The sequence below is a fragment of the Anomalospiza imberbis genome, chromosome 21, assembly GCF_031753505.1.
Source record: "Anomalospiza imberbis isolate Cuckoo-Finch-1a 21T00152 chromosome 21, ASM3175350v1, whole genome shotgun sequence".
Lineage (NCBI taxonomy): Eukaryota > Metazoa > Chordata > Aves > Passeriformes > Viduidae > Anomalospiza > Anomalospiza imberbis.
Window position 1 is genome coordinate 3638810 of NC_089701.1, and position 109707 is coordinate 3748516.

Genomic DNA, 109707 nt, shown 5'->3' on the forward strand with positions numbered 1-109707 from the left:
GGCCTGTCAAACAGAAACACCCCACTGCAAACAGGAGTTTAGACTTGTTTGCAGCTCTGTGGTTGTTCTGAGCAATTTAGTCCGTGGAGAAGCCTGCAGGAGCTGGAGCTCTCTGTGCAACTGAGAAACCAGTTTTGTCTTTGGGAGAAGGAGAGGAAATGCTGCTGGAGACGGGATAAAGCTGGAATAAGGGAACCCCTCGGCTCAAACCCTTCCCAAAATGGGGCAGTTTGGATGCTGGGTACCACAGGGTGTCCAGCAGGCAAGAGCAGAGGGATTGTGTACTGAGGAGCAGAAAAGGGGCACTTCACTTAAGCTGGATGCTTAAACCCCCCCCAAAAACCATCCCATGGCTGCTCAGAGCTCTTCAGGGGTGGGGGATGCTGCCTGGGGGACCATGATGCTGCTGGGACCCCAATCCCTCCCAGCCACCAGCCAAACCCTGACTCCACCCTGACTTCTGCTTCTCTGAGATACCAGCATGAGGCCCTTCAGCAGAACTTCTGTGTCGTGCCCAAACAGGCCCTAATTCCAGGGCTGAGCCCTGAGCTGAAGCAGCAACAAACCTTCATGTTTAGAGATTGAAATCAAGCCCTTATTTTTCTACCCAACTCCAATTTAATTTTTTTTTTTTTTTTGGTGTTGCCACCTTCACTTTGAGCTCTTGGCTCTGGCTTAGGAGAGGTGTAAATTAATTTTATCTCTGTTCTTTGACTGGAGCCACTGGGAACTGCAGCAGGGGGGTCAGATGGTGCCTTTCCTCGCCGTGTTTGCTCTCTGGCATCCAGCTGACAGCTCCAGCCAGCCCGGGAGGCTGCGAGTCCCTCTGGCCCCAGCTGGGCTGTTTGTTCTCTGCTGGGCACCGAGCCGGGGAAGAAAGCAGCGTTTTCCTCCCTATTTTGAATTTCTCCGCTCTGCCAGACTTTTTGTCTTGCCTGGGAAGCAGCAGAGCCACGAGAAGGGGGACAAGGAGGTAAGTCTCTCTTTTCTGTTCGCTCAGGCTGGCTCCGCTCGCCTCCAAGTGCTGGTTAATATTTTTTGCAGCAGGGGCCAAGGGGACGGAAGAGGAGGAGGAGGAGGAGAGCATCAGAGGAAGGCAGGGGCCCCACCATATCCCGGCAGGCAGAGGCAGCCCGGAGAGAGCCTTGCTGGTGAGTGGTGCCTGGTGGGAATGTGCCGTGGGCTGTCACAGGGATTCCAAGGGGAGTCTGAAGCTTGGGGGGACACTGGGGGGACAATGGGGGGACGGTGGGTGCGCTGGTGGCCGCGTGGCAGCAAGCAGGGGGTCTCAGGGGGCTGGTCCCCAGGGCACACCCTGGTCATGGCCTGTGCCTTGTATAGGGGGGTCTGTGTTGGCCCCACTACAGCCCTCGTGTGCACCCTAAATCTTGTTCCAGGAGCGAATCCCGAGCCGTGTCCTCAGCCAGGACCTGCACAGGGCTTCAGTGTCCACAGGCAGGACCTGTCCCCGTTTCTCCCCCAGCTGCCATTGCCCCACCCTCTGATCCAGAGCAAACCTGGCACCTTCTCTGTGGCCAAACAGCTCCTGAATTCCAGTGGGGAAAAAAAAAAAAAAAAAAAAAAAAAAAAAAAAAAAAAAAAAAAAAAAAGTGTTTTTTGGGGCATGATCGTGCCCTGGGAATTCCCCAGCCCCTTTTTTTAAGGGAGGGTGTTTGGGAGCTGCACACACGCACAACTGGGATCCCTTCTCCCTGCTGGAAAGGCAACCCCAGCTGCTGGAAAAGGATCCCAGGATGTGCCCCAGGGCTCGCTCAACCTCTGTACAGCACCCAGAGACCCTAATTCCTGGTTAAAAACACGTGTTTTGGGCAGTCGGGGGGGTGTGTACGAGACAAGACTGAAAGCACTGTCGGGTCAGAATGAGTGTTTTCATCCCATGTGTTTCTATGCCTGCGACTCTTCCACACAGAAAAGCTGAATGACAGAACACCAACACCTGGGTACAGCTCACTGAGACGTTCGACTCTGCTAATTGTCACTCAGGGACCACAGTTAGTGTGTGGTGTTTCATAATATCCCTTCAGATGCACATTTTAAAAAGACAGAGCCACAGTTTCAAGCTTTCACCTTGTCATTTTGGCAATAGCTGATTTTAGTATCTGTCTCGGTGAGGTGAGCCGAGGGGCAGCCAGGGACCCAGCGAGGTGTTTTGGGATGTGCAGGTGGCGATGTCCTGCATGAGCCGTGCCTGGCGGGTCCCCCGCCGCCTGCCAGCCCCCTGGAGAAGCCCCCGGCCCTTCAGCAGCACCTCGGGCCCCACGGCCAAGAAGAGCGTCCCGTACCAGAAGACGCTGCAGGAGGAGGGTCCCGGGAGCGGCGAGCCCAGCCGGCCCCCGCCGGCCTCGGCACAGGTGGTGGTGGTGGGCGGGGGCAGCCTGGGCTGCCAGACCACCTATCACCTGGCCAAAATGGGGCTCAGCGGCGTGCTGCTGCTCGAGAGGGACCGCCTGACCTCGGGCACCACCTGGCACACGGCGGGTGAGTGCCGGGCACGGCTTGGCTGCTGCCCGAGGTGGGCGCAGGGATGCTCGCGGTTTGGGATGTGCTGTGTCCGCATGTGCTGGCGAGTTTTGGCTGTAAATGCTGAGAGTTTCTGCTTTTCCTTCTGCCAGGATATTTTTTAAACGTCCCCTAAATTTCCTTTTTCCCCCTCCCCTCCAAGATTTATGTGGCGGCAGGAAAAGAAAACACTTTATTTGCACAGTTTCCACCTCCTTTTTGAAGCCACTTTTCTATGGCAGGGCGGCAGAGCTATATAATTTTGGGGTTTTTTTCACACTTTTGTGGCTCATCCACTCCATAACCCCTTTCCCCCATTCATTTAACGCCCAAAGAGAACAAAACCCGATGGTTCTGTAGCATTCCCACAAATCCACGAGATGGAGCACGAGCCCCGCAGGGTGACACACGGGGACACGCGGGGACCCCCCCCCTGCATCCCGCTCGGGGTGATGGGGAGGTGACAGCGCATCTGTCGCACCCTGTGCGTGTCTCCCGCAGGTCTCCTGTGGCAGCTGCGTCCCAGCGATGTGGAAGTGGAGCTGCTGGCGCACACGAGGGATGTGGTCAGCCGGGATCTGCCGGCCGAGACGGGGCTGCACACGGGCTGGGTGGAGAACGGGGGGCTCTTCATCGCCTCCAACAAGCAGCGCCTGGATGAGTACAAAAGGCTCATGTCGGTAGGGATGCACCCCCGGCAGGGTGGGCTGCAGGAGTGGGGGGGTTTTGTTGTGGAGCCCCCAAGTCTCTGAATGTCCCATCCCTCACTGCCTTCCCACCTGGACAGCAGGTCCCTTCCAGGGCAGCCTCCTGACTTGCATGAGGCAGCCAAAATCCGTCAAACTCCTCCAAAGTTGACAAAATTAAATCCAGCTTCGGATTTTTGACCGTTTAAATAGTGGTAGCATCGTTTCCCCCATTCTGCAGCATCATTTTCCCAGCTGCACAGGCAGCTTGAATTCAAAACCAGGCTCATAGTCCCTGAAATCTGAGCATCGCCCCGTGCTGGATTTAGGGTTTGGGAGATAAACATGTCCTGGGATTCTCCTCCTCCTCCTCCTTCAGCAGCAAGTGGTGAACAAAGCTTTTGTTCCTTACCTGAGCTCCCGGGTTTCCTGTCCCTTGGCAGCTGGGGAAGGTGTACGGTGTGGAGTCCCACGTGCTGAGCCCATCCCAGACCAAGGACCTGTACCCTCTGATGAACACTGATGACCTGTATGGCACCCTGTACGTCCCCAAGGATGGCACCATGGACCCTGCTGGCACCTGCTCAACTCTGGCCAGAGCAGCAACTGCCAGAGGCGCTACGGTAGTTCTTAATTAGGAATTTACTCATTAATGCCTCTTGGTTTCATCCTCTGCCTTCCTCACCTTCTGCTTTCCCACCAGGGCAGAGCTGCTCCTGCAGCTGGTTGTTCCCAGGAAGGGTGTTGTGCTCTTGGTTGGGTGACAGTGACAAATCTGGCAGGAGCCGTGAGATCCAGGGAAAATAGAGGGTGGAAAAAAGACCTTTAGGAGCAACACAAGGCACTCAGAACGCTGCTTAGGTTCACTTTTCCCAGATTTGGGGGCTGCATGTCAGGTGAGGCAGGTTGTCCCCCTGCCCTGGTGACCGTGCTGTGACTGGCCCCCTTCCTGTGCCACCAGATCATCGAGAACTGCCCGGTCACGGGCATCCAGGTGAGAACTGATGATTTTGGGGTGAAGAGGGTGCATGCAGTGGAGACAGCCCACGGGACCATCCAGACTCCCTGCGTGGTGAACTGTGCAGGTACGGGGGGCAGGGCACGGGGAAAGGGCTGGGACAGGGGCAGCGGCCACAACTCACGGGTGGCTTTTGCTCCTATGAGGACAAAAGTCTGCATCAGCCCTTGTGCCCTGCAGCTGTCTGGGGGTGTGGGGGATGGAGAGGAGCTCAGCACGGGGTTGTTGTCTCTGCAGGAGTGTGGGCACGGGCCCTGGGCCGGCTGGCAGGCGTGCACGTGCCGCTGGTGGCGATGCACCACGCCTACGTGGTGACCGAGCGCATCGAGGGCATCCAGGTCAGTCCTGCGCAGCTGCAGCTCGGCTCCTCTGCTCTGGGGGACAGGGCTGGAGAGGCAGAAAGACCCCTGCCCCTTCCAGGGACCCCCAGACCTGTGTGGCCTCCTCATTCCTGCCATGTCAGGCTCTGCTCTCAGGGGAGTGCACACCCTCAGCAGGGCTGTCAGACCACCTTGAACAGAGTCAAATTTAATATTTAACAAGGTTACAACTGGCAGGATATTGTTTTTTTTTCCTTAAGATCTCTGTGTTTGATGTGTGATAGCAGCGTTCATAAAGATCCCAGACCTTTCTGAGCAAGCCCCAGTCCTGGCAGGCAGAGGTGTAGCTCTCCAAGCATTGCTAGACTGCCCCTATAAATCTGTTCCTGCCATCTGCCTGCGGAGAATTGCTTGGGAGTTGAAAGAGCCTTCATCCTCTCAGGCCCTGGTGCACTGAGGGTGACACATTAATTAGTTCCCATCCTGCCGACCCAGTCTGTGCCTGACCTTTCAGCACGAGGTGCCTCGTTGTACAAAGTGCCGTGGTCCATGATTACATTTCTGTCCCAGCGACTCCACCGTGCCGTACGCAGCAAGAAAGACTGCAGAGGAGAGGCTGCAGCTCGCAGACCTCGGTGCCTCCTGTTCAATCCACTTCATTCCACTTGTCAACACTGGTTGCAGCAGGCCCTACACCGATTCTTCAGTGTTATCTAAATGTTTCCCCATCCATTATTCACAAGAACAAATCCCTCATTCTTCGTGCACCGCTGCCTGCGCGTCGAGCTGCTGCATCCTCCTGCAGAGGCGGGTGGCAGAGGAGTGATGATTCCTGAGCTAGGATCAACCACAGGGGCTGCTCCCCGTCCCCAGGGCACCCCTGGGTGCTGCTCAGGTGTCTGTGTAAGCTGCTCTGCTCATGGTTTGGCCAGGTTAGACGGAGCTGAGCTGGGCGCTTTCCTCTTGGGGTGCCCAGATTTCGGTGCTGAGGGAGCACCCACGGAGCTACTTTGTGTCCCATCCTTGACAGGTCACTGCTGCAGGTGCCCACCTTGTGCCCCAGACCTTGCTGGGTGCCACTGGGGTGTCCCCATGGCCTCCTCTGACCCCTGCACTCCCCCCCTCCATGTTTCAGAATATGCCAAACGTTCGTGATCACGACGCCTCGGTCTATCTCCGTCTCCAAGGCGATGCCCTTTCCGTGGGTGGATATGAGTCAAACCCCATCTTCTGGGAGGAGGTGAGTGGAACTGGGAGGTTTTCCGGGGGAACGAGGCAGGTTTCCAGGGAAGCCACCTCGGAGGAGTGCACAGCCCCCGCATTCTGCAAGGCACCAACCTCTGGTGGCTGGTGGGGAAAGCAGGGGGAGCATCTTCCCTTTGGGGCTGTCTGTGGCACAGATATGCAGTGCAGAGGCAACAGGAGAGCCAGAAGCTGCTGTGCCCATCCCTCTATCCTTAATTCAGACTTCAGGTTTGTCTGGGTTGTTCAAGAAAACCCCAAAATCCCAGAGATTCAATGCAGCCTCGAATTTTCTTCTCCAAGGCCGCCAGAGATGAGGTGGTCTCACACAATCAGCCATCCTCTGTTCTGTGTCCTGATTCTTGTTTCTCGTCTTTAGGTATCTCAAAAATTTGCTTTTGGCCTCTTTGACCTGGACTGGGATGTTTTCATGCAACATATTGAAGGTGCTGTCAACAGAGTGCCAGTTCTGGAGAAAACGGGAATTAAATCCACTGTTTGTGGGCCAGGTAACGTGGCTGTGGTGACCACTGTGGTGACACTGTGGTGGCTGGGTTTTTCTGAAGATCTTGCTGGAGGAAAAGGGAAACTTTATAACCTGGGGAGAAGAAAAACTCTCTGAATGCAGAGAAAGTGCTGCTGGTCTGGCTGCAGTGGTGGCATCTTCCAAGGGGTGGCATTCCAGACCTAGCCTGGGTGGAGGAATAGAATCATACATTCAGAGACTCACAGAATGGTTTGGCTTGGAAGGGATCTTCAAAGATTATCTAATTCCAGCTCCACTGCCGTGGGCAGGGACACCTTTCACCATCCCAGGCTACTCCAAGCCCTGTCCAACCTTGCCTTGAACACCTCCAGGGATGGGGCAGCCACAGCTTCTCTGGGCAGCCTGTGCCAGGGCCTCCCCACCCTTGTAAATAACTTCTATCTTAGAATTTCTTATAATCTTATGGATTTCTTATCATCTCACTTGTCCCTCTTTCAGTTTAAAGCCATTTCCCTGGGGAGCTGACTTCCTTGGTTTAGTCTGGTAGTGAATGGATCTCCAGCTGATGTTGTGGCCACTGGACTGGAAAATTCAGGGGCAGATGTTTTTAAGCAGTGGCTGTTATTTTACCAAGTGTTATCTTCTATAATTAATTTTACGACTTGCTCCTGGTCTAATGACGTTAGATTTACCCACATTTACATCCCTGGTGTGGCGTTAAAGCCATCCCTGCAGTGGCAGCTGGAGGAGGTGCCAGACATTGAGCCCAAGCCTTGCACACTTGGTTTGGCCTTAAAATCCACTATACACTAAGAAATCAACTATAATAAAAGCCCTTTTTGCTGAGGCACTTAAAGGGAAACTCTTTGGGTTGTATGAGGGGAAAGCAGGGCAGGTCTCGTGCCCTGCAGCAGATCAAACATGACTTGTACGAGGTGAGACCTTGGCCCTGGGTCCAGCAGTTTGATTGCACTGCAATGTGAGCAGAGCAGAACTGGCTGCTGGTAGATAAATGTCTCCTCTCTCTCGTACAATAATGTCATTTCCCAAGGCTCAGCTCCTCTCCTTTTCTCCTTCTTGATTGAAACCAGCAGCCTGTGGCAGCTGAGTCGTGCTGGGCTGAAGCAAATGGCGAAGGCTTTGTCCCCTCTGCTGTGGTCGCTGTGCCAAGGTCCCTGGAGCCCTCACCACCCATCCCAGGGCAAAGTGCTGGCAGGGGAGGTGCTTTGGCTGTTGCTCCATTAACTCCCTGAGGTTGTAGCCTGGAATATCTGTATAGGGATATTGGCATGTGAGGAGCTGCTCTGGTGACAGTGGAAATATTCTGACTCTGCTCCTGCCTTCTCTGGAGCAGTGGGATCTGGGGAAACAAACTGGGCATTGCTAAGTGGGGAAAGACCCCACTGAACTCGGTTTTCCCTCTCTCCTTTTACATGGATGGATGGATGGAGCACCATCAAACAGGGAGGAGGATTGCACATCTCTGTCAGGGGCTTTGCTGTCCTCCCTGGTGAGGATTTGTAGAGGGATTTCCGTGGCTGATGGCCCAGTGGAATAGCACTGGCTGCAGGAGACATCATGGGCACAGGAGAGACATCCCTAGCCCTCCCTCAGCTGAACCAAGTGGCTCAAAGTCATGGAATTTCCCAGCAGGAATTGACAAAGGTGGAATACACCGTAAGGAAATAGGGCCCAGATGTTAAAATGGCAACAAACAGAACAGTGCAGCCTCCTTGACTGGGGGATTGGGAAGGAAAAAAGAGCCCTGACAGTGCCTCGTGCACTTTCTCTTGGGGAATTCATTTTTAGTCTAACTCCAAAAACCTGTGCTGGGCAGTGCTTGGTGGTGGTCCAGGTCTGGCCCCACTGACCTCTCTGGGAGCAGGACAAGGTCAGCACGGGAGGCTGCAGGGAACCCGTTTGTAAAGTGTGTGACGTGTCCCCAGAGTGTGTGATGCCCCCTGTCCTGGCCTCGCTGGCACATCCCTTCTCTGTTTTCCAGAGTCATTCACAGCTGACCACAAACCACTCATGGGAGAAGCTCCCGAAGTCCGAGGGTTCTTCCTTGGCTGTGGCTTCAACAGCGCCGGTAAGAGAGACCTGAGAGGGTCACACCCTGCTGGCATGGGATCCCAGGGGGATCCTGGCATTCCACAGCCCTGCTTGGCCTCCTGGCCCCGTCTGCATCCTGCCCTGTTCCCCAGGGATGATGCTGGGAGGTGGCTGCGGCAGGGAATTGGCTCACTGGATCATCCACGGCCGGCCGGAGAAGGACATGTACGGCTACGACATCAGGCAAGTCAGCCCGACTGCCCCAGCTGCCTCCATGGGCATCCCTCATCCCTGCTGGTCCTTGGGGAGGCTTCCAAGGCAGGGCTGGCATCAGGAGTGGGTGTCCAGGCAGCGTGTGTGTCCCTCCAAGGAGCTGGAATCAATTACAAGCATTAAAATGAATGCACACGTGGGGTTTCTCTCATTTGCCTCATTCCACTCCCACACAAACAGCTTCCATCAGGCACAAGGAGATCGTGGTGGTGGGGAAGGACGGGGTAATTATGTTTGGGTTTTGTTGTTCAATTAGTACCGTGCCTAATCCTCTAAGTTAATAATCAGGGGATGATTTCAACAGCACAAAGATTAGCTTGGACCCCTCCTGCAGCACTGCCCGGGCTGGGAGTTGTGACCGTGCAGATGTTGGCTCAGTAATTGCTTTTGACTTGCTTGATTGTCTTTGATCGGGTTTGGGCTTTCTTACAGGGCTGCAGTGACAGCAACCACCTTGTCAGGGACAAAGCTTTGAAAATCTCACGTTGCTTTAGTGGCCAAGCTGGTAAATGCCACGTTGGCTTGGGCTGTGGGAGTGAGGGGCCTGCAGAGATGAGGGAGATGCCTCCAGCTGCCCCCTTCCACCAGCTGGGCTCGGGATGGGGATGGAGAAATTCCAGGCTGGGCACTGGGTTGGCACCAGCACAGCCCCCCGACCCCCAGGGAACCCAGCCCTGCTCAGAGCAGCCAGGGGCCTTCCACCCAAACATCTCCCATGTCCCATGTGCCCTGTCATCAAGCTGTCAGTCCCATTCCTTCCTTTTGGTGACAATTACCAAGCTCCTCTTTAAATAACTCCCTTTTCCACACATTTCAATATTTATCCTCTCAGAACATTTGCTTGTAAATATTTCATCTGGCAGCTGTTGCCCGCTTGCTGCTGTCAAAAATTCAGCTCGTTGGTGAAGGGGCTGAGGCTGATGGGGCAACCAGGGGTGCTGGTGACATGCCATGTGTCACCTTCTGCCAGCAGAAGAGGCAGCTGCTCTCACAGCTCTTGGGGAGCATCACTTGTATTCCTTGCAGGGCTCAGCCCCATGCCCTGCCTCTCCTCTGCACCTAGTCAGCCGGGAGGGAAGCTGAAAGTATCATTTTAAAAGTCCCTAGAAATGGCATTTTGTCTTTCATCCCCTGCCTGGCTCCCTTTCTGCAGCCCTGGGAAAGGTGCCACTTGTGCCCAAGGCTGCTCCCCGTGAGTTACAGGTCTCTGGGATTAATAACCTGACCGTGGGCTGAGCTGGCACATTCCTTCAAGGAGATTTTCTGTTTGGAAGATGAAAATAATTCAAATGAATTGAAGATATTTTGGGTTTTATTTATATTTCAGCCTGGGGAGAATTGGGTGAGAAATATAAGGAATGTCCAGGGCTCATTCCCTCATCAGGGCTGTGTTTAAACCTGGGTGTGCCCTGAGGCTGGTCCCATGTTGAAGTGGGGCAGGATTAACCTCAAGTTTCATTTTTTTTCCTATTTCCCCTCCTCAGCAGGGCTGTCTTCTGCTCTGGGGTGGGGCTGGGAGCTCAGTGGGGGCTGCAGCTCCGATGCTCAGCACCGTGGCATGGCCAGCACCGAGCCCTGCTTGGTTCCTCTGCTCCTACCCACGAAACTGGAGCAGGAATTGCAATTTTACACCAGCAGCTGCATCCACACCTGTGGGTCTGGTCAAGAAGGCCATGAGCTGGTGGGCTCATCCAGCTGTTGCCATCTCCTTGCCTTCCAGGAGGTTTCACCACTCCCTGACCGACAACAACCGCTGGATCCGGGAGCGCAGCCACGAGTCCTACGCCAAGAACTATTCCGTCGTCTTCCCTCACGACGAGCCCCTGGCAGGGCGCAACGTGAGGAAGGACCCCCTGCACGAGGTGGGGACACGGCCTGGGCTGGCTCTCACAGCAGCAAAAAAGAGCTCACAAGGAGTGGCTGCAGCTGTATCCTTCCCCAAAAAGCCTCTGTGCTGCCATCCGTCCATCCTGGGGAGATCCCTGCCCGATCCCAGAGCTCACTGAGTGGATTTCTGGGGCCATGGGGGGTTTAAGGGTAGAGAGCCTGAGCATTCCCATGATATTTAACTCAGCAGATGTGGATTGAGGACCTGGTGATGATCACTGAGCAGGGGAAAAGGGGAGAGGAGAACTCCGAGGCTGAGTCCATCCCAGGGGCAGCTGAGAGGGCTGAGGGTGCTGAATGCTCACAGGAATCTCCTTCCCCCGCTCACAATTTAGCAGCAGTTTGTCTCCAAAAACAAGATCTCTCAATGTGGAGTGGGGCACAAGGAGGGGTGTGGGAAGAGGGATGTGCCTCTGTGGAGGTGGTTTTGCCAGCACTCCCTAAGTGGTTTTGCTCCCTGCAGCCACCAGCCAGGACTCCCTCCTGTTCCAGCCCCTTCTTCACACAAATATCCATAGGTGAACACTCTCAAGATGCAGCACTTGAGAGAAAAACCCAACTCCCAGCATTTTTCTGTGCCAGCAGCTCAGAACCCCCCAGGATCCCTCAAGACACTCAGCTTGACTCAGCACCAGAGCCTCATCCCACTGCCAGCCCCAGCCCCAGCCCTGGCAAAGCCACATTTCCCAAGCCCATTCCTGCTTCTCTCTGATTGACATCACACCATTCCTCTTCCAACTGGAGGGCAGAGGCTCAAGCAGTAAAACAGACACCCTTGCCCACCGGCCCCCGGTATTTGGTTGACAGCTCAGTTGTTTTCTGTCACTGAGGATGCAATTTATTTTTTAATAGCACGTCTAATAAGCGATGCCCACTTGACTGACAGGCTGCTATTTATCCATGTAGCTCCAGAACATGTGCTGTGTTTTATAAATAGGCACTGAATGATTTCTGAGATGTTCAACAAAATCTATTCTTTTCCGAACTGAGGCTCCAAACAAAAATGTCTTAATGGATCCCTAATTAATTGCGTGCAGAGAGGTTTTCCTGAGAGTACAGAGGAGGAATGAGAAGGTTGCTGTATAAATATTAGATGTTGTTACATAATTACTCTGTAAACATGGTGGGGAATCTTGCTCTCTGCATGTAGCATCTTTTGGTCAGTAATTTGGGCACCCTAGGGCAGGTTTTGGTGGGGTGCACGGCTGGGCTGTGGCTCTCTGCCCCTTGACCACCCTTGAGGAAAATATCCTGCCTGAGGGGGACAAAAATCAGGCAATTCTTAGGTTTGACACTGTTTTACAAGACAAACTGCAGGGCTGATTTTGGCTTTAGATAGCCAAACCAAGGAGTCACAAGTCCGATCTTGAGCCCACATGTGCACCCGAGGAGGGCAGCCTGAGTGCTGCTCAAAAAGCTGTGAAAGGGCTTTTTTTAAAAAAAGCTGTTCCCATTTCTTCTGTGTAGGAGCTGCTGCGACAGGGCTGTGTTTTCCAGGAGAGGCACGGCTGGGAGAGACCTGGCTGGTTCAGCCCTGGGGGAGCAGCCCCGGTAAGAACACCTGGGGTTTTGGGGGGTCTTCGGCCTGGAGAGACCAGCTGTGGTAGGACCCATCACCATGAGCAGGGATGGGTGGGGATCCATCACTGAGGGCAAGGATGTTGGGGTGGGGACCCCTCACCATGACAGGGATGTTGGGATGGGGATCCATCACTGAGGGCAGGGATGTTGGGATGGGGATCCATCACTGAGGGCAGGGATGTTGGGGTGGGGATCCATCACTGAGGGCAGGGATGTTGGGATGGGGATCCATCATTGTGGGCAGGGATGTTGGGATGGGGATCCATCACTGAGGACAGGGATGTTGGGATGGGGATCCATCACTGAGGGTAGGGATGTTGGGATGGGGATCCATCAGCATGGGCAGGGATGTTGGGATGGGGATCCATCACTGTGACAAGGGATACTCTGGTAGGACCCATCCCATGGGCTGGGATGTTGGAGGGAGGCTCCATCCCCATGGACAGGGATTTTGGGGTGAGAACCCATCCCTGTGGTGATCAGGGATGCCAGGGTGGGGACCCACCACCAAAGCCATTTCTCCAGGAGCGGGGTGAATATGACAAGGAGTCTTTTGGTTTCAGCCTCACATCCTCTTCCTCCCTGTCCCACCTCTCCCCCAGGTCCTGGATTACGATTACTACGGTGCCTACGGCCGCGAGCGCCACAGGGACTACACCTACAACCGCCTGCTGGGCGACGAGTACACCTTCGACTTCCCCCCTCACCACGACATCGTGAGTGGGGCTGACAGCCCCTCCTGCCCTGCCAAAACTCCCGGGGACCTGGGGGACTTGGAGGCAGCAGAACCTGTGCCCCAAAGCTGCTTTGGGGCGAGTTGGTGATGCTGGGATGGAGGGGAAGCTCTGAAACAGAGAAAAATGTCCCAAAAATATGAGGAGAAATGTGTAGCCCGTGTTCCGAAACCTCAGGGGAGAATTATACTGCTGCTTTCCTAAAGTGTTGAGAGCAGCTTGGGGGAAAAAATCCATTTTGATAAAATTTGGGTGTTATTAATGATAACTGTCACTGAGTTAGCGAGGTGAGGAATGGGATCAAGCACTGGGGATGGCCTGTCAGGCTGGCTCCAGCAAATACCTGATTCTTTCAGGAGCATTTTGAAGCCCTTAAAGGCACCAGGCGAGTGTCCTGGTATAATTTCCTGTTGCATAAATGGTTTAATTTGTGTTTCCCTTTGTGGGCTGAGAGCATGGCTCAACCTCAGCACCGTGTTTGCTTTAATTGCAGATCAAGAAGGAATGTTTAACGTGCAGGAATGCCCTGGCTCTCTTTGACATGTCTTATTTTGGGAAATTCTACCTGGTTGGACCTGAAGCTACGAAAGCAGCTGACTGGCTGTTCAGTGCTGATGTTAGCAAAGCTCCAGGTACAGCCTCAGCTCCTCGTTTTGCTGGGGAAATCTAGCCCCAAAACAACCCATAGGAGCCCAGATTGGCTTTTCCTCTCGGTGTTGCCCTTGCAGAGGGTTTGGGAAGAGGCTGCTCTCCCTGTCCTCACCACAGTCTGGGTTCTGCCTCGTTCACACAGGGGCTCAGTGCTCTGAGCTCAGGATAAAGGAGGGAGGTTTCCCTCTGGCTCCAGCTGTGGCTCACATCTGGAGGTGCGATGGGTGCTGGAGTAAATCAAGCACAACCCTCGCCAGCTGTGGTTTGTTGTCCCCTTTTCCGAGGCTGGGAAGCAGCTTTGGGCATTTCCAAGGATGCAACCTCAGCTCCTCACAGAGGAAAAGGAAAAAAGCATCATTCCTTTCCCCCTGCTGGTGCTGGGACACCCAGGGTCGCTCAGGGCAAAGCCAGGATCGGTGATTTAATGATGAGGACACCTTTTCCTGCTGCCCAGCTCCCCGTGCCCCGCGGCTCCGTGCCAGGCTGGCTGATGGGCAGCGGTGCCCGTGTCCCCGCAGGCTCCACCGTGTACACCTGCATGCTGAACCAGCAGGGCGGCGTGGAGAGCGACCTGACGGTCAGCAGGATCAGCCCCGGGGCCCCGGGCTCCCCCCTGGCCCCCGCTTTTGAAGGTAAAACCCGGGGATGCTGGAGGGGGGAGCTCTGGCTGTGTTCACCCCCCCATAGTTGGATTCCCAGGTTTTCCCACTGCCTTTTCAGCCGTGTCAATGCACACAGAGACTTTTCCAGTCCTGGGCAGGTTTGTTCCAGCACCTCCTCCCTCCCTGCCACGCTGGAGGGGCTGCAGGCACAGGGCTGATTGCATTTTCCTAATGGCAGCCACCTGGCTTTTTCCACCTCTATCCTTCGGTGCCTGTAACCCGATTATGGCCCCTGTCCCCGGGCTCATCGCCGTTATTGGGTTTGTTCAGCCCCGGCTGGCGGCTCTGACCTCTGTCCGAGCCCTTATCAGCTGCAATTAAGGGGGACTGAAAGGCGGCAGAGCAGCCCTGGGGGCAGAAATGGCATTAGGAGCTGCGGAGGAGGATGCTGGGCTCGGCTCTGGCCAGGCACAGGGTGTGCACTGGGTGGCCACAGAGCCCTGTCCCCACGCTGTGTCACCTTCAGGTGTGCCGTGGGGCAATCTCACCAGGCTGTGTCACCGTCAGGTGTGCCATGGGACAATCCCACCACACTGTCACTGTCAGGTGTGCCACGGGGCAATCTCACCACACTGTCACTGTCAGGTGTGCCACGGGGCAATCTCACCAGGCTGTGTCACTGTCAGGTGTGCCACGGGGCAATCTCACCAGGCTGTGTCACTGTCAGGTGTGCCACGGGGCAATCTCACCAGGCTGTGTCACCTTCAGGTGTGCCACGGGGCAATCTCACCAGGCTGTGTCACTCTCAGGTGTGCCACGGGGCAATCTCACCAGGCTGTCACTGTCAGGTGTGCCACGGGGCAATCTCACCACCCTGTGTCACCTTCAGGTGTGCCACGGGGCGATCTCACCACCCTGTGTCACCGTGAGGTGTGCCACGGGGCAGTCTCACCAGTGTCACCTTCAGGTGTGCCACGGGGCAATCTCACCAGGCTGTGTCACCTTCAGGTGTGCCACGGGGCAATCTCACCACACTGTCACCGTCAGATGTGCCATGGGGCAATCTCACCAAACTGTCACCTTCAGGTGTGCCACGGAGCAACCTCACCAGGCTGTGTCACTGTCAGGTGTGCCACGGGGCAATCTCACCAGGCTGTGTCACCGTCAGGTGTGCCACGGGGCAATCTCACCACACTGTGTCACCGTCAGGTGTGCCACGGGGCAATCTCACCAGTGTCACCTTCAGGTGTGCCACGGGGCAATCTCACCAGGCTGTGTCACCTTCAGGTGTGCCACGGGGCAATCTCACCAGGCTGTGTCACCTTCAGGTGTGCCATGAGGCAATCTCACCACACTGTCACTGTCAGGTGTGCCACGGGGCAATCTCACCAGGCTGTGTCACTGTCAGGTGTGCCACGGGGCAATCTCACCAGGCTGTGTCACCTTCAGGTGTGCCACAGGGCAATCTCACCAGGCTGTGTCACTGTCAGGTGTGCCACGGAGCAGTCTCAGCAGCATGAGGTGCCGGTGATTTTTCCCTCCCTTGTGGGAGAATCCTTTTTCCCTCCTGTCTGGGACACTGGCACGGGAAGCACGGTGGGAAGTGGCTGGCAGAGCTGCAGGCTTTGTCGGGCACTGGAGGTGTTTAATCACAGCAAAGTCTATTTTTCCAATTACAGTGGGTGGCTGCACTTATTATCATTATGACAGAATACCAGAGAGCAATTTCGTAGTGGCAGGAAAGACAGAGGGAAGATTGATTACATATTAATCAGCTCTCAAACACCATCCCTGGGGATTTTTCCACCCAGGATCACTGAGGAGGTGATATTCTTCCTTGCATACGGTACAATTCCGTGTAGGAATGATGCTGTAGTGGTTATGGGCTGGTCACTGTAGCATTCCCTGCTCCCACCTGTAGCTCACAGCTCCCTCCACACCTGAGGGTCTGTTCTGTACTGGGACAAAAGTGCAGATGCTTTTGCTGTTGTTCTCAAGGAGTTTTTTTCCTGTGATGCTCACACACACTTCCACTGTTAATGGTTATTTGGTTTTCACTTTGCTGAGCCCCACAAAAAGCAGAGCCCCAAAGCCTTCCCTAACCCCACAGCTCTTTAACCCCACTTTTATTGGCAGTCCCCAGCCAGGGCTGTGCAAGCTGCAGAGGCTCAGGGCTGCACTTCAGGCTCTGCAGAGCAGAACCAGCCCAGCCCTCTGAGCCCTGAAAGGCTGCCCGGGGCTGTGTTCCAGGGGATGGCTACTACCTGGCTATCGGCGGGGCTGTGGCTCAGCACAACTGGTCCCACATCACCACCGTGCTGCAGGACATGAAATTCCAGTGCAAACTCCTCGACTGCTCGGAGGAGCTGGGCATGATGAGCATCCAGGGCCCTCTGAGGTGAGCAGTGTGGGGCCCTCCCTGCAACCTGACCGTGGAGGGGTGGAGGGAGGGATGCAGGGGTGGAAAGAGGGATGGAGCGGTGGAAGAAGGGATGCAGGGGTGGAGGGATGGAGGGAAGGCTGCAGGGATGGAGGGAGGGGTGGAGGGGTGGAAGAAGGGATGGAGGGGTGGAGGGAGGGGAATGTAGGGAGGGAGGGAGGGATGCAGGGGTGGAAGGAGGGATGCAGGGATGGAGGGAGGGATAGAGGGATGCAGGAATGGAAGGAGAGATGGAGGGATGCAGGGGTGGAGGGAGGGATGCAGGGATGGAAGGAGGGATGGAGGGATGCAGGGGTGGAGGGAGGGATGCAGGGATGGAAGGAGGGATGGAGGGTTGGAAGGAGGGATGGAGGGATGCAGGGATGGAGGGAGGGATGCAGGGGTGGAGGGAGGGGAATGTAGGGAGGGAGGGAGGGATGCAGGGATGGAAGGAGGGATGCAGGGATAGCAGGAGGGATGGAGGGATGCAGGGATGGAGGGAGGGAGGGATGCAGGGATGGAAGGAGGGATGGAGGGATGCAGGGATGGAGGGAGGGATGCAGGGGTGGAGGGAGGGATGCAGGGATGGAATGAGGGATGCAGGGTTGGAGGGAGAGATGGAGGGAGGGATGCAGGGGTGGAGAGAGGGATGCAGGGATGGAGGGAGGGATACAGGGATGGAGGGAGGGATGCAGGGATGGAAGGAGGGATGCAGGGCTGGAAGGAAGGATGGAGGGAGGGATGCAGGGATAGAAGGAGGGGATGGAGGGAGGGAAGCAGGGATGGAAGGAGGGATGGAGGGAGGTTTGTCTCAGGTGCAGGTCCCCATGCTGGGCAGGGGTGGGTGTGAGCCCCACGACACCGAGTGCTGATGTGGCTGGGGTATGACTCCACTTCCCATGGAACTGAAATTTCTTTTGAGGCTCTCACAGCATTGCACATCAGCCACTTCAGCTGCTCTTTGGAGTGAGAAGTCTGTCTTGCCAGCAAGATGAGGGAGCAAGTTTTGGGGATAACCCTCAGGGCAGGCTGGCAGCTGAGTGCCCTCACTGTGCCCACTTTGCTGTCTGCCCACAGCCGTGCTGTCCTCCAGGAAGTGCTCGACACCGACCTCAGCAACGAGGCGTTCCCCTTCTCCACACACAAAATCACCACGGCTGCAGGATGCCAGGTAGGAAGGGGCCACTCTTCGAGCTGCCCAGGGAGCTCTGGGCTCTGTGCACCCACCAGCCAAGCACAGAATCCCAGACTGGTTTGGGTTGGAAGGGACCTGAAAGATCATCTTGTTCCACCCCCCTGCCATGGGCAGGGACACCTTCCACTGTCCCAGGTTGCTCCAAGCCTCATCCAGCCTGGCCTGGAACACTTCCAGGGATCCACGGGCAGCCACAGCTGCTCTGGGCACCCTGTTCCCTCTCTCTCTGTTAGGAATGTGTCTGCCGCTTTGTTGCAGAGAGGTTTTGTTGTGGTTTTTGTAGGAAAGGCCAAAACCCAGAGTGAGAAAAGGGTGTTTTCCTCCCTGACTGCCTGGCAGGTGCCATCCTGCTCTCCCAGCCCTCCCAGTGGTGTCACACCACTGAGCCTGGGGAAGGGACAGGCTGACTCATGGCTTTGCAGTGATGCCAGAGGAACAAGAGACATCTCCATGGATTAGGGCGAGCACCAGTGATGAGATCTACCTGACACTCCAGACACTTTCCATTTCCCCCTCCTCATAAAAAAAACAGGGACAATTTAATGCAAAGCTTGTCAGACACTGGCAGTAGGGACTGGGCAGCCTGGGAGCTGCAGTTTGATCACAGCAGAAGCCTGACAGCCCTAAGCTGCCTGTACAGGCACAGATCATCCTGCTTCTGCCCAGGCTTCAGGGCTCATGACCTGAAGCTGTTGATTGAGCTTTAACAGCCCGAATTGAAGAGATGGTGACCATGGAGTGTCATTTTGCTCAAAGGAGAAAACCTGCTGCTGCCAGCTTTGGGTATCAGGGAAAAGCTTTAGCAAGGTTTCTTGGAGAAACTCTGGTTTCTCAGTGATGTTTATCCCGCGTGAAATATTCCTGTGGTTGCAAAAACACTTTGAAGAGAGGGTGGAATTTGTACCTGCTCCTTTCTGTGGGAAGGCCATGATCCCAGAGCACCCCTCTTCTGCTGGATGAGCTGGCTGGGAGGAGAGACCGTGCCCAGGACTCGCTCTGGCTCTCGGGCTGGAGCCTGGTGGGGGATGAAGGAGGTGAAGGTGAAGCAGTAAATCTCATAAAAGGCAGCAGGAGAGCCAGGAGCTGCAGCAGGCTGGATGTTAAGGAAATTGGGTTAAGCCACGTGCGGCCACTTTTCATTCAGAATTAAAATGGCTTTAATTCGACTGCAGCTGCCTGCTGAAGAGATTGCTGCTAAATCAAATTAGAGCCTCTTGATTTGTGAGCAACAGCCTGGCCAGGCCTTAAGGTGGTTTAACCAAGGTACAGATCTTGCCCAAGTCAGATTAATCTCCAAGCCACTGCCACCAATGCACCTTGGGCTTTGGGTGCCCAACAGCTCAACCCACAGCGAGCTCAGTGTCCCTTGGAAGGTCTGGGGGATTTCAAAGCCAATCCACGGGTGCAGGTTGTCCAAAGTGCTGGATTTTAGTCTCCATTAATCCTCCCCACACCCTCCCCTGTCAGCCTGTAGCAGACTGATATCATCTTGTAATAATCTGCTTATGCCCTAAGAAAGGTGTAGAAATGTTCCTGTCTCCACGGGTGTGATGAGTTTATTTGCATTTCACTTCAAGTTTGTTATAAATAATCTGGTCCTTCAAGGAAGATTGAGCTGGCAGGAGTTTTGTGGATTCTTTGGAGTGTAAATTCCCTGATGGACAGAGAAAAACTCTCCTGCCTGAGGGGTGTGGGCCCTGCTGCCAGGGCCACCCTTCAGGAGGTCTCCTTTGTCCCACTGGACAATGAGCACCAGGGACCCCATCCCACGCTGGAATTAGAGTGGGAGGATTTCTCAGGGCAGCAGGCTGAAGCCTTTGCTGATATTAGCACCTTCCAGGGGGATTAAACTGAACCCAGCATCTTGAAAAAGTTATCACCGAGATTTTCCTGCATTAACTCAGTAGTTGAACAAAATTAGCTGGAGTCAAAGGAGAGTTCCAGCAGAGTTAATGACTCTGGAAATTATGGATTGGTTTGTGAGTTTATGTATAGAGTCCCTCATTGTATGGAACAGCAGAGAAAGGTCCCCCTTTGAATCTCACTGCTGGAGACAGGGGAAAATTCAGGTTTTCATTTTCTATGCTACCTAGAACGCTTTTGAATTGCTGCACAAAAACCCAGGAATGGATGTTATTTCACAGCTCCAGCTGGAAGAGCTGTTCCTATGGGAATCCAGCAGAGCTGCTGAGTCCAGCCCTTAGCATTCCCCTCCGTGGTGGGATGTGAATCCTGCCTGGGGTTCACACACATGGGGGCAACCCCCGTCCCTCCCTGTGCTGAGCTGATCCCTGGCACCCCCGTTTTCCAGGGTTACCTGTTTTCTGTGGGGCACTGCTCTTGCTGGGATGCTCGTTCCCCTGGAGCACTGGTGCTTTGAGAGGAAGTTTCTCCCAGGAGTAACTTGCTCTTGATTGTAAAGAGCACTTTAGCTGCAGTCACAGACGGGGTTAATGAGCCGGGAAGTTGCCTGTCAATCCCCTGAGCATCTCCTGCCGCAATGAAGATGGAAGCTGGCTTGCAGCAGCCTCTTCTCAGGCTGTTCCCTAATTAGATGACACCTTTGTGTAGAGGAAAAGGCTTCTCTGAGCCTCTGGTGCCCGTGCTCCTGGGGAAGGGAGTGCCAACCTTTGTGCCTGGCCAGGGACCAGGGCAGGGCTGGCTCCTGGCATGGCTCCTCAGGAGGAGCCTCAAAATAAATTCCCCATCCTAAGTGTTCCTTCCTTCTCCCCACTCCTATTGCAGAGGTTAAGGCTTCTTACAAGCTGCTTTAAACTCTGCTCGAGGATGTGATTTTGGTGCTAGGGGAAGCAGGAGTGGATCTGGGCTCTCAGCTGTGCCCCCTGGCCATGCTGGCAGCACAGAGCCCAGGCAGCCCTTGGGCACTTCTGCCTGCTCTGGGCAGCAGCTGCTGGTGTCTGCATTTGTCCCCGAGATTAGAGAGCACAGCTGGCACCGGCTCTGCTTGGAGCAAGAGCTCAGCAAATGGCAAAATGCAGCTTCTGCCTCAAGCACAGCCAGAGCCAGCATGGCCAGGCCAGCCCGAGGCCACCAGAACCAGCCTGGAAGCGTGTTCTGAGTGGGAACAGCTTTGTTAACAGGACAGATCACAACCCAGAGCGGAACTCTGGAGTTAATCTCTCTCCCAAAGCCAGCTCTGTGTCTGCAGTGGATGTGTACCCAAAGGGATGAACCAGAGGGGTTTTGTGGGGGAGGAAGTGGAGAAACGCAATGGGATGAATCAGAGGGAAAGGCAGCTCAGACTCAAGGGCTGTCTCCAGGGAAGGTGCCTGAGTTGGGCCGCTCCCAGCTGGCCTGGGAAGCTTTGGGAATGGAGACTGTTTCAGAGGGACAGCAGGAGGGTGCCTGGGTGAGAAGCTGGTGGAACACAGGCAGGGCAGGCTGTTCCTTGGGACTGCAGCCAGGCTCCATCCCTGGGAATGAGGCTTCTCTGGAGAAGCACCGAGTCCCCTGTGCTGATCTGCTCATTCCTCCTTGGAGCTTCTTGCATTTGGTGTCGAGCTAATGTGACAGCACAGCTTTGGGACACAACCTCCATGGGGAACCCTGAGCATTTCCTGGTGAGAGAGGGACATGGGTCAGGACACTGGGCTCAGCCCCTGCCCAGGAGCTTTGGGGTCCAAGAAGGGAACATCCCTGGGGAAGGGACAACAGTGATGAAGTGCCCCAAAAGCAGGACAGTCCTGCTGGGGACCAGCTTCCCTGTCTCAGTGGATCAGCAGAGGGAGACAAAAGCTCGGCTGGAGCATCACATCTCACCCCCAGCCCTGGAGTCCATAGCCAGAGGATGCTGCAGCAGCCACCTCTGCCCATGGGCACTGATGGTAGCCAGGTTTGAGGTGCCAGGCTTAGAAATTCACTCTGAGCCTGTCTTTGTGCAAGAAAGGAGAGCACAGAACTGCCTTCCACCACAAGGCTCCCAGGCAAAGCTGGCTTTTCCCCTGACATGGGAGCCTGCACGGCCCAGCTCCACACCATGGGGATGTTTGCCCTCTTGCCTTTGCAGGTGCGGGCCATGAGGTTGTCGTTCGTGGGCGAGATGGGCTGGGAGCTGCACGTGCCCAGGGCTGACTGTGTGAAGGTTTATCGGGCGGTGATGCAGGCAGGAGCCCGGCACGGCATCGCCAACGCCGGCTACAGAGCCATCGACAGCCTCAGCATCGAGAAAGGTCCTCGTTCTCCTCTCAGCTGCACTCTCTGCTTTTCCTCCGGGGGGAAACCAGGGCAAAGAGCTTTTCCTCAGCTTCAGCGTGGGTCAGTGTGACCGGAGGTGTCTCAGAACGCTGAGAACTCCCCTGTGTGGGCTCCTCTCCAGGGTGTTTTATCCAAGTGAACAGCCAGCGGGTGTCCAGGGGGCAGGGGGGGTGTTCTGTCCTGCTGCTGCGACAGGGTCAGTGGGTGACCCGTGCTTGCTCCCTGCAGGGTACAGGCACTGGCACGCAGACCTGCGCCCCGATGACACCCCGCTAGAAGCAGGGTTGGCCTTCACCTGCAAGCTCAAGTCCAGCATCCCCTTCCTGGGCCGGGAGGCTGTGGAGGCTCAGAAAGCCAAGGGCATCTTCCGCCGCCTCGTGTGCTTTACCACACAGGAGTGAGTACCACAGAGGAGTGAGTACCACAGAGGAGGGAGTGAGTACCACACAGGAGTGAGTACCACTGCTGGCTCTGCTCCCTGCTGCAGCTCCCAGCCCAGGAGCACCCCTGGGGCAGCACCTCCACCAAGCCCACCTGTGGGTTTTCCTGACTTTTACAGAGATGGGGTGACTGAGAGGTGTTGTAAAGGATTTTATTCTATTATCAGTGTTGATGAAGGGTGAGATACAGAGATGTAAAGCTCAGTGCCATTTCATCAGAAGCTAACCTGTTTCTTGGTTACAATACTTTATAAATGTTTTTCAGCCTATTAGCTTTTGCTACACAATGCTGTTATTACTCCTAACACCAATCACCTATATTTGTACCCCACATGGTCCTGCTACCATGCATCTTTCACAGTTCTAATTCTCTAAAATATCTGGTCTTTTTGCAAGGCCATATTTTGAAACTTGTTGAACCTTGTTTCTAGTTCAGTGTCTCTCTCAGCAATGTTATCCTTACAATTCTTTACAAATCCATTTCTCGCACCCACCCAGCCCTTTGCACACACACACACACACACAGGTGCCACACCTGGATGTATGTGAGGCTCAGCTGTTTCCCATGCTCTAATTCCATCTCTAATTGAAATCCCACCTCAAATTCCCAGTTGGATGTTCAGTGGGAGCTGCAGGCGGTGTGAGGGTTGATCTTGGTTTTGCAAACTGGGCTGGAGGGACTTTGGGTTCAGCACGGAGAGGTGAATGAGCCCGTGGGCAGTGGGAGCCCTGGCACGTGGGCTGGCCTGGGGCAGAGCCAGAGCCCTCTGCCCCGTGGAGGGGCTGTGCCGTGGCAGCTCTGCCCTTGCCTTGCAGGAAGGTGCCCATGTTCGGCCTGGAGGCGGTCTGGAGGGACGGGAAGGTGGTCGGCCACATCCGCCGGGCAGATTTTGGATTTGCCATCGACAAAACCATCGCCTACGGCTACATCCGAGACCCTGCAGGGGGCCCGGTGAGTGCAGAGCCCCCGGGTGGCTGTGCCTCCTTCCCTGCGGTGGCACAAACCCACTGCTGTCACCTGGGCTGGGAGATGGGACAGCAGTTCCCTTCTGCTTCCCTGTGCAGGCTGGAGGGTGAGGGATGGGTGCCAAAGGTGGTGTCACTGTCACTGGGTGAGGAGCATGCACAGCTCAAGCGCTGCCTCGGGTGGTAATTGCAACCAAATATTTAATTGCAGTACCAAATTCACGTGTGTTGTAGGGAGCGGTGGCCAGTAGGAGCAGGGCAAGATTTTAATTAACCCTGGGAGACTCCTGGATAATCAGTCAGATGCCCTCATTAAGCAGCGGGCTGTGGGGACAGAGGTTGGGGTGACATCCCCAGGGACCTTTTCTGTGCCAACCAAGAGCTCTGTGTGTGTGCTGTGATTCCTGCTCTTGCTTGCCTTGGCTTTTCATCCTGCATCCCTGCAAGAGTCCCAGGGCAGGTGGCTCTGTGGGCTAGTTGCCCCTGGGAACACCCTTTTCTCCCAGTGATGAATATTTCTCCTTTTCCTTTTCCTTTTCCATTTCCTTTTCCTTTTCCTTTCCCTCTTCGTCTTCGTTTCCCTCTCCCTTCTCCTTTTTCCTCTCCCTTTTCCTTTTCCTCTCCCCTTTCCCTTTTTCCTCTCCATTCTTTTCCCCTTTCCTTTTCCCTTTTTTCCTCTCATCACATACCTCCAACAGGGAAAAAAAAGAAACCTAAAATTTTCGAACACTGCATTTTTTTTTTAAACAGGGTGCTTTTAACAATTCTCTTCCTCCTTTCCCCACATCCTCTCGGGGTGGCAGAGCCGGGTTTTCTGCAGAGAGCAGATGTGTGGGGTGGCTGGGAGGTTGCCCAGGGATGGAGCTGGGATGCTGGCACCCTACAGGGGTTTTCCCATGGCTCTGCCTCGCAGGTTTCCCTGGATTTTGTGAAGAGTGGCAGCTACGAGCTGGAGCGGATGGGAGTGACCTTCCCGGCCCGAGCTCACACCAAATCCCCGTTTGACCCCGACAACAAACGTGTGAAGGGCTTTTACTGAGGGCTGCCGAGAGGGCAGAGGAGCTGCCGGCTGAACTCCCGGCCCCACGAGCCCCTGCTGGCTCCGGGCTCAGCTGCAGGAGCCGGGCAAACTCCTGGAACTCACCAAGTCGGTGTGGGTCGAATTAGAGGGGAGAGGAGGAAGAGATTCCAAGAAGTGCAAAGACTCTGCTGCTCTGTTTCCCAAGTGAAGCGGTGCCACTGCAGCAATAATTCTTTTCCATGGGTTAATTGGCCTGCAAACGGTGATTGGTCTCACTGCGTATGAAGTGATTTCAATTTTTGACTTTGCTGGAAACTCTTTCCCCCCAAATGTAGTTTCACGCTGCCTGGAAATGTATTTTTTTTAAACTAGCTCTGCTGTTAATACAGCTGGAACCTCCAAACCTGCCATCCCTCTGGTTCCTTGCTGTGTCTGTCCCCACTCCCATGGGTGTCACCTCATCCTGGCTGTGTCCTGGGGACTCTGCTGGGGTGGGGGCCGTGGAGGGAAGGGGCAAGAGTGCGGGAACATTGCCCAGGCTCATGCCGTGGGTTCCCCTCTGCCAGGGCTGTTTGTGTGTCATAATCATGGAATCATGGAGCAGCTTGGCTTGGAAGGGACCTCAAAGCCCATCTCATTCCATGGGTTCCATGGGCAGGGACACCTTCCCCTGACCCAGTTGCTCCAATCCCCACCCAGTCTGGCCTTGGACACTTCCAGGGATGGGGCAGCCACCATTTTTCCGGGCTGCTCCTGGCACAGGCTGTGGTGTAAGGTGGCCAGCGGGAACACTGGCCCCACAGCTGCCCTCGGCCCCATCTGCTGGCAACTCCCTGGTCCCTTGTGGCATCTCCCAAAGGTCACCTTGGAGGTGGCTCCTTTTAGCTCCCAACAGAGAGAGGGGGTGCTGGCAGAGGCTGAGCCGTGAGCTCCAACCCCTGCAGCCTCTGGCAGCTCAGAGCCAGCCCTGGGGGCAGCAGGGAGGGCAGCAGGGAGGGTTTGCCCTCACACGCACGCAGTCTGTACTGAAGGGAAGGATCAGCAACTCCCCATCACCATCCCTTGCTCTGGTCCCCTCCCGGGCTCTCTGCTGAAGCTTTCACCCGCCTGAAGAAATAATCTCACTCCCTGCTCTTCCCTTTTTCTCCCTTGACTAGGTTTGCTTGGGTCCTACCCTCTTTAGAGCTGATTTCAATTCCTTCCCCTCGTGCCACAAGCGCCACGGGCAAGAGCGTGAACTCTGAAATGCTTTGGTTTTACTGAAAACATTAAGAAACAAGATTGAGATGAATTTTTCTGTTGAGTAGGAGGTGGCTGCCCTGCCTCTGGCAGGCACAGGACAGGGGGAGGGGGTGGCTGTGGCTCTGTTCTGAGGGAAGGAGCATGCTGCCTCCCTGCCAAGCCAGGCATCCACTCTGTGCCTAGAAGATCAGGTTTTGCTTTAAAAAGGCTTTTCTGGTGTGCACTGCTCTGACCTGAGGTTTCTCTTACACCCAAGGTGGCTGGGAAGGAAATTTGGGGGCCACTTGGCCTGGATCCCATCTGTCCCAGGGCAGGGCACCAAGCTGGGAAGGACATGGACTCTCCTGAAGCACCTCCTTCCTCTCTTCTTTCCTGAATGTTCTCCATTCAGAGCTCAACAGCAAAAAAGCAATTTATTTTACATTTAGATATTTAATGGAGCAATTTTTCCTGACAAAAGATTTGTCATTCCCCCTCCTCCCCTCCCCTTTTCCAAACCCCATCCCAAAGGTATCGTTGGTTCCCAGCCATTGGCATCTGGTGGCATCGAGAGGAACAATCCGGAGTGTGGAGGAGTGGGGAGGGGAGGGGAGGGAGGGGAGTGCTCGGTGGGTGTTGTGGCACCCCTCCTTCCCTCCATCCCTCCCTTCCTCCTTCCATCCATCCCTCCATCCCTGCCACAGCTGCCAGCATGGGGGAGCACCTGCGGAGCCATCCTGAGCTAGGCGGGACCGTGGGACGCCAGCAAGGCTTTTGTGCTGCTCCCACACATCCCTCCGTGCCTCAGTTTCCCTGCGGGCAAACAAGCTCCTTCCCCCCTCCCTGGGGCCGCACAATAGCAAACCTCGCCGTTATTATTGCGGGGGTGGGAAGCAGCATTACTCAGAGCCAGCGTTGCTAATAACGCACTAAATATAGCTCTTCCCATCCCCGGAGGGCTTCCTGAACTCTGCCTGCTGAGCTCTAACCCCCCCGGAGGCAGGGCCAGGGCACCGGCTGGCATGGCTGTGTGGGCAGGGATGTTCCCCACGGAGGGATGCTCCTGCCTGGAGGCGCTTTCCCGTCCTGGTGGCAGGCACCGTGTCAGTCCCTCCGGAGCTGGCCCAGGTGCAGGGGGACGGGGGCAGCAGGCTGAGGCCCCGGGGGGCGCGGGCAGCGAGGGCTGGGCTCCCGCAGCCTCTCGGTGATGCTGGGGAGCGGCTGCTTCTCCCACTCGCCCTGCAAGAGAGGTCAAGGTCAGCGCCCTGAGAGCACGGCGGGTGGAAATGCTTTCCCCTTTCCAAGAAGGTGTTGGAGGCTCGGTGTTTCTGTCTGCTTGGAGAAATGACACGAGTTTCAACGTCTGATGTGGGTTTTAGCCCAAACCAGGGTGTTTTCTCATGAGATATCACTAATTATTCCTACTGCAGAAGCACCTACACATCCCCTGAGCGGCACAGACGTCTGAGGTGTTCCACAAATCCACCCCAGCTGGTGAGTTTCCACCCCAAAAAGTGTTAGCTGCCAAGTCAGGTGGAGACAGCTGAAACTAGGGAGTCCCACAGGCCCCCCATGCTCTGGAAAACGCTCCCTGACCAGGTGCTGGCAGGAATTTCCAGCAGGGATGTGCCCGTGGAGCAGGAGGGATGCAGCAACCTGGCTGAGGTGCCGTGGAAGGGCTGTCACAGCCGTCAGGGCTCACAGTGACCACGGCCAGGACAAATCCCCTCACCCTGTGCATCCCTGGCAACACCTTGGCCTGCAAAGAGCAACCTGCCAGGGGCGGGCAGTGCCCGGGGCTGAGCCTGCTGAGCAGGATTTAAGTCAGATGTGACGTTGGCCTGGCCTGGTGGCCGGTGGAGAGGTGGGCAGGGCTGGGAGGGCACGGGGGGCTCAGCTCCAGGGTGGTGAAGCTCTGGTTGGGCTGCCAGCTGCGTGTTCGTGCGGAAATGTCAGCGAGAGGCTGAGCCACAGCGTGAGCAGGAGGAGGGAGGTCTGGAGAGGAGAGGTAGAGCCGTGAGTCATCAGCAAGATGAAAGTAGAATTTATGTTTTCAGCTGAAATTTCTCCTGGTATGTCAAGCGAAATGGGCCAGAGCTGGCACTGGCACCGGGAAAACCCTGGGGAAAGATGGAGTGGGATGGAGGGACCTTTCCAAAGCTCATGGGGAGTGACCAGAGAGGGGACAGCATTGCAGGGGAGCACCAGCTGGAGGAACAATTCCTCTCCTGTACCCTTATGGTTTAGGGGAGCAGTTAAGCATCCTTAGGGTGCGCCTGCTCCAGGGCTCGGCTCCAGCCCTGAGCCCATCTGCTGCGGCGTCTGCCCTGCTGATACATCCCGAAGCCTAAGCCTGCTTTTTGGAGAGATCAAAGGCATGTGGAGTGTCTTGATAGTTGTTGTTTTCAGTGCTTTCGAGTTGAAATCTGAACAGAGTTTACTGTGAGCCCCTGTGGGTGCAGGGGAACTTGGGGACGGCACGGTCCCCGCTGCCGCTCACAAGCGCTACCTTGAGATTTGGCTCAGTAATTAACAGCACTCAGTTCCTTCCAGAAATCATCAAATTTGGGGTCACTGAACTGCAAAAACATGAGCTTAATTAGAAGCTGGTGCTTTTCTCTTGGCAGAAACAGCATGGAATAAATGAGATGTCTCCAAGTGGGGCTCGCTCTGAAACACCAGCGCAGCAGAGGCTCCTTCACCCTCACTGCGATGCTCATGACCCAGTTTGTGCCAGCATTGGCTCTGGTCTGCTCGAGCCCCTTCCTGACAGCCCCCAAGACCTCTCTGAAATCAAGGGAGTTGTCTGGGTCATAAATTAGGAGGTTTAATTCATAATCCTGCTGCTGCACAAAACTTCTGCACCACTTCTGTCCCTGCAGCAAAGCTCTGCGTGGCTGAGGTGCCTGGTGTCCAGTTCCAGGAAACTGGAAAGGTTTCTGACCACTTCAGAGTGAAACTTTGCTAAAGGAAATATACAGTGGCAGAAAGCTGATGGTCATCCCTGCAATCAGCTCAGCACGCTCCTGTGCTGCAGTGGATAGCACTGGATCCAGGCACAAGGCGTCATCCAAATTTATTACACTGATAAATGGCGTTGGAAGCTGATGCCAGCAGTGGTTTTAAATCTTCACCACCATCATCGTCATGTTCCTCATCTCTAGGCCTGGTTTAATTTTAAAGCCCTCCCAGTCCTTTATCCTTCACGTTTTGCTGGATCGCCACATTTGGAAGCTGCACAGATGCTGTGTGTAATGAGCTCGCTCTGCTGGGACCTGGGGTGATTTGCCAAAATCCTAAAAACCACCTCACGTTTCTCCTTGGATCTGGCCCTACTTTAACAGTCAACAAAAGCAGCCTCCAAATCACTTTATGCAAATGCATCTCCTAATTGGATCTGGTTGGGAGCTTCCATGGTGGGCTCCTGATATATTGTCTAAGCACAGGGCTGGGTTGGGCTCCGTGTCCATCTGATGCCAGGGATTTCCAGGCAGCTCCAGCCCCCTGCCCTGAGCCTGCTGGGTTTGGATGTGTCCTGAGCACCACAGACCCAACCTTACATCTGGGAATCCTGCAGGGAAGCTTTGGGAGTGAGGCTGTACCTACCGGGAACCGGACAGCGGAGGATTTGTTGCAGTGCATGGAGATTGGAGCAAAGCCGTAGAGGGATTTCAGCACATCCCTGTTGAACGTGTTCCAGGGGATGGAGTAAAACTGCTGTGGGACAGACACCTCTGGGCACATGCAGATCTCCTCATTGTTAAACCTGGGCAGGAGAAAGGCCAGGCTGAAGCACAGCAGTGCTGTGCCCTTCCAGAGCTGGATGTGACCAATTCCTCCCTTCCTGAACCTGGAATGGCTCTGAGGGCAGCGCTGGGCACAGGGACAGCCTGGAGCAGCCAGCACCTGCAGGGCAGCATTTGGGACCAGCCCGTGGGTAGGACACCCTGTGCAAGGTCAGCATCTCCCCTCTCCTCATGGGTGGATGGGCTGCAGCCTCCTCCCCTGGCATGGATCCTTGGAGTCTGCCTCGGGTTATAAGGAATATTTTGCATTATGCGCTCAGCCACACACTGACTCTTGCTGAGATGTCCCTCCCTCCCTTCCTGGTGGTTCTCACTTCACAGTCATCCTCAAAACCCTGGGTTTGGCTGTTGTACCAGTGGTCCCTGTGCCCCCAGCCCCGCTGTGCAGGGGCTCTTTACCTGTTGACGAGGTTGAAGTACCGGTGCAGGTAGCCCGGATCCACAGCGCTTTTGCACAGCTCCAGCTGGGTCTGGGGGTAGTAGTGCACGTAGTTCACACACATCTCTTCCAGGATGCCAAACCCTCCCTGTGGCACAGGCAGGAAGGGGATGGAAGCGGGGCCTGGCTGTGCCCTGCTGGGGCGGCACAGGGGCAGGGAGGGCAGGGGGGCACAGAGCTCACACCTCTGGGTGCACACTCACATGGATCTATAGCTAAAATCTCTGTCTAGATCTGTATCTGGATATCTGGATCTCTAGATAGATAAAGAGAGATAGAGATAGAGATAGAGATAGAGATCATAGAGATAGAGATGGATAGAGATGATAGAGATAGGCATTCACACCCCTTCAGGTGCATGGCATGGGCAGCTCTCTGCTTGTCTGCCCTCTATGCAAGGACAGACTTCCAGGCTAGACCGTGTGGTTTACATTAAAATGCAGATTTCCTATAATCCCTCTGCTATATTTAGCCTTGTCCCTGTTGATGGTACCTCTGACAGGCTCTTTTATATTTCTTTTCCCACTGCCTATGTAAGGAAATAACATGCACTGTCAAAAAATGCCACTTCTCTTTAATTACAATTAATCCCTGGTGGAACAGTTTGTGATGGGAATTAGAGTGACACATGCTACTTCACAATTAGCACCTTCACATCCCCGCTGCAGGCAGCAGAGCCTTGTGAGTTCCCTTCTTCCCACCCTCCCTTTGCTTCTGGCTGTGATTCAGCCTGGCTTCATGCAGGTGCCCACTCTGGGGGTGCCCCCAACCCACCCTGGGTTGCCCCCAAAGGCAGGGGAGCTGCCCCTGCACTCACCACGGTGGCTCTGCTCCGATCCTCGGTGTTGTATGTGCAGGTGGTGATGAGTTCATCACCCTGGGGGGATCAAACACAGGAAAATTTAGGGACTGGGGAGTGTTCCATGTAGAAATCTCTACTCCCCATACCAGGAGCCTGCAACCCCTCAGGAGTCCGTGCTAAATCTGCATCCCCTGCGGAGATTCCCCAGGGCTGCATCCCAGGGATGGTGTTTCCCACTTTCCTCACTTTAAAAGAATTTCTGCAGGGTTGAAAACACCTTAAAATTGCACTTAGGCAAGAGTTTGAAGTGCCAAAACAGGAGGTGACTTGATGGCACAACAGCCTCCCTGCCACAGTCGGTGCTGAGGACCACGGGGACAGCCCTGGGCACGGTTCCAGCGGGTGCTGAGTGCTTTGAGCAGCCTCATGGGGCACAGCAGCTCCAGGAGCTGCCCCCAGCTTTGCAGTCAGGTCCTTCCCCATCTGAAGAGCCCTGGGGCCGGTTCCACCCCTGTTTTTCCACCCACTCCCACTCTGATGCCGAATCTCTTCCTCTTCTTCCATCAAGCAAGGCCACAGGGCAGCACCATGGTTTATCCTCACCCCCTGAGGAGCCTCCCTCTGCCAGACGAAGCCCAGCTAAATTAGGAGCCTCATTTAGCTCCTGGCTGCCCACACACCAATTCTGTGCCATCTGAGAGGGGGCCTGGCTGTCCCCAAAGTATCTGCGTGGAGATGGCACATATGACCCAGGGACCCTCGCTCCAGCCCCCCTGGGAGTCCCCAGATGGGCTGGGATGGTGGAAAGAGGCAGGGGACTCAGGGCCATGGGATCAGGACGTGCTGTTTGGAACGTTTTTTTGGAGCAACTCACCGGAAAAACTGCGACCACCTCCTTCAGCATGCGGATCTCCTGGGAGGGGAGGGAAGGGGACACATCAGAGCAGTGCCACAGTGGCACTGTGCCCAGGGGTGACAGCCAGCCGTGCCCCCTGCAGCCCCAGTACCTGGAAGTGAGGGCTGTAGTGGCCGTCGGCGTTCACAACCTGCCGCTCCCTCCCGTCCCGGGACAGCACCGTCACCACTTTCCTCCCTGCCAGGTGTGTGTGGAGCTGGGAGGCGAAGATGCGGATGCCAGCAGCGGGCAGAGCCTGGGGGAAGGAAGGAAGGACAGCTCAAGCCCCCGTGGGAGCCCCTGTCCCCTCTCCCCTGCCTCACATCTGTGTGCTGGGAACTCGCTGTCCCTGTTCTGGCTCTCACATGGGGTTTAGGGGATCGCTGTACCCCTGGAAGAGCATCTCAGTGAGCTCCTTGCAGAGGGACAAACCCTCACTGCTGCCAAACCAACGCTCTGGGGCAGCAGGAGCAGCTGAGGCAGATCCTGCTTCCTTCCCTGCCCTCGTTAGTGGCGGCACAAATGATTCCTTGTGGGTAAGCCCTAAAAAAACACACACCAAAGCTCCCCTGAGAAAGCAAGGTGGGCCCTTTGGAACCATCTTTGAGGGAGCTCTTGGCAAGCTCCCCGGGAGCAGGAGCCAAATCTCCCAGCCCTGTGAGGGAAAGCACCACTGGGCCACGGCCAGCTCGGCAGTGAGTTTTATGGGAATGGTACCCCAGGGAGCTGGAGCAGATGGCTCCCCAGGAGAGCTGCTTCCAGGGGGATTCAGCACATCCCAAGCAGCTGCTCTCTGTTTATTGTACACAGCAGATTTTTCTTTCCAGCACTACCTCGCGAGTGTGAGTTTAAAACTTCAAATTGGCAGCCTGGAGGTTGGTGCTGCCTGGAGCCAGGGAAAAGCCACGGGCAGCCTTTCTCCTCTGAGGTGCTGCCAGGCCAGAGGGGACAGGCACTCACCAGCTGGGTGCATTTATCAGTGCAGTATCCCGTGAGGATGAAGCTGTCCTCTCCAGGGGGAATGGCCATCACTGGGGTGTACACCAAGCCCAGCTCCATGATTCCGGCGTCGTAGGGACGAAGGGTGGCCGTGTAGTACAGCCGGATCCCCGAGGAGTCACGGCGACCTGGTGGGCCAGGGGACAAGGACAAGTCACTGCAGGGTCAAGGTCAAAAGGGTGAAAGAAAAAGGGACAGGTGAAAAACGATGCTGGGCTGATGTGGGGAGCCTCTCGCTCCCAGCTTCCGTCCTCTGTTTGAAATTGTTTTAAATCCTGCAGATTTTTGTGCAAGACTTCACTGAGTGGCCCCAGGTGCACCTGGTTCCCTGGTGAGGGCACTGACCTGAGGCTGAATTGTCCCAGGACAGCAAGGTAAGGGGTGCCCTTGGAGAGCCCAAAGCAGAAGGACAGAGCATGGGGTGCTGTGGAGGACTCCCTCAGGAATGTGGCTCACTGCAACATCTTTAATCCCAAAATCCCAAAAGGCCACATAGGCAAGGGGAAAAAGCAGGGTCCATAGGCCAGGAGGGGTTCAGGCCAGCTCTGAGCTCCCTGTCTCCAGGCTGGAGCCCACCCAGGGATAAGAATAACGGGGGAGACACTATTGGTTAACACGCAAAAGCAGATGAATGATGGAAGATGTGAACTCTGTATTTATAGCCATGTTTCTTCTCGAGTTGCCGAATGTGCTATGATTGATCCACAGTACATATGCTCTGGCCTCCTAAAAATATCCTTGGGTAGTCAAGAAGCTGCTTGTTTTTATGTTAATGAAGAAACTGGGTTGTTTGGAATCCTTTTTTTTCCCCAATGTGTCTCCTGACAATGTTATCGAAGCAGGAGAACAGGAATCAACATCCACATCCCCCCTCCCCAGGCAGCCTGGTCTCTCTGGTGACTTGGCACTGCTGTCACTCTTGCTCTGAGCTCAGACCCAGCCCCACTGAATCTATAATCAACATAACCAGCTGACAGAGCTGATGAAGCCACTCCCCACCACCTTGTGTGGAAACTGGGGGCACTCCTGAGACAGCCCAGCTGGATCCTGGTGTTGCCCCGGATTACATCTTTGCACGAGCTCTGTGAGGGTAATTTTCTGCCTGCAGGCTCCTTTCCCAAGCATCCTTCCCCACCTCTGGGCATGCACTTCAGTGAGGATGACTTTGCTGAGACCAGAAACGCAGCAGGGTGGTGGGGATTTAATGGATTCTTCCTGCAGGGACAGATCTGGACCATCAGCTCTCCACAGAGTTGAGAACGGGGCCATGATTTAGGCCAGAGGCCTCCTCAGAAGGTGCCAATCCTTGCCTGGAATTCCCCCAGCTCTCCTGCCATGGTCTAACAGGTAACACAAAGGACAGCCCCTCACCTTTGAACACCAGGGGATTGTGGTAATGGATCTCCAGACGCAAATATCTGGAGGAGCCTGGGCCACCAAAGGCAAGACCTGCTTCTTCAGGGTAATAGAAAGCCTGGAAGCAGAAGGGAGGGTGTTAGGGGAGCAGCGGGGTGGCATTCCTGGGAGCAAGGCTGGAAAGCCTAAGAGAATGATGTGTGGGCGTAATCCTGACCCACACCATGGGCTGAGGGACGTGACTTGTGCCCTTGGTTGTGCTTGGAGAGCTGCCCTTGCTTCCAAAAGCCTCTCTCATTTCATGTGCAGTGGCACAACTCTTGAATGCTGTCATAGAATCATAAAATACCCTGAGTGGGAAGGGACCCACAAAAGGATCATCAAAATCCAGCTCTTGGCCCTGCACAGGACAGCCCCAGGAATCCCTGAGTTGGAAGGGACCATGAGGATCATCAAAATCCAGCTCTTGGCCCTGCACAGGACAGCCCCAGGAATCCCACAAGAGCCTGAGAGTGTTGTCCAAAACCTCCTTGAGCTCCCTCAGGCTTGGGGCCGTGACCGTTCCCTGGGGAGCTGTTCCAGTGTCCCACCCCACTGATTTATGGCACCAAAGAGGAGGAGAGCTGGGGGGGGGAAGTAGGAAATCCCAGGAGGGGCTGGGAAGCTCAGACAGGGCTGAAGCCAAGCCCCAGCAGAGAACAGGGCGAGGGCAACCCCAAAGTGGCACCGGGAAGGTTTGGGAGGCAGCAGGGCCGTTGTCACCCAGGGGGACGTGTCCCTTGTCACACCCACCTGTGCCCCCATGGCCCAGGCTGCCAGCACGTGCCTGCAGTAGTTGAGTCGGTCTGGCTTCATCTTGGAGTCGCAGGGCCCGTTGTAGTGGGGGAAGCTGTCGAACTGGGCGGCACACTGGAAAACCTCCATGTGGTGCACAAGAGCCTCGTTGCCCGCCGTGACCACTGGCTCGTACTGCAAGGCAGGTCCAAGGAGGAGAGGACACACTGAGAGCCCATCCCTGGGGCCTGCAGGCTCCCTCAGGAGCCAGGGCAGGAATATCTGTGACCTGGTCCCAGTTTCTGCCGCAGGATGGGGAGGGAAGGTTGCTCAGGGCATGAGGCACCAAGGGCCAAGAGCTTTCACCCCATATTTTGCTTATGGCAGAGTTAAGCACTGGGGTACTTCACAGGAGAAACAATATGTTATTAGTGCCACTGGAGCATTTAGGTCAGTTGTGGAAATGTTTAATTTCTTGGCTGGCTTAGGGACCAACCCAGAGCCCACCTGAACCCACAGAGAGCCAGGTCATCCTTTCTCCAGCAAGAGAGGGGGATCAGCAGAAGATCTTGGTCTGTTTTGTGATGACTGAATCCTTTACCAGGGGCAAAGGTGGCCCTGGGGATGTTGTTTTTTCCTACAGAGAGTCCTGGCTGTGTTGTTGTTGTAGCTCTGCCTGCAGCCCTTGGGTTTTGTTTCTGTCCAGCAGCTGCTTGGGGCACGGGGAGGGGGATTTGGGGTAGAGAGAGTGACTCAAGCCTGAGGAACATCTCTGGCTAAAAGTGCCAGCTGTAGAAGTGATCTGCAGCAGCGGGAAGGTATCAGGAGTTACACACTTCTTACTTACACACAGATGATTCACTTCACACCATCTGTCAGGGAGAAAATCCTCCTTCTGAGCCTTCCTTTGCAGCGCCGTCTCTCCCCTCGAAACCACTCAGCGCTCGCTGCAGCTCGAGTGTCTGAAGGTTTTCCTCATCCCCGTGGTGTGGTTTTGACTCTGGGTGTGCCAGGTCACCTCCTGAGCCACCCCCACACCTGCTGGGTGCTCTCCCATCCTTTCCTCGGGGTTGCCAGCAGGTTTCTGCCTCTCCTTTGCAGGAGATGGCCCATGCAACACGTCTGGCAATGCCCACAAGTTGCATTTACGTCTGTAACTCTCTTTTTTCAGACTATGCCTCATCTTTTAGATGCCAGTTCACATCCTGACTGGCTCTGCCCTGCTCTCATCAGTCCTTTCCTTTGTTTCCTGTGGTTTTATGCTCCTCATGGCTCTCTGTGTGCCAAAATCCTGCTGTGGGTCTGTTCCTTCTGCAGGGAGTCAGATCTGAGCCTGCCCTGGAACCTGCTGGATGTGCCAGGTGGGAAAACATTACCTGGTCCCCTCCTGCTGAGACACTCTAGGAGACAAGAGGATCCTACTGACTGGTGGGGTGGACCTGGAAGAGGTTTTGGGACCACATTTGGATGTCAGGGTCTGAAAGGCTCCCTGTGACATAGAATTTGCAGGATGTGAACATAATTACTGATCCACCCTGGGGAAAGCAGCCCTCTTCTCCTGCCTCTTACCATGATGATGTGGTGTTTGGGGAAGCCCTCTGGGAGTTCTGCCATGTAACACCAGTAGGTCGTCTCCTGGCTGGGAATGACAACATCTGGGGCTGTTATCTCGATGGTCTTCAAGTCTCTGGGCAGCTCAGGGATGCTGATGTTGGGTTTTAGCAGCTGCACCCTCTGCAGCCCCCCGTGGAGGGCAGAGATGTTGATGGCCTGCAGGGAACGCACGGGTTTCTCCAGGATGCCGTAGATCAGGTGCACGGTGCCATCCTGAAGCCAGAGCAGAATAGATCTGTGGGTTTTTCATGCAGAACAGGAGCTGCATGGACCATTAGCACCAGCACTGGTGGCATGAACCCAGAAATGGGTCTTGTGACCCCACCCTGACTGCACCAGCAGCTCACTCTGCTGTGCTGTCCCAGGAAAGCTCTACATCCCAGGGTATTTTTCTGGCTGATGTGGTCACTGAGGGTTCCCGAGCAGGTTCCCCATCAATTCCACAAGGGTGACACATCCTTTTTGCTCCTTCCAAGCCCCTCATGAGCTCCAGGCTGGGACAAACCCATCAGTGCAGGGCTCATCCTCCCCTGCAGCCCAGCAATGGCCTGGGGGGGTAACAGCAGAAACAAAACTTCTCCCTGAAGTCCTCCCTTTTCTTCCAGCTTCTTTTCAGGGGGAAGGCACCACAAGAAGCTCTGCTGAAAGTCTACTGCAAACAAAAATGCTGAGAGCTCTGGACAGGAGATAAGGGAGAAAGGAAAAAGAGAACAATCTTTTCCTGAAGGATCAGAGAATAAAGACCAGCAAGTGTTTTCGTGGCTCACACACACAGATTGCTCCCTCCAGGGCTCTCAGTGTTTTGGCAGACGACAGACACTTCTCACCACAAGAGAAGCTTTTGAGCGCTAGCAGCAAAAACTCGAGGACACTCTGTGCCCACGTTGGCTCTAAAATATCCTGCCCACAAAGGCTTTCATGTGAGATGAGCCTTGCACTGATTCCAGGGCCTGTAGCTGAGCTCCTGAGCTGTCTGACATCCCCCACTGGGAAGGTTTACCCCATATCCCAGCTCAGAGAGGAGTGGTGGATGCAGAGCCAGGGAGACGTCACCGAGCCACGCAGGAGCACGGAGCAGCACCTCTATTTGCTGTCCCTTTGTCCCAGCTCCTGTCACCACGCTCCTGTTTGCCTCCTGTTGATACACCAACCCCTCTTTGTGACACTCCCAACAGTTGGCTCCAGACTGTCAAGCAGAGTGATGCAGGAAGGATTTATATAGACCCAATGCATGTTCAACAGGAGCTGCTGATGCAAACGAGCTAAAAGCTCCACTTGAGAGAGCTTTTGAAGGGCTTGTGAATAGATGGTGCCAAACATTACTCATGGGCCAGGGCTGACATCTGTAGCTCACTTCCTCTCTGCCTCACACAGCACCAACACCTGATGCTGTGCCCAAACAGGCACAGCCCTGCAGGACAGGGATGGGGCTGGGGGTGCCACAGCAGGGTGAGGGCCATGCCATACCTCTATCAGGTAGTCCTTGGGGTCACAGGTGCTGAAGGCTCTTCTGAAGAGGAGGTAGAGCCCCTCAGGAGCCCTGTGAGCCCCGAGGAGCTGGTAGTCCTGCTGGGAATCCATGTGGAGCTGCCCCTTGGCGTCGCTCCAGGCATCCTGTGAGAGAGAGCAGCCTGCTCAGCCTGGAGGTACCTCCAGAGGTAGCACAGGTCCTCCTTCTGTGCACCCTCAGCATCCCAGAGCTGCAGGATGCCTGTGTTTTGGTTCATGTCCACCTCCAGCACCTCCTGGGCAGATCCATGCTACAGAATCCCTGGTGTTCAGACAGACCTGGGAAACACCTGACCCAGCACTAACAGTCTGCAGAAAGACCTTTACAAGCTGAGATGTGAGTGGGGAAAGGCTGGGAAGGGAGGGAGGAAAGCCCCAGGGACATGTGAAGGTGTTGGGTTGGTCTGTGCTTGTTTTGGGTGTGTTTGTCTTGGGAGGGCCCTGTGGAAGGGGGTGCTGGGCTCTCCAAAACCTTTGGCACAAACCAGCCTCCCTCAATTTAAGATCAGACCCTTGCTGGGCTGTAATGTCAGCCCTAGAAATTGCTGCCCTTCTGCAAAATCCTTAAATTTTTTGTGGTCAGATTGTTCTGGCAGCCCAGCACGGCCTCCCAAAAACTGCTTGTTGTAGAGGATGGTGACAAAGCTACCCCAAGAAGCAAAGCAGCAAGGTATTCCTGTGCCTCAGGGTTTGAAGGTTTGGAGTATAAAAATCCTGTGATAATTTGGATTTGATCAGGGTTGTTTCTCTGATATTTTGTTTCTCCTGTGGGTCTCCTGTTTACTCAGAAAAGGCACCCAGGAAGTAGCTGGCTGTATGTACACAAGTGGCACTGGTTCTCTTATCTTGGGAGGGAAAACCAGAATAAAAAGGATGAAGCAACTTGGCATCATTTCAGCCAGAGCTATAGAGTCATATTTCCAGAACATATTGTCCTTAGAGGGGGAGAGGGAAATCAGCTCCGTGGAGCTCTCATGACATTTGTTTTCGTAGGAATATGGAGTGCAAGTTAATCTCATAGTACATGGGGGGCTGAACAAATGTGGATCTTTTTAACAGCCGACACACTTATCCAGAAGAAAAGCTGCTGGGAGAGAGAAAAGCAGGGCTGGAGAGATTTATAGAGATCTCCTTGCAGGATGCTGCTCAGCACCAAGTGAAAGAGAAAACCCGAGTGCTGCTGTGTGTTTCTGTTTGTCTTTGGGTGAGCACAGGAAGGCAGATCAGAAATGTTCCTTTATGTTTTCTTAACATGATGCTGTGAAATCCTGGAGCATTTGGCCCACCACAGACCCTGAAAGGCTGGTAATTAGCAGGAAAACAGCGCAGATAATAAACCCTTCTTTTCATGCTTTCATTACACTGCGGATCACATTGCGGCTGATTGCGAAAGAATATGTTTTATGGTTAATTTGAAGTAAGCAGAGAGGTAAAATTTAACTTACTGGAAAGCCTCACACGGGCAAAAATGGGAATTGGTTTCTGCAGCCAAGCACAATCGCAGTCAGCCTGATGTGGTGGGCTGGGGACAGGGCTGGAGAGCCCAGGGCTGGGAAAACCACCCAGACAGGAACCCAAGAAACAGACGGTGGCAGGAAGGACGGAGTTTGCAGCAGCAACAGCAAACGACACAGCTGGAAATCAGTTTTCCCAAATACATTTGCACCTTTAATTTCTGACAGCACCCCAGGGTGCCCTGTTATCCTGTTGATCCCTCTGGATGCAACTCTCAGCTGGGTTCTTCCTGCTGGCAGGAGCAGCCTCACTGCCTGGTGACTTTTGCCCTATCTCAGAACCATTAATGGGAGCTGTGATTAATTTTTAATGTGGCTGGCAGCAGCACACGAGTGAAGCAGGGTGTTGATGCATCCTCTGTGTGTGTGTCTTTGCAGCTAAACACAGCAGAGACACCCAGCTCCTGGCTCCCTCAGCCTTGCTGATGTGCTGCTGGGTTTATTCTTTTCTCTTTTGGCTTAACCCCCAGTGTGGATCTGATCTGGGGAAGAAACCACCAAGACCTTCTGGACCCTGAGCGGTGGGGCTGGCCCAGCGTGTTCCCCTGTACCCCACTCTACCAAACCACGAGCCAGATTCAGAGAGCTGCATTCACGGGGAGGGAGCCCCAAAAGCATCCATGCAAACACACAGGTGACTCACCCCAAAGTAGGAGTTGTGCCCGTCGCTCCAGAGCACGGCCAGGTCCGCGTTCTCAAACTCGCCCCTGTCCGACATCCCGAAGAGGAGCCCGAAGTGCAGCTCCCTGATGAGGAGCTGGAAATGCACGGCTTGCTCGGGGTAGCTGACATTCCACGAGAGCTCCAGCAGCCCCTGGGGATCCAGGGGCACCTTGTAGGGGAAATCACTCTGGCGGGGCGCCGAGCCCTGCAGGGCCACCACCAGGATGACCAGGAACGCTGCCACCATGGTGAAGTACATGGATGCCACCTCCCGCAGCTTGAGGCTGGGGCAGGAGCAGGGCTTGTTCCTGGAGCTCTGCATCCTGCCAGGACGGCACCCGGCACCTGGCCGTGCCCATTTATGTGCTGGCCCTCCTGGGCAAGCCGGGTAAGTGATACTCTTTAATTGCATTTAGTTGTTGGGAAATTGGACTGGTGTATTGACCCCCGTCAGCTCCTGGCCAAACACTTGTCATCTGCTGTCTCCCCTTAATTGGCTCTAATTGCACATGGACATTATCAATAGCAATTGGGTTTGACTGGGCTGATGTGATTGGCTCTTAAATCTTCCTTAGTGGCTGGGAAGGGCTGTTTGCTCACAGGCTGAGCCCTCGTGGACATGCTCTGCACTGCTCATGGTGCCTTTGTCCTGGGTGTCCACACAACCCAGCCTGGGATCACCCAAAGGTGGCCAGACATGAGAACAAAGGACCCTGAGCCTTGCCTGAGATCCCAGGCATTAAATAATACTGACAGGGTTTGAAATATTTTCCCTGCAAAGCTCAATGCCAAAGGAAATGCTGATTTCCCCAAAACAGCAAGAAAAGAGATGTCTCCTCTCCTCTCTCCTCTTGTTTTTGGCCTTTGTGGGATTTAATTCTGGCCCTTTCAAACCCAGCAAAGCCCAGCTCCTCTCCCACCCCGCTTTGTACCCACTGAAGCCCCCACCTGCCCAAACCACTGGATATATTCAATATTTGTTATTTCTTTGTAGCAACGGGGACCTTGGCTCCAGTTTAAAGACACCTTTAGTCTCTCCCCCTCCTGCTTCCCATTTATTTAAAATCTGATGGATTCTCTTTTGGTTATTAACTTTCCCATGTTAATTGGAATTACAACGAACTGCCTGGAGCTCTTTGATGTGTGCACACACACACACACACTGGCTGGCTTTAGCCTGCGAGCCTGTTTGTTGTTTATTAATGCCACCTCTCGTGCCGGGCCGTGCTGTCGGGTGTCCCCTGGGGTCCCCTCCGGGGCTCGGCTTTCTCTGCTGGTCCTTGCAGCAATGTCACAGGGGCACACCCGCCTCCCGCAGCCCCGTGTAAGAGAGGAAATGGATTCGGCTCGGCGTTTCCATGAGTCATCAATGCCAGCATCTCCACGTTAAACCCGAGGAGGTTTTACTGTCCTAAGACACAACCATTACTCAGGAATGCGTCAATTGATCCCGGCCCTCTCTCCTTGCCGGGTGACCTGCTGCTCGCAGGGTTTGCTCTCTCATTCAGCCCCACCAGGCAAAAGGCCAAGGCACAGGGAAGGATGGAGAGCTGAGCTCTCCCAGAGGAGCGTCCCTCAGCCCCATCCCTCCTCCAGTGACTCCAGTGCACAGCCCAGTCCCACACCAGCCCTCCCACTGCTGCTTAAAAGCCTCAAAAGCACGTCTGGCTAGCAGGAGGTCGCTGGAGCTGCCTGGGAATGCTCCCAGCATGGCATCTCTGGGGTTCTGTTCACTGGAGCCGTTCCTGGATCTGCACCTCACCCCATCCACGGCTCTCTTCACCTTCCTGAAGGAGGATGCAGCATTTTCCCCTTTTCCTGAGGCTCCTGGGCTCATTCCTGGACACTCTGAAGGCATCAGATGGATGTCCCTCATCCCCCAGCCCTGGTGCTCGAGCATTACTCAAGTCTGGCTGCCTTACAAAACCCCATAGAACAGATTTTTGTCCTTCCTTATCCCTGATCTCCTCCAAGCAGATTCACCCACATGTCCTCCTCTCTTGGCTTCGTTTCCTCATTGTAAAGAGAAGAAGCTGAGCTGCCAAGCACGGCAGGAAGGCAAAGTGATCCTCGCCGGGGGCAGGAGGGGGTCCTCAGCTAACAAGTTCTGCCTCCCTCTATCAGAGATGAAACCCCAGGTTGCTGGCGTGTGCAAGTGGAGTTCCTGAGCTCTCCTGTACAGGAGGAATTTGCAGTGGAACAGCAGAACACGGGCAGGTCAGCTTGAAAACAGCTGAACTTTGCAGATAAGCGCTGGGAAGAGAGAGAAAAAAAATTATGTACATGTCTCCCTCTCCTCCCCTTCAGTTTCTCCGGAGTCGTGGCTCATAAATCCCGGCAAGGAGTGTGGATCCAGCTTTCCACTCGTTGCTGGGGTGTTTATTTTAAGACTTCAAGGAGCTGTAGAAACGGCAGAGTTTCCTGACTTGGAAACTCGGACCATCCGGGAGCAGCGTCCCGCGGGAGGGCTGTGGGGTGGGAGCCCTGGGTCCTGCCCTTTCCTCCAAGGCAGAGCAGCCGCTTGGTGCCCCTGTGGGAGCTCCTGAGGAAGGGAACGCCGGCAGGACTGTGCTGGTCCCTGTGCTGGAGATGAGACTTTCCGCGCCCTTCTCCAGGCAGAAAAGATGTCCAGGAGCACCTGGAGCGGGCTGAGAGCCCCAGGGCAGGGCTGGTTTGGGCTGGGTGCTGAACGCCCCGACAGCACCGGGTGCTGCTGAGCAAACACCCAAACCCTCCTGGTGACAAAAGGCCGTGGTTTTCCATCGCCACACAAAGCTGGTGGCCAGCGGTGGCTTCCAGAGCCCTGGGAGCGGCAGTGCCGGGCAGGGAGCCGGGGAGCAGCGAGGGCTGCCCGCCTGGAACAAAGGCTGCCTTACAGGTACGGACTTTAAACACAATTGATGCGCCGAATTAGGGGCTGAAGCAGGCAGCAGCCCTCCGAGCTATAATCCATTGCCTCGCTAACAGAAATGGAAATTCAATTTGGGCAAGGGCAGGGAGGGGAGGGGAGGGGAGGAAGCTTTCTGTCTGCTCCCGCGGCCGGTGCAGCTCTCCGTGCCCCGGGGGCTCTGCTACCCACAGCCCTGTCCAGCCCCAGGATCGAATTTGCCCGGGTGCTGCTGAGGTTTGGCAGTGTCTGACTCAGGCTGGAGCCGTGTGTGAGCAGGGGAGAGCTGGGCTGGCGCACAGGGAGATGCTCACCTTTTGGTGACCCCGCAGGGGTCAATGTGGGCCATTCCTCTGGGCAAATCCAGCCCTCAGCCAGCAGATCAGGGCCGTGGAACAGCCCCAGGACTCACAGGATCTGTTCCATCACACCCCAAGGTGGGGAGGATTGTTTATCATCCTTCCCAAAGGATCCCTTTGCCCAGTCCTGTTCCCATACTGAATGAGAAGGGATCTGCAGGCTGCTCATTGGGGTTTTTCTGCTCCAGAAGGGCACTGGGGCTGCCAATCTGAGTTTCAATTGTCCAGCAGGGGTACAGGTGAGTGCCTGCCCTCTCTAAAGTAGCTTTAGTGTCCCTGTGTCACCTGGGCCACAGCGAGCTGTGAGGTTTTACAGGGAAATTCCACATGTGACAGCAGCCTGGGCTGTTTTAATTCACAGATGTGCCACGTGCCAGCCAGGACAGGACACTTAGAGGTGACTGATCCAGCAGGGATGGGTGGGAATGGCCCTGGACACTTGGAGGTGACTGTGATCCCGTAGGGATGGGTGGGAAGAGCCTTTCCTTCCTCCTTGCCCTGAGTTCATGCCTTACAGCCCAAATGCTGTAGCATCTCCCTTGCCAAGCCTCTGCTTGTTCCAGTTTCTTGCTATCTCCCAGCCTGTTTTGCCTTCCTCAGGACCAGATTTTCTTTGTTTTACACCGTGGAAGAAAACTTTTTCCTCGCTCCCCATGAGGATCACATCCAAAGGGGAACCAGCCCCAGACCTCCCCACAGAGCCACTTGCCCCAAATTAGGGACAGAACTGGACCTGAGCAGCTCTTTACAGCTCAGTCTCTGCTCCTGCTCTGGCACTGAAGGTGAGGACAGCACTGCCCTGACTGAGAAGCTCCATCCCTTCTGCCTCTCCTCCTGCTCCAGCCATGCACCCACAAATCTGCAGAGCCAAAGGTGGGTGTCTGGGCTAAGCCACTGTGAGCTGGTGATGGGACAGCAGGAGGAAGGCCAAAATTACCCAAAGGAATGCATTATTTGCTCTTTGGGAGGTGGTACTGCCTTGCCAGGTGCTCCAGGCTGGGTGAGCAGAGCATCCCAGAGAAATTCCCTCCCCAGTGCTGCCGCAGCTGAGGCACCTAATGAGATCTCCTCGCCTGTGCATGCTATATTAGGGTTTCCATGGATATGGTGTCACAAACACTGGGCTGTGGCTTTGTTATATAAACAGGAGAGATTGCCACAAATACCCAAAATATCTGAAAAGGACAGGAAGAGACAAAAGCGTTCTCTGGGTGTGTTTATAAAGTCTTGTGTGATCCAGGGGATAGTGGCAGTGGGAGGTGGGAGAGGTTTGAGTGAGCTTTGGGAAGTGGAGTTTATCTGAGGGGTGGTCTCCGACTCAGGAGCTCTGGAGAGTCACCTTGATCTTCAATGGGATGTTTTTAAATGAACAAAAAGGTGCTGCTGGCTGGGCTGTTCCTGCTCTGCTCATGCCTGAGGGCTGGGATCCTGAAGCTCCTGGTGTGACTGTCATCCTTCTCCACGAGCAAGTCCATCCTCACTGAGCCTCACACAGATCTTGGTCATCCCCTGTTCCTGCCATATGCAAGTAAATCCTGCCTCCTGCTGGGACCAGGGCTGGTGATGGTGGTGGGGACACACAGGCATCAACTCTCCCAGGACTGCCCACTCCTGACCCTGCTCTGCAGGACCAGCTCATTTTTTACCATTTCAGGTGCAAAAAGTCCCTTTTGTACAGCCGAAAGGATCGTGTAATGTGAGGAAAAAGCTGCTCTAGAAGGGAGGTGGGATGTAAGGGACACAGAGACATCAGGGTGGCTAAAATTGTATTGCACTCCCACTCCCCTGCCAATAACAACACCAGAAATAAAGTGGCTTTGCAATAACCATCTCCACGCATTGGAACACAGATTCACGTGTCCCCGCAAAAGATGCTCCAGGCAGGATCAACTCTGCTCCAGCCTTGCTCTGCAGGAGAGGCATGGGAAGCTTGGCCCAGTCCTCCCAGTGGTGATGACTCTTCCCCCAGCAGGTGCAACCCCAAGCTCCCAGTATCCACCAGTGCCTCCCTTTTCCCACTCTCCATGTTCACCTGTGGTGACATTGCCAGCCCGTGGCTGTGTCAGCTCATTCCTGCCCTTCCAGATGCTTTCCACCATGGATGAGCATCCATCCATCCATCCATCATCCATCCATCCATCCATCCATCCATCCATCCATCCATCCATCATCGATCCATACATTATCCATCCATCCATCATCCATCATCCATCCATCATCCATCCATCCATCCATCCATCCATCATCAATCCATCCATCCATCCATCCATCCATCCATCCATCATCCATCCATCCATCCATCCATCCATCCATCCATCATCCATCCATCCATCCATTTATCCATCATCCATCCATCATCCATCCATCATCCATCCATCCCTGCATCCATCCCTGCATCCATCCATCCATCATCCATCCATCCATCATCCATCCATCCATCCATCCATCCATCCATCATCCATCCATCCATCCATCCATCCATCATCCATCCATCCATTTATCCATCATCCATCCATCATCCATCCATCATCCATCCATCCATCCATCCATCCATCATCCATCCATCCATCATCCATCCATCCATCCATCCATTTATCCATCATCCATCCATCATCCATCCATCATCCATCCATCCCTGCATCCATCCATCCATCATCCATCCATCCATCCATCCATCATCCATCCATCCATCCATCCATCCATCCATCCACTTGTTTTCTCTCCTCTCTCTCTCCCTGTGAATCCAAGCCAAAACCTTTCCAAGTTTCATCACCCGACCTGTGGTGGAGAATCCCAAATTCCACAAGGAAAGATCTGTTTTATCATTTAAAAACCACACCAAATCCCATTTTTCCCTCTTCAGACACAGAACCTAACTGCACTCCTCCATTACCAGCCATCCCTAATTCCACAAGACCACTCTTAATTTCCCTGAAGAGTTCTCTCCCACCTCTGCAATGGCAGGGGAGAATTCTTCCCCACTTTGGTTGGAAATAACAGCAAAAGGAGCTGGAATATGCTGTGGGCATGGCTCCAGGGCTGCCTGCCACACGATTTTCCAGGGGGTGGATTGGTGCTGAGCCCTCCTTCACGGGTCTCTGCTCTTTGGTGCCAGCCTTTCTTCTTGCTCTTCCTCTGGCCCTCATTTGCTGGCACTGAGCTGCTTCCTGAGGATCCCACAGCAGGCTGGAGCAGCATGGAGAGGAGCAGATCCAGAAGAGGACACGGGGCCAAGAGAGCCTGAGGAGTTTGGAGATGCAGCTTCATCAGCTTAGAAAAGGGCTGGAGCATTGGATGGCAAAGGCTGCAGGCCCTGCTGCTTGAGGTTTGCGATAGACAGCTTAGCATAAGGACAAATAAAGATTAGAAATTGTGGATAAATGAGATTTCCTTTGGAAAACTCAATGTGGCTTCTGTACAGGGAGGGTTTACCCTACAAACCTCTTGACAATCTCAGGAAGCTTGAAGGGGAAGGTGTTTCCAGGAATCCTTGGATTTCCAAGGCTGTGACAAAAGGCTCTGCCCTTTTCCCAACCTTGCCCAGATACTCATGGAAGGATTAATCCCCCATGGAAGGATTAATCTGTTAGTCAGATTCATCCTTTGGCACCTGAGGTTGTCACCTTCACGGGCAGACACCTCTCAGAGTGACACGTGGCAGATGTGTCCCCAGGGCACCTTCAGCTCCTGCCTAAAGCCATGGCACTGGATGCAAGGGGGACACCAAGCAAGGTCCCAGTTTGGGGCAGTTGTTGGGGCTGTGTTAAAAGCCAGGTGGTTCTGACATCGTGGGGGGCTAAAGCAGGTGCAGAGAGGTGGCTGTGGAAGAGCACAAAGCTGGGAATCGCTGCTGTTCTCAGCAATATAAAATTCTGCAATTAAATCCAGCGAAGGTGACTGAGGTGCTGCAGAGAGAGGAGGAGGAGGCACTGGGGACTTTTCAGGCTGCTGCCATGAATATTTGGGATCAGCTCAGAGACCATCCGAGAGAAGGAACCTCCATAATCGTGGGGAAGAGGCAGAGAAAAGCACCTGGTCCCTCCATGAGGACCAGAGGGTGTGAGCTGAGCCTCAGAGCATCCTGCTGCAGCCTCCTCCTCAAAGCTGTACACACGGGGTCCTGTTACTGCCAGGGAGCTTCAGGTACAAATAAATGCCAGAGAAAAGCTGAGGAAAAGGCTCTGTCCTTAGGAATGGGAAAGGAGGGAATTTGGCAGGTTGTGTTGTCACTGTACCTGAACCCCCTGCCAGGGTCTGCCACGTGCAGAGTTGGATTATAGAGCCCTAACTCTGTGTTTTCCTCTTGGAACAGAGCCCTGCACGACCAGTGGGATCCTTTAGCAATATTAAGAGCCTTTTAGCTGCTGTATTTCAGGTGAGTGTGTATTTTATTGCATCTCTGGAATGCCACACGCTTGGTGTGTGTCACATCCACCAAACTGCAGTTGCCAAAGGATTTTGGAGGTAAAAACATAACCAGCATCCCCCAGGCTGGTGTGTTCCACTGGGAAAACACAGTGGGAGCTGGGCAGTGTTCCAGCAGCCCATTGCTCCCAGCAGTGCCCAGGTTTGGTTGTGGGTTGTGCTCACAGATCACTCTCAGGTGGAAGATTCCTCCAGGGTCAGGAAAACCAAAGGGGAACCTGCCCTGGGGATGGTGCAAGCTGGAGGTGAGGCAAAAAAAACCCTAGAGAGCGGCCTTGGATTCTAAGTGATGGGAAGATCATAAAACATTCCTGGGCAGTTTGGTGCCATGTTCGGAGTCAAAGGAGAAAACCAAGAATTTGGGGTTGCAGGAGTGGGAGGGCACAAAACCACCAAAGAATTGACACTGAGAATAACCCACAGGTGGTGGTGGAGGGAAGCAGGTGAGCACAACCTGAGCACTGCACTTAAAACCCACAGATTATTTTGCTCCTGGCTGCTGCTGGGTCTGTTTATCCCACAGACTTGGCAGGCACAGGACACTTCCCAAATGTTGGGGTTGATGAAAGTTGTGGCTGGCCAGCTGCCAGGTCTCGAGGCTATCAACTGGCTCCCAAACTGTGGATGCTAATTAGCACTTCCCTTCTGTAAAAATTTCTGTTGCAAAGTCTGGGGAATCCGTGTTTGTACAGCCCCTGACACGGCCAGACCGTGCTCACCACAGAGGTCTTGTACATTCAGTGCAATACAGAAATACATTATAAAAACATTTTTCTCCTTCACAGAATTCTGATTTCCCAGACTGGCTCTTAGGGTAAGCAACCCTCATGTTAAAGTCCAAAAAACAAGATCTGTACTCTCTCAAGGCAGCCCAAGCATTTGCTAAGTCCTTGTTATAACATTGCTTTTTCTTGCTTCTTATCCTGGGCTCAGCTCCGTGAGAATTGCTTTGACATCTCCCTGGGAAGCAAGGAGGATGTTTATTGCAGTACCTGAGGCCAGGCATTGAAACCAAAATGAATGGGCCAAGCAGAGAACCTCTATCGTTCATATTTCTGAGCAAGGATGCAGTGACAAATTGCCAGACGATGACGTTTGACCTGCACAAGTAATAAAAAGCTAAAATTGGTTGGGTTTTTTTTAAAGCCCAGCCCTTCAACATCTTCTGCACGTGGTTCAAGCAACCTTGAAGAAAAACTCTACAGCCACCACAACACAGTTCAGTGTTAAGTGATTTGATAGAATAATTAAATAATAATAGTCTTAAGTAGACTCTTTAAAGACAAACTGTGTTTTTTTCCCCTCACCTTCATTTCTTGTCAACCCAGTGAGTGCTTTTCCTTTCAGAGCTCTACACAGGCTTTTGAACTGCGTGTAAAGTGCGCTGGAATTGCTGGAGGTGATCAGTTTATTTGGGGAGCAATTAATTAAATACAACTGTTTCCCTCTGTATAGATTAAAGGAGTGCTACGAGCGATACCATCTCAAAAACAGCAGATGTGCTATAAAAACACTGATTATTCTCATCATTTAAGAGGGACAGAAAAGTATCAATAGGCTGGAACTGCTGATGAGAACAATTAAGTTAGTGCTTGGGAATGAGTTTCGCTGCCAGGGAAATGAATGCTGCAGGACAAAAGTCACACATCCCGATGGACAGAGACAATCCAGGGGCCTGCAGAAGGGTCCCTGCTGCACCAGGAGTCTGACAGCTTGGGTGGCAAGAGCCAAGAATGGTGGCAGAGCCTCCTTAGACACACTGAGCATCCTCTGTGCCCGGGGAAGCTCTGCAGGGAGCTCGGGGACCATGGACTGCAGAGCTCAGGGAGAGCTGGGGCAGTCTGTGCTCCCCTGGCACATCAGCTTGGGGCTGGGGGACAACCTCCACATCTCCCGTGGTGGTGCTTCTGCAGGTTGCCTACCTGCTAGAGGGGTAATGCCTCTCTAGGATTCAGGTTTTGTCCCAAATTTTGCTTTTTCCAGCTCTGAAGAGCCATCACTACCCCAGCATTAAGGCAATCTTGTGAATCACCGCTGCTGAAAATCACCACTTTGGGAAAAAGCTGTGGATGAGGGCTCTAAGCTGAGGTTGTGCTGGAATGGGCATGGATTTGGGAAGAGGAGAGGCATTCCTTATTCTGTTCATGAAACCAAAACCAGCTGAAAGCCCAGCACAGCTCCTGAAAAACAGACCAGGGAACAAACTCACATCACCTGTGAAATGCCCTGGGGGCCATGTGGGATCAAACAGGGGGTTCTGCAGGGTTTGCTTTGGCTTTGTCCCTGCCCTGGGGATGGGGATGGGGATTCTTTTCCTGTGCCAGCGCTGGGGATGAAACTCCCTAGTCCAAACCAGCATCCCCTGGTCCTGTGGTGGGTGACATGGCTCTGTAAGGGGGTGATTCAGGTATAGACAGAGTGGCCTCACTCTGTTGGAGGGTAATTCGGGTATAGAGGGGGTGACCCCATTCTGCAGGTGGGTGGTTAGGCTACAGAGGGGGTGACCCGGCTCTGTAGGGGGGTAGTTAGGCTATAAAGGGGGTGACCCGGCTCTGTAGGGGGGTAGTTAGGCTATAAAGGGGGTGACCCGGCTCTGTACGGGGTAGTCCCTGTCGGTAGCAGGATGACCCCTGTCTCTTTGGGACTAACCCCGCTCTGGGGGGAGTCCCCCATCTCCCAGCGCTGCTCTGCCCCTCCTGGATACCCAGCGCATCCCCGCATGCCGGGACTGGGACCCCGCGGCCGCACCCCAGGACGGGAGGGGGAGCGGCCCCGCACCCCGGGCTGGGAATGGGGAAGGGTCCCGCACCCCGGGCTGGGAATGGGGAAGGGTCCCGCACCCCGGGCTGGGAGTGGGGGGCGGCCCCGCACCCCGGGCCGGGAGTGGGGGGCGGCCCCGCACCCCGGGCTGGGAATGGGGAAGGGTCCCGCACCCCGGGCTGGGAGTGGGGAAGGGTCCCGCACCCCGGGCTGGGAGTGGGGAGCGGCCCCGCACCCCGGGCTGGGAATGGGGAGCGGCCCCGCACCCCGGGCTGGGAATGGGGAGCGGCCCCGCACCCCGGGCTGGGAGTGGGGAAGGGTCCCGCACCCCGGGCTGGGAATGGGGAAGGGTCCCGCACCCCGGGCTGGGAGTGGGGGGCGGTCCCGCACCCCGGGCTGGGAATGGGGGGCGGCCCCGCACCCCGGGCTGGGAATGGGGGGCGGCCCCGCACCCCGGGCTGCGGGGCGGGGGGTGGTGGGCGCGGCGCTGCCCGTGCGGGGCCGCTGCGGGGCTCGGCGGGCGCCGCTCGGTTCGGCCCCGCTCCCGGCCCGTCATTGGCGGCCCCGCGGCGCTGGGAGCGGGGCGGGGAGGCGGGAGCGGCCCCCGCAGAGCCGCCGGCCCGGCCATGTGCCGACAGGGGTGGCTGCTGCCTGCTGCCTGCTCCGCGCCCGCCGCTGCCGCCCGCCTCCTCAGCCTCCTTTCTGCCGCTTATTTTTAATAATTTTTTTTAATCGTTATTCCATTTTTAAGATTTTTTTTTTTTAAACCGTTTATTTTGGTATTGATGCTCTCCGAGCGGGAGACTTCGGGAGACGCGGTCCTCACCTGAGCGAGCCGGCCCCATTCCCCCGTGTGAAGGTAAGCGGAGCGGGAGAAGGCACCGGCGCGGGGGCTCCGCGGGACCCCCCGGCTCTGCCGGGCCCCTTCTCCCCGTCTCTCCCAGCGCTGGGGTCGCTCGCGGTGTTTTTTCCCTGTTTGCTTCGCTCCCGCCCCCGCCGCCCGCTTCCCGGTGCATCCGAAACTGCCTGGGATCGCTGCTCCGGGGAACCGGCAGCGAACCCCGCATCCCGGGGATGCCTGCAAGGAGGGCAGCAGGCACAGGACCGCCCCGGCTGCCGGGAGTGGGCTGGGAAGGGATTTGGAGGGGGAGAGGTGAGGAGGGACATGGAGAACTGCACGGCATCCGCTCCCCCACAGCCTGCCCGGAGGGACCGGGCAACTCCCGCCACCTCAGACCTGCGTGAAAATACTGGGGTGCTCCAGGCTCGGTTTCCCCTCATCCTACAGCATCTTCAGCTCCAAAGCCTACGAGGGCTGTCATGAAAGCACCTTTCAGGGATGGAGTGGAAAAGCTGCCCCCATCCCTGGGTGCGCAGGTCGTGTCCTTCTCTGCCCCAGGGACACCTCGGTCCCCTTTGCACACTGAGAGTGGGACTGGAACCGGCCTCTCTTCATTGTCTGGACATCTCACCTGGAGCCATGTGATTCACTTTGTTTCCATCTCATGTGCTGGCCCCAGAGGACATCAGAATTCCCCTCTCCATCCCAATGAGTTTGTAGGACACCCCAGTCCTGGGTTAGGTAGGAAACCATCCCATTAGCTCACAGCCAGCACAGCAGCGGTGAGGGAGAGGGATCCAGGGCAGCATGCGAGGAAGGTGATGGCACAGTCACCTGTGGGTTGTTTTTGTCACTCTGCATCCAGCAGCCATGGAGGTCTGTGCTCTCAGAGCCACATGGATGCTGTTCAGCACATTAAAGGTAGCCTGAGGGCTCAGGGGGGCTGTGGGAGGGAGAGAGAAATCCCCCAAGGGAAGATGGCTTTTCATTTCCCCATATCGACCGCTTTCAGACAGGATTATTTATATTTGACATAACAGATCACCAAACTTGGGAGGGAGTGGGGGTGTGCTCATACTCATTAAGGTAGACAGTTCTCTAGCAGAATAAATTCAAGGTAAGAGAAGACGGCACTTTGAGGTTCAACAGATTGTCTTCCAGCCCGAAACGAGCAGCGAAATCAGCATAAAACCTAGAAGGGAAAACTCTGCACTTCAGTCTGTCATGATGTATGGCTGTCATTTTAGGGAACCAGGCGGGTTATCCCGATTTTTAGAGTGCAGATGGTGCTCCTGGGTGACTTCATTTGAGCAAAAGTACCCAGTAGGATGGGGTTTTTAGTCATCACATCTTGTTTTCACTGAGGAAGCATCTAAATGATAGTGCTGTGAGGGAAAGCAGTTGACATGAATTGTGCATGGAAGTGAGTGCCTGAACTATCCCACACCTGTGCTGAGGCTCCTGCCCCACTGCAATGGCTTGTGAATGACTGGAGGTTGTTTGCAGTCTCTGTTGCTGATTTCCTTCTTGCCTGAAACGAGCAGAAAGGTGCATTAGGGGCTGTCAGTTGGTGAAAAGAGATTTTAAACACCTTAAAGATTCTGCAACTGTAATTAGAAGTGTAACCTCCTTCCTCTTCATGTCAGGATTTCTGTGCAGAGTGATGACAGGACTTCTTAAGGAATGGTGCTGGTGCTCAGGAGAGATAAAGAACTTCAACAAAATCCCCTGCAAAGCTACTGATGTTGATTTATCACCCCACAGTACATTGGTTCTCGTTCAGAAAGGATGTGGGGATTTCAGGGAAAGGAAGGAAACAGCATTTCTTCCTTTCTGGTTTGTTGCCAGTGGGTACAGATGACAAACACGGGCAGCTCTGAAATACCTGTGCCTACCTGGGCACAGCGAGTGGCAGAACATCACCAGTGCTGGGGCTCCTGGCTGTGTCCTCGCTGCTTTCCAGCAAAGCCTGGTGGAGGGTCTGGCTGTCACATCTCCTGACCCTTTTCCATTGAATCTCTGGCAGTCCCTAAACCCTCGTGGCGGTGACACGAGAGTCAAGCTTTGATTCAGGGGCTTTTCTCTCTGAGAGCCACAAGTTCAGCAGTGGGTAAGGGACAGACTCACTGCCCCTGGTTTACTGACCCAAGCCTTCCTAAATGTTTCCCACTCTGACCCTACAGCCATTCCTCAGCACCTCTTTAGGGTCTTTAAAAGTTTTGCTGGGTGCCAGATTCAAAGAGATAAAGGTGCTCAGTGCCCCCAGGCACTCGTGTGCAGCCCAGAGAGCTTGGCTGCATCCTCACAACCCGGCAGAGTCTGTGCCACTGACCTTTGGGATGTCAGGATGTGTCCTCAGCGCCCAGCACGTGGGGCAAGGAGGGGTTTTGCAGCTGGCCAAGCTCCAAGGGATTTGCCTGACTCAGACTTTTCCCTCTGGCTGCGCAGTGCTGGTGGAAGAAGCAGAGCTGGCTGGGTCCCTTGCCACTCGGCCTGTTCCCGTACCTGTCTGTGGTGTTGTCATGGATATGGATAAGGACATGGCCAGGAAAGAGGTGCTGCAGGCTGGCAGGGCTCCTGCAGCCACGGCTGGTGATGCAGCTTGCGACATTGAAGTGGTGCAGGGAAGGATGGAGCAGAGGTGGCAGCTGTTGGGGTCGAACTTGCAGCTCATTCCCCATTTAAATTGCATTTTCTCCCAGGTCATTGGGTGTTATCTCCTTCTCTCCTTGTAATCTCTTATGGTAGACTTGGCTCCCCCTTTGCCTGAGCAAACAGCCTTTAACCCAGCAGTGCAGATGGGCAGAGGGGTGACAGATAGGTGGGTGGTGAACTCTGACCCTCTCCAGACCTTTCAGCCACATTCAGCTCACAGCCAGTACCAAACCAGACAGGGCTGGGACCTCAGGAACCTGCGAGAGCAGCCCTGGGCAGAGGGAACGGTTGGGGAACAAAATTAAAGGTCAGAATAATGTTTTGAAATATCCCTGGACCTCTTTGTCCCTGGAAAGGTTAATAACAGCCTTGACCCATTAACAGCAGTTCAGGGCAGCAGCAGGAGGACCAGGCTCCATGGAGATGTGATTCTCAAGGTGTCAGAGGCATCACTGAGTGGGGACAGGACTTGATTTAGGGCAGAATCACCACGATGATGATTTTACCCCATCCTATGTGTCCAAGAGTACTGATTTCTCTCTGGAGCTGAGCATCAGCGGGGAGAATGTTGGGTCCAGCACCTCCCTCAGCGTGAGCTCCCCTTGGCAGGACAAGGAGTGGAGACAGGACATGAACCAGGGGCTGGTGAGTTCTGTCAGCCTCTCACTTCAGACAGAGCCTTCTCCTGCTCATTGAACCATCCCCTGTGATGGCTCAGAGCTGACATTTAACTCCACTCCCAGCAATGGCACAAGCCGAGCTGAGGCATCACCAGGGCAGCTCAGGCCCTGCTCACCATCTCCAGTGCTTCTCCCGCAGGACAAAAGCCACCTGCAGCCACAGACGTGGATGTTGTCGGTGTGCTGAGCTTCTCTGGACAGCAACACTGATGTTTTCCTGTGCTGGAACCTGGAAAACATGTGCCATTTGCCACCTGCCCATGAGCTGAAGGAGGGAAGGATGCAGCTCCTACACGGGGCTCAGTGGAAGGTACACACGACTCTGCTACCCTGGGAAATAACTCTCTGCTCCACAGCTTTTATCAAGGAGATGGAAACTTGTCATATTCTTTTTGCAACCATATCTGACATTATCCAAGCAATTTGCCTTTGGTGTGTTTCCAGAAATAGTCAGGCCTACGGTAGGCAGGGGCGACATCTGGATGCATTACTGTTGAGTTCAGAAACATTCAGTAAACAAGACAGGATCTATTGTTTAAAGGTTGTTTCAAAAGGCTCCCAGCGACTTAGCTGGCTGTGCAGTGGGGAAAGCTTTAATGGCACTGTGGTAATTGCCTTTTCTGAAGGCCGCTTTAGAGGGAACTTACCAAAAACCCAAAAGTAAGGCTCAGCCTGTCCCAGCCAGGTGAGGGACCTGATCCAAGCTGAAAATGTGAGGGGGGTTTGCTCTTTGCTTCAGTGCTGGTGGGGTCAAACCTGGGGAGTGGCTGAAGGAAGAGCAGGTTGGGTGGCACAGATGGGGGATGCAGGGGAGCTCACCAGCACTTCCAACGATAAAAAAAGGTCTCAGATCAGCATAATAGGGCAGCAAGATTCACATCAGCAGGAGAAAGAGCCCTCCCCGAGGCACTGAGGAGAAAATAAATGTCATTTAGCCATGGATAAAGCAGCTGCCTCTGAGCACCTGGAGGCTCTGCAGGGAGAGGGGCCTGGGGGGCTGCCAGGGCTCAGTGGGGCCAGAGCAGGAGCCACTTGAAGCCCACGCCTCTATTCAGCCCGCCCCAGAGCACTGAATTCATCTCTATTAAAAAAAGGGAAAGTGAATTCCTGCCAGGAGCCAGGGGCCAGCTGTCCTCCCCTCCCCTGGCCCAGGTGACAGGGATGTGGAGGAAGGGATGAGCTGTGGCTCTGCTGCCACTCGCACACCTGCACGTGCTCCTGGCAGCAGCCACTGCTGGCTGCTCTCCTCGACCCCAGGGCAGGCAGAATTCACGCTCACTGATGATTTCCTGCCCCTCAGAGAGGAAATCCTGTCGTGTGCTCACCTACCTTCCTGTTTCACCAGTGTTTTTCTCTGAGGGGCATTGGGGTGAGGGAATTCCACCCACTGGAGCCCTGGGGCCAAGCAGAAGGCTCTGCCTGCAGCAGGACCGTGCTGTCCCACTGCCTCCAGCCCTCCTCTGCCTCACCTGGGGCTGCTGTGAGGCCGTGTCAGTGCTGCAGGCTCCCAGTGCTGGGGAGCCCTTTGGAGCTGCTCTGATCCCACACACCCAGCCTGCTGCCCAGCCCTCCCTTTCCCCTTCTGTTCACCCACTGCTGCTCCAGCCCTGCCCTCCTGCTCCACAGCCCCGTCCTCCTCTTCCTCCCTTTCCGAGATAACAGTCACAAAATCCTTAGGTGCTGAGATAGCCACGGGAAACTGCCCGAAAAACAGGCTTTGGTGAAAAAGCGTTTTTTCCCTTTGAATTGCTACTGAAGTCCAGCTTAGGCTCTGTCAAGGCTGAGCATGGCCTCTCCTGGGGAGGGGATCAAGGAGATGATCTTGCTCAGTGGGGGACGGAGCCCTGGGCACCACCAGCTTTAGGTCTGGCTCTGAGGCCATGGCTTTGCTGTAGGTACGAGTTCATCGCCGGCTCTGAGCTGCAGAGCTCATAAGCTCATTACACTGGGGGAGCTGCAAGTGCTGAGCAGGCCACACAGCTGGGATTTCCCCCCCTTCCTTCCCATCTTAGCAAACCAGCAGGAAAAATGCTGTGTGGTTGCATTTTTTTTTCCCAGTGCAGAGCTGGTCCCTGGACCACGATGGACCAGAGTGGCCTCTTGTAGCACTGCCTTGTCCCCACAGAGCTGGCACCAGGCAAAACCTGCTCCTCTCTTTGCTCACAGATTGTTTGGGATTAAAGGGGGAAATCCATCAGTATAAATGCCAGAAAAGTGGCTGCCAGAGTGAGAGAAACCCCCAGACTGCTGGGTGATGGGGCTGTTTTTAAATGCCCTGCGTTTCACTTCAGCCTTGTGATGGATTCCTGGTCTCCCCAACCTCTCCCCAGCTCGGTTCACTTCAGCTGAACGGGATCAAAATGCCTTGAGGTTCAAAATTCACCGACTGGCACTGATCACAGCAGAGAGAAGTGGACTTTGTTGTAAAAGATGACACAGAGGCTCCGTTGGGGCTGGAATTTGCTGTGATGCTGCGGGAGCGTGCCGGGAGCGAGGGGGATTTCGCAGGGAAGCGTCAGACGAGTCCCCGGAGCGGCTGCAAAAATCACAGCTCTGCTGAAGCATCACTCACAGGAACGGCTTCCCGCGAGAAAAATAACTTACCTACAGAGAGCTTTGCTCGCTTCTCTTCCAGATATTCCACCTTCGCTTCTCCCTGGGGTGTTAGGGTGCTTCTGCCTGGGAAATGCTGTGGTATTTCCGAGGTGGCCGGCAGGGACAGTGCGATCCCGGCACAGAGCTCCGGTTTGTTTGTTTGGAAAGCCGCGTCTGCTTCCCGCTGTAGGCAGAGGGTGCTGCTCGGGCTTTGCCATGCAAAGCCTGGATTCCAAAGTCTGGGTTCCCTGCGCTCCCCGCCTGCATTTGGGTTTGGATCCATCACGGATCTTCCTGCCTGAGCTTTGGCAAAGCATTAACTCTCTCCTTTACCTGCTGCCTGCCTTCTGGGCGAGGTGCCAGCGAGTGCAGGGAGGCTCTCCCTGACGGAGAGCTCCTGCATCCTCCCTGCGGGCAGCGATGCTCCTCCTGCCTCCCGCTCTGCCGCCAGAGCAGCGGCCAGCGCGATGCCTCTCTTTACTCAACACAACGCGCAGGAGTGACAGGGGAAAGCCGAGCTTCCTCTAAACAAGAGGCATTTTGGGGCAATCCAAGCCGTTTCCTGGGAGGAATTACAGCTCGGCTTGGAGGTGTCCCAGCTGCGGGAGGGGGGTTGAGGAGATGCACGGCCTCGCTGGTGGGGATCTCTCCCCATCTTCCCCGCGAGTGCAAGCAGGGATGTGCAGGGATGCAGGCGCTCCTGTGGAACGGGAAGGAGGTGTCTCGGTCTGATTGGTGTTGCCTGCTGGGAAGCTAAGCCCTGGGAAGATTAGCGGTGGGATCTGGGGGAAAATAGCTCTGCTGAGAGAGTGGGAGTGAAGTTGGGAGGGGAAGGATAATGAGCGCTGATTTGCGTTTGTTGTTAGGAGAATTTAGTGGGTTTATTGTTATGTTACACAAAGGAGCAACTGGGGTAATAATTCCAACTTATGGCTGTCCCGTGGGCTTCTTGTGTGGCTTTCTCCTTGTGCAAACAGTGACAGGCACCAAGCTGCCACTGCCTGTGGCTGCAGCTCTGCCAGGAGAGCTGAGCCAGCCCCACTTCCACATCCAAATGCATGACAATGCTTGAGAGGTGTTTCTCAAAGCCCTCCAGGTGATGTCTCCCATCCAGCTGTCAACAAAGCCATTTTCTGAGTGACTGCCACAGTTAAGGTCCACCCAGAGCAGGGAATGTGCTCCTGGCTGGGGATTGGACTTGGTGACCTTTAAAGGTCCCTTCCCACCCAAACCAGTCTGTGATTCCAAGGGCAGCACGGGTCTCCAGCACTGGCATCACTGAGCTTTCAGGTCTCTCCTCTTTGCAGGGGAGACATGGTGGGCACCAGGGTGCCCAGAGAAGCTGTGGCTGCCCCTGGATCCCTGGAAGGGCCCAAGGCCAGGTTGGGCAGGGCTTGAAGCAACCTGGGATGGTGGAAGGTGTCTCTGCCCATGGCAGGGGGTGGAATGAGAGGGGCTTTAAGGTCTCTCCCAACCCAGACCAGTCTGGGATTCTGTGATCCCCTGTGACCACCACTGGATGTGACATCCCATGGGCAGGCCCAGCCCCCTAAGATAAAGACAAGAGCAATGAATATTAGACAGTTGCAGATGATTTTTTTCTGATTTGCAACATTTCAGCTTTGCTGTTTTCTTGAGAGTTATTCCTGATTCTCACAGCAGCTCGTGGGAGCAGATTCAGCCCACAGAAAGTGGAGTTTTCTTAGTTGCACCTATTTTCCCTTGTGTTTCTGGCACCATATTTTTGTTTATGTTGTATTTTCAAAGAAAACAATGCAGGTTACAGAAAACACAAAACAGTGACACCAGTTTCTGAAAAAACAAGCACTGATCTTGTTTTCTGGGTACCATTAGAAATACTATATACTGTTGAATGTTCAGATTGGCAGGCAAAGGGTTAGTCTGTAAAACACTGTCTGCCTTGATGGGTAGTAAATATAAAGTGTGAAGATTGCTGGGCTGTGGCAGAACTGTTGATTGCAGAGGATTAGAGTTGCTCAGCCCCAGGGATGCATGAAACTGGCACAAAACTGCTGCTGGAGTTTTGCTCAAAAAGAGAAGGGTCCTAAAAATGAATACAGGCTTTCCAGGACCTGAAATGAAAAGGGTTTTGTTTGATTGGGCTGTTAACATCACCTTGTAACCCAAATATCACAGGCTTGTGCAATTCGATGATAGTCCCAATTAAACAGATCAGAAGCAGCACTGAAGCATCCTGGGCTCCCAGCAGAAATCCCTGGGCTCCCACACACTCCATTCTCTGCTCTGTCAAGCCCAGGAGCAGTGGCAGCCAGGCTGGAAGGTGGTTTTTAACCAGGTCTGTGATTTGGACCAGCAGTGAATGCATTCCTGATTTCCAGAGGAGATTTCTGGCCTGTTGGACTTCCCAAAGGGGCATCTTCTGCAGGAACAGCTCCATTGCACATTTTCAGGGGCTCTTCTGTGCCAAGGCACTGGGCACTGGGAAGATGCTCACATTTTTACAGCTCTGGGTTTTGTAGGACTCAGGCTTCAGCTCTCTGTCTGGTTCACATTGAGGCAGGATGGTAATGAAGGGCTCCATGGGGGAGGTGGTGCCTGGAGAGCTCAGAAAATCACTGAAGGTTTTGCTGATTTGGTTCTGGTCTCCCAGTCCATCCCAAGTCAGCTCAGAAAATCAGCAGCTTTGCTAATTTGGTTCTGGGCTCCCAGTCCAGCACATTAACTTACAGTAAAAATGTGGTGAACCCCGGATGCAGGAAGAAATGACGATGTCTGCTCCAGATCAGAAGGCTGAAGGCTAGCTTTATTAAAACGAGACTATATTACATTAATATACTATTTAAAGAGATACTATCCTATTCTACATACTTACATCTTACCTATCTAACTCACAAACTCGTGACTCTGCTGAGAGCCCGAGCCACAGCCGGATCCCGTTGGTCACTGACCCCAAACAACCTTCACCAGAACCAACCCAGCAACCACTGCAGGTGAACAATCTCCACACCACATTCCACATGGGGAAAACAAAGGGGCAGAGAGAAAGATTGTTTTCTCTGCTTCTCTCTGTGCTTCTCCTGAGAGACGGAATTGTGTCTCTCTGTCCAGAGGATGTGACTGTCACATTAACTGTGTTATTTAGCAGAGAACACTCCTGCTTCCCGAGGAGTTCCAACAACTGCGTTCAGGCAAAGCGAGCTCACGGGGCAAGGGAGGAAAGCTGGAATCCAGCTGGGATTTGGGGGTGCTGTGTGAGCCTCCTCCTGCTTCCCAGGATGGGTGGAAGTATTTCTGTGGGCTCGTCCCTGGGGAGGTCAGGGCTCTGACCCCTCCCAGGGCTGCTGTGGGTGCCTTCAGACAGGCTCGGGGTGGGACTCAGAGCACTGGTCTGAGGCTTGGCTTTCTGAGGGAAGACCCCTGGCATTTTGTGATGCTTTGAGGTGCTGCCAGTCAGTCAAGCAAGGAAAGAAGGAGCTGTAGGATGTGCCAGCACTGAGCAGAAGCTTCTGATCACACCCATCCTTCTCACCTCGCCTGCCTCAGTTTCCCACATTTCGGTGCCTGTGGCAGCATTTCTCTGTCTGCTGGGCACGGCAAGGCGGTGGCAGATGAGGATCAGGAGCCACTGCCTCACTCTCAAGGGCCTCTCCAGCACCAAGGAGTCATTTCAAAGGCAGGGCTGGTGCCATCCCCGTGCTGACGAGAGGCAAGAAGATCCCTCACACATGTTCTGCCTTCGGAAAGATGCTGTCCCTGGGAACAGTCAGTATTTCAAACATCTGATCCCAGCCCACGTGGGCTTGAGCAGAGCAATATGTGTGAAGGTTTAAACTCTGTTTCTTTATTCTTCTAATGAGGGTTTTCAGCTGAGCTGTGTGAGTTCCTTTATGTTTTTCATTCTTTCAGTCATGATTTTGTTGTTGTGGGGTTGTCGTTTTGGTGGTTTTTTTTTTTTTTCCTCTGAGTTAAATCTTTCCTTCTCTCATCTCCCAGGAAAAGCTGTAACAAAATTAAGGTGAGGAAAAAGGGGAAAAATTACTGGAACTGGTTCATGGTAAGTTGCCAAGAATCTGAAAATTACCCTCTCAGACGGTCTGTATTAATTCCCTGATGCAGCAATGATAAATCCTTATTAAAGAGGATAACATAAGGAGATTTACTTCCTGTAGAAAAACTCCAGGGTGCAAATAATGAGGAAGCCCATCTCCCTATTGTCCATGATCCCTGGAAGTGTCCAAGGGGAGGCTGGACAGGGCTTAGGGATAGGGAAAGGTGTTCCCCCCATGGGAGGGGGTGGAATGAGATGAAATTTAAGGTCCCTCCAACCCAAACCAGTCTGGAATTCTGTGGTTCTGTGATCACTTTTGCAAATGCTGACACCAGCCCTAAGGGGGTGACATTACATTGAACAAAGGACATGGAGGGGGAGGCAGGCAAGTCCCCTGTCCCAGGTGCTGTGGGCAGTGTCTCTGCCCTGGCAGCTGCCCTAAACCTCTGCACTTCCCTGCTTGCAGCAGCTCCCCGAGTCCCTGCGGTCCAGCCCCGGGAGCAGCAGGCAGAAAGGATTTAAATGCAGCAGTTTTTGTCCTCTGACCATGTGGAACAGCCTGAAGGTTCCTCTCACTCACCGTGTGATGAGTGAGGGGCTCCTGCCCTCCCACCCCAAGTGCAGCTCATGCCCTGCCCCAGCACCAGGGCAGGGAACGCGTGCCAAACTCCAGTCCTTCACATTTATGTGTTATTTCCAAGATCCCTGAGCTCCCCCTCTCTTCTCCTCGTCTTTATTCATGCACCACGCTGCCTTGCTGGGCTGGAGTGGGAAAAAACACTCTGCTTGTGCCTCATTACAGGGCTTGAGCCAGAGCCTTCACCAGAGCGATGTAAAGCTGTAGCTATGGAAACTCCCAACCATTTTTTCTTTTTTTTTTTCTTTTTTTTTTTTTTTTCTTTTTTTTTTTTTTTGAGAGCAGCAACGTATGTCTCTTTGGAGATCCCAGGCAGAGCTGCCTGCAGCACCCAGGGAGTCCCCTGGTGTCACAGAGCAGCAGCAGGAGCTGGAAGCACAGAGCCAGGTCTGTGTCCCCAGGGCAGGGGAGGGGGACTGAGGAGGAAAAAGTGGGTTACATGGAAAGCCAGAGCCCAGGACAGCTCAGGGATGCTGGGGGGAGTGGTGTGATGCTGATGGAGATGTCACCAGCTGCCAGACAGCCACCCACAGCTGGCAGGGGTGGGCAGGGACAGAGGGGTGCTGTGAGGGCTGTGTCTGAGCAGAGATGGGATGAGCACAGTCCTGGGGGGTGCAGGTGGGAATTTGGGACTGCTGAGCCATCTCCAGCACCCAGGAGGACCCATCTGCTGTGGATGAGCCTGGGAATTTGTGAGTAGCCCTCTCCCAACAGGGCACAACAGAGAGTGAAGTGCCCTCTGCTCATAAAATATGACAGAGGGGTGTGTTGGTGTCCCTGAAGCTCTCAGGTTGCTGCATTTTATTTTAAAGGAGCTCCCTGGATCCCAGCCTGGATCTGTGACTCCTGAGCAAAGGGAGGCAGGATGTGCAGCTCACAAAGGCTTTAATCTGCTGAGGATCTTCCCATCCCACAGAGATGTGTTCACACCCCTCGGAAGTGCAGAGCTGTTGGATTTACTGCTCACTGGCAGCGTTCACTGAACGTGCCCTTCCTCCCCAGCTGATCCATGGCTCAGCAGCAGCTCGGGATCGATGGCTCCTGCAGCTCCCAGGACATCTCTGGGGTCACCGGGTCAGGCGTGGGGCTCATCCTTCCCAAACACTGCTGTAGGGCTGGCTGGAGCATGGGGCTGCTCCCACCTCACTCCTCACCCTGTGCCTGGCCAGGTGGAAGGCTCCTCATCTGGAAATGGGCTGGAATTTGATGGATTTCAGGCAATCTGGCTTTAAAAGCAGAGCCGTGACCAACTTCCCTGTCTGGAAATTGGGTGTTGGGGTAGCAGCACTGTCCCTGTCAGGCATGGCACTGCCAGAGCTCCTGGGATGAGCCAGAGCTCCTGGGATGAGCCAGGGCTGTGTCCCAGCCGTGCAGGGAGGCTGAAGGTGCAGCTGGGGCAGCATGGCCAGGCAGGGCTCTGTGTGTGGCTTTGGGCCTGCCTGAAGCAGAAGCCAAAAGGTGCAAACACGAGCTCTGAAGCATTCAGGGCTTCCATTAGCACAGGATGGATGGCAGCAGAGGTGCCTCAGTCCATGATTTCCCATAGGGATGATTCTCAGTGCAGAGGCTGTGGCATGTGCAGAGCCACAAATCCCAGGAGCTAGAGCTGCCACAGGGAAAGTTTCTGGTTCTGCTGCTCTGTGTGGCCATCAGAGGGTACCAGGACCTTGCTGTTCCTCTGTGCAGTGTCCCTGGCCTGCAAATCCTTGTTCCCAGGGTCGTTGTGGATGGCAGTGCTGATCCCATCCCAGCTGCAGTGCTGATGCCCCTGGGAGCAGGAGGCAGCTCCAGCTCCCAGCCAGGGCTGTCATCAGCTCAGAGCTCACCCGGTGACTCTGTGTGTTTGCCACCCTCATGGCCCAGCAGTGCTGTCTGAGCCATGAAACCCCGTTCTTGAGGCATTTCCTGGGAGATGGGACAGCAGGAATGTTGGAGTGAGCCACTGGTGTCAGACAGCAGCTCCCACAGAGCTCTTGGAGCAGCAGCTTCTGGTGTTCAGTGTGAGGATCTTTCAAAATCCATGTGAATGGAGCAATTCTGGAAAGAGTCGCTCTTTCAGAAGAACAAATTCCCTTTTTTTTTTCCACTTTTGGTGCATTGGTTCAGCAGCGTTTTCTGACAATTAAGGCTTTTTGATCTCTCTGACGATGCCTTTCTGGGGGACTGCAGCGAGCTCTGCTGTGAGGTGGTGGAGAGGGAGCACTGCCTGTTGGTGAACGCAGCAGGGAGAAGTCCTCATCAGGAGTGAGGTTTATAGTTGGCTCTCACTGAGCTTTTCAGGTTGGCCAAGGAACGTCTCCAGCCTGCAAAACTGCCCTGCGGGGAGAAGACCCTGGGCTGGGCAGTGGGTGCTCCCCACTCCCTGACCTTTTCCCCCTCAGCAGGGATTGCAGCACCTTATCTCAGTCTGCCAATTCCCAAACCTGCTCTCCCAAGTGCTTAATACCTCAAGCTGCTTAAGCCATACTCAAGAGGTGATTAAATGATGCAGGGTGGAAAGACAGCACATCTTTCTTTTATCTTTTTCTCCTTTTTTTTTTTTTTTAAGGAGTTTAGACTGCTTATGTGTGTTTGGGATTATGGCCTGCTTTCCCAGCTGATGGATGGAAGCAATTCCTGGTGCTTAAGCAGAGTGGGATTGTTTGGGCAGTGAAAGGTTGTGACATTCACATTCTCTAGACAGAGAGACATCATTCTGTCTCTCAGGAGAAGCACAGAAAGAAGAGAAAACATTCTTTATCTCTGCTCCTTGGTTTTGCCCATGTAGAATGTGGTGTGGAGATTGTTTACCTGAAGTAATTGCTTAATTAGATTCTAGTGAAAGTTATTTAAGTTCAATAACCAATCAAATCCAACTATATCTCAAACTCTCAACAGAGACTCATGAGTTTTGCTAGCAGTTAGATAAATAAGTAAGTAAAAAGTAAGTATATAAAATAGTATAGTATGTCTTTAAATGGTATATTAATATAATATAGTATAGTTTTCATAAAGCTATCCTTCAACCTTCTAATCTAAAACCAAACATCATTTCTTCCCACATCCAAAGTTCACCACATTTTTTACTACAGAAGGTGGGACTGGGGAGGGTAAAACCCTCTGGAGTGGTTCGACAGCAGTTCTGAGATCAAGACAGAGCCTGGCTGGTTGTGAGCTCCCACTGCAGCAGCTCAGACCTGGGGGCGAGTCCATCACTGCTGCACCAGTTCCTTGGGCCTGGTTTTTTGACTTTACCTGTCCTGGATTGATGCCAACGTGGAGTTGGTGTGTAGAGGTGCATTGGAAATCAGGCGACCCCCAATGGGAAGAAAGGCTGATGTCTGCTCCAGATCAGGAGGCTGAAGGATAGCTTTATTAAAACTAGACTATATTACATTAATATACTGTTTAAAGAGAGATTATTTTATTTTACATACTTATTTCTTACCTAACAAACTCAAACTCGTGACTGCTGAGAGCCCGAGCCACAGCTGGATCCCACTGGTCACTGACCCCAAACAACCTTCACCAGGATCCAACCCAGCAACCACTGCAGGTGAACAATCTCCACACCACATTCCACATGGGGAAAACAAAGGGGCAGAGAGAAAGATTGTTTTCTCTGCTTCTCTCTGTGCTTCTCCTGAGAGACAGAATGATGTCTCTCTGTCCAGAGGATGTGAATGTCACAGGGGTGCACTGCTGGGCAGCTCACTGGCATCCCTCTGGATGTCTCCAGCAGCCCTGCCATTATCACCAGCACCTCTCTCGATGTCACCAGCATTCCTCTCGATGTCACCAACGCCCCTGCGATGCTCTCAGGATGTGGCCGTTCATTTTCACAGAGGGGCAGAGCAAGGTGGGCCCTTCACCAGTGCAGAAGTGTCCACAGTCACCTTCCCCAGTCACTTTGGAATGACGACAGCAGCACCTTCAGGGTGGCCCCTGAAGGGGACATTCCCAAGGGCAGCATCCAGGTGATTCAGCGATTCCCCCATCTCTCCCAGCAGCACAGCCTCTCTCCATGGAGCATCTGCAGACATTGAAATTCCTGCCTGGCATTGTGCTTAGTAAGCCTTCACGCCACTTTGATAAGCTGTGCAAATATTGTTTCTGTGAAGCGTGATTTGCTTGTGCTCAGTGCCATTAGTGCCTAATTAGTGCCGAGCACACATTCCCTCTGCCGGGATGGGCAACCCCTGCATCCAAGGAAACCTGAAGTGTGCTGGAAACTCAGACTGAGAGCTAATCTCTGCTGTAAAAACTGGTGCGAGAGGATCCCTGACTCTGCCGTGAACTGCTTTTTTTAACTTCAGGAAACCCCACAGACTGAAGTGGCTCTTGCTGTAGGATGGATCTCTGGAACAGCCTGAGCCTCCTCTGCTGGGTTTTGGTGTCAATGAGCTGCTGTCATACAGGAATGCAGCCTGGCTGCTCTGGCAGGTTGTGGGGGTCACACCTGATGACCTTTAAAGGTCCCTTTGACCCAAAATTCGGTTCCGTGGCAGGGACACCTGCAGAGGTGCATATACATTGTGTCCTTGGTATCTGGAAAAAGCTTATACAACAAGCAGTTGTTGGACTGACACGTGATATTTCACAAAACACTTTTCATTATAAAATCCGGGGGGTTAATTATCTGTAATACCATTTTTATATTGAATTGTAATAGGAGCAGGCAGAAGGAGCATCTCAGTGTGACCCATTTCCCACCTCAGCACTGCTCTGGGAGCACTGGGGGAGATTTTCTGGCTGCAAAGGGCTGAGCTCAGAATGGGCAGAGAGGAGAGGAACAGTCCTTGGTCCCTCCAGCCCTCTGGAGGAATTTATTGTGTGTTCTGATTGACGCAGACATGGGGCATACATCCCTAAATCACCCATCAGCTGTGTGATCCTGATGTACCTCCAGCCTTGGCTCTCACTGGCAGGGCACTAAAACCTTCCCTGGCCAGGTGCTGTCCTGCCCTCAGCCATCCCCAGGTGTCCCCTGAGCCCTGCCCAAGCCTGGGGGGTGGCTGGGATCCTGTTCTGCCCAGCTGAAGGTCCTGGCTGATAAATAATTGATCATGCACTGGGGAGAATTTCCCTTTCCAACGTGTGGTTTCTGCTCTGGACATCAGTGGGAGCTGAAGCACCAGGGGCTGTCCCAGCTGCAGGAGGGCTGGGGGACTCTCACAGGAGTCTGGGCTGTGGGTTACCCCTGTGCCACTGAGAGTGACCTCTGTAGCTGGCTTTAAGTCGGGTAAAGGCTCTAAGGCCACCAGAAGGGGACAGGTGGATGTGGAATGTTCTGTTCTCTGCTGTGTTTGCTGTTAACAGCCCTTGACAGTGTTACAGGCATCTCCCAGCTGGTGGAGCCCTCTCTGATGTGCCACGGGCTCACAGAATTCCTCTTATTCCAGGGATCATCAACAGTGGTACCTCTCAGGGTGGGGGAAGGCCCTCCTGCTCTGCTGGGGGCTGTGTCTGAGCAGAGATGGGATGAGCACAGTCCTGGGGGATGCAGGTGGGAATTTGGGACTGCTGGGATCTCTGAGCCATCTCCAGCACCCAGGAGGACCCATCTGCTGTGGATGAGCCTGGGAATTTGTGAGTAGCACTCTCCCAACAGGGCACAACAGAGAGTGAAGTGCCCTCTGCTCATAAAATATTCAAAAACCCTTGGAGCACGGAGTGCCTGGAGATGGAGTTTCCCATGGGGACAGCACTGCTGCTGGGCTGGGCAAGCATGGCGTGGTGAGATGTGTCTCCTTGTGTTGAGGAGTGCCCAGGTGGCCTTGTCAAAGCCAGGGGTCTGCAGTGACCCAGTCCACCCGCAGCCCAGCCTGGCTGTTTGAATCCCTGCAGGAACATCAGCCCCCAGGCCAGGAATGCTGCAGGAGGGGACAGGGAGCACAGGGGACTGATGCAGGCCCTCTGGTTAAAGTGTTTTTCATCTGGAAAGCCACGGGGCTGATGCAGGCCCTCTGGTTAAAGTGTTTTTCATCTGGAAAGCCCCGTTCCTGCCTGTGTTTCTGGCAGCTGCCCTGTCCGCTGGCTCTGGGATGCAAAGTCTCCTGCTGGCACCTTGCCCGGCCGTTCCCAGAGCCCAGCTCTTATTCATTGACTGGGTAGGATTACAGGAACTGGGGGAAATGCATGAGGAAGGCTGGATTTGCCACCAAACTGGTGTTGGCTCCTGGTTTCTTTGCTGCTTTCCCACCTCCCAGGCCGGTGGCAGTTCCTCCACACCGACGCTCTCTGGTGTTTGCCTTTGGGCAGAGCTGTGGCACTTAACAGAGCTCCAGGGTGGCAACAGAGGAGTGTAAGCCAGGCTTATCCTCAACTTTACAGCATCAAGGGCTCCCATCCAGTCTGCTCTGCCCCGGACAGTTCATTACAGTGGGATTTCTTGTTCTGATTCTTGTCCTGAATGCTGTCTGCACCCGCCTCTGGGACAGAAAGCAGCCAGGCCCAGTGGCTTAGGGCAGTGGCATCTGGGACAGCCAGCATCCCTCACATGCTCTCCTGTTTCCCTGGCATCGTGCTGAGCTCTTTTTCTTCCTCCTGAGGCAGGGCCTGACCGGCAGTGGCAGTGTCAGGATTTGTGGCACGTGGATGAGCTGGGAAGTGGCTGCATTGCCCACCCAGGGCAAGACCTGCAGAGCTGCTCTCCCTGCACCACGCAGGGTCAGACTCGTCTGCCCCCCACACAGCTGCTCAATGCCCAGTTTCCACACGGAACTTAAATCTCCCCAACCTCATCATCCCCCCGCTGAGGTCCTTCCCTTGGATCTTTGCCCTGGAGTGACCCAATGAGCTGGTCCCCCCCCAGCAGCCCGGATGAGGGTCAGCCTGGGGGCTGTGCCGGGGTCAGTCCCCCCTCAGAGGCCCTTCCCGGGTGCTGGAGGACACCCAGCACTCGGTGCAGAAACAACTTGTCCAAGCACAGAGCGGAGCCAGGGATGTGCTCGTGCAGAGCAGAGCCAGGACAGGCAGGACGGTGTCACTCCAGGACACGGCGCTGGCCTCCCCTGCTCCCTGCCGAGGCTGGGATGCGTGTTTTCCTTTTCTTCTCCTTTCCCTTCTCCATCTCGGCTGTTTGGAAGCACGGGGCAGAGCTGAGCCCCGCTCCCCTGCACACCCTGTGAGCCAGGGGCAGGGTCTCACACCGAGGTTCGAGCTGAGTGTCCCTGGAGCAGGGGCTGTTTCTGCCGGTGTTTGTCCCTGTGTGCTCCCCAGGGTGGGTCTCAGTTCTCTGTAGTTCCCTGGAGCAGGGGCTGTTTCTGCCGGTGTTTGTCCCTGTGTGCTCACCAGGATGGGTCTCAGCTCCCTGTAGTTCCCTGGAGCAGCAGGGGCTGTTTCTGCCAGTGTTTGTCCCTGTGTGCTCCCCAGGGTGGGTCTCAGCTCCCTGTAGTTCCCTGGAGCAGCAGGGGCTGTTTCTGCCGGTGTTTGTCCCTGTGTGCTCACCAGGGTGGGTCTCAGTTCTCTGTAGTTCCCTGGAGCAGCAGGGGCTGTTTCTGCCGGTGTTTGTCCCTGTGTGCTCACCAGGGTGGCTCTCAGTTCTCTGTAGTTCCCTGGAGCAGCAGGGGCTGTTTCTGCCGGTGTTTGTCCCTGTGTGCTCACCAGGGTGGGTCTCAGCTCCCTGTAGTTCCCTGGAGCAGGGGCTGTTTCTGCCGGTGTTTGTCCCTGTGTGCTCCCCAGGGTGAGTCTCAGCTCCCTGTAGTTCCCTGGAGCAGCAGGGGCTGTTTCTGCCGGTGTTTGTCCCTGTGTGCTCACCAGGGTGGGTCTCAGTTCTCTGTAGTTCCCTGGAGCAGCAGGGGCTGTTTCTGCCGGTGTTTGTCCCTGTGTGCTCACCAGGGTGGGTCTCAGCTCCCTGTAGTTCCCTGGAGCAGCAGGGGCTGTTTCTGCCGGTGTTTGTCCCTGTGTGCTCCCCAGGGTGGGTCTCAGCTCCTGCCTGCTCCAGCGCTGGACACCGGGCGGGATCAATCCTGCCAGCACTCGTGTCTGTGCTGCCAGCTGGCATTTTGTACCCAGTCTGGCTGTTTTGTCCGGATGTCCAGCTCCTGGGGACAGGTGAATGAGGGCAATTCCCACGTTTCGTGGTGAGTAGAGGGCTGTGCTGCCTCTGGTTCCCAGGGCTGCTGGGGGATGCAGTAGCAGCAGAGAGGGACAAGCTTTGGGATGCAGCTCTTTGCATGTAACACGCGATCTCCTTGTGCAGGCACAGCTTCAGTAGCACCAGCATTCCCTTTTTTTTAACCACTTGCCATGGCAGCACTTCCAGCTGGTGCAAAACTCTTCAGAGAGACTTTGTTACCCTGCAGATGGGAGGTGGGGTAGGATGGGACAGCTGAAAGCCTCATTTATTTAAATGTCCAGAAGATAATTCTCTAATCCCTGCAAACCCTACAAACTGGCTTAACTGGGTGCTCTGAGGAACCTCGGAGCAGTTTCCTCTTCCATCCCCAGGTCTCCTTCCCCCCCAGCTTCAGCAGGCAGGATCAAGCCAGTCCACACGAGCCTCTGGACCTGGAGCTCAGCTTTTCAGAGGCGGGTATTTGCTGGAGCCTTGGTTTGGGCTGAGCTCAGCCCCCCCAGCTGCTCGGAAGCCTTCCTCCCACGCAGCCCTCCCGAGGGGCAGCGGCTGCACGGAGCCAGGCGCAGCTGTGAGCAGCCTCTCCCCACACCGGGCACCCGTGGTGCTCCAGGGGCCGTGTTCAAGGTGCTGGGGAGGTGGAAAGAGGATGATTTGTCACCCCAACCCTTCTCCTGCCATTCGCTGTTGCTCATGAGAAGCGTCCCCCAGCCCCTGCGTTGGGCAGCTTCTCATGGCAGTGCCCAAGGGAAGACAAGAGCAGAGGCTGAGGCAGACCCGGCTCTTCGTGAGAGTTCAACCCCAAAATCCACATCCTCAGGCATGGCAGGGACAGGGAAAAGCAGGCAGGTGGCACAGGGTTGTGTGTAAAACCAAACAGCTCCTGCAGGACCTGCATCTGGGGACTGTGAAATGGTTTTGGTTTGTGGCAGCACAGCCTGTCCTTTTCACTCTGAGGAAGGAGGAGTCTTGCATCAAGCCCTGCGTGCTCCCAGCAACCCCAGGGCCACCATCCCCTGTCCCCCCCATGGCACTGGGGACCACCTTCCTACAGCAAAGGGCTGCTGGGCTGGGGGCAAACAGCCTGCGTGGAGCTACACCTCCCCTGCAGCCCCTTCCTGCCGTCTGCCAGGGATGGGTGATGTGCTGGGGGCTGAATTTGGATGGGTTCAGACATCCTTGGTAGCTGGAGGGCTCCTAAAGCTGGAGGAAGGAGCCGAGGTCTCCCGGGACTGAGTCTCCCTGCCTGCGTTCCTCAGAGCAGGGCTCCTGCATACCTTCTCCAAGACCACAGCAGAGCTGCAAAGCACTTCCTTTTACCAGGATATTTATTGCTAAATATATGAATCTGGGAGCCTGTGGAGCGTGAAATTAGGAACAAATGTAAAAAGGAGGTCTAGACAGGAATTGTTCAGCTTATGGGCCTCTGCATGCTCTGCTCCCCTCCCCCTTTGCACGCTGGAGGGTTTAAAGCTTCCAGGTATGCAGCTTTAATCAGAGAAGTATGTTTGGGGAGGGGAAAAGGGAGAAATGCAAAAGGTCCAGCTCCGGAGGGAGCAGTGGCTACGATGCCACGTCTGGCTGGGCGCGGCTGGACAGGAACCGTGGAAATTGGCTCAGTGCAGCCCTGGCTTGTGCCCCGGGGCTTTAATTAATGGGTGGAAAAGCCGGAGAGCCCTCCCTGGCAGAGCTCTGCCTGCCACCTCCCATCTCGGGCCGGCAGGGAGATGCTGATGCTGTGTGATGGGTGCAGCTCCCATCCCCGAGAGCCTGCAGGGTTGAGTGGCCACCCCAGAGCCAGGTTCCTGTCCCAGCCCTGCACCCCCTGCCCTTGGCTCCGGGGCAGCCTGGGGATTGCAAGTGGGAGCAGCAAAGGACCCAGGGATGGGCATTTCCAGCTGGCACCTGGCCCAGCCAGGCGCCTCCATCCCTCTTTAAACAGCAGCCAAAGTTTCTAAATCACAAATGCATCGTTTGCAAACCCTTCCCGTGGCTGTGCTGCTCCCCCTGAGCCTTTCCCCGAGGAATGAGGGCAGGATTTGGGCCCTGCTCTTGCCCCGTGGCCGTGGGGTGTGAGAAGGGTGTGAGAAGCTGTGGAGCCATCAGGATAAATCCCCTTCCCTCCTCCCGAGCTGCTCAGCAGCAACATAAAACGCGACGCTGCTTTATCCATTCAGCACTCACCCAACTTTAGCAGGACATTAAGTGCCTGAAAATATGGCACAGGTTTGTTTTCTTTGGAAGCAGGTTAAATCCCTGACAGATCCAGTTGCTTTTCCTCGGGTGCTGAAGTGATTTGGGGCTGGGGTGGCTGGTTTTTGGTTTAACCTGATAGCACGAGCTGGGAGCCAGCTTTGTTAAAGCACTTGGAGAGTAGGTGGTCAGGCTAGGATTTCTGCCTTAATTTATGTCTCTCCTGCTGTTCCCAGCCTGACCTAAAATGTTGCTGGGGCTTTGTTTGTGCCAGATTTAGTGCCACTGTCTCGTAGCGGCTGGCAGGTGTGAGCAGGCAGGTACCCTGTCTCCCCAGCATCCTTCCTGGGGCAAAAAGCTGTGTCTGATCCTGGGGTGGAGAGGAACTCGAGGCCTCCTGTGAGCATTCAAGGGAGGGATGCTGAGAGCAAATCCCGTGCTTGGTGTTGCAGGGCTCGTGCTGTGCATGATACACAGCATCTGCCGTCTGGGAGAGCCCAGCAGGGACAGGGACAGGGACAGGGACAGGGACAGGGACAGGGACCTTCTGCTGCTCCCTGTGCTGTGCCAGCTCCCAGGGGGCACTCCAGGGAGAGAAGGGTGCTGGTGGTACCCCAAAACTCAAGCTGAGCCACAGCATCTCTGTGATGTCCACTGACAGCTCAGCTGGGGATGTCAAACATCATCCTGCGGTGCCCCCAGAGCCCCCCCACACTGTGGCTTGGCCGTGGTGGAGGATCCTGGTGCCTCGGACAGGTCCTGCTCTCAGGGAGGGCAGCACTCCGCTCCCTGCAGTTGTTAAAGGCTCGCTTAGCAGCTGAGGTTATTCCAAATTAAAATACCACATTGTTTTCCTGGGGAAAATGGATTATAGGCTCAGAGAAAAATGAGTGCAGATCAGAAATCCTTAATGCAAGGCTCCTTTTCCCATCACTGAAGCTTTCTGCCACCAGGTAGGAGCTGGGAGAATGCCCTTGGTGCCTGGTGTTATTTCCCTTGGCTCTCCCTCCTGAGGGCAGAACAGACACATGCGACCCCAGAGCTGCTTCTCACTCAATCTCTCACCCGCTGCATGAAGTTTTTTTAACCCTTGCACCTGCAGGATGGCATTTCTGGGGACTCCTTGGTGACTTTCCACGGGTGCCCAGTGGATTCTGATTCTGCCCTTCAGAGCCCTCCTGGTTTTTAGCCCACTTCAAAGGGGGGTAAGCAGAGAGTTTGGGGCTCTGCAGCCCATCCCCTCACCCCGTGCACTTGATTTTGCAGGCTGTTAATGGAGAAGAGGGCGGATGACAGCCGGGACCGTGGTCATCACAGGTGGAATATTAGCGACTGTCATTTTACTCTGTATCATCGCCGTCCTCTGCTACTGTAGGCTCCAGGTAAGGCCAGGGGGTGCTGCAGCAGGGAGGGCCGGTGGGATGGGAGCTTTGGGGGTGCCAGCTGAGCCCCTCCCGTTTCAGTACTACTGCTGCAAGAAGGATGAATCCGAGGAGGACGAGGAGGAGCCCGACTTCGCCGTGCACTCGCACATCCCTCCGCTGCACTGCAACCGCAACGTAGTGCTGACCAACGGCCCCTCCCTGTACTCCTCATCCCCCTTCGCCAAAAAACCGACCCAGAGCCGGCCCAGCTGCCCCAGCTGCACTCCCTACGAGCCTCCAACCTCCTTCCTCCAGGAGCCCCCATCCTCCTTCCTCCAAGAGCCCCCATCCTCCTTCCTCCAAGAGCCTCCAACCTCCTTCCTCCAAGAGCCCCCAACCTCCTTCCTCCAAGAGCCCCCAACCTCCTTCCTCCAAGAGCCCCCCACATCCTTCCTGCAGGAGCCCCCCACCTTCTTCCTCCAGGAGCCCCCCGAGGACCTGCACAACGGGGGGGACCGGGTGAGCTACAAGACGGTGAGCCAGGAGGATCTGGCCCTGCCGGTGTCCAACCTGCAGGCGCTCAACCCCAACCGGCTCTCGGCCATGCGGGAGGCGTTCTCCCGCAGCCGCAGCATCAGCACGGATGTGTGAGCTGCCGCCTGCCCTCCTGGCCCCCAGCCTCCTCCACAGCGGGAACGACTGGTTGGGAATCATGGGGGGGGTTGAAAAGGGAAAAAAACAACAACAACAACAAAAAATGAAGTGAATGTATTTCTGCGGGCTGGTGGTGTAAAGGGGGAGCAGAGCAACCCCGAGTGAGGAGTGTGGGGGTGCAGCAGGAACGGGAGGTTTCCCAGCGCTGCGTTGCTTGCTTTTTTCTTTTATAAAGAGGATTTTGATATTGAGCATCTTTTTCTACAGAGGAGCTGCCCCTCCTCACCATTGGGCCGGGGGGTGATGAGGGAATGATGGGGCTCATGGGTGGCTGAAAACGGCTCGTGCTGCAGGTCAGCAGCAGCTGCTGGCGTGACCTGGGGGCCCCAGGATGCACTCACCCACCCCAAAGTGTCCTCGAGCAAAGCAAGGCTGTCACTGCCCACCCTTCTGCCAGCCCGTGCCGTGCTGCTGCCTGCTGCAGCCATGGGGGTGTCTGTGGTGCGAGTGTGCACAGCCCTGCGCCGTTCCCAGCCCATCCCACTCCTCCAGCCGGGCATTAATGCCCAGGTGCCAGGCACAATCCCCTCAGGGTTAGGATGGTGGCTGGGCCTGTCACTGGAGCCCCCCACAGTGGCCTCATGGACCCCCTGAAGGAGCTGGGCTGGGGATGTACAACCTCTGCATTACTTGGCGATGGAAATAACACACAGCACACCTTGGGATGGAGGAATATTCCTCTGGATAAGCAACATCCCTGCTCCAAGTAGTGCCAGCCACAACTTCTGACTGAGGGCTCCGTGGCACAGGGGTCGCCGTGTGTGTGCCCACCCCTTGCATGCCCATTTTTACACACATTTATTTGTTTGGGAGAGGTTTTTTAAACAAAATTAAAAGAGAAAGGACACTTTCCCCCCCATCCAGGACAGTGTCAAAAGACTTTTAAATTTAGTCAAAACCTCTGATTTGCGTTTTCCATTGAGCCATTTCCCATGGCCGGGCAGCCTGGCTGTGGCACCAGCTCTGTCCCACGCTGGATCCAGCAGGGACAGCCCTGGGGGAGCAGCAGGCACAGAGCTGGTCCCTGAGCGTGTCCCTCTGCACCAGATGTGCTGCAAAGGAGCCCTTGGGGTTACTCAGAGATTTAGGGGAGGAATTGCAGCACCGAGGGGCCTCCAGCTCTGGTTTCTCCTGGCTGTCTCCATCCCTCCCCTCCGACCTCAGCACGCTCCATGTGACAGAACACCCTGTTTCTCCTGGGCTGGGCATTATTCAGGTTAAAAGCATCACCTGGGGATGGCTGCTGAGGATGGACTGGCTGCACAGAGACTCAGATGGCCTCAGGGCTGTGCTCCAGGGGGAATTTCCTTTTTAAGGATGCTCTGGGAAGAAGCAGCCGTGGCTGCAGCCCCCGGGCTCACGGACACTGTTTGCAGCCCGGCTGGGTATTTTACTTTGAACCACGAGGGCTTTTAATTCCACAGGAAAACTTTTGAAGTACAAGTCAGTCTTTGCAAATGAGTATCTTCGACTTTCTTGGGGGGGTGGGGGCTCTGTTTGCGGTGGGGAGGGCTGGGGTGGGTTTGGTACGTGTTTAATATTCCGGGCTCGGTCCCTGTGGTCCAGCACATCCCAGAGGGATGCAGCCACTCAGACCATGCCCCCATGTACAGTTCTCACTAGGGTTTGTTCCCATGCCTTGAGCCCTTCTCTTCCCGTTTTTCGTGATTTCTCCTACCAGCCTTCCTTTCCTCCTTTTTTTCCTTGTTCCTTTCCCTTGTAGCTTGGAAATTCAGCAAATGGTTGGCTTTCACTAACCCTCACCTGGCGATCTGTTGTACAGGACTTTGGGAATCTCAGATTTGGGGAGGGAAAAAGTCAAAAAAGAAAAAAATAAAAAGAAATAAATTACTTTGACATGGGTTTTGAGGTTTGTTCTTTGTTGTTTCCAATTTTTTTTTTTTTGCCCCTGCATCTGCAGATTTGGGGTGATGTTTGCAAAGCCATCAGGAGCTCCCTGTGTGGGGTGCACACAGAAGTTTGGGGATGCTAAAGAGCCTTTGGCTCAGTGTCTGGGGGTCACACCAGTAAAAACACAGAGCAATAACCCCTTGGGAGCTTTTCTTACTGGCACCATGTGAAATCTCTTTGCTCCCAAGCCCCTGAGGAGCTTCAGGGCTGCAGCTTCTAAAGCTACAGAACCCCAAAGGGCCCCCAAAAGCCCCAAAATTCCCCCACTGTTGAGACTTTTCCTTGCATCACTGTCCAAGTAGCTGTGATTCTCCTGATTTAAAGCTGCTCTGCCTCCCCTGGGCACCAGCAAATCCCCAATTCCAGTGTTCCCAGCACTCCACTACAAACTGGAAAATAAAACAAAATACCACCATAAATATGACAACTTTATTAAAATATACATATGAGTACAAATTAATGATTATATGGATAAAGTTCACTGTCTGTAAACAAATATATTAAAAAAGAGCACGTCTTTTTTGTGATATAAAGTGCAGTTATGTTTCCATATTATATACAATATGTCAGCATCGGGGAGGGGGGTTTGTAAGGACTATGAAACTAACATTTGATTATAAGATAAAATTCTCTGAAAAAGTATACACCTACATATTACAAAAAAGGGCTCGAGTTCATTTAACAAAGGAGGATCAGCTTCCCACCACGTTAGTTCAGCTAACGAGAGCCAGCAGGTCTCGGGAGAAATCAGGAGAGAGGCACCAAACCCCATTTTGTGAAGGGAAACTTGCACTTCCCAGGGTTCACACCTTCCCCTCGCCAACCCCAACCTTGCACCGAGGGAAGAAAAAAGGACAAGACCTTGGGTGTAGCTGGAGTTTTGTGGGGTGGGGGAATCAAATATACACGATTTATGTACAGCTCTGACCCCGGGGGGCTCCCAACGTCCAGCAGCGCCAGGAGAGGAGTTCTGCTTCGGTGGGGACACGAAAACCAGGCCAAAAGCATCCTTGTCAGCAGTGTGGGGGGTGTGTGGGCAGGTGGAAGGTGGAGCCCTGGCTCGGGCAGCCCTGCCCTAGGAGTGGGGCGCGCGACAGGAGCGGCAGCAGGCTTTGCTGTAGTACCAGTGGCTGCACAGGTTCACCTTGATGGCTAAGGCACAGTTGGTTCCTGCCTGGTCCTGGCAGCTGTCGTCTGCGGGGAGAGAAAACACTCACACTTCAGCAGGTGCCTGAAAATACTTCATTTGTGGTATATACTTAATTTTAAAAAAATTTAATTTTTTTTTTAATACTTAATTTTTTTAAGTATTAAATTAAGTAAGTAAGTAAATTAAGCATTTAATTTTAAAATTTTTTTATACTTAATTTTTAAAATACTTAATTTTTGGCACAGGTTTGTTTTCTTTGGAAGCAGGTTAAATCCCTGACAGATCCAGTTGCTTTTCCTCGGGTGCTGAAGTGATTTGGGGCTGGGGTGGCTGGTTTTTGGTTTAACCTGATAGCACGAGCTGGGAGCCAGCTTTGTTAAAGCACTTGGAGAGTAGGTGGTCAGGCTAGGATTTCTGCCTTAATTTATGTCTCTCCTGCTGTTCCCAGCCTGACCTAAAATGTTGCTGCGGCTTTGTTTGTGCCAGATTTAGTGCCACTGTCTCGTAGCTGCTGGCAGGTGTGAGCAGGCAGGTACCCTGTCTCCCAGGGTACCATGTCTCAATGCATGGCATGGAAAAGGAAAAGAAAATAAACAATCGTGAGCTCATGAGGTCATTTTCCACCCTGCACAGCTCTAAACACCATGGGATGAGCAACGACATCAGCCCAGCTGTGGCTGCCACCTCCCTGCCATCCCCTGGAAAACACCATGGAGCTTCTCCAGAAATGTCATTGTCAGCCTGGGCAAAGGCATGAGCAGGGTGATCCTTCACACCTGGCCAGGCTTGGGGAGCCTCACTTGGTCCCAGCCCTGAAGCTCAATGCCTTTGCTGTAAAACAGAGCTGCCCAGGGACTGCTGGAGCCACCAAGGCCCTGAGTTGTCCCCTGGTCAAGGGCTTCCCCTGGTAGGGATTCACAATTTCTATCCCAAAGAGGCTATTTGAGCAAGGGAGTGGGAATCCAGCAGTGTCACATCCAGAGTTAGAGGCAAGTGAGATGCTGGAGAAAGAGCTGAGCCAGAGGCTGCTTCAGCACTCTCCCAACACCTTTCAGTGCAATATTTTGCTTGAAACCCATAGGATTTATACTTTTAATTTTTTTTTTCTTAAAATCCATAGGATGCATGAAACCAGGTTGCTCCCAGGGCAAGGTGGCCATGAGGCAACTCCCAAGCTCCATGGATCCCAAAGGAATGGGCAGCTGAGAGCACCCAGAGCTGAGCCAGGAGCTGGCCCCAAATCTGCCACCCATTTTCTCCCACACTGTCCTTATTCCCAAATCCTATTAAAGGATTAGAACTGTGTGTTTGCTGAAGATCACAGGGACTCTGAGCCAGCAGACAAGTCAGATAACGAGATAGTTAAAACCCCACAGGACACCCGAAGAGCAAAAATCATTAAAATAATGGCACAGACAGAACTTCCTCAGCTCTAGCTGGAATCTTACAAAAGCAGCACCCAAATCAGCTCTCCAAAGGCCCCTTTTATCTTCGGGTCAGAGCATGATTCTTCTGAGTTCTCCTTTTAATTTATCTCCAGAAACAGCCTGTGCACAGCCCCCCATTACTCGGGCACAGAGGGAGAGCTGCCCCTGGCATCCTCCCTGGGATGATTATCCAAATGGGGCAGGGGAAGGTAAGATGCCGGCGGTGCTGCTGGAGGGATCCATGGAAAATCAAGGCTGTGGGGCTCACCTGGGGGTTCTGTGGGGCAGGGCTGCAGGTCACAGGTCTGTTTGCCCACCGGCTTCACCAGGGGGTCACAGCCCCGCACGATGTCCTTGCCCTGGTAGCACTTCACATCCCGCATCCTCACGCCGATCCCGCAGGTTTTTGTGCACTGGGGGACAGAGAGAGGGGGTGAGGCAAGACCCTGCCATCCTGGGGGACTCTTCTGAGCCAGAACCTGCTCACTGGAGATGTTAGGGCAGGAGGAGAATGTCACATCTCAGTGCCACACCGCTGTCCCCTCGCTCTGTCATTGCTGCCGGCACCATCAGCTTCTGCCCAGGGGTAGGTGGATGTGGTCCCATCCCCTGGCACTGACATCCTCCCTCCTCCTGCTGCCCTTCACAAGGGACCACAAACGAGCTGGCCCTGTCCAGGTGATGCTCTGTAGGACATGGGTGGCCATGGAACCCCCAGAGCAGCTGGAGTGGGGTTGTGGGGTCTCTGTGCATCCATGGGGGGCTTGTGGAGCCACTGCTGGGCCCAGCACTCACTGCCTGCTGCCCTTTGGAGCTGGGATTACAGCAGGGCTGCTTTGGCTAATTCTAGGATTTGCAAGACTAAGAATGAGGCTCCTGGAGCATCCAGGAGGGCTTGCAGGAAGCCCACAGCTTGGACCCTTGTCCACTGAACCCTGGCTGCCTTTTGGGTTGTGCAGGGTGATGGAGCATCCCCAAATTCTGTATCCCAGGGGCAGCCACCCTGTGGGCTCCATCCACACCCCCAGCCACACTCCCAGGCACCGGGGAAAAAATAAAGAAAAAAAAGTAAAGCTACAGCCGGCCCCAAACAGCCCCTCTCAATCCTGTCTCCCTGAGCACAGGCAGCCCAGGTGCAGGCTGTCAGGGCAGGGCAGGCTGCCAGTGCAGCAAAAACACCCAGGGGGTGACCACGTCCTGCAGGGACTCGCCCATCTCCTGGGGGTTCTGCAGGCAGAGTGACCCTTGGGGCAAAGGGATGGGGCAGCACAGCCCTGGGACCCCTCCCTGCTCACCTCGGACCAGGGGGTCGTGTACCACTTGAAGCAGGGCCTCTCGAAACACGTGCTCTCCTCCACGGGCTTCTTGGCCACGTCACAGTCAGCAGGGCTGCGGGTCTTGATCTTGCCATTGACAATCTCCAGGCAGAGCACGATCCTCTTCTTCACGCCCCGGCCACACGTCGTGTTGCACTGTGGGGTCATGAGCAGGGCCACCTGAGAGCTGCCACCCCATCCTGAGCCCTCTGAGGGCACCCCAAAGCACAGGAGCCACCTGAGAGCTGCCACCCCATCCTGAGCCCTTTGAGGGCACCCCAAAGCACAGGAGCCACCTGAGAGCTGCCACCCCATCCTGAGCCCTCTGAGGGCACCCCAAAGCACAGGAGCCACCTGAGAGCTGCCACCCCATCCCGGCCCCTCTAGGGCACCCCAAAGCACAGGAGCCACCTGAGAGCTGCCACCCCATCCCGGCCCCTCTAGGGCACCCCAAAGCACAGGAGCCACCTGAGAGCTGCCACCCCATCCTGAGCCCTCTGAGGGCACCCCAAAGCACAGGAGCCACCTGAGAGCTGCCACCCCATCCCGACCCCTCTAGGGCACCCCAAAGTACAGGAGCCACCTGAGAGCTGCCACCCCATCCCGACCCCTCTAGGGCACCCCGAAGCACTGGAGCCACCTGAGAGCTGCCACCCCATCCCGACCCCTCTAGGGCACCCCGAAGCACAGGAGCTGCACTTACCCGCTCCCAGTCCTGTGCCAGCCAGTGCGAGGGGCAGTTCTTGTCCCCGCAGGGGTGGATGGCCAGGGGCTTGGTGTCCAGGTTGCACTGGGACTCGGGCACCACGCGCCCGTCGCTGGTTTTGCAGTACACGTGCCGGATCATCCTGCCCTGCCCGCAGCCGCCGCTGCACTGCAACCACAGCGGGCACTCAGCGCCAGGGATCCGTCCCTGCCCCATCCCACGGCAGGGCCAGAGCCCCCGCAGGGCCCAACTGCCTCCCCACACCCGCCTCCCCCACGTTTCAGAGGGGTTTTTGGGGCTCGGCTCTAAACAGCCACAGGGATGCTCAGCGGATCCTTCCTGCAGCCAACAGATTCCGTCATCACGGAATCCCAGACTGGTTTGGGTTGGGATGCACCTTAAAAATCGTCTCGTTCCAGCCCCCTGCATGGGCAGGGACACCTTCTGCTATCCCAGGTTTTTGCAAACCCTGTCCAACCTATCCTTGGACACTTCCAGGGATGGGACAATTACAATTTCTCTGGGCAACCTGTGCCAGGGCCACAGCCCCAACACCCAGCATCTCTCAGGGCGGGCAAAAGGGGAAGCACCACGAGCAGAGAACCCCAGAGTGGCTCCCAAAGAGGCCAAGGCAAGGGGGACCAAGGAAGTCCAAAAAATTCAGCCCCCAGTGCCCAGAGCTGCCAGTGCTCCCCGTGCTTCCGTGGTTGCTCTTGTAGAGATTCTCGGTGTTTCCTAGCACTGCTGCTGCCATGGAAACTACTTATTTTTAGCTGATGTGGATGTATCAAAACCTGGGTAAAAATAGCTTGGGATGGAGGGGGTCTCTGGAGCAGAATTGTGCAGGAAGGATAAAAGCTGGGGGGGAGGAAAAAAAAAAAGAGCAAGAGAGAATAGAAAATAAGGAGGAAAGAAAAATAGTGAAAGGGTGGAAAGGAGAAAAGAGAAAAGTAAAGGGAAGAAAGGGAAAAGAGAAGGGGGGAAACAGAAAATTTTAAAAAAAGGGGAAAATGTTAAAAGGTTCAATTTCTGGGCATGGAGCATCAGCATTGCCAAGGAATGCTGTGCAGCAGACAGACAAGAGGATTTTGACACCCACTAAGGCCCTCAGCCACGTCTCTCAGGGTTTAACCCCTGCTGTACCACATCCCCCACAAGGCAGGAGCCCAGGGGGAAGCAACAGGAACCACTGGGATGCTGGATCACCCCCAGAGCCCGAGCCAGGGTGGCTCAGGGTGACAGTCCTGCCAGAGGCGACCCAAGAGAGCCAAAGCAGTGGAATTACTTGAGGTCCACTGGGATGCTGGATCATCCCCAGAGCCCGAGCCAGGGTGGCTCAGGGTGACAGTGCTGCCAGAGGCGACCCGAGAGAGCCAAAGCAGTGGAATTACTTGAGGTCAGCTCCCAGCACAGGCTGCCTGCAGGTTTGTTGGAGCTGGGACCCGCCAGACACGATGAGCCCAAGCCCAACACCCCCAGCGCCAGGGACAAGCCAGCCTGTGGTGGGGCACGATGGCCACGCAGGTAGCCACGGCGGGGTCTCACCGGTCCCCAGTCGGACACTGTCCACTGCCGGTCACACGGTGGCCCCGTGCAGTTCTTCTCGGCCAGGGGCCGGGCGCTGGCATCGCAGAGCTTCTCCTCCTCCGAGCAGCGGATGTCCCTGGTGACCACGCTCCGCTCACCGCAGCGAGCCGGGCACTGCCGGGAGGGGACAGCGACATGAGCCGGGGCTCCCGGCGTTGGGATTTTCCCTCCCGCCCCCATATTTGAACATAAAAGTTTAAAGGCACCCACTGAAAATGCACAAATGACTTCCCCAAACCCCCTCGACAGCTTCAGCTGCGTCCTGCCCAGGTGCTGTGCTCTCCAACAGGTGATGCCAGAGCGGGGGAAAGGCTCCAGGAATGCCTGCTCAGAGCTGAGCAGTTTTAGCTGTCACTTGGAGACAGGGTGAGATCTCCCTTGCCTCCTTCCTAGGAACAGCCAGCTCCTTTCCACCTCTTCGGAGAATGTTTTCCCCCCGTGACTGCACAACTGAGATTTTTATGCTGCGGATAAATTTGGCACCGTGCAGCCCAGTGACATTATTTAGAACTGGATGTGAGTTACTACAGTCTCACATACACATTACATTTGCTCCATGCATAACGTAAAGCAGGGAAAAGTGTCAACAGCACAGGGCCCAGACGCACCGTGCCGAGATGTTAATCCTCAGAGCCCTGAAATGTGCTTTTTTTAATGCCTATTTCCCCAGCCAACTTGGCACCCCACCTCTGATGGGATCCAAAGGAGATTAGCTTTGCTGCTGGCTAAGAACAATCTACTCCAACACTGTCTCAAGCAATCTGTCCCTGACAAATGCTGGAGGAGAATACACATTTCTGTAAAATAAACCACTCTGGTTTGCTACGCCGGACAAAATAACGCTCCAGCACGTGCTCAGGGAGCTCCTCTCTACCAGCTGGGAAAGTCAAAACATTCTGCACCACCAGGGAATGCACCAGCCCCTCTGTCAGCTCCAGGGAAATGATGCACACCAGCTTGCAGGGGAATGGAGACGTTTAAATTATGACTAAGAGGAGTTTTTGGGAGCTTCCCAGGAGGAAGAGTCATATTCCTTGTGATGCAAACCATGGGGCAGGTTGGCACCCACAGATAGCTCAGCTCAGAGCTCATCTGCTCCTGCTTAGATGAGGTCTGTGCTTCATTTGGGAAGAGGCACCCCAAGGAAGCAGCACTGGTGTGGTTGTTTCCATGAGTTTGTGTTTGTCAGGGATGTGCTGGAGCACTGTCCGTGCTTGGAAAGGGATTGAGGGGCACAAACCCTCTCCACAGGTTTTCCCAAGGAAACCAATGAGCTGGAACCCTCCCCAAACCATTTCCCAGTGGCTTTGGGGACTGGTTTAAGGCACAGCTAGGGAAAGGTTTCATTCTGCGTGGGGTGCAGAGGAACTGGAGGTGAGGAAGGGACATTTACAGGGATGTAATTCATGCGTGAGTCGGGATCACCTTCCCGGCATGTTGGGTTTGAAGAGGTTGCCAAGGAAATACTGATGGGGAGATCTGAGCCATGGGCTCCTGCCCTACCTGTGAGTGACCAATGGCAGTGGCCTCCCATCCTAAATGGGACCCAGGGCTTCATTTTAGAGGGAAAAATATTGATGTTCAGTGATCCACATGCATTACTGCAACCAGCAGATCCTCAGTGGCCAATGGCTGTGGATGAGGTTATGGATGAGGTTATGGATGAGGATTGATGCCTCAGGTTTTAGCTTTTATATTTTTCAGATTCTGTGCTGCTTTAGTGTGTACTTCTGAGCTTCCTATTAGGGGATGGTGAGCTCTCTTCACAGAGCAGGGAGACAAAACAATTCCTTCTCTAGCTGGGGACCAAATGATGACCAAATGATCCAAATGATCCAATGACCGAATGATCCAAATCTCAGGCCCAAGAGCATAAACAACATGGGCTGAAGAGAGAAAAACAAGCAGGATTGGACTTCATAACCTAAAGCTGTAACTGGACAATTAGCTCCAACATGCAAATGGACCAAAACTTACAAAAGTGAGCGGTCGTGCATTTTGTGACCATTTTGATTCATCTTGGGTGCAGCCCTGGCTGGGCTCTTTTGCTGCCCAAGGTGGATCCAGTGAGGCCTCCTAATAAATCCCTACTTTATTCTTTAACTCCTTCTAGCCTCTTTTTTAGGTCACATGGTGACCCACGGACAGCTGGTGACCTGGTGACCTGTCACCATGTGACCTAAAAAATCATCAGGAACCACAAGGCATCACAAGGCACCAGGATAAACTGGAAAAGGGAGAGAAGCCCGGGCTCAGGTGCTGACCCGGCCAGCAGGACTCACCTCGGACCACTCGGACATCTCCCACTGGGGCCCGCAGGCCGGGTTCTTGCAGACCTTGCGCTCGTCGGGCCGGGCGATGTCGGCGGACTCGCACAGGTCGCTGTACACGGAGCTGTCGAAGCCCGGCGAGATCATCTTCCAGCAGCGCACGATGCGGAACTGGTAACCCTCCCCGCAGGTCCGCGAGCACTCGCTCCAGCTGCTCGTCTCCCACCTGGGCGGGGAGCAGAGCCCGTCACCCCCGTGGAGCAGCCCACGGGAAAACCCTGGCTGCAGGGAGGAGCGAGCTGCAGCCAGGCTGCCGGCTCCTGAGAGCTTCTCCCGAGGGATGGGAAGCATCAGCATATGTTGGGCTCACCCCGCAGCCCCCAGCTCGTGCCTGAAGCTGAAGCCAGCTTGTCAGGAGGAAGGGTGGCACGGCAGGGCCTGGCCCAGTGTCCTCGGTGACAAGTGAGCGTTTGTCACCGCAGGCTCTGCCAGCACATTTCTCCGTCAGGCTTTTTGCCCGTGTTTGACCTCTCCTTTTTGCCTGCTCAGCTGAAGAACGGAGAGGACACGCCATCCATCACCCTGCAGATGCCAGCAGCAATGTCACACAGAGCTGCCCGAGCCCCGGTGGGACACACGTTCATGTCCCACCATCAGTCTGACTCTGCTAAGCACAAGTGACAGGCTGGAAGAGCTGGGATCTGCTCCAAGCACCGCCTGTCCTTTACTGTCCCCTGCCACCCCTGCCCTGACAAGAGAGGAGCAGCAATCCAAGCTTGCAATCCAAGGGAAATAACATAAAAGGTCAAGTTTTTTACAGTACAGGAATATTATAGCAATTAAGGAACGAGTTTTAAAACTGAATGGATCAGAATTCCCAGCTCCTCTGGAGGTGGGCAACCCCCAGGTCCCCACTGCTGTCATTCTCCAAGCAGGAGAACCCCAGCCCCGGCTGCCACCAGGCCTCACACCCCATCTGGGACTCCAGGCACAACAAGCAGACGTAGGGAGATGTCACACATTTGGAGATGTCATTTAGAGGTGTCACCTAACTTCAGGAGGGAAATGAAACAAAGGTCTTCCCCATCTAGATCATGCAAAATTAACATTTTTTCTTCAAAAAGTCTTGCCAGCCCAAGTATCTTCCTGTCTGCCCAAGTGCTGTCAAGTGATCCTGCACTGCTCAAAGCTGGACTTGCTGGGAGCCCCAGGTGCCAACTCTGCCAGGATTTATGGAAGTTTTAACCTGGCAGCTTGAGCTAAAGCACTCGGGAGGAAGCTCATGGTTACCCCATGAGCTCCCAGTGCTCTCCAGTTGAAGTCACGGGTAAATCACAGAGCAGCTCTTCTCCCTCACAGTGCAAGCCCCTGAAGCACAGCCATAAGGAGGGACAGCTTTAGGAGAATCTAAGCACAAAAGGTACCCTAATGCTTGTTTTAAAAAATGACAACAGAGATTCCAGTCCCCCTGGTGCCCTCAGGCTGGGTGCGTTCCCTGCAGCAGCACCATTCACCTCCCCACATTTTTCTTGCCTCAGCTGCAGCCTGCCCTGGCTCTCAGCCCTAACGTGAGAGTTTCCAGGAGATCCTTCTACTCCATGTCCTACCTGTCCTCCTTCACAGTCATCTGAGTACTCTCCAGGAGCCATCCCTGGTCCCTGGCACCACTGGGCTCTTGCTTCACCCTGTTCTCACCATTCCAGGGTGTGGATCCCTGGATTTACTCCTCCTTTTCCTCCTCCCATAGTCTGACACCATCACAGCCATAGAGTAGAATGCCTTGAGGTGGAGGGGACCCACAGGGATCATCCAGTGCAGCTCCTGCCCCTGCACAGACCCCCAACAATCCTACCCTGTGCCTGTGAGCACTGTCCCAACACTCCTGGAGCTCTGGCAGCCTCGGGGCTGTGCCCATTCCCTGGGGAGCCTGGGCAGTGCCAGCACCCTCTGGAGGAAGAACCTTTCCCTGATATCCAAACTAAATCTTGACGCAGCTCCAGCCATTCTGTGGGTCCTGGCATGGGTCACTGGAGAGAAGATATCAGTGCTGCCCCTCTGTGACCCCTTGTGAGGAACTTGTAGTGTGCAATGAAGCCTCTCCTCAGTCTCCTCCAGGCTGAGCAAGCCAAGTGACCTCAGCTGCTCTTTGTAGGGCCCCTCTACACCCTTCACCACCTTCACATCCTGCCTTTGTCCCTTTCTCCTATGCTGGCACCCAAAACTTCACACAGGACTCGAGGAGAGGCTGCTCCAGCACGGTCCAGAGTGGGACAATCCTCTCCCTCTGCCAGACACGGGTCTGTCCTGCCCAAACCCTCTGTGCCCTGCACACCTCCCAGCCTCCACAGCAGCACTGGAGTTGTCCAGAGCTGCGCAGTGTGGCTCCGGACAGCCTGGCTCCAGACTGTGGTCACTGCTTGGAAAAAGAGCCACATCAGAAGGAAAACTTTCCAAAGGACTTCCAGCACAAGCTCCTCTCTGCACCAGCTCTTGCCCCAACACAAGCAAACCTCAGTGAGGTTTGGGATGCTGGAGGGATCACAGGGCTGGGTTTGTGGCACAGTTTGCAAGCCAGCCCCTCCACCCAATTCACTCACACGTTTTCCATGTGCCAGGCAGGGTGGGATGATCCTGCACTGCTCAAAGCTGGACTTACTGGGAGCCCCAGGTGCCAACTCTGCCAGGATTTATGGAAGTTTTAACCTGGCAGCTTGAGCTAAAGCACTCAGGAGGAAACTCTTGCTACTTCCCAGATGGAATTAAGGGAGGAGGGATGGGGGTGCTATGGGCCATCTCTGCTGCCCCCCAGATCCACACCAACCCTCCCCCAAAAAGGCATCCAGGGCAGAGGAAGCACAGAGACTCCTGGAGTGCCCTGTGCAGGCAGTACCTTGGCTGGCACTCTCTCCCAGCACAGAACTCATGGATGGGCTCGGGCCGGGTCATGGCATCGCAGTAGGTATCGTCCACTTCGATCCCATCGTAGCGAACACACATGGCATATGTGGACATCACTCCTGGGGTCAGAGAGAACACACACACACAGCAGGGTGCTTGCTGAGCTGCACATCCTGACTCTTTTTTGTTGTTGTTGTTGTTGTTTTTCTGGTTTTAGCTGCATTTCTCGAAACTTCCTCCCTGTGGAAAGCAGGAAGCTGGGGTTCCTGTCCCGTGGCATGGGTGCTGCTGGGAGGGAATATCACAGTGGCCACCCCACCAATCTGAGCAGTGTGGTTGAGTGTGGCCAGCTCAGAGGAGGGCATGGCCACCCCTACCAGGGCTTGCCACCAAAACCAATATATGACTAACACATTTTTATAGGGAATACTCAGGGCCACGAGTCTGCTCGGCAGCTCCCACCCTGCCAGCCTGGTGGGTGGAGGCGACAGCAAACGGTCCCCAACCCGCTCCATCCCCCACTCTCCCTGTGCATTGCCCATCCCTTTGCACCAGGTGCTCCCCAGGTGCGTCCAGAACTCCAGGCCAAGGCAGGGATCCTGGGGATCTGGCAAGGAAGGTGCTGCCCCTCCTGCTCCCCCTCCAAGGCAGCGGCAGCCGGTGCCGTCAGAGCGAGACCTTTTCCCCCACAGCCTCCCGTGCCAGAGTAAATGTTGGGAAGTCCATTCTGGGACCTGGCTGGGGACCAGGAGGCTGCTCTGGCTACAGGTAACAAGAATTGCAGCTCTGGGGAACATATGGTTTACATGAAACTAAAAAAAGATCTACAGCTCTTGACACAGCCTTGCCTCTCTGCGATATGTCAGTGAGAAAAGGCAGCGAGGAAGGAGAAATTTGAGTTAAACCTCTCTCGGCTTGCTGCAAACCAGGGCACACCAGGCTGGCCCAGCCAAGGGAGAAATTTGTTCAGAGGGGATCAAAGAAGTCAAAAATGTCCCAGAACACATGGATGACAGGATCCTGGGAAAAGGGATGGCTCACAAAGCTCCTGCTGCAGGCACGAGGCTGCTGGACCAGAGCAAATGCTTAAAATGTAAAATCCTTGCATTTGATCTCTTAAGAGATGTCTCTGAGATTGTAAGCTCCTCTCTCCCACTCCTTTCCCTCTTTTTAATTCCAGAAGCACTGCAGGCTCTGGATAATTTCAGGGGCAGCACAGACAAATGCACAACCCACACGCCTGATTCATCCCACGGGATCAGCAGGACCCCCTAACCAAGGGGTGAGGGAGGAGATCAGGTGCCTTGAAGCTTTTCAGGGGGCCAAAAGGGAGGAATTAATGCAAAAAGAGGGAATTTCTGCCTGAATAATAGAGTCTCAGTTTCGATATCCCTGGCATCTCTGTCACTGTTCCAGATTTACACCCTCGCAGCCGAGCTCAGGCTCCAGGGTAGAAGGAGTGGGAGAAACAAAACATAATCAAAAAGCCAAATGCTATTGTCTTTCCTGCCAGAGCTGAACAATCTTTAAAATTTCTCTCTGCAGGGAAGCAGCTGAGCTTTTCAAACCCCTTGAAGCTGTCAAAAAGGTGAGGAAGGGGGGATAAAAAGGAGGCTCAGGACAGGTTTGGGGATCCCGCTGAGCCCCAGGGGGGACACAAAGTGATGGGAAGTGAAGGCAGTGCTCAGAGCTTCCCAAAGGGAGGGTGTTTAGAGGGATGATGGACACACTGGGCACCACCTCCTGGTCCTCAACACACCTGAGAGCTCGGTGGGGTTTGCATGCTCAGCCCCCAGCTCCTCTCCCCACCTCTGCACCCAGGCACAGCAGAGCTGGGGTCGTGCTAAAGCAGAGCTCACAAGATCCCCTAAACATCACCAGCTCCTTCCCATCCCTAACAGACATAAAATGGACTCACACACCAGGTGATTTCAGCAGGTTGTGCAGAATTTGGCTGCTTCTTATAACTACCTGTGGTGCATGTAGAGCTGCAGGGTTCATGGGAGGAAAGCTTCCACCTGTACATGTCAGCAGCACTCACACCTTGGCCCTTTCTTAACAACTTCAATCTGTTTCTAGCGATAAGCAAACAAAACAAAACAAAAAAAAAAGAAAAAAAAAAAGAAAAGAAACAAAACAAAACAAAAACAAAAGGCATTTACAAGGCGAGCGGTGACAGCCCACGACAGACACACACATCTGGCTGCAGTTCGGTTGGGTGTGGGTTTGGGAGGGGATGTGCTTGGTTTGGCTTTGGTTGGGTTTGGTTGTTCTGATTTTTTGGGAGGTTTGTTTGTTTGAATCAATTTTTTAATTTTTTTTAGTTTCACAACATACCTGTCCTGAGCCCCAAGTAGAATCCCCAGCCCGGTTAGAGGCAGAGCTTCCACTGTCTAGAAATAGAGAGAATGGGATAAAAATACCCACAAGTAGAAACAGTTCAGAATTTAACAAAAGTTTGCATTTTCTGCTCAAATACACCTGGCCCTCGGCACACAGTGACTAAAGGTGCAGTATCTCCTCCCCTGTGTCTCCAGGGCTGGGCAAACCCACTCGTGCTGCTCAGTGCAGCAGAGATTTTGGCTGCTCCAATCTCCAAAAGCCAGCACAGGAGTTTCTGAGCTCGCCCCTCAAAGCCCACTGATTTTGCCACTCTGGTTTTGGTCTGATTTATTTTGCTGAATGTCAAGTGGGGAATTTGCATCTCTCAGCTCCACGCTGAGCTCCAACACAAAATGCCACGGGGAGAGGAGTAACAGAGTCAGCCTGGTGTGAGCAAAAACATTTATCCAAGCAGGAATTGCAGCTGCTCCCCGTGCTGGGAGGGGGGAACACCTCAGGGATACTGCACCTTTACAACAAAAGGCTTCGGTTCTGTTCTCATACCTTTGTCCAAACCCTTGAAACAGCTACACTGGAATAGTGTACAAGGTTGTATCCTCACATCCAGTTGTCTCTGGCCTGGCAGGATATGCAGCTTGTATGATTTCTAGGCAGCAGAAGCTCTGGAATTGCCTTATTTAGTTGTTTGTAAGAAAAAGTTGAGGTCCAGCCTATCAAATCAACCTTTAAAAGGACACTGTTGAGAATCCAGCCGTTTCCTTTCCGACCCACCCTCCTTCCACCGCCAGCACTGAGCCTCCAGAAGGATTAAAAACAACAACAATCTCATTTTCCCTGTTGATTTTGCCTCTGTCAGTTTGGCAAATGGTCGCTTCCTGCACTTGAAATGGAACTGAAATGAATGTGACTATTTTTTTTTTTTTTTTTGGTGGAAAAATAACAACCTCAGCTCACTATAAATAGTGTTTTATCTGCCACAGCAGCTCTGCCTGGGGACCCACACCAGCTCCTGATCCCTGTGCCACCAGCTGCCACCCAGCCAGGCGAGGGCCCACAAAAGACACTTGTCATTAAAACATAGTCAACATCTGCTTTTTGTACTTTATTTTGCCTGGAAATATAACCCAGATCCTCCAGTCTATCCCTTGATCTCCGAGGCACCAAAGTAAACACCAAGTTATCCTGTGACCAGGACTCCTCTGCCTTTAAAAGGAGAAAATCTTCAAAATAAGCTTTATCCCTCATCTGAGGACAGTAAATCTTTCAACAGTGTCCCTTTAGTGTATGTGATCCTAAATAAAGAGCTTCTATGCATGACAAGGTCCCAGGGACATGATCTTTCCAGAGGAATCAGACATTTGGGCACAGGACAGCTCATTTCCAGCTAAGACAAAACTGTCACTTTGTTCTCCTCTCAATGCAGACAGCAGCCCATTGTCCAACAAAACTGGGGGCTTTTTCTCTTTTAATTTTCCTCTTTATTATGAGCGAAATAATAAAGTCACGCATTTGTTTCTCGAGCTTTTGATCAGCTTTTCAAGCAAGATACAGCACCAAAAATTAGCACTTAACTGAGTTCTGGGCTGCCCCTTTTCCCAAAACAGTTCCCACAGTAGAGGAATAACCCTGACAAATGCCCACAAACACCACAGATCAACTTCCACAGTCCCTGGCTCCCATTTCTGTGTTTTATTTTGTTTTTGTTTCTAAGCAAAGGGGCAAACTCGTGGCTCCTGTTGCAGGCCCAGCCCTGGCTGCACACTGGCATAGAGGGGGCCTGGATCTGTCCCAGCACACCCCAGAAAGGTTTTTAGCTGCTCCAGGAGAGGAAAAGCAGCACAAGAGCCACCAGTCCATCCATCCCAGCTGGATTTGTTTCCAGAGAGGAAACAGGACACCCCACAGTGGTGCAAGGTGCTCCTGGGTGCCCCCATGTACACTACAGTGGTTCAGTAAGAAATGAGCTCCTCCACCTCCATGGACAGACTCCAGAGAGCTGAGCTTCCCTTGCTTGTTCACTGACAGGGAATCAAAATGAACAAAAAGCCACAATCCATCCCAAACTGATCTTGGGAAGGATATGGGGGGTCTCAAGTCCAAGCTCCTGCCCCCAGAACTAGGCTGACCCCTATACGAGCCTGGGCCCACAGTGCCTTGCCCTTTCCCAAGGATGGGAATCCCTCACTCCGCCTCACTCCAGGACAAGAGATTTTCCTTGTGTCCCATCCCCGTTTCCTCCAGCACAGTTCTGGCTGTCCCCTCCAGATCCCTCCCTCCTGGTGGGACAAATCCAGTCCCCAGAGCTCCAGCCCATGGCACACCAAACCCCGCTGGCAGTATGGGCTTTAATCCCCCTGGTGCCAGCAGGAGCCTTAATCCTGACCTCAGGGGTTGAGCTGGAGCGCTTCATCCCTCATTCCCACCCTGGAGATCCAGCTTAGAGATCAGAGTTACAACAGCAACTGTGCTTGAGGAAATAAATTTAAAATCTGGGGAAGCAATAAAGGTCTAGGAACAACCAGGCTGTGCTGACACATCCCATCCCATCCCATCCCATCCCATCCCATCCCATCCCATCCCATCCCATCCCATCCCATCCTCTGGAAATGAGGTGCAAGTTGTTTTGTTGCCTTCTTCTCTTCCTCCCTCTTCTTTTTGTCTCCAAAGAGACACCCCAGCTGCCCCCAGTCTGCCTGCACTGGTCTTTCAGCCCCCCACCAACAAAGGATGGAGCCAGAAAGGACCTGGGCCTCTCTCAGCCTTTTGGCTGGTGCAAAACTAGTCTGGATATCAGTGTTTTGATCTGAAAAGTTTGTATTTTGTTCCAGAGAGAGAGTGGGGGGAGAAGAGGGGACACAGCAGAACAAAACCAAGGGAAGAACAGGTGGAAAAAGATGTCAGTGCTGGCTGGCATTCCTGAAGGGGTTCAAATCACTGTTATCAATAGCTGGGCAGCCAGGATCAGTGCAAGGAGCTTTTTAGCGCCCAAAAAGCTGCACTGGAGGCACAGAGTTCTCTGATTGTCCTGTAAAAGCCAAGCTGCTCTGAGGGCTAAAGCTCCCTGTGCTCCCAGGAGGTAGGAAAGCACTGCCCCCATTTCACAGCTGCTGGGGTAGAGTTTTGGGGTACAGAGCAGCAGCTGAGGGACAAAGGGAGTGTGATGGGGCCCAGAGGAGCCCCAAGGGACAGGGCAGTCCCCTCCTTGCCCCAGGGCAGGGCAAGGGGAGCTGAGGGCTCTGCCCTCTCTGTCAGAGAGGATGAAATGCTTGCTTTGGCAGCTGAAGGCAGCACTCCCAAGCCAAGCCACGAGGAGAGATGATAGATTCAAGCCCTTGGCTACGTTTTCATGTTCTTATCATTAAGAAGCTTGTTGATCCATTTGGCTGCATGGCCATTTTCTTTAGCATGAGTCTCCTTAGCATAACGTAGTGGAAGTTGTGGGTAAATCCAGCTAACTCTAACCAGAGGGAGCATCAGCTCAGGGCTTTGCATCTCCTCAGGCTCATCATCTTATCCTGTGTTTTACAGGTCCAGGGGGAGGCTGACAGGAGGCTGGGGTGCCGTGGGGATGCACAGTGGGACCCAAATCCACACCTGGCTCTGGGACCTGGATACTCCCAAGGCCCCAGTGTCAGCTCAAGCTGCCCAGGGAGTGCTCTCGTGCGTGGCTGACCATGAAGGAGGGCTAATTGGTGGGCTAGTTGCTGCTGTGAGCACTGGCCCCATCTCAGTCCCCATGTGGCCACACTGGAAATGAGTTCCGGGCTGAGAATCAAAGCTGCGCCCCAGAGAGCCCTGGGACATCTCAAAAACTGATAGATACAGGCCTGGGGATCATCACCTACCCCAAGACTTCCTTCCACCCTTCCCCAGAGCAAAACCTGCTGCTGTAGCTACATGAAGCCTTTCTTTACCTCCCCTCTTCCACTCAAGACAGCCATCTAAAGGAGCCCTGAGGTGATGGTCCCAGTATCAATCTGAGCTGCTACTGCAGAGTTTGGATATTCCTGATCAAGCTGTGACTCCCTGAGCTGCTTCTGCAGCTGCTGAGAAACAAATCCAGGCTGTTCCTGCAGGGCCATGCCTGGGAGCTGCTGGAAGCATATTCCTGCCATCCCAAGCGAGGAGGATCATGGGTGGCACTCAACAGGGTGGGTGAAAAGGGGCCAGGACCAACTTCTGCTGCATCAGAACTCGGAGGAAGGGGCTGGGGAATGGGAGCAGGATGTCAAGAGAAGGCAAATGGAAGAGGCTTCTTCATGGCCATGGCTCTGATAAGAAGCTGGGACAGCAGAGAGCAAGGCCCCAGATGACAAACATCAGCATGGACTACAGCATGCCCACCAAGGGGAACATCAAGATTTCCTCTTGCCTAAATGCTCTCGTGACTTCCTGCTCCCAAACCTCTGGCCCTTCCTTCCAAATTAACTCCCAACAGAACATTTCCACCACCCCACCCCCACTTACCTCCTGCTTCCAAAGAGATGGAAAGCATGCATTGAGCACAGGGCTATTAAGAGTCGAGGACAGCAATTAATTGGATTTTGTAATTAAAGGCACGTCTCCTACCTTGCTTTGTGGGTTCTGTTCCCTTGAGGGCTGCTCATGGTGACGGTGGCGTTGGGGAACGGTGTCTCTGCAGAGGTGTTGGTGGCTTTGCCATTGCTCAGCTCCATGAAGGTGCTGTTGACCGAGTAGGTCACGAGGCCATCACTGTCCTCATAGTCCACGTAGAGGCTGTCAATGGGTGACCCCACTGAGTTGGTCGGGTCTCCCTGGGAGAAGATGCTGTTCATGGTCATGTTGAGCAGCAGCTCCTTGGAGTCCGAGGTCTTGTCCAGCAGCTTGTCCGTGATGGCGTTCTCCAAAAGGAACTCCCTGGAGCTGAGCCTGGGCTCGGCGTCTCTGTCGTCATGGTCTGTCTGGTAAGTAGACCTGGTTACGTTTGAATCTAGATTGGAGCCAACAGGGGGGAAACCACAGTGACAACCACAAAATGCATCGAGGCTGGGAGGGAGAAGCAGCCCAGAGCAGCGGGGACGCGCCAGAGCCTGAGCAGCCACACGGGGGGCGAGAGGCAGGGGTTGGGTTCAGGGGAGGGGGAATCTCATGGGGTTCTCGAGGGTGTGCAGCTCTGGGGGGGGGGGGGGGGCCTTATCCCGCTATGGTGTGGCCAGAGGGGAGATCAGCACCCGCCAGCACTGCCCGAAGCAATAGCAGAGGTGAAAGGAAGGTGCTTTCCTAGCCCCACAGCCCATGCAGCCATGCTGGGAAGGCACTCCAGGCACTTTGGGGGTGGGATGCCCAAGGGACTCAAATGGGAAGGAGTTGCTGGGGGCTTTGGAGGGGTGGGAGGTGATGGGAGACGTTGTGATGGGGAGTTTTGTGCACCCAGGGCTCCCTCCTGTCCTTGGCATGAGGCAAAGCACAGCAGGCCACCAGCGGGGAGATCTCACCCGGTGTCCACCCCCCCACACGCCCCCACCAGAAACCAGAATCTGAAGGGCAAAGAGGATTTGTGAGCAGAGATGTTTTAAAGAACTTTCCGAGGTTTCCAAAACACAAACCAGCAGAACCACCAGAGGTAGAAACAGAGCGTTTCTCAACAAGAGCTCTGAGAAGCAGAACAGTGAGGCCCAAGTCTCCTCCTTACCTTGGGGTTGTTTGCCCTTCAGTTTTGGCTCACAGTCAATTGTTTCTGCTCTTTCATAGACCTCATTGGTTTCCTGACCTTTGCTCAAGTTTAAATCTTCCTCCGTGTCCTGCCTTCCAAACACCTGGTTCTCCAAGTCTATCCTTTCCCTGGAGATTTTCCCAAAATAGGTTGCATTGTGCTGGATAAAGCCCAATGGCACGTCTCCATCGAGTTCTCGGCTCTCCTCGCTCTCCGACTCAGAGAAGGTGTAGTAGATGGGCTGCAGATTCTTTGAGTGTGGCTTCCTCAGGAGAGTGTATTCAAACGTGATGGATGGGTTCTTGCCATTTTGATTCCAGACCTAGCAAAGAAATCAAGTCATTAGCGGGCGCAGGGAATTTGTGGCACACAAAGCATGGGATTCATCTTGCACCTGACAGTTGGGGAGCATCTATTTTGCTGTTTCCAGTCTGTTTTCCTTCACAGTGCCAGCTTCTTCCTGCTGGAGCCCTGCACCATTTTCCAAAGGTTATTTTTTAGTGCTGCTGTGGGGATTAACCCCAGCTCAGGAGCCACAGGTCACACTTCCTCCATGGCCACTGAGTGACCAGAGGTTTGGGGCAGCCACTTCACAAGACCATCACTTTTTGTGGCTTTATGAGGAGCCCACCCTCCCCTGCAGCTACTACACCCCACTGGGGCTGGGGACTCCCAGCTGAGACAGCCTCATAGTGGTCTAATGCTTTTAAAGCACCCAAGCAACCATCCCTTCCCCTTCCAGAGGAGCCTGGGGCTACATGGAAGACATCAGGAGTTGGACTCTGGCTGGCTGCCCAGAAGAAAATTAAGGGACTTTTCTCCAAATACCTGGCTTTACATGGTTTGCTTTAGAGAAAGAATTGGGGTTTAAGGTTTATGCACTTGTTTAAGCTCTCTGGCCCAGTTTCTTATTTTTGCTTTTCCTGCCAGGTAACTCAGATAAAAATGCCAAGGAGCAGAGGAGAAATCCCCTCACAGTGCTAGAGGCATCTTCTCCCTGCAGAGAGGAGTTACCAAGCCCACACTGGCCACTCACAGCCCTGCCTGAATCCAAGAGCACTGACACAAATAAAATAGGGTTGGGTAAGGAACTAGGCAGAGTCACTGCTCCCATCCCCTCCTCATGTGAAGCCATGGCAGGACTCTGCTCCCAAGGTCACCCCTTCCTCAATCCAAGGTGGATTTTCTCTTCCCCACCATGAGAACATGAGAAGTCAAAGCTCACCATTATGTTGAGCCCTTGATTTGTGGGTCCCTGGGCAACAATGTACTCGATCCCGGTCTCGTACACGTCCATGGGCCGGCGGTACTTGAACACCGTGCCTGCAATGTTGAAGTTCTTTGGACTGTCCACTTTATAGTTCCCGTTGAAGAAATAGTACCCAGCTTCATCAGCCACAGCTTCAAAGGAGAGAGAAAATCAGTGCCGTCACATGCAAGGCCAAACTCTGGATGCTGCCCCTGGTGTGTCCAGGGGGTAAAATCAGTGCCACAGCAATAAAAAAAGAAATTGTCCTACATGGCAATGCATTGGTGACCTGTTTGCAACACTCACCATGTGAGGATGTGCCCAGAGTTCTGGGCCACGTGTCCCTCCACATTGCAAACCCCTGGGAATGTGGCTCGCACTCGCCCCTGGCTCCTGTCACCCCCTTGGCACCAGCCCAGCAGGAACATTGAACAGTCCTAGCTCTGCAGAGAGCACTGGCAGGTGGCCAAGGGCAGGAGCTGCCTCCTTGGGAGCTGACACCCCTGAGCCAGCAGTGGCTCAAGACAGGTTGCCCTGAGCCAGCCCAGGAACCGGTAACCACGTCAAGCCTTTTTCATCCATAGAATCCTCCTAGAATGGTTTGCATTGGAAGGGACCCTGGAGCTCATCTCATCCTGCCATGGGCCAGGACACCTTCCACTGGACCAAGCTGCTCAAAATCCCATCCAGCCTGGCCTTGAACACTTCCAGGGAAGTGGCAGCCACCTTCCAGAGGCCATGAGCCTCTGAGGCAGCAAATGTGCTTCTCTTTGGCAAGTCTGGATTTTTCCACACTGCTCCTGAGCAGCTCTGTCACCTCCCTTGTGAGATGGGTGTGTGGTCACCAGCAGTTCAGCAAGGCCACATGTAGGTCACATCCCCTTGGTGCTCTTGTCACTGCACATTCCCCAGGCAGGGGAAGGTTAAGGGGATCACCAGAGAGGTGAAGTCACTTGGCCATCTGTGATCCACCACCGGGGCGTCTGTCACACCCCGCTGAAATCCCAGCAATATTCACCAACATTTTCTGCTTTAAAGCAATCAAAGTGTTGACAAACACAGCCCAGGTGCTCGGACTGCAGAGAGGAGCAACACCCTGGCTTGGACAACACGGATGGATTTACATTGCCTACGGATTTAACTCATGTCTGCAGCAAACAGACTCGCTGATCCTTGTGGGTCCCTTCCAACTCAGGATATTCTGTGATTCTATGACAAAACTGCATCCAGCTCTGCATTGGAAAAAGCATTAGCCAGCATAGGCATGCATCCTAGGGAAGTACCAAGAGGTTATACACACCCAGAACATCTGCAGACTTTTTCCGTTCCACTATCTGGATATCCCTCGCTCCGGCGGGAATGTGCGTTACCAGGGAATAGCCTACGGGAAACTCCGGATTAATGAGAGGATCTTTGTAACCAGTGATCTGAACCAAACCCTCCTCAGGCACAGCTGCAACCTAGCCAACACGCTGGCCTGGACCCACATTTTTAATGAGCTGTGGATTAAAAAGCCCCAACCCTTCGTGTTTGAGGCTGCAAACAGGAGTTTGTCGGTAACAGAAAAGAAAAATGTGCAAATTGTGTCCTGGTTTATGGAGGAAAAACACAGCCAAGGGGGGAAAGGATTCAGTTCTTACATGTACAAATATCATGTTTATCTAAAGTGATGTAAAAAAATCCATCTGCAGCTGGTTTTATTAGCTAGAGAAGCTGTTGTGTGATTCAGAATTGACCCCTGTGTTAGCCAGCATTCCCAAAACCCCAGCAGGAGATGGGAGCTGGTTTCTCCTCTGACTCCCCTTTGCATCAGAGAAGAGATGGGACAGGACAAGTCCTCCCACAGCACTGAAGTTCCTGCAGTTTGCTCCATCCCAGAGAGTATTAATCATAATTCCTGAATTAGATTGTTATATTTAGGACATGTAGGTTTAGCTGCTTTACATCACACTGATTTTTGAAATCCTGGTCTTTCAAGATATTGTAGCTTCCTGTTATTACAAGTCGTTTATTTCTAGTCTTACTGGGTCATGAGTGTTCTGTTTTTGGCAAAATGACTAAAAAAGACTAAAATAGATACCAGCCTCTTGCATAACCCTTTTGCACCACTCATCATCAGAGACTTCTGGTTTCTGACAAACACCACACAAATTTCCTGTTTTGTTTGGTTTTTTTTTTTTAAAGAAGATTTTCTCTGCCCAAACTCACAAGCGGCATTAACACGCATAGAACACATGGGAAAAACTGAAACTAGGCAGTTGGTAAGACCTGAAAGCAATTTACCAAAAAAATGAGTCCATTTTAAACCCAGCCCTCTCAACTCAAGCCCTCATTCCCCAAAGCCTTACCAAGATGAGAATTTCCTTTCCGGTAACTGCCGGTTACGTGGGTGCAGCTGCTCCCATCTCCTTGGCAAACTCCACATTTATCCAAGGTGTGGGTGGAAAAGAGAATGCCATCACAGCCAATGGGCTAAAAAATGCACAGACAGAGCACTGAGGGTCAGGCAAATGTCGCACCCATTGCGATTCTCTGAATGCTACTAACAATATTTTTGCTATAATGTTTAACAACCTCACATTTTCCAGACACGCAAACCCCTCGGAAATCCGTGTATTTGCAGGATGTTCCATCCCTGGCCTGAACCATTAACTGTCTCTGACCATCCACAGTGGTGCAATGAAGGTCACAGGGCTTGCTAGAAATGTGAACATAGTCATCTAAGGGGAAAGGATATAAAGAGAGATTCAAAAACAGCAGAAACACCACAACTTTCATCCTACCCAAGCCAGTGAATCTCTGCCAAGCTAAACAACAGCAGCACAACTGCAGGGCAGTGAGAGTTCAGAAGTGGCCATCTCTTGTGTTTCAGGATAGGCAGGAGATGGCATTTGGACAGTGTGACAGCCTTTGCACAGCCTGGCAGGAAGAGATGCCCTAGGGATGCCAGGGGCATCAGCAGCACCAGCCCAGGGCAGGCACTGAGGCAGCAGCACTGCTTTGTGCAAGGACTCGTACATTACACAAAAACATGCATGTTCACTTAGCAGCACTTGATTCATGAGTTAAATTTACACATATATTGTTGGAAATACACATGTAAGACTATATTCAAAACCATAGCAACTCATAGCATTTTATGATCTATAACTTTTCCATAAACATTCACCCAAGATGGACTTAATTCACCCTTTGCTTTCTGCAGACAACTGGCTGGCAGCACCCACCAGCACACTAGTCTCACATTTTACAATATCCACAGGAAGCAGATGACAAAATCATATTTGCATCAGAACCCCGATGCCAAGTGTTTGTCTCCACCAACTCCTGAGCAATCAGAGACCCACTGGCCTGCACACCCAAGCAAGGCAGCATCAGTGTCAAAATATTCTGCTGCAAACCCCTCAGGATCCACAGGAACGCCTGCTCAAACACAAAACAACTCCTGCAACATCTCTGCTGCGTCATCTTGAACAGCAAATGTGTTTAAGGAAATTGTCACCTTCAAGGGACAAAAGCCACCAAGGAGAAATAGCTCAGGGACCAAGTTCTACCTCGCTGACCCTGCCAAGGGTGGAGAGCCAGGGGTTTGGTACACATGGAAATTGATTTGATGAAGACAATTGTTCTTGGGTATGTACACAGACCCATAAAACAAAGTTGCAGTAGATCCCATCTCTATTTTTAGGCACTCAAATTAATCTGAAGTGTAGATGAATCTGATCTCATCTCTATTTTTAAGGCATCCAAGTGAATCTGAAGAGCCTGAGCTCAGGAGCCTCCTCAGGAGAAGGGTCCTGGCTTCCCAGCAGCTCTAAAGCTCGTCCATGGCTTGTGTTTAATGCTTGATTTTGATGGGAGTTCAGCGCCTAAAAGTTCAATAAAATCTCAGTTTCTGAGTCCCAAGTTGTTTCTGCAGCTCTTGCTCACCCCAGATGACCAAAGTGACCAGCTGCATCTCGGTGACATTTGACAGAGGCCATGGGAGAGACCAAATATCACTGAAAACAGCAGAGCCAGCAATAGCCCTGGCTCAAAGGACACTTGTCTGGGTGAGCCCAACTGTCCCTGCCACCACAGCCCATCACCCCCTGCTCTCACATCCTCCTGCAGCGTCTGGTCCCTGGGAGCTGTGACCAACACAGGCTACAGACATGAATTCATGTTGTTATTTAATTTTCAAGCTACCCTGCAGCTGCCAAACAAGCCTTTGAACTCGGGAGACAGCTGATTGTGCCTCCAAAAAACCACTTTAAAACAGTAGAAGGAGGAGCCTTCCTGCGGGCTGTAGCATCATAACTATCAAAATATTTGGCTGAGCATTATGGAACACACAAAGAATGTCTTGTTACCAGGATATAAAGGTTTCCATTGATACGTTCTGCCATTATACACATGGGAGTTAAATGATGAGCACTGCTCCTCTCGAAAGCTCCTTCCGTTCACAGGGCACTCCTAGAATGGGATACATTAACATCCTGACGGAAACAAAGTGCGGGAAAGGTTTCTGGCACATCACCACCAGCTGCAAGGAGTGTTTCCATCACCTTCCCCAGCCGGGCCACATCCTCCTCCTCCTCCTCCTCCTCCTCCTCCTCTTCCTCCCCCCACTGCAGGAACCCCCTGGGAATTGTTGCCAGAGCCACTCTCTGGCTTTTATGGCAAAATGCCCAAAGCCCAGACACTAATGGTGGCACCAAAGAAGGGAACCCCCAGCTGCTTGGAGGGGCAACAGGGTGACAGCTACAGGACAAATGTTGTCCCCTCTCCAAGGGACACCAAGAAATGCCATACATGACCTTCCACACCGAGTGTTCCCAGCAAGACAAAGGATATCCTTACTTGGACTTTGCAGAGCTGGTATCTTTTGGATGTTCCAGTGCAAGTTTTATTAGCCAGCCCACTCAATGACTTCCTTCTGAATAAGGAAACGGTGGTTAGATGGGGGGCAGAAATCATTTTCCCTTGTTTAAATATATTTGCTCTTTGTAAGGTCAGTGTCCACACAGCAGAGCCACACAGAGATCTGTCAGTGTCCCTGGAGCTGGCAGCAAAGGTCTCTGTGGCTTTGTCACCTGCATCACCAACTATTCCAGGAGGTGTCATGGGGTGAGGGCCTGGGGGCAAGGTTTGCAAAGTGACTTTTGTCAACCACACTGCCCAGAGAGGGCAGAGCCAGGCACAAAGCAGATGGTATCAGTGGGTCCCCAACCAGCCCTGCACCTGGGGCTGCTGTGCCCCAAAGCCTGGAGAACAGGCTCAGTCTTGCCTGCTGCCCCTCTGCACCAACCCCTGCTGGAGAAACTGCAGGGCCAGCACGGGAATCACTCAGCTGGTGCTCCTGGCAGAGATGCCCAAAGCTCAGGAAATCCCCTCCTGCTCCAGCAGGGTTTGCCCAGACACATTTCCATCAGTGCTTCTCTCTGAGTGCTGACCTTTGGGGTCAGCCAGCTGCAGAGCCCCCCACCAGCCCGTGGTGCTGTACCTCTGCCTCAGGCAGTGCCTGTCCTGCGATTTGACACCTCCCCCACAGGTCCTGGTGCACGCTGTCCACTTGGTCCACTCTCCCCACCAGTAAGCAGTGACATCTGACCCCTCCTCCAGGCTGTTGGACGTCTGTGTCAGGTCCTGCTCGGAGCACGGGAGAAGGAAGAGAGGCAGGAGTCACATCCAAACCTCAGAGCCTGTGTGGGGACACTGTGGGCACCCCTCCCCTCCCAGCCTGCCCCACTCGACCCAGGCATTGCCTTCTCCAGTTGAGGTCAAGCCTGAGGTTTCCATCCCTGCATTCTTGCAATTGTGTTTTCATTACAAAATTGGAATGAAGTGGCAATATTTGGGATTCCTCGGGAAAGGAAATTCTCATTGTTTCACTCAGTTGGCAAAACCGAGCTCCCAAACAACCCTAAAGTCTCCGAGACTCTTGGTGCTCTCTGACTCTTGCTCCACAGAGAATTCAGGGAGATGCAGAGCCAGCTGCAGCTGAAAGCTCCTCTGGAAGCTTCAATAAACCCTTGCAAAACCCCTCTGCAGCAGGAGAGCAGGTCAGTGGGTGCCAGCAGGGTGGAGGAGCCTGTGTGCTCTCTTTGCAAGTAGAAGTTTGTCACTTCAGGAGGGTCCCTGGCACTCCCACCTCCCATCCTCTGTGGTGACCACACATCAGAGGGCAAAGGAACTGCAAATATTGCACGCAAAGTAAATGAAAGCTCAGCCACTGCAGGGAGCAAGGAGTGATGCTCACCCAAGAGCAGGGCATGGCCCTTCAGAGTCCTTGAAATGATCTGTGAATGCTCTTAGCCATGGTGGGTACAGCTTAGGTTTAGCCCAGACTAAAGAGTGAAGGCAAGTCAGAAGTCCTCACAATTTTTGGAGACGTGGTGCATGCACAGAGCAGCTCTGCAAGCCCAGGGGGTTCTCACCCCAGACACCAGAGCATTTTAAAGCCCAGAGAGCCCCCAGAAACCTGATAGCCTCACCTGAGCTATGACAAAGACAACGTTGCCCACAAGAAGAAGGGCCAGGGTGCCTTTCAGCTGCAGCTGAGCACTGACGGAGATGCTGCTCCACCTCCACTTGGATATCTTCATCCTAGAAAGCAACCAAACACTGCACTAAGCACAACTCCCACCCAGCCCCATGACCAGCAGCAGGACCTGCTTTGCCTGGGCTCCAGAGCTCTGCTCCAGCATTCCCGCTCAGCTCGGTGACACCGACCACCAGCAACTGCAGGGACCTGAGCCTGAAGTTTTGTTTAATTAATAGCAGAATGAACGTGGTACAGGTTCACTTCCCAGCTCGGTTTCTATCTGTCAAACCACAACTTTGCACTGGTTTCCAGTGGCTGCACCTGACACTGCTCCAAGCCTGCCTTGGAAGAGAGCCTGGCTTACACCGAAGCACAGTGAGTAGCCAGAAGTGTTCCTGGATCTATAAAAGCAGTGCATTTAAATATCCCCATTTACAGGACTGCTCCTGGAAGAATGAGATGAAAGGCTTCAAAAACAAAAAAAAAATGCAATTAACAGGCATTATTCCTCCTTTTTTCATTTATTCCACTCCAATTCCCCTCGGTTCCCAGGGAAGACGCCTGTTCTTATAGAAAAGGCACAACCCACAATTAAAGAGTAGAAATGAAGTATCCCAAGTGTCAGCCTTTCATCTCTTTCTTCATCTGCCTCATGAAAGAGAGTAACCCAGAATGGCATTTTCTTAAATAAAACCCAGCTCAAAACCACAATACGTTTTATTGTGAACCTCCCTGCAAGAGCCAGAAAGGAGCAGGTTTCAGGAAATCATGCTTCCAGGCAATCAAAGCAGCTCATGTCTGTGAGGAAAAAGAAAGAAAAAATATCCTCCCCTAAGCTAATTTCCCTTGAAAAGCAGCTAGACACTATCTTTGGGAAGCAGGGGGGTGGGAGAGGTGCTGCTCCTGGGGAGAGAGGGCAGGACTGCAGACCTGCAGTATAAAGAGCTTCTTTCCTACTCATTTTTGTTTGGCTTTTTTTTTCTCTTTTTTCTCCTTGCAAAGGGTTTTGTAGCGGTTTTGAAATCGCGGAATTGCCGGCAACACCAGCCCTCCTTTGCTGTCTGGCTTAGAAAAATTACCAGAGGGCTTCCAGGTCGCCAAATCCGCTCTGCAATCACCCTGAGGGAGAGGTCCAGCATGCTAAAGAGACTTTCCAAGAGGCAGATCCACTGATTAATGGGAGCCCAGAGCGCTTGGCCGGGGATCCCGTGGACAGGTGGCTGAGCCTTGCCTTACACTTGGTTCTCATTAAGGCTCCCAGACACTCCTGACTCGAAGCCAATACCAGAGCGCGCTCGGAGTTTATCCTACAGGCGCTCGGAGCTGCGTGGTTAAATGAAGGGAAAATTAAGAAAGGGGGGAGGGATGTCGCCGAGCAGCATCGCGGAGCCGGCACCGGGGCAGCCCCGCACGGGCGGCGGGAGGGCGATGCGGGGTGGGGATGCGGGGATGCGGGGCTCCATCACCGCGGAGCGGGCAGCGGGCAAGGCTCCGGCGGGGCGCGACCCCCGCGGGGCCGGGACGGGACAGGACGGGACGGGACGGGACGGGACGGGACAGGACGGGACGGGACGGGACGGGACGGGACGGGACAGGACGGGACGGGACGGGACGGGACGGGACGGGACGGGACGGGACGGGACGGGACGGGCCGTACCTGGCGGCGGCAGGGCCGGGCAGGACGATGCTCCGGGGCCGGGCGGGAGCGGCGGCGGCGGCGCGGAGCGGAGCAGCGGCGGCCCCAGACGCTCCCTCCCTCCTTCTCCCTCTCCGACTTCAAAGGGCAGCCAAAAGCGCCGGGGCTTCCAGCGAGGAGGAGCCGCCGCAGTGGCTCCCCCCAGCCCGCGCCGGCCGCTCTTATAGCGGCGACGGGGGGGAGGCAGGGGGGAGAGCGGGCGGAATTCACACCTCTCGGCCCGGGATGCCCCCACCCCGGTTAACCCCTCGCCTCCCCCGGCGCCGGCCCGCGGCCGCCAGCCGGTTTCCTGAGGCGAGACCGGGGGGGCACAGGCGGGGAGAGCCCGCACCGCACGCATGCGTTCCCGCTGGTCCACGCAGCGCCGAGCCCCCCCCGGGAAGCCCCGGGAGGATGCTGCGCTCCCCCTCCCCGGGGACCCTCCGGAGGATGCTCCGCTTTTCCCTCCACGGGAGGATGCTCCGCTTTCCCCCCTCCCCGGGCACTCCCTGGGAGGATGCGCCGCTCCTCTCCTCGGGCGGCAGAACGGTACCTGCTGCCCCTACCCCTCCGCCCACCCTGTCATCGCAGGTCACCAAAAAACTCCCGGCACCTCCACGGGCATTGTGCAGCCACATCCTGCCTCAGGGATGGCCGGGGGAATCGCTGGATACGGTCTGCCAGGTTTTCATTTCGCTTGCTGCTGGAAAATGAACCAAATCCTCAAGGTCCTGTGCTTTTGGTGCTGTTTGGTAAAGCTCAGTGCCAGTCTTGCTGCTTGAAACAGTTTTGTGCCATGGAGAAAACGAGGTCAGAAAATTGGTTTGGGGTGTGTCAAAAGCCATTTTTGATGGGGACAAACACCCTGGCTTGGCAACAGCCATGCACAGGTTGTGTCTGATCTGTGTTTGTGTGTCTGGGAGAAAAACCTGTGGGGAAGAAGGCCACAGCTACAGTGTGTGCAACCTATATTTGATATATGATCTATCTGTCTGTGTTCTGAGGTCTGTACGTGTCAAATGTGGTGACACTCATTCCTGTGCATTCCTCAGCACATCCCAGGAGCTCTGAGCAGCCCACCTGAACAATTCCTACATCCCACCAGACATGCTTCAGCTCCAGCCTTTCCTCCTTCCCTCCCTGCACAGGGCAAAACCAGTGCTCCCAGCAGGGCACTGCACTAAGGCCAGCACTACAGGTTGTCCCACTGGCTGCTCCTGGACTTTGAGGGCAGCATTCAGCCCTGTCACCATTTGCCACAGGCCAGGAGCACCCATCTGCAGGGCCCTGAGGTGACTGTCCCCCCACCATGGGCACAGTTTCCTGCACAGCTCCCAGTACCCTGCAGAAATCACAACGTTGTTAATTTGGACCCAGTCCTCCCAGGGATGTCTGTGTGACAGAGAATCCGTCCCAGAAAAATTACATGGGAAATGAAGTCTCCTTTTCTGTTTGGCTAAATGTCTGCCAGCCTGTTCTAATTTACCCAGCCAGGTTGATTTGCAACTTTCAATTTTCCATCGGTTGGCTGTGACCAGGACACTGGGAAAATTTAGCACTTGAGTTCACCCAACTCCTGCATTTCAAAATATCCCAGCCCGAGACATGCAGGAGAAAACCCTTTCCGTTTTGGAACAACCAGGAGGGAAAAGTCTGAACACGAGAGGTTTTAAAAGCATCGAATTATTTCACATTGAAAACGCCAGAGCAGCCTGGGTCCCTGCGAGCCCCAGCATCCCCCAGCCCTGGGGATGGGCAGGAGGTGGCACCCCAGGAGATGCCATCCCTGGGTGACCTCGCACCCTGTCCCGCTGCAGGGATGCCCTAGGCTGGAGGAGGAATGCCAGAGGGTGGGAATGCTGACCTGGGGGAGCCAGCAGCAGGCGAGACACATTCAGTCTGTGCTTCACCAAAAGTTCATCAAAGCCAAAGGATTTTTTTTTAATATACTATTTTATTTATTTTTTATGAAACAGTTGAGATGACTCAGCGGTTTCTGACGCAATCCCCGTTTCATCGGAAAATTCCTAACCAGCTCCTAGTGGCAACTGATTGCTCCCATAAATCACAGTGTTATCCCTGGCCGCGGCAGCGCGGCTCACACAGCCCCGGCCCGGCCCCGTGAAATCAGCAGGAGCGATGCCATCGCCTCGATGGGAGCACAACCAGCCCCGAGAACAAACTGCAGCAGAGAGCAGATCCAAAACACGAGTTTCACATCAGCCAAACCCTGCAGCTTCAACTCCTGCCACCCCAAAATCCCCAGGGACAGCAGTGTCCCCAAAGCCCTGGGGCCGTGGGTGCTGCTGCTGCAGGTACAGCATTAATCACGGCTGGCCAGGCTCAGACAACAGCGGGTTTTATCTCCCAGTTTTTGGCAGGAGCGTTAGAAATGATTTGCAGATGTTATTTACTGCTTTTGGGCTCGCAGTAAATTGAGACAAGATGCACCTGCATGCAGAGCGAGAGCCTTCCCCACCCGGGACGGTCACTGAGGGCTCGTGTTGGACTTTCCCAGGGAAATTTAGGATTTGGATGAGAGTCCTTTATCCAGCCCTGCTCTCTGCATCCCGCACTTGGGCGAGGCAGCGCAGCAATGCCTGTGCTGGGCATTCACCTCCCGCCACTGCCCCAGGACAAGGTGGAAGCTTGCCCCCACAGCCACCCCAAGGGACACAGAGCAGCCCTGCCCCAGGAGGCTGCCAGGCTTTTCCACCCCAAACCGATGCTGTTTCAGAATTCAGAGTGCAAAAAATAAAAAATCCCAAACCAGCGACAGACACTCCAAAATAACCTTCTCCAGTCGGGGGAGCGCTGCCGGCGGCTGGTTGCTGGTTTGGCTGGAGAAGTGCCTGTGGAGGAAAGGAGTTTCCTTGGCCGAAAGGAGTTCAGCAGAGCGCTGGGCTGGGCACTGGTGCTGCTGGCAGGAGCCAGGGATGCTCAGCTGAGCAGAGAAACTCGGGGTTCTGCAGGATCAGGACGGAGGGAGGGCTGGGGGATCCCTTTGCTGGGGCAGTTTCACTGGGGCAGAGGGACCTCCCTCCTCGGCGTGGAGCAGAGAGTGACAGCCAGCTCTGATCCAGGCAGGACACATTGACCTCCTCCCTGTGCTTCCCATGGCAGGACACTTCTGCATCCTGACCCAAGCACCAGCCTTGGACCTGCTGGAGCTGACACCCAGCACCCCTGAGCCCCAGGCACACCCCTGGTACCACACAACCTGCTCTTGTTGAGCCAGACACGTGGATATGGAGTTCCAGCACCACTTTCCCAGCCAGATCAGCCCTTTCCTGGCTCAGCCTTTGCACTGGCACAGCAGATGGGTTGGCTCTGCTGTAGCCAGGCCCCCCAAAATGCCTGCCCAGGTCCAGGAGTGTGAGCGTGGTCAGGAGTCTGTTGGCCCAGGGCCCCCCAGCAGCTCCATCTTCCCTCAGGGATGAGACAACTGATTGGTTTTCTTCCTTTTTCATCCTGACTGCAGAAGTGATGCTTTTATTTGACGCTTCTGCAGTTATTTCCAGACCAGACTGGTGTGGCACGGGCAGATTAAAGCTACCCCCTGAGCGTGTGAGGTCCCTGCACCACCAGAACTTCACCAAGGGGATCAAAGCCCCCCAAAAAGCCCCTGGCAGCCAAGAGCTGCAGCTGTGGCCCACCACTGGGTAAGTAAAACAAGCAAGAGGAGACCAAAAGAAGTGTTCTTTAGAGGCAGAAGTGTTCTTTAGTCCCTTGCAGACTGACCTGCAGCGCAGTGTTGGGCAAGGCAGCTCATCCCTGCGTGTCCCCACGCTCTGGGGATGGGGCTGATTTATGTCATCTTGGCGTGAGGGTTTGCAAAATGTTGAGTCAAACTGAACCAGCCAAAGCCACCGAGCTGCTCTCACCATCAGATTCCTGTGAAAAATCTCTCTGGGCAATTTGAAAGCCACAAGCGACCGCAGTGACCCCAGGTATGGTCGTGGCCATAGAGTTTCAGTGGTTTCAAGAGCCTCTTTTTTCTGTGCAGACTTCAATCTTACCTGTCCCCAAGGGCTGCACATTCCTGCAAGGACCTGGAGGAGCTTCCAGGCGAGTCAAGCTCGGTTAGAAATTTTAGCTCTTCAAAGATTGAAGAAAAAAAACTACAAAGGCTTTTCTTTGAATGGAATGAGCCCGACATGGAAGTTGAGCAGTATTGTGCTGAGAGCCATCAGCTATGCAGCCCTGCCAACCACAGGCATTCAAAATCCGTGAGTCAGACTCCCCAAAAACCCTAAGACTGGTTTCATTCCCTTTTTGGATTTTGAGCCTTGAAGCATCACAGCTTCAAGCGTTTCTCTGCAGAAAATGACATTTTTTGACCAACAGGGTGAGAGCTGAGACCCTCAACATCGTTACTGGGCTCCAGGAGTTATGACTGTAAAAAAAAAAACCATTAAACACCATGAAATGAGCAATAAACCCCTGCACTGCCTCCATGAATTTGGCAGTGGGGGGCCACCCCAGGACATCCCAAAGGTAGCAGCGATGGAAAACTGGTAACAAGAAATCAGATGTCCTTATCATTAATGGTGACATGCTTGTCATGGGCCATGACAGGGCTGAGAGGAAAGGGAAGAGTGAAAAAACCCTAAGGAAAACAGCAGCAGGAATACCTGTGAGCAATAGGCATAATAGGTTTATTCAACAGGGAGACAGGAAGAGGGAATTTTTTTTTAAGGGTAAGTATTCAGTTAAAGCTGCCTCAAATGGGGCCAGGCCTTAGGGAGAATGGGTATTTTAAGTGGCAATTTATTCCACTAATAAATTGAGGAGGATGCAGGTGCTTTGGCAGGGCTGGGCTTGGGTGATCAGAGCTGGGGCTGCAGCAGTGGCCGAGCAGGGCTCCGGCACAGCTGG

The 109707-nt window shown here is 54.1% G+C and overlaps 4 protein-coding genes across 15 annotated transcripts; 2 read left to right on the forward strand and 2 right to left on the reverse strand.

Moving 5' to 3' along the window:
- The first annotated feature begins 703 nt into the window (after positions 1-703).
- SARDH (sarcosine dehydrogenase) lies at positions 704-24712 on the forward strand. Of its 2 annotated transcripts, none has more exons than XM_068211108.1 (22): positions 704-973; positions 1045-1151; positions 2184-2499; positions 3022-3200; positions 3650-3829; positions 4168-4291; positions 4462-4562; positions 5680-5784; positions 6166-6295; positions 8276-8362; positions 8478-8568; positions 10319-10460; positions 11953-12036; positions 12669-12782; positions 13294-13432; positions 13970-14083; positions 16304-16451; positions 17550-17643; positions 21695-21857; positions 22111-22279; positions 23139-23274; positions 24202-24712. In XM_068211108.1, the coding sequence occupies exons 3-22, from the start codon at positions 2190-2192 to the stop codon at positions 24325-24327; spliced, it is 2736 nt and encodes a 911-aa protein (XP_068067209.1). In that variant the 5' UTR covers positions 704-973; positions 1045-1151; positions 2184-2189; the 3' UTR covers positions 24328-24712. The 2 variants fall into 2 exon arrangements, with proteins under 2 accessions (XP_068067209.1, XP_068067210.1); XM_068211109.1 differs by having other exon boundaries at positions 1048-1151.
- Positions 24713-26149: 1437 nt separating this feature from the next.
- DBH (dopamine beta-hydroxylase) lies at positions 26150-41070 on the reverse strand. 3 transcript variants are annotated; one of them, XM_068211111.1, is made up of 12 exons: positions 39882-40882; positions 37683-37829; positions 36171-36428; positions 34620-34796; positions 33843-33945; positions 32433-32599; positions 31585-31728; positions 31452-31490; positions 30593-30652; positions 29736-29863; positions 29137-29296; positions 26150-26769 (listed from the first exon to the last, which is right to left on the reverse strand). In XM_068211111.1, the coding sequence occupies exons 1-12, from the start codon at positions 40311-40313 to the stop codon at positions 26635-26637; spliced, it is 1950 nt and encodes a 649-aa protein (XP_068067212.1). In that variant the 5' UTR covers positions 40314-40882; the 3' UTR covers positions 26150-26634. The 3 variants fall into 3 exon arrangements, with proteins under 3 accessions (XP_068067212.1, XP_068067213.1, XP_068067211.1); XM_068211112.1 differs by lacking the exon at positions 26150-26769 and adding an exon at positions 27372-28109 and having other exon boundaries at positions 39882-41070; XM_068211110.1 differs by lacking the exon at positions 26150-26769 and having other exon boundaries at positions 28591-29296; positions 39882-41070.
- A 9742-nt stretch (positions 41071-50812) lies between these two features.
- FAM163B (family with sequence similarity 163 member B) lies at positions 50813-74083 on the forward strand. Its single transcript, XM_068211115.1, has 3 exons — positions 50813-51191; positions 73286-73401; positions 73483-74083. The coding sequence occupies exons 2-3, from the start codon at positions 73309-73311 to the stop codon at positions 74032-74034; spliced, it is 645 nt and encodes a 214-aa protein (XP_068067216.1). The 5' UTR covers positions 50813-51191; positions 73286-73308; the 3' UTR covers positions 74035-74083.
- Positions 74084-76423: 2340 nt separating this feature from the next.
- Positions 76424-104993, reverse strand: ADAMTSL2 (ADAMTS like 2). 9 transcript variants are annotated; one of them, XM_068211122.1, is made up of 19 exons: positions 104812-104993; positions 103105-103216; positions 102114-102256; positions 101471-101546; positions 100981-101083; positions 99203-99348; positions 98977-99100; positions 97929-98009; positions 96605-96780; positions 95437-95701; positions 94275-94623; positions 89334-89437; positions 87355-87481; positions 84477-84690; positions 82153-82308; positions 80605-80775; positions 79881-80057; positions 78854-78998; positions 76424-77202 (listed from the first exon to the last, which is right to left on the reverse strand). In XM_068211122.1, exons 2-19 carry the CDS (start codon positions 103213-103215, stop codon positions 77084-77086), a joined length of 2787 nt encoding a protein of 928 aa, XP_068067223.1. In that variant the 5' UTR covers position 103216; positions 104812-104993; the 3' UTR covers positions 76424-77083. The 9 variants fall into 9 exon arrangements, with proteins under 9 accessions (XP_068067223.1, XP_068067222.1, XP_068067221.1 ...); XM_068211121.1 differs by having other exon boundaries at positions 94275-94656; XM_068211120.1 differs by having other exon boundaries at positions 95359-95701.
- Between the last annotated feature and the right edge of the window lie 4714 nt (positions 104994-109707).

Coding starts and splice junctions, on each gene's coding strand:
- ADAMTSL2 (XM_068211119.1), bottom strand. CDS start 103,215: ATGAAGATATCCAAGTGGAGGTGGAGCAGCATCTCCGTCAGTGCTCAG. Junction 101,084..101,470: donor ACCAGCTCTGCAAAGTCCAA/GTAAGGATATCC, acceptor ATCCCATTCTAG/GAGTGCCCTGTGAACGGAAG. Junction 89,438..94,274: donor AACAGAACCCACAAAGCAAG/GTAGGAGACGTG, acceptor GCTTATCGCTAG/AAACAGATTGAAGTTGTTAA.
- DBH (XM_068211110.1), bottom strand. CDS start 40,313: ATGCAATTAAAGAGTATCACTTACCCGGCTTGCCCAGGAGGGCCAGCA. Junction 34,797..36,170: donor CCAAACACCACATCATCATG/GTAAGAGGCAGG, acceptor CCTGCCTTGCAG/TACGAGCCAGTGGTCACGGC. Junction 33,946..34,619: donor CCTGGGCCATGGGGGCACAG/GTGGGTGTGACA, acceptor TTCTGCTTCCAG/GCTTTCTATTACCCTGAAGA.
- FAM163B (XM_068211115.1), top strand. CDS start 73,309: ATGACAGCCGGGACCGTGGTCATCACAGGTGGAATATTAGCGACTGTC. Junction 73,402..73,482: donor TCTGCTACTGTAGGCTCCAG/GTAAGGCCAGGG, acceptor CTCCCGTTTCAG/TACTACTGCTGCAAGAAGGA.
- SARDH (XM_068211108.1), top strand. CDS start 2,190: ATGTCCTGCATGAGCCGTGCCTGGCGGGTCCCCCGCCGCCTGCCAGCC. Junction 4,292..4,461: donor CTGCGTGGTGAACTGTGCAG/GTACGGGGGGCA, acceptor TTGTCTCTGCAG/GAGTGTGGGCACGGGCCCTG. Junction 21,858..22,110: donor CAGCCTCAGCATCGAGAAAG/GTCCTCGTTCTC, acceptor TGCTCCCTGCAG/GGTACAGGCACTGGCACGCA.